Source organism: Caretta caretta, chromosome 9, assembly GCF_965140235.1.
Source record: "Caretta caretta isolate rCarCar2 chromosome 9, rCarCar1.hap1, whole genome shotgun sequence".
In the NCBI taxonomy this organism is placed as follows: Eukaryota; Metazoa; Chordata; order Testudines; family Cheloniidae; genus Caretta; species Caretta caretta.
The window spans coordinates 101,379,116-101,514,076 of record NC_134214.1 but is presented as its reverse complement, the minus strand read 5'-3'; the positions used below and the strand labels follow the sequence as shown (position 1 = coordinate 101,514,076).

The 134,961-nt window shown below is 41.4% G+C and overlaps 1 protein-coding gene across 11 annotated transcripts; it reads right to left on the bottom strand.

Moving 5' to 3' along the window:
- Positions 1–26,830: 26,830 nt before the first annotated feature.
- LRCH2 (leucine rich repeats and calponin homology domain containing 2) lies at positions 26,831–127,466 on the bottom strand. 11 transcript variants are annotated; one of them, XR_012670055.1, is made up of 24 exons: positions 127,214–127,466; positions 92,710–92,854; positions 90,557–90,683; positions 83,831–83,936; positions 83,607–83,743; positions 81,860–81,993; positions 78,542–78,629; positions 77,141–77,252; positions 76,721–76,818; positions 76,566–76,633; positions 76,237–76,341; positions 76,066–76,131; positions 73,665–73,742; positions 69,967–70,035; positions 65,660–65,708; positions 63,806–63,922; positions 54,996–55,040; positions 51,828–51,878; positions 50,129–50,186; positions 48,189–48,301; positions 46,969–47,106; positions 46,577–46,654; positions 44,846–45,219; positions 26,831–27,845 (listed from the first exon to the last, which is right to left on the bottom strand). XR_012670055.1 is itself a non-coding variant. In XM_048863018.2 (23 exons), the coding sequence occupies exons 1-23, from the start codon at positions 127,449–127,451 to the stop codon at positions 45,100–45,102; spliced, it is 2,340 nt and encodes a 779-aa protein (XP_048718975.1). In that variant the 5' UTR covers positions 127,452–127,466; the 3' UTR covers positions 43,994–45,099. The 11 variants fall into 11 exon arrangements, 8 of the variants coding, with proteins under 8 accessions (XP_048718975.1, XP_048718979.1, XP_048718976.1 ...); XR_012670057.1 differs by lacking the exon at positions 26,831–27,845 and adding an exon at positions 29,412–40,113; XR_012670056.1 differs by lacking the exon at positions 26,831–27,845 and adding an exon at positions 40,141–41,248.
- Positions 127,467–134,961: the final 7,495 nt, after the last annotated feature.

The following is a 134,961-nucleotide window of genomic DNA, read 5'->3' as shown; positions in this document are numbered from 1 at the left end:
GGACCCCATTGGGAACTGGGTGTCTAGGTGCTAGAGATAGGAGCACTTCTTAAGCTGTTTTCAGTTAAGCCTGCAGCTTTTGGGGGACCTGGTTCAGACCTGGATCTGGGTTTGCAGCAGGCATGAGCATCTGGCTCAACAAGGCAGGGCACTGAAGTCCCAAGCTGCCAAGGAGAATGGGCTTAGAGGCAGTCTCGGCACATCAGGTGGCAGTCCCAAGGGGGTCTCTGTGACCCAAACAATCACAGGAAATTCCTCACAAAAGATCCATAAAGCCACTGCCCCACCCCCTTTAAATCCCTGTTCCCCTAAAAACCTGCCCCCTCTGGGGCATGTTTGGGCAGCTAGCAAGCTGGAGTAGCTTTTAATTGTACTCATTTTACTGTTACTTCATCTCCCGACCTCCCACACACACACCCTGCTCCCTCCCTCTCTTCCATTCACCCATTTCATCTACCTGGTGCATTCTGTCATAAATCTACTCTGGTACTTCTGAGGCAGGGACAGTCTTTTTATTACTCATTTGTCCCGCATGTAGTCCTGACCCTGGCCTGGGGGTCCTGGTACCAGTAATAATCATCCCCTGGAATCAAAAATTCTAGAGCTTCTTGTGTCTCTAGAGGCAGCAGAAGACCTGTCCAAAGATGCTGCCCTATAAACGATCCATTTCCATCTGTGTGACCTGGAGTGTCCTGGAAGCAATGAATCAAAACAAATTCATGGTATTTTTTTTGCTATAGTTACATCTGCGTGTTTCCAGATTCTCTCACTTTAGGAACAATAGAGGATGTTCTAAGGCCAGAAGAGCAGCTGGCAGACCCAATCTGCCAAACTGACCGCTTTAATAGGGACTGCATGTATTTTGCAAGGGGTAGGTTATTGTCAACTACTCAGAGAGCCAGTAAGAAAAGATTTAAAAAAAACCACTTCTTTACTGGAATCATAAAGGAGAAATGACCTCAAATCTCCACCCAATGCTTACCATATTTCTGTTTCAAATGGAACCCAGTCCCCAAATAGCTATACCATTATTCTCTAGCTGGAGTCAGTGGAAGTTTTGCCTAAGTGAGGAGCACAGACCTGACCTTTCACCACTTACGTTGTTTAGCTTTTGCATTTCCCTCTGCTTGAATACTGAAATATAGATACAAAACACCTGCAACCACTGCTTCACAGGTGCTGTTGCCAGGCTGTTGTGTTTGGGGTGAAAACTCTGTGGGCTGCAGAAAGTTTACATCCAAAATTAATTTTTAATTTATGAAGACATCCCAAATCACATGACACTTGCTTGGTCCTGGTGTCCCTTCAGGAGTGCTGTGAAAGGCCGGTGCTGACAGAAACAACATCAGCATTTCCACAATCCAAGAAACCTTAAGAAATTTGCAAGCAGGGTTTCCTCAGTGCAAGCAAAACATCTGACCCTACAACACTGGCTATCATCTCACCAGCACCGCCCAGAGTAGAAATCCAGGACAGAGGATTAAGTGACATGGCAACCTGCCAAAGCGGGGGAAAGCTCCCCACACAGAGGACAATTGGTTTTCACTGGTAGGTGAGAAGAACACGGAGCTGCCCATTTGATACTGTACATTGGCCTAGTTAATTGAGAAACTTAACAGTAACAAGTCACCAGGACCAGATGGCATTCACCCAAGAGTTCTGAAAGAACTCAAATGTGAAAGTGCGGACCTATTAATTATGGTTTGTAACCTGTCCTTTAAATCAGTTTCTGTACCCAATGACTGGAAGACAGCTAATGTAATTCCAATATTTAAGAAGGGCTCTAGAGGTGACCTGGCAATTACAGACCGGCAAGTCTAACATCAGTACTGGGCAAATTAGTTGAAACAATAGTAAAGAATAAAAGTGTCAGATACATAGAAGAAGATAAATTGTTGCGCAAAAGTCAATATGGTTTCTATAAAGGGAGATCAGGTCTTACTAATCGATTAGAGTTCTTTGAGGGGGTCAACAAATATGTGGACAAGGGGGATCCAGTGGACATAGTGTACTTGCATTTCCAGAAAGCCTTTGACAAGATCCCTCACCAAAGGCTCTTACGTAAATTAAGTTGTCATGGGATAAGAGGGAAGATCCTTTCATGGATTGAGAACTGGTTAAAAGACAGGGAACAAAGGGTAGGAATAAATGGTAAATTTTCAGAATGGAGAGAGGTAACTAGTGGTGTTCCCCAAGGGTCAGTCCTAGACCAATCCTATTCAACTTATTCCTAAATGATCTGGAGAAAGGAATAAACAGTGAGGTGGCAAAGTTTGCAGATGATACTAAACTGCTCAAGATAGTTAAGACCAAAGCAGACTGTGAAGAACTTCAAAAAGACCTCACAAAACTAAGTGATTGGGCAACAAAATGGCAAATGAAATATTATGTGGATAAAGGTAAAATAATGCATATTGGGAAAGATAACCCCAACTATACATACACTATGATGGGGGCTAATTTAGCTACAACTAATCAGGAGAAAGATCTTAGAGTCATCATGGATAGTTCTCTGAAGACGTCCATGCAGTGTGCAGCAGCAGTCAAAAAAGCAAATGGGATGTTAGGAATCATTAAAAAAGGGATAGAGAATAAGATGGAGAATAACTTATTGCCCTTATATAAATCCACGGTACACCCACATCTTGAATACTGCATACAGATGTGGTCTCCTCATCTCAAAAAAGATATACCGGCATTAGAAAAGGTTCAGAAAAGGGCAACTAAAATGATTAGGTGTTTGGAACGAGTCCCATATGAGGAGAGATTAAAGAAGCTAGGACTTTTCAGCTTGGAAAAGAGGCGACTAAGGGGGTACATGATTGAGGTCTATAAAATCATGAGTGGTGTGGAGAAAGTGAATATGGAAAAGTTATTTACTTGTTCCCATAATATAAGAACTAGGGGCCACCAAATGAAATTAATGGGCAGCAGGTTTAAAACAAATAAAAGGAAGTTCTTCACTCAGCGCACAGTCAACCTGCGGAACTCCTTGCCTGAGGAGGTTGTGAAGGCTAGGACTACAACAGGGTTTAAAAGAGAACTGGATAAATTCATGGAGTCCATTACTGGCTATTAGCCAGGATGGGTAAGGAATACTGTCCCTAGCCTCTGTTTGTCAGGTGGGTGGAGATGGATGGCAGGAGAGAGATCACTTGATTATTACCTGTTAGGTTCACTCCCTCTGGGGCACCTGGCATTGGCCACTGTTGGTAAACAGGATACTGGGCTGGATGGACCTTTGGTTTGACCCAGTCTGGCCTCTCTTATGTCCAAAAAGAGTCCTACAAAAAGTGGAGACTGGGTCAAATTACAAAGGATGAATATAAAGAAATAACACAAGTACGTAGGGAGAAAATTAGAAAGGCCAAGGCACAAAACAAGAACAAACTAGCTAGAGACATAATGGGTAACAAGAAAACATTCGAAGCAAGAGGAAGTCTAAGGACAGGGTAGACCCATTACTCAATGGGGGGTGGGGCAAATAATAATAGAAAATGTGGAAGTGGCAGAGGTGCTTAATTACTTTTGTTCTGGTTTTCACCAAGCAGGTTGGTGGCGATTGGACGTCTAACATAGTGAATGCCAGTGAAAAATGAATTAGGATCAGAGGCTAAAATAGGGAAAGAACAAGTTAAAAATTACTGAGACAAGTTAGATGTCTTCAAGTCACCAGGGCCTGATGAAATGCATCCTAGAATACTCAAGGAGCTGACTGAGGAGATATCTGAGCCAGTAGCAATTATCTTTGAAAAGTCATGGAAGATGGGAGAGATTCCAGAAGACTGGAAGAGGGCAAAGATACTGCCCATCTATAAAAAGGGAAATAAGGACAACCTGGGGAATTACAGACCAGTCAGCTTAACTTCTGTACCCGGAAAGATAATGGAGCAAGTAATAAAGCAATCAATTTGCAAACACCTAGAAGATAATAAGGTGCTAAGTAACAGTCAGCGTGAGTTTGTCAAGAACAAATCATGTCAAACCAACCTGATAGCTTTCCTTGACAGGGTAAAAGCCTTGTAAATGGGGGGGGGGGAGTGGTAGATGTGGTATATTTTGACTTTTGATACTGTCTCGCATGACCTTTTCATAAATAAACTAGGGAAATGCAACCTAGATGGAGCAACTATAAGGTGGGTGCAAAACTGGTTGGAAAATCATCCCCAGAGAGTAGTTATCAGTGGTTCACAGTCATGTTGGCATAATGAGTGGGATCCTGCAGGGATCAGTTCTGGGTCCAGCTCTGTTCAATATCTTCATCAGTGATTTAGATAATGGCATAGAGAGTACACTTATAAAGTTTGCAGATGATACCAAGATGAGAGGGGTTGCGAGTGCTTTGAAGGATAGGATTAAAATTCAAAATGATCTGGACAAACTGGAGAAATGGTCTGAAGTAAATAGGATGAAATTCAATAAGGACAAATTCAAAATACTCAACTTAGGGAGGAACAATCAGTTCCACACATACAAAATGGGCAATGACTGCCTAGGAAGGAGTGCTGTGGAAAGGGATCTGAGGGTCATAGTGGACCACAAACTAAATATGAGTCAACAGTGTAACACTGCTGCAAAAAAACCAAACATCATTCTGGGATGTATGAGTAGGAGCGTTGTAAGCAAGGCTTTGGCTACACTTGCACGTTATACCACAATAAAGCGTCCCAGAGCGCTCTACCTTACTCCCCGTCCACACTGGCAAGGCACGTAGAGCGCTCTGACTCCCTGGCTGGAGCGCTCCTGGTACTCCACCTCCCCGAGAGGATTAACAGCTGTTGTGCATTGGTGGAGACGCTCCAGCGTAAATGGGGAGTAATGTTATTACGCACGGATTGACCTCCGGAAACTCCCCATAACCCTTTTACCCGAAGCGTCCTCTCTTGTTTGGTTGAGCAAACGCCCCCAGGGCAGTGCCGTGTCAAAGCTCTGTTTTGGGGGCTGCTTATCTGGTCTCTGAGAAAAGAAGAAAGAGCTGCCATTTGCTTTCAGTGAGTGAGAGGGGGGCGGGGGAGGGAGGGGGGTCTGTACTTACAAGACAGCTCACTGACACACTCAGCACCCCAAAAACCCACTCTCTGCCCCCTCACGCTCCACCCCACCCCACCCCCCACTCGAAAAGCAGGTTGCAGCCACTTGAATGCTGGGATAGCTGCCCGTAATGGGCCGCTCCCAAAGCGGCTGCAAATGCTGTGAATGTGGCCACGACAGTGCGCTGGCAGCTGGCAGTGCGGACAGACTGCAGCGCTTTCCCTACTCAGCTGTACGAAGGCGGGTTTAACTCACAGCGCTGTACATCTGTAAGTGTGGCCAAGGCCCAAGATGCATGCAGTAATTCTTCTGCTCTACTCCGTGCTGATTAGGCCTCGACTGGAGTATGGTGTCTAGTTCTGGGCGCCACATTTCAGGAAAGATGTGGACAAATTGGAGAAAGTCCAGAGAAAAGCAACAAAAATGATTAAAGGTCCAGAAAACATGACCTATGAGGGAAGATTGAAAAAATTGGGTTTGTTTAGTCTGGAGAAGAGAAGACTGAGAGGGGACATGATCGCAGTTTTCAAGTACATAAAATGTTGTTATAAGGAGGAGGGAGAAAAATTGTTCTCCTTAACCTCTGACGATAGGACAAGAAGCAATGGGCTTAAATTGCAGCCAGGGCGGTTTAGGTTGAACATTAGGAAAAACTTCCTAACTGTCAGGGTGGTGAAGCCCTGGAATAAATTGCCTAGGGAGGTTGTGGAATCTCCATCATTGGGGATTTTTAAGAGCAGGTTGGACAAACACCTGTCAGGGATGGTCTAGATAATCCTTAGTCCTGCCACGAGTGCAGGGGACTGAACTATATGACCTCTCAAAGTCCTTTCCAGTCCTATGAGTCTATGATCATATAGCTTATTTTCCAGCCCCTGGATCGTTTTGTGACCCACCCCCACCCTCCTGAACTCTCTCCATTATTTTCACATCCTGCGCGAAGCAAGGACACCAGACTTGGACACCGTGTTTTAGAAGTGGGGTTTTACAGTGCTGAGCACAGAGCCAGGATCCCTTCCCTGATTCTGCTTGATGTTCCCCTTTTGAGACATCCAAGAATGGCAGCAGCCCTTTTTGACAGAGCATTGCACGGAGGCCTCATGTTGCAGTGGTTATCCAGGATGACCCTTAAGTCCTTCTCTGAGTCACTGCTTGCTAAGAGACAGTCTCCCATCCTGTAGATATAGCCTGCATTCCTGGTTCCCAGGTGTATTACCTTGCACTTAGCTATATTAAAATACACTTCTAGAATCATAGAATATCAGGGTTGGAAGGGACCTCAGGAGGTCATCTAGTCCAACCCCCTACTCAAAGCAGGACCAATCCCCAACTAAATCATCCCAGCCAGGGCTTTGTCAAGCCTGACCTTAAAAACCTCAAAGGAAGGAGATTCCACCACCTCCCTAGGTAACGCATTCCAGTGTTTCACCACCCTCCTAGTGAAAAAGTTTTTCCTAATATTCAACCTAAATCTCCCCCACTGCAACTCCATTACTCCTTGTCCTGTCATCTGCTACCACTGAGAACAGTCTAGATCCAGCCTCTCTGGAACCCCCTTTCAGATAGTTGAAAGCAGCTATCAAATCCCCCCTCATTCTTCTCTTCCGCAGACTAAACAATCCCAGTTCCCTCAGCTTCTCCTCATAACTCATGTGTTCCAGACCCCTAATCATTTTTGTTGCCCTTCGCTGGACTCTCTCCAATTTATCCACATCCTTCTTGTAGTGTGGGGCCCAAAACTGGACCCAGTACCCCAGATGAGGCCTCACCAATGTCGAATAGAGGGGGACGATCACGTCCCTCGATCTGCTCGCTATGCCCCTACTTATACATCCCAAAATGCCGTTAGCCTTCTTGGCAACAAGGGCACACTGTTAACTCATATCCAGCTTCTCGTCCACTGTCACCCCTAAGTCGTTTTCCGCAGAACTGCTGCCTAGCCATTCGGTCCCTAGTCTGTAGCGGTGCATTGGGTTCTTCCGTCCTAAGTGCAGGACCCTGCACTTGTCCTTATTGAACCTCATCAGATTTCTTTTGGCCCAATCCTCCAATTTGTCTAGGTCCTTCTGTATCCTATCCCTCCCCTCCAGCGTATCTACCACTCCTCCCAGTTTAGTATCATCCGCAAATTTGCTGAGGGTGGACCTTGATTATCATACAGAATGTAAGGAGAGTGGTCACTTTGGATGAGCTATTACCAGCAGGAGAGTGAGTTTGTGGGGGGGGGAGGGGGGGGAGAAAACCTGGATTTGTGCTGGAAATGGCCCACCTTGATTATCATACACATTGTAAGGAGAGTGATCACTTTAGATAAGCTATTACCAGCAGGAGAGTGGGGTGGGAGGAGGTATTTTTTCATGCTTTGTGTGTATAAAAAGATCTTCTACACTTTCCACAGTAAGCATCCGATGAAGTGAGCTGTAGCTCACGAAAGCTTATGCTCAAATAAATTGGTTAGTCTCTAAGGTGCCACAAGTCCTCCTTTTCATTTAACCCTCTGCGCTCCTCACCCAAAGCACTTACACACATTGTGCTAATTTGGCTGCCATTTAAGCAGGCATAGTGGTGCAGTGGACACGCCCTTTGTTTCAAAACTGACAAGGCAGCTGGGAACCTTGGGGATTTTCCCCCCTGGAATGTGTCTTTCAATTGCCAGTTGAAGGATGAAGTAAATGACAGACCATAAGCCCCAGACACGCTTCCATTTCAGAACAGGGAGAGGGCAGTGCTATACGCAGAAGGCACATGCTTTTACCAGACTGCAGGCAGGCAAGTACATTTGTGTGTGCAGTCAGAGACAGTCCCATGCTCAGGTGTACAGATATTATCTCAGGGAGACTGCAGCAAGCTTACCCTGAAAGGCCCATGGAATTTAATGGACAGGACACCAATAAGATTGCAAAGAAATTAAGTAGGATGCTACAGAAGCTATTCCAAGCACCTAGAGAATTCTCTCCTTTCTACAGAATGTTTAAATGAACCCATAGAACTGAACAGAGAACAGCATTGCCCTGCAGAATTAGAGGCTGGTTTAAAAATTTAATAGAAAGACTCATTCCATTAAACCCTACAAAGAGTCAGAAAGGCACAGACATTTCCTTGGAGGAGACAGATGGATGTGAGCAGCTCTCACTTTAAAATCAACCAGCTTCCGTGAGGGAGCATGGGAGAGAAAGGCAATCGAAGAAGTTCTGGCTCTGGAAGTTTGACATCACAGAACTCCCCTCTAAGTCCAGTACCGCTGTAGGAAAGTCATTGCAAGCCCTCAGAGCCACTGACGCTGACTTGAATGCAAGTCCCTCTTCCTGTGAGCTCTGCTGGCCCAGATTTGGGCACAAAACGGAACGACTCTTCATTCTGCTCTGGGTTTACCTCAATCTTCCTGTAATTTTCTTTCATCTGTCTGAACTTAAACGCTCATCTCTTTAGCCCACAAAGTCAAACAAAGGAAGGGACATTAAATACTTAAAATTCCTGACTGTACTGCAGGGTGAGATTCACAATCTCCACCTGCGTAACAAGTGCTGGCTAAGCAATCTTCGCACACTCCCTGATTTCATTGCCACCGAGCTTAAAGATGACACCCTCCTGCACCGACTGATTTATTCACCTTGCTGAGAAGATACTGTTATCAGTCTTGATTAGTATAAGTAATGAAGTACTAGACAAGGATGGTCTACAGTGGCAGGATGGTCTCTGATTAATGCTCTGGGCTGGGACTCAGGAGATCTGGGTCCAGTTCCCTGCTCTGTCACAAGTTCCCTGTATTATCCTGGCTCTCTCTGAATCCCTCTGGGACTCAGTTCTCCATCTGTAAAATGGAGATAATTGTTCTGCCTTACCACCACCCTTTGTTGATTTGGAACATAAGCTGTTTGGGGTAGGGACTGTCTCTTAGCACGTGTTTGCATAACCTCCACAACTGGGCCCTGATCGTGGCTGGGGCCAATAGAACTGGGTAAAGAATGAATTTCAAGTCTGCTGGCAATTCAGAAGGGAAACAAATCATTCCAGGCTGTAACAAAAACAAAGTTTTTTTTAAAATTCTCAGCAAATCAAAAAGTTGAAAAATTCATTTTGGATCAAACAAAACAGTTCTTTCCCCCAAAATGAAATGTTTCATTTCTATTTTGACAAATTTTAAATTTGATTTTTTAAAATAATTTTGAAACAAAATCAAAACTTTTTAGAAAAAAATGTGACCAAACATTTTGATTTTTTCTCTAACAAAAACAGTTTGGCAAACTGGCGTGACTTCCCAAAACGTGCATTTTTTTCTGAAAAAAATAATTTGGTTGAAAAGTGTTGCCAAGCTTACCGCATAGCTGCTATTGCAATGTACATAATCAATGCTGTGCAGTTCCAGCCATTCAAACCTGCTCCTGCTCCCACTGTGTTCATGCGGGTCTTGCCATTGATTTCACAGGAGCGGGATTAGCAGGAGATCTCCGTGTCTGCTGTCTGCCATGCTGACCCAGCAGTTCCCTTTTATTAACAGCTACCACAGGGAAAATGGCAATCCAGTTCCATATTGCACAAACCACCTCATTGCCTGAGCTACAGCCATCTGAGATCAAAGCCAGCCCCTCATCTGACCCCATGTGCTCTTTCTTGGGGCTCAGGTATAAGGTCAAAAAGAACAGCATTTCCAGACACGGGCAAATTCACCATGGCCATGTTCCCAATACTATGCTTGGCTCTCGGAGGCACAAACTATGGGACAAATCCTGCCACCCTTACTCAGGCAAAATCCTATTGACCTCAACAGAAGTCAAAGGACTGAAAGATTTGAACAAAACCTATGAAGGTGTTTCAAAGAAAACCTCCTTTGGGGTTGGTGAATAGTAATTCCCTTTGGAAATTCTCAGACCTAATTAATTTGACAGTGTCCTTTTAATGAGACTAACAGTGACACACACAAGTCTGTATTTACGATTGGCAAACCAAAGCTGGATTTAAACAAATCTAGCTAGGCTCTACTAATTGTATTCAAGCAATTATTTAGGTCTCCCTATGCACTGAAAAAGCATCTTCCTATGGTACATTATGAATGTCCACAAAGGCATTTCGGAGTAGTCAGAACTCGTCTTTCAATGGATAAGAGACAACAGTGTGTAAAAGATTTTAGAGGAAAGATAAATAATAATACTCATTCTTTCCTAAACTTCAAACACCGTCACACGCTGAGTGAGGAGGGGTTGTTTTTAGTCATGTGAACACCGCTACCATTAAAAAGAGAAAAGCTTTCAAATGAATATTGAAATACTAGCACCAGATATAGTTACCTGAACAATTAATCTCAGTATTAAGAATACCAAGCAAAATAAATTGTGAAATAAGAGACAACTTACCTTAACCTCATCCCAGTTTGATATAACATCACACGCCTGCAACAGAGATGGAATAGCTGAACTTGATTTAGTTGGGGATTGGTCCTGCTTTGAGCAGGGGGTTGGACTAGATGGCCTCCTGAGGTCCCTTCCAGCCCTGAGATTCTATGAACTTTGGCACTGACAATATAGTTATGGCTCACCACCAACTCATGTGCCAAGAACGGTGCAGAATGAAAATAACAACAGATTTTTAAAAGAAAAATCAGATGGTAAAAGAAACAAATCACACACGTACTCCCGTTCTACAGCACAAGGAGGAAACTGCATTTCAACAGCCTGAATGTACTGGAAAGTGATCTGAATCCACATTTATACCTTCAAGAAACAAAGGAGAAAGCAAACAAGTACTCATTGTTTAAGAGGCCACAGCTGGCTTGAAGTCTCTCCTAGTTATTTAAGGAGTACACATTAAAAAAAACAGACTCAGCACCATACACTTCCCTCCCGCTGTAGAGAAACTCAGCTGATCGTTATAACTGGTCAAGTGCAGTTAATTGAAGTAGGCCTGCTACGCACAAGTGATGCTGATTGGAAACCATGTATTTTTCATCACATGCAGCCTGCAAGTCAGGACTGAATACCTTTCCTGATGATCTGCTCTATCCCAGAACGTGTTGGGCTTGATGCAGAAATTGCTGGTGGAATTCTCTGGCCTGTGTTACCCAGGTGGTCAGACTAGATGATCACAATGATCCCTTCTGGCCAAAATACATCGCAGGATCCCTGGCTCCCTGACTTATGGAGATGTTATTTATCAGTACGGTGACTTGAGTTCTTGGAAACTTTTGTCCATCCAGAGAGACACGGGACTTGTCTACACTTGAAATGCCACCGTGGCACAGCCGTGCTGCCGTACTGCTTCAGCATCGACACCATCCACGCCATCGGCACAGGTAACCCCCCTCTACCAGCGGCAGTAGCTCGGTCAAAGGAAAAATTCTTCCATCACCTTAGTGCTGTCTACACGGGGACATAGGTCAGCTTAGCTACCCAGCTCAGGGGTGTGGATTGTTCACACCCAAGTGACATAGATGAGGCAACCTGATGTTTTCGTGTAGGCCAGGCATGTACTGGAAGAGGAACTAAGGTTTGTCTTCACAAACTTTTTTTGTGCCAAGCTGGGCTGTGAATCTGCCCTAATCTAGCTTGCCTCAGACTAACAGTAAATGTGGAGCCTGCTGATGTGCACGAATAATGTTTTGATGTGCTTTGATCTACCCTGCTTTGCAAGGGGAGGAGATTAAAGTGTCCTAACACACCATTAACGCACCTCAGCTGTGTCCATGCGGACCGTTGGTTTATGGCCTGCTAATGGAGGGTACTTGCCGTAAACCGTTCATGTAGACAAGCACTACCCTGGTTTAGAAATGGATTTAGTTCAATCCATGGAACCACAACCGTGTTGACATTTTTGCACACATCAGTGCCAGGGCAGAAAGGTGTGTGAGAAAAAGCTGTTCCATCCTTTGTTTTCAAGGACATGCTGTAGCCCTTATGCTGTGCAGCACTAGGACTATTCAGCCTTTAAGGTCATTGTTAACCGTGAGGTCCCCGGAGCCAGCACTGGGGAGTTGAACTGCTGCTCTGTTCTCGTGCAAAGGACACTGGCTATTCCACTCACTCACCAGGATGTCAGGGGAAGGCACAAGAAAATTCCCCCTCCGTACTGGAGGCCTCGGACCATTAGTTTCACCTCCCTTTGGGCTAGACAGAAAGGCAGATTTCCCATCTTTAAAACTGTCTTTTGCTATATCAAAAAAGTAGAGTGAAAATGCCCAACTTCAGCTCGGGCTGTTCCATGGATGTCGGGTAACAAAGTTTTGCCTGATTAATTATCAACAGTTTTCAGAGTTCTCTACAAGTGCTTAGTACTTTCCTCAGCCTAGCCCAGTGGTATTTCTGCTCAGCGATCTTCCAGTAGCCTTGGGATAACTCAGGAATTTTCAGCCAGCTACAGCAACAGGCTCTAGTGATGAGTGGGGATGGTGTCCTTATAGACAAAGCCCTGCAAAGCCATGGTGGGGCTTGTCACAGCGCTTGGCCTTGGCCTGCCTGCTCCCCCCGGTGTCAGTTTTCCTTTGATTTCAATGGGTGCACAAGGAGGGTGGTGCTTTGGGAACCAGCTAAGGCAGCACAAGCTATCCCTTGACGGAACAGCAGACTGGGGCCCAGCACAGTCATTCACTGTAGGATGTCTGCTTGGAGCCAAAGGGTAAAATAAAGGCAAAACCCCTTTGCCTAAAACAATTTGCTGCAGATGAAATGAGAATTAATTCAAAGGAAAAAAGGAAGTGCAGAGCCAAATGCCACGGTCATGAATGAGGACTAGCTGCCAAGTGATTGGGAGGATAAACTTAGATTCCATCTGAGAGCAATATAGTAATTCATTTCTTCAGTTCTCTTCCGCTGCACGACTGTGAAGGTCTACTAGCCAAAGAAACACACTCATCTCGACTCAAAAGCCCCTATAATGTCTTGGACTGACCCCGCTCAAGAACCCTCTCCTTGGGCTTGGCTTTTGAGATCAGAGGGTGAAGAAATCAGCCTTCTGTTGTATTTCTGAGGCTGTGACTCTAAGTGAAGCAGGCTGTCCTGAAGCACTCTGTTCAGTGGACTGTCTCTTAAACGGCCTCCCCCCCTGTACTTCTCACTCTGGGTGAGAACTGGGGAAATGGAGCACTGGAAACATGCCAAACCCAGGTATGCTCGAGTGTCCCAAACTGAACTAGAAACCAAATCACAAAACTTGGTCTGACTCTTTTTTGCAATGCTCTGAAGTTCAGGGTTTGCATCCAGGGTTTTGGCTGGGGTTCACCTGCTCTCCAGATGCAGCTAGTTTGCTCTGGAGAGGACTTCGTTCTACATTGTGACCTTTGGGACAAAGCCTGGGCACTGGCCAGCTGTGGTGTGTTGCAATGATTAGATGTTAAATCACCATGTCAGTACATGCTGAGCATGTGGCCCAAGTTTGATCTGACAGGGCACATGAGGGAGGTTGAAGGCTTGTTCCTGGAGATGGCAGATGCGGCTTTCCTGCACTGGTTTATTGGCTGAGTTAATTCGTTATTTGTATCTAATTAAATGTTCCATCCTGGGGGTGGGGGGGAGGTGTCAGCATTTGCAATTGTATGTCTGACTAACCATTAGGGCATCGGCAGCTTACTGTATGGTTACGTCTAACATTTATTTAAATTTAAAAACCGAATACAAATCATCCATTCAGCGCAGTCCACTTACAAAGCCCTGCGCTCCTGGACCCTAGTTACGATTTGAAATTTTGACAAAAAAAGCATGCCACAGCTCTCTAGCCCATTCTAGTCTGTACCCTTCACTGTGCTCTCCCATTCCCTTGCAACACACGGAGCATGAACACTCCATGCATTGTGTAGGCAGAGACCCGGTTTTATGTCCCTCGTCCCCAACCAGAGGCAGCTAGGATTAGTCTTTTCTGCCTTGTTCCCCTTGGAAAGGAACAGACCTGGATATGCAGATGGCTTTGACAGCTCAGTTCTGAGGTGGGGGAAAAAGTGCCTCTCCTTTCTCTAAATGTGCATCTTCATTGTAATGCACCTCTCTCAGGATGCTGGCCTGGTCCCTCTCAACTTGGCCCTCCAGTACCTTGAAGTGTACGTTTCAGATGAATCCCAGCTAGAATTGAAAATAAGCAAGCACTCTCCAGTGGAAAGAATTGCATTTATAATTAACTAGCTCTTGGGGATAATGTTCTGTAAACCCATCTGAAAAAAGGACCAGAAAAAAATCCCAATTTAGATTAAGTTTTTTCACTTTTGTCAAAATTTCAAAATCAGTAACAATTAGAAGACACTCACTCAGCAACAAGAGTAAACTGTTAGAAACATGGTCTTTGAAATAAGCGCTTTCCTAGAATATCTTTGTTATATTACTGGGAGATTCGAGATCCTGGGTGGTTTGTGTCTGACATCTGGTCTGGTAAGTGCTGTATTCAAACTGCAGCACTTAGATATAGTTTGAGTGAAGAAATGCAAGTAAAGGATTTCAACAGGCTTTTAAATATATATAAACAATTTACAATTTGTCAATGTGGTAATTAAGTGTCCATGGCTGGAGGGATTTTTATAGCTCTCAGCTGGTTTGCGTTATTGTGGCAGTGTTCCTGGGGTGCAACCTGCAGTGTGGAACACTGAGCCCTCTGTCCCTCCGACCTCAGTTGCCTCTCACACTGTGATGCCAATGTCAAGCCACAAACCTCTGGCAGGCACTGCACTTACACACAGACAAAAAGAACAGGAGGACTTGTGGCACCTTAGAGACTAACCAATTTATTTGAGCATGAGCTTTCGTGAGCTACAGCTCACTTCATCGGAGGCATACCGTGGAATATCGTGCATATCGGTATGCATCCGATGAAGTGAGCTGTAGCTCACGAAAGTTTATGCTCAAATAAATTGGTTAGTCTCTAAGGTGCCACAAGTCCTCCTTTTCTTTTTGCAAATACAGACTAACACGGCTGTTACTCTGAAACCTGTCAATACACACAGACAGACATCCACAAGCAGGGACACGTCCAACTTTGTTACATGAATGATCTCCCAGCCACTCATGAATCATCAATAGGGAGGCTCCAGCCAATTATCCCCAGCTCCCCAACCTTGCTCCTCAGAATTCTACCATCTCATACTAGTCAGAAGCCCGGGCAGCGTAAATTTGTTACCCAGTCTTCCCTCCCCCCTCAATGTGGAGAGGAGACACACTAGCCTTTGTAGCCTGAGCTGAGACTTCCCAAGATTTCCCACTATTTTAGGTAAAATATAAAACAGATTTATTAACTACAGAAAGATAAATTTTATGTGATTATAAGCAGCAGGCATAGAGATCAAAGTTGGCTACTTAAGAAATAGAAATAAATTCACAATCTGAGTTCTACAAACTAAACAGGATTTGAATCAAGCTGTGTCCCACCCTGAAAGATGATATAAACAGGCCACAGATCTTCAGTACACAGGCTAGAATTCTCCTCCAGCCTGGGACCACGCTCCCCAGTTCAAAGTCTTTGTCCTCTAGATGGGTTTCCAGATGTTCAGTTGCCGGGGGGGGGGGGTGAGGCCAAGTGATGATGTCACTTCCCCTCTTTATAGTTTCTTCCAGCTTGCTGGAAAGATCTTTTGACGCAGAGATCGGGCAATCCCATTGGTCAGGCAGTCTCCATTGTATACATACTCTCTCTGAGATGGCTGTTGGGAGAGTGGATTCCCTTTAATGGGCCATCAGCACATCTGGCTCCTCTATTGTTGTACCTGAAAGGCTCGTTATGGGTGTTCCCAACCTTACAATGTATTTCAGTAACATACACATAGCAAAACTTCATCACTTTCCATAGAATGAGAGCACACACAATGTTCAACAGATCAAGACTTTTAAAATGATGTACAAAGTCACAAAGCAGACTTTGTACAAAACATATCATAATTGTATGCCAATGGTGAATAAGGAGGTGCCGGGGTGGCACTCTGAGATCAGGAGTGTCACAGTTATCTTGCCTTAATTTGGGGGAAGAAAAAAAAAACTACTTTTTTAAAACTTGAAAGACTGCCTCCTTTTGCAAATCCACCCCTTTAAAGTTAAAGATTCAGTAACCCAAATTCCTGCACACGTGAGATTTATAACATAGTAAGTGCGATGGAAGTTTGGTTGTTCCTTATGCCCTGGTTGGAAGGTGTCTGTAATGTTACACTACTTTTAATATAAACGTCACACATGCGAATGCCTCCTCCTTCAGAAACGCCTCCGTCCATCACAAACTATTTCCTAGCAAGCCTGTGTGTATGTGCAGAACGTACACACACGTGTACACACTAAAGCACTTTCTGAATTAGGCTAATTCCCATTAAATTCCTCTAGATGGAAACCTACAGTGTACAAACTCAGACTACATCTATGTTGCAACATGCTTCATTAGGGGAAACCTAACTCAGAACCTAATTTTAATGAGAGTCATGGGATTTTAAGACCAAGCCATTGAGAATTAGACACACGCACACCAAATGCATAGAAGTTCTGCTTACTAATAGCCTCCTGCTGCAGAATACTGCCTTCTCTAGTCCCAGAAGATTCAGAGAAATGAAATATCATAAAAAGATTAAATTGATGAAGAGCAACCACGTTTACACTGGAAGGTTTTTTCAAAGCTCATGAAACTTGGCTGCCTCGAGCTTGCTTCCAGGAACACTATCAGAGAACACAAGTTAGTCCCAGGGCAAAGGCTACAAGAAAGATAAACAAACATTTTTCCTTCCACATATGTGACAGGAGCCTACAACCATTGTTCAAAGTATTTCACAGTGGAAATTGCCACCCATCAGTAGTGATACTGAGGAACTGGATGATGCAAAGGTCCAAGTGCCTGTGGGAAGGTAAAGGAAGGTTACTTCCCATTGTAAGCGGAGTTCTTTGAGAGGCATAATTGAGATGGGTTCCACCTGGGGTGTGCACTTACCCCTTGCACTGGAGATTGGGCACTTTAGCTAGCAGGGACTGCTGGTTGCACCTGCCCCCCTGCTAGGTATCAAAAGGGTGGAGTGACCAACTGACCCTCAGTTCCTTTCAGCCACTCCTGGCTGTGAGATGGCCCCAGCTGGTAACAAGCCCTCATCGCTCTGAAATCCAAGAATTGTAACTCAAAACTGTGCATCTAATGTATCAATTTAATGGATTTATTTTACTGCTTTTCTTGGCAGCTCAGTTGGCCAAAATGAAACAGGCAGAGCAGGGACATTCAATCAAACCCCAAACAAACTAGACGACCCTGTGCTTGCTGCCCCATACTGCTACACTCCAGCTCCTCCAGGAAGACAGACCTAATGCCAAATCTCAGCTGAGAAAATCCTGCCTCACATGGAATGTTCATCCTCAGAAGGTGCCAGCATGCGCCTTCCATGTGGTCCTCACTGCCATGACACACTACCTCTTTCCTGATCAGACACCCAGCTCCTAGACCGGTCAGGCTGTTAAATATCTTCGCTTGCACCTGGGAGTGAATGGGAAGCCACTGAAGAGACTAGCTGCGTTCTGCACTTACCGGAGACAGCCACGAGTTGGATTCATGTAGTTAAATCAAGCATGGAGGAGAGAGTGGCGTGGCTCACCCTTGTAAAGTTCACATTAGACGCAAGAGTCTGTGTGCTCCTGGCCATATGCAGGTCATCAGGTAGCTACTGCTGCTACCATGGGACCCAGGAGCAGCAATAGGTTGCAAACCATTTAGGGATGGAGACAGCACCTCTGCCCATTTTTGTAACTGCTTCCCCGGGCCCCAAGCATCATTTCAGTCTGTCCCAGCTTGAATCTCAACCAGTTGGGTCCCATCCAGGTGGCTCCGGACTTGTCAGACACTGAAAGATGAATGGGACAGCAGGACCTGGGTGTGAGGAAAAGGTTATGGGGAGCCGAGCGGGAGATGCAGAATGGTACTGCACTCAGTCTCACTCGCTGCCCACTAACACTGAATAGGAGCTGTGACAGGATGGAAACCTGCAGGGTCCCACAAGGGAGGTGCTTCGTGGGAGACGAATAATCTCCCACCAACAGCCTTGGATATAGAAATGCAGCAGCAAAGTCACTGAAGGGCCCCACTTTGTCCGTTCCTACAAGACCCAGTGGGTGAACTACCAATACCACATAGTTAATGGCACCAAAAGCTGCTGAGACGTGTAAATGAAACAAGATGGGCACCTCACCTGTGTCCATTGCTAAGCCAACCACCAAAGATACCAGTGCAGACCCAGGTGCAGACGGATAAAGATAAAAGTGTAAAATCCCAGTTTAGCTGGATATTGTTTTCCACCTTACCAGTTATCCTCCTGTCTGAAAGCTCCCTGTCTATTGAAGGCAACTGGAGAGTTTGTGGTCTTCCAGAGATTTTTTGACGAAGGGCCTAGCCACTCCTTGTTTGTGTGTGATGTCAGCTTGCTTTCCAGAAGACAGCAAAACTGTACATTCAACTTTTCCAAAATACCTAGTCTGAAATTCCGTATTTTGGCTTGGTTAGAACCTGAAATGCAGCTATAAAACGGTAAAAATAATCCTTAAAAAGTAACATCTTGCATTTTTATACACCACCTTTTATTTGAAAAGATCCTTCTCTGCTGTACAGAGAAACACATCTGATAACTATCAGGTGAACCATTTCATTCACTATGGTGTAGACAAAAAAGGATTTAAAAAACTGATACAATTCAGTTTTGCACAACGTCTAATTAACCTGTGGAATTCATTGTCACATGGTATAATTGAGGCCAAAAGCTTGGTCATAAACAACAAAAAGGCAAATGTTATTAATAGGAATGTATATAGTTACATTAGATAGGATTATTATTTTTGAAAGACAGTATAAACCCTCATTCTTAAGGAGTTAAGGCAAACACTATCTGCTGTTTGGAAGAAAAATGATTCTCGACTGTATGGACAACTGGTCTGCGTTATCATCAAAAATCTTGTATTTCCATCTAAATGAAACTGTAGAGAGAACACAGATCAGCAGAATATTAACAGCAATGGAGTTGGATGGGATCAGCACATGGATATTATAGAAAAAAATATAGTCATGTATTATTTGACCATAAATACAATAACTGTTAGTCAAGGGATATTCCTTGGAAATTAAGTGTTTAGATTACGTGACCCAAAGTCATAGACCAAGCAGTTATTGGCAGTGGCATTTCTATTGCATCACTGGACAAATATTTTGCCTGTGGGGAAAAGCACAAAGTTAATCTGCTGTTTCAGTATGGTCACAGGCCCCGGGCCAAATTCTGATGCATCAATTTGCACAACAAAGAGTAGCAAAAAGTCTGGGCACCAGAGCACTGTCTACTGAGACAGAATGTTCTTTATCTTATCAAAGGCTCCCTCACACTCCCAGACCGCATTCAGTGCTGATGCCTTTGAGACGACTGTCAAAGATGCGCCCAGGGTTGCAAAGGAAGGTATGAAGCAAGAGTAATAATTTGCTAATCCAAGCAATGCCCACACTTCCTCTTTGGCATTAGGGATCAGAGCTTTCTTAAGGGCCTCTGTCTTGTCCCAAAGGGGCTGGATTTAGCTGTTTCCCAAGAGACACCAAAGATATCTTGTTTCTTGCATGCCAAACTTGCATTTCTGGGGGTTTACTGTGAGCGCAGCCTCCCCCAGCAATTGTAGGACGGAAGCCACATGGACCAAATGTGACCACCAGTCTGGACTCACCACAGCTCTAAAATGGATTTCCATGAGGTCCCTGCCCTTTTCTCTTTCCTGGATAGAGGATCTCATAGTCCATCTGCCCAGCTCACCAGATGACTTCATCTGGACCCTGTCATGTGGCCCAGAGTTTGCTTTGTGTGCCAAGGAGCAGTAGCAGCCCACAATCCTGGGCTGATATGCTGTCTTCCTAATCCCTTTGTGGTAGCTGTTATGTTCCACTCTGGCGTTATCTGGACTGGAGATCTGCTAGGTCACTCCAATCATTGGCTCTTGGAGCCAGCCTTACCCTGCTTTGCTGTGAGACCCCCCCCCCCCCCCCACTCCCGGGCTGTTCACGTACAGCCTCTGGCATGTAAACTGCTCCCAGCTATGTGAGTGAGCACTTTTGGCCAGCTGCTGCTTGGATTGTGCAACCGAATGACACTAGCCAATATCTCCGGTCCCAGACACAACCCTAGGAACCTCCGTCTTGCAGTGTCTGTTAGGATATAGATATTCAGGCCTGTCTGTAAAGGCCTATACTCTAAGAATTTAGGTGTATTCTTATCACTTGGCTAGTGATAGAGGTATAAAAGAAAGAATCAAAACCACTGTCTGCCAGTGTAAGGGCCTTCTCTTACTGTGACAGTTTGTGGCCCTGTGCTTAGGCTCAGGCCTTTGGCTAAGCAGCAGAGGCAGCCATAAGCTGGGAAGCAAACGGTCACCTCCTCACATTCCAAACTAGTCACATTGAAATAAGGTGCTATTGGGCTGTTAGGCACTATCAGGACAGGATTGTATTCCTATCACCTCCAGAGAAAGGGAAGTGCCTAGAAAATGTAAAAGGAAACTTAGTTTGATAGCATCCTGTCTGGCAAGAACTCACTTATCAATAGCTGGGATGTGAAATCCTCACTTCTGTATTGTTTTGTCATTATAGTTCCCACTTTGCTGATGTTTGTCTGTATAATCTCTGTCTGGTTCTGTGATTGTTCCTGTCTGCTGTATAATTAATTTTGCTGGGTGTAAACTAATTGAGGTGGTGGGATATAATTGGTAACATAATCATGTTACAATATGTTAGGATTGGTTAGTTAAATTTCAGGAAAATGATTGGTTAAGGTATAGCTAAGCAGAACTCAAGTTTTACTATATAATCTGTAGTCAATGAGGAAGTGACTGGGGGGTGGGTGGGGGTGGGCATGTGGGTGTGTGAGATGGGAACAGGGAATGGGGGTAAGAAAATTGGAATTATGTTTTGCTAAAGGGGGAAATGGGAACAGGGAATGGGAGTAAGGAAGTTGGAATCATGTTTGGCTAAGGGCAGGAATGGAAACAGGGACACAGGTGTAAGGCTTTGTGGTGTCAGAGCTGGGAAGGAGGATACTAAGGAAGGAAACTGGAATCATGCTTGCTGGAAGTTCACCCCAATAAACATCGAATTGTTTGCACCTTTGGACTTCGGGTATTGTTGCTCTCTGTTCATGCGAGAAGGACCAGGGAAGTAAGTGGGTGAAGGAATAAGCCCCCTAACAGTGTCCAGTAAGCTTGTATGAGTTTGTCAATTTAACAAAGAAATTGATATATACCAGGCTTGTTATCCCAAGGGGAGCCTCTGACATGCTTCAAACCAAACACACTGCTTCAGGTCGAACAAATTTGTTAACTACAAAAGATAGATTTTAAGTGATTATAAGTCAAAGCACAACAAGTTAGATTTGGTCAAATGAAATAAAGCAACTCACATTCTAAGCAGATCGTAACACTCAGTGCTCTTGCAAACTTAGATGCTTCTCACCACAGGCTGGCTGGTTGCCCTTCAGCCAGGCTCTCCCCTTTGATCAGCGCTTCAGTCCCTTGGTGGTGGTGTCTGTAGATGGAGGTGGAAGAGAGAAGAAGAGCATGGCAAACGTCTCTCCCTTTTATCATGTTTTCTTCCCTCTTGGCTTTGCCCCCCCCTTCAGAGTCAGGTGAGCATTACCTCATCTTAGTCCCAAACTAACCAAGGGAAGGGGGGGGGTGACTCACTCGAGAGTCCAACAGATCCTTTGTTACTGTCTAGGCCAGTGTCTTTTGTTCCTGTGAGGTGAGGCTGGGCTGGTCCTATACATGCCCTGATGAGGTGTGAACTTCCCCTCTGCTCCTGGAGAGTTTTTCCTGAGCTTGTTTTAAGCCATGAGGACACATTTTTAGCCTCATAAGTATATACATGAAATTACAACCTATAACATTACTCAGTGCCTCATGAGCCTCCCGAAGACACCCGACATGGCAAACTTTTCATTGGATACCACACAATCATATTATAAAGATGAACACGGGGGTGCAGGGTATTCCCCCGAGATACAGAGCATCACAGTAGCATCAGGCCTTGGTCTGCTGGGCTTGTAGAACATTTTCTCAGACAAATTGTCCCACAGGTTCCCACATCTGCAGAACGTATGGTAGCACATTTTGGGAGCAGGATTGTTGTTCTTCCCAGGCCTCCTTAAAGAGATCAAGGATTCTCTGGCGTGGTCAGCTATACAATAATTCAAAGGGGGGGACCTTTGTCAATGCTTGTGGCACCTCCTGCACTGCAAAGAGAATTAATGATAGAAGCTGGTCCTAAGCTTTGGGATTTGATTTACCAAAAAAACCAAAAACAAAAAACAAAACAAAATTAATGTGTTCTTTAGGGTCTGGTTAAATCTTTCCACAAACCCATCTATCTGGGGGCAATAGACTGAGATTTGACTCTTAAGGAGTTACCAGATCTCCTGTAGTAAATAGGCAATGAATTGGTTTCCTTGGTCAGTGAAGACCTTGGTGGGCAAACCTACCTGGGAAAAGGCCTGTACTAGTTTCTTTGCAATCGTTTGGGCAGTCATGGGGCATAAAAAAATAGTCTCTGGGTAGCAGGTGGCACAGTCTATCACAACTAGGACATTCTAGTGTTCCCTTGCACTTTTTTCCCAGGGTACTTGGGTGGCCTCTTTGGGTACTACTTGCTTGTATTTGGGGCAGGAAGCACAAGTTATCTGTCTCTTTGTGGATACCTGTCCAGCAATCTCAGGGTTTTCTCCTTTCCCAGGTGGCCGGAGGAGGGTACTGAGTGAGTCAATCGTAGGACTTCCCTCTGAGCTCCACATGGCACCAAGAACTGGAGGTGCACCTCCCCTGTCTGCCAGTTCTGTTTGACTCCACACAGCAAGCCATGTTGTATCTCAAAGCTGGGGAACTGGGAGGCCTGTGGGTGATGGTACCATTGATTACCACCACCTGGGCATAAGGCTTTCCCAGGGGGTCTCCCTCCCTCTGTCCATGCATTAGATTGGAGACAGCCAACAGTGTCAAGTCCAGGTTGAATGGTGGGTCATCTTGGTTGGGGGTTTGGAGAACTCCTATGGGGTGTGAGAGCATTCCTCAGATTCAGTCTTTTCTACAAGACCACCTTGTAACCAACCTTCCAGGGTTCCCATCATTGCTTCTGGCTTTTCTAGGTCAAGAGCCCTTCTGAAAAGTACAGAGTTTGCAATTGGAAAGAGGACGCCCAATTGGTCGGGTATGGACTCAGGGCTACACAGAAGGCTTGAGTGAGGAGGCAGTAGAGAGGGGAAATGAGGGGAAATGCTGCCAGTCCATCTCAGTTATCACTTTCCCGGGTAAACAACTCTTCACACCTGCTAATCTGGGTCCTCCCCTACTCAGCAGTACCTGGGCGGTGGGACAGAAGCAGACATCCCCATGGATGCCAGTAACATGCACTAGGTCATCACAGGACTATGGGGTCCAGTAAGATTGCCATAACTAGCATGTGAAAACACCCTGAATCCAAACACTCCTACAGTGTTTCCCCGAGTTTCACTGAGCTATGTATGCCTGGTAACAGATGTCAGGTCTGGGATGAGAGGTGGCAGAGTTCTATGACCCCTTGCCTCATGTAACTGCATTTAATAAGAGGGCAGCACCAACTAATATGTCCTGGCTTCTCACAATGAGAACGTACTATGTAGCTGCTAGGTGAACCCACGTTATCAGTTTTTGGCCATATCTTTGGGTAGTCCTCTATTAGTGCCTGGGTAGGTCTCTCCTGTTTATCTATCTGTCTCAAGTCACCTTGTAGGGTCCAGGGGATGGCTGTCCCTTGCTCTTGGGGTTCTGAGCGCTTCATGGGCTCTCACTGGTTGGCCAAGGTGGCTCCTCTGATGTCTGGGCCTGTGGGCTATTTGTCCTGGGCCAATCAACCTTATTGGGCTAACCTACAGCCAGAGAGTTCTTGGCTGTTTGGATGGCAGCCACCAGTGAGCTGGGGTTATGTTGTCAAACCCAATATGAATACCAGCTGAAATATGTCCAACTCTTGTCCTAATACCATAGAATATAATGTCCATCACACTGCGGGACGGAATTTTTCTGACATTGGGTAACAGCCTGTGGTGTGATCTGGGAGCAAAAGGCTCCATCTGGAATTGGTTGCAATGGGCCTCTTGAGATACCTCTGTCACCTCAAGGATAGCAGTCTTTAGATTGTCATAGTCTTTGGCCACCTCACTGTCTAAGGCCCGGTAAGTGGCCTGGGCTTCCTTGGCCAGGAAAGGTACAAGCTGTGCGGTCTAAGTTTCCTTAGCCTACTGCGCCGTACACTCAAACCTCAGCAGGTATGCCTTTGGGTCATCAACTGGCTCCGGCTTGGAAAGGGCCAGGCCAGAACCTTGTGCTCCACAGACAGATTAAGTGACAATCCACTGGAGCACCACCTCTTGAAATGGACACTTTTGCTACTGGGGGTGTTGCCACTGTTGAATCAGCTCCAGAGATACAGCCTGCTGCTGCCGGGCAGCCCACTGGGCCTCTTCCTTGCTCCTGCAGGGCCAGCCAAAATGTTTCAGCCAAGGCCTGCTCTTGTGTCAGAAATCCCACTTCCAGAACCTGTTACCACAGGTTTGCCTGAGTCAGTGGAGTGTCTCGTGAAGTGAGCTGCCTTAATTTTACAGCAAACAATATTTAACTCAAGATGGCCACACCTGGGCTTTACATTCCACAGCCTAGAACAGCAGTCCTTTATTGGCCTAATTAAAAAGGTGCAGTCACAGTTTGGCCACTGTCTAGGCTGGGTTTCTTGGATAAAGACAGAAGAAATCCTTCCTCCCCCGCCACAGCTTCACCCAGAAATGGCTTCTGCCCATTTCCAGCCCTTCTAGTTGCTAAAGGAGGACCAATTCTCGTTGGTTCTGCCAGTTGCTGATCCTGGGTGCCCTCCCCTGCAGGTCTGAACTTGCTACTCTTTTTCTCTTTGTTGGGGTGTGTTGGGCGGGAGGGAGAGCTCAGGGGTTTGAGCATTGGCCTGCTAAACCCAGGGTTTCTGAGTTCAATCCTTGAGGGGGCCATTTAGGGATCTGGGGCAAAAATTGGGGATTGATCCTGCTTTGAGCAGGGGGTGGGACTTGATGACCTCCTGTGGTCCCTTCCAACCCTGATATTCTATGATTCTAAGGTGGCAGGGCTTCCAGTCCGGGGCGGCAACTGCCTGTTACACCCCCGCACAAGTACACAACAGCAAATACTAGCAATGTGCATCAGCCATTTAAATATTTTATGCTGGGCATAAAGCTACTTTAAAATGCATTTTTATAACTTTTTGTTACTAATTAGAACTGGTGAATATTACTAAAACTTCCAAAATGTTTTCATGTATAGAATCATGTGGTTTATTTTGTTATTACTTCTTTAAAAACTGTTCACAAATCAAAGATGTTTATCCAAACGTTTGTGCCAGAAAGTGTGTTATTTGCTTTTCCTTGGCTTGGCATTACTCTCGGATTATGACAAAAACAGTAATGTGAGACTTAAGTGACCAAGAACACACCCCCCAAAGATCAAATATTTGAAGAGAACAGTTTGTCATTAGCCTGTAAACTGACAGTAGTTCATCCACTGACTATTTGGTGAATTCTTACAAAGAACACGCACCTTAATAAAAATCAAGATCAGCTTCAAAATGATTCACATGAACAGAAAAAGGATTCAAGTCACAAAAATATTTATAAAGGATTCATTTGACCAGCTTAATTTCAATATGAAAATTAGAAAACAAAATCCACTTACCTCTGGGAGCCTGGAAACTAGGAAATCCAAACAGCTGTAAACTAAAAGCCAAGCCAAGGTGAGGTACAAAAGTTATCGTTACACATTAGCATCCGTAATTTGGAAGATAAAAGTAGTGTGACCAAGGCCCTAGCAGCATGCAGTTGGAAAGTTTGGGCAACGGGTAGTACAGAACTGGTAGGTGGCTGCAGAGGCTTTGTTGGCATGAACCTCCTCCATGCTCATTGGAAAGCCCAACTATGAGGACCCACAGGTGGTCAACCTCCCCGACAAGCTTTTTTTCTAATTGTGTTGGGGAGGAGCATCTCCTATGTGTGCGGCGGGGGGGAGGGAGGGGGAGGGAAGGGTGTCTATCCAGTAGAGTGACCCATTCTCATCTCTCTCACAACACCTCCACAAGAAGCTCCCTCAGGAAGTGGCTGCAGTGGTAATGGGCTGCTAAAGTCAGCAACGGCACTCTGCTGAGCTGTTCGGCTGGCTAGCATGGAGCTAGCACGACAAGATGGCAGTGAGTCCTTGGCTGCTGGAGATGCAGATGAGGAGTCATCTCTGCTCCTGTGGCCAGCTTCTCAGGTCAGCCTGAGCATTCAGCAGGCCCAGACAGGTTACGTGAAGCAGAGGAGAAGACCCATGGAGCCTAGAGTCTCATGCCATATGAGTAATACAGGCTGGGAGCACTTCTTGTGAATGGATTCAATCCAGAGTTGCAGTTGGCTAATACCCAAGGTTACCGTTCACTTTTAAGTCTTACTCCCCTGCAGGACTCTGCTACTTTTCATGACATTATGACAATCTTAGAAGTAACTGGAAATTAAAGGAATATACAAATAGATATATTACAAAAACAGAGCTAAGCAAAACCCGCTTCAGCATCTTGATGCATTCAAACTCCAAGTAATTCCTATGGTTTCCTTGGTGTATTGTACCGGGCGAAGCAGTGATGTGGGGGCCTCTGCATTATCTCAAGGGAACTTACCTTGATTATGAAATTGGATATTTTCATCTCTTAAATGACTAGTAGAAAAATTCTCTCTTTACCAGGCTATATTTTGATTGCTGGAGAGTTAAAAAGGGCCATAAAAAGTTATGTCCACTCCATGAATAACGACAACATCCCAACCTCGTGCTGATAAAACCTTTATGGGACACTAACATATATTCCATTTTATGTGTGTACAAATACATGTCATTTTTGTTATACTAAAGAGAGAACCATTTTATAATAAACCCAATGTTAAAATCCTGGAAGGACAGATGTTTACTGAGCAGTTGAAAAATACAATGTTCAAATCATTTTATAAATTCATCACATTTTAAAATATCAGTTGAAAAGGTTAAGGAATTACTATATACAGGCTGGTAATTGTAACATTTTCCTATTAAAATACAAATGAGGTTATAATGATACACATTTAAATCTTTAACGTAGTTCTGAAGTTCACAGGTAATTAATGTTTTCTAATTCTTTTTACACTGTACTAGTTACTACCTGCAAGTTATCATTGTGCTCCCCTACAGAGATGTTTATTGTTCAGTTACAAAGGCAAATGTGTTGAAATGACTTTGTAAATTAGGATATAAATCAATTTTCTCCTTAGCTGTCAGATCAGAACATTTATTATTATGAGATTTCCATCCTGACAGAGCCCTCGTTTGGAAATAAAGCAAACAAATTATTACATATGCGTTTTGGGAATAGTTTTGACATGCTGAAATAGCAAGCAACCTTTTTAAAAAAGAACTCTAAGATATACAGAAATCACTTCAAACTTTTTAATAGCTATCTGAAATGCTAAATATGTAGCAAATTATACCTTGATCGATATTTCAGTTTAATATAGTCTCACAAACATGATATGTTGAAGGTTGGTTTTTTGTTTTGTTATTTACATTTTATGGTGATTCCACAAGCAAAAGGTACTGGAATGTTGCGGTTTAAATAGGGACTGTAGTATGTTCATAATTGCCAACTGTGCACAAAAATCCTCTTTCTGCAGCTTCCACAAACTCTTGCCCCTGCACACAATTAGAGGGGGAAATTTTTCAAATGCCAAGGTCAGGATAAAGAATCTCAATCGAACAATCACAGCACGATGGTTGGAAGCTGAGAGACATCAGCTGCTTGTCATGTGGCCACTGAAAGAAGATTTAAAAAAACAGACTTTATGTGAATGAGAACGTGTGTTGCATGACTGGTTAAAAGACCACCTTGAGAAGCACTGGAGACTTCAAAACACAAATGGAGAGTTAAGCTCTTCCTTGCAATAGTCAAGGATGTGTGATGAAGGAATTGTACACAGAATGAGTCACAAATAGTCCACAGGAAAGAAAAACAGACAGGTATTGCACAAGAACCACATGAAAACAAAGATTCCTGTGTCACTGCCCAGGCTAGTGAGATGTGAAAAGAAAGGTTGCATAAGTACACAAACGATGTTTGCATAAATGATGGCTGCATTACCAGCTAAGAGGGAAAAGGTATTGTTGCAATATTCTCTAGAAAACACACGCAGTGCTATAAAGTCCTCTTCATCAACAGTATTGCCAAGAGCGTCTGCCTTTTGTACTGCCTTTAACAGAGGTGGTGAATAGAAAAACAGTACGCACTGCCCTGGTCTGAGCTATGTAGCCAGCAGGTGGCACCCTAAAAGCAAGAATAACAGGGTCCCCTTGGCCTAATAAATTAACCTTCTCCTCACACCTCTCTCTCGAGAGCCCCCTGAATGCTCAGTTTCTCTAGAAACACCTCCACCTGGAGATTGCAGATTTTTAGATTATTAAATATCCTTTATGCAGTACTGACCTGTCTCCGTGACTGTGTGGAAACTGGGTATCAGACTTAACCAAAGAACATTTTATGTTTAAACCTTAAAACCTTGAATTTTTGCTACAAAAGAATTCTTTTAATACCTGCTTACAAGCTTTCTCCAAGGGATTTGATCCACTTTCTTTGTCATGCTTTTTCTCAATTTCTACTTCATAATTTCGCAAATTGGGCTTCATAATAGCAGAATGGAAGACTAGGCTTTGCTGCAAGATACCAAATCTTACATAATGAACCACCCCCCCCCCAAAAAAAACAACCACAAACAAACAAACCAAAAACAAAACAACCCCTATGCAAAAGGGAAGCTTTCATGCTTTTAGTGTTCAGGAAAGCTACGGCCAAGGAAATCTCAGTTTAAAAAAAAAATAAACTAAAAGCTAAAAACAGGCAACAGAGAAGAGAGTGCCATCAGCATTGAAGTCTTGTATCTTAGATTATGATTTTACTATCAGAGCAACTAAACGTTAGAAGGATCCAGAAAACACATAGATGAGCTGGTCCTCAAATATACAACCTACAGGACAATTGTTGGTCTTACGTAATATAAATTAGGAACGATTCCACATCAAAGAGTCCTCACTAGGAGTGAGGATCTCTTTGTCTTCACAGGTTGTGCACTGTTGGTCAAACAAGACATCACATAAACTCTACTACCCATAAGAAGGTCTTTCTATACACAAAGTATTGTGGCAGAAAAAAGTATGTTAACTGTTAAGAGAACAAAACCTGTGATGCAAAAAGTCTTCATTGTTGCCTCTTAAACATCAGTACTGGCCTTTAAAAGAGGCTTTAACTAAACAATAGGTAAATCAGAATTTGATAAGTTATATACCATAAGATATAAAAGATTAAAATGAATAACTTGACGACGTGGAAATTATGAAACAGTCTATTTTATACATAGAATATGTACACTGGTTTTGGACATGTGGGTTTTATCCATGCAAATTCAATACAAAACTATTTACAAAAAATAACAGTAGGATTGTTTTTCAAAGAAACATGTACATGTTGGAAGCTCCAGCAATAATGGAAGTCCTGAAAAAAGACATAAGATCCAGTATTGTACACATAGGTGAACTTAAAACTGAGGAAAAGGATTTACAGAACATGAAATGCAGAATGAATTAAAAGGCAATATCAAATAGTTGTATTATAACTCCACAATTTAAGCATTTGCTGCTACTTATATGATCGCTTTCCAGATATCTGTCTCAGAATTACTTTGTAAATTTTGCGTACATTACATTTTGCTGATTTGGTTACATTGTGTTTTCTGAGTTTTATAATCAGGAAAAAGGTTCAAAAAACAAAATATATGAATACTGACCAAGTGATAATTTAACATGGTTTTTAAGCAATCACATTTTCTTGGTTCTACAGATTACACAATAGTTAAAAGTTAATTCACATTAATCCCACACTATTCACCAAACAATCCCTTTACAATGTTTGCGTAATTACTACACAAACAGGACAAACATATGCATATACTGTAGATGCAACACAGAACAGTGGCAACTTGGAAATTCCCACTCTTGTGGCAATGCCCTATCAATGCTTACTACAGTACATGGGTTCAGTAAACAAAACTGTACTAATACTTACAAATAAAGGGTTGATCCTGCATGTGCTCTACCAACAGAACTCCCATTGCTCAGTGTTAATTCCATGTGCGCAGCAACATGGTCAGGCCCAAAGTAAGCACTGCCATTCTGGGCAGATTTTACTGATTTAAAAGAACAAAAAATCCCACACTTTTGTGGTTACCTTCACATATTTGATCTGTCTGGCTTTATGATGGTACTACACTTCCACTGGGGGGAAAGCCTTAACTTTGCTTTAAGCACCAACAGATTGTTTTAAATGGGTTGCTATGTAGCTCAGTTATAAACACACAGGGGAAAGCCTAGTTTCCCTGAAGTCAAGGAGAGTTTTCTCATTGATTTCAATGGGGCTAGAATTTCACCCACTGGGATTTAATTTGTATTCGAATTAATCAATTCCTCTATTTTAAGACTTGTTAGAAAAGTGAGGGAGATGTTTTGTAAAACTTTTCAAGGACTGGCATTCTGATGCGTGGAACAGAAGGAACTTATACTTAAAGAACCCGTGTTTAAAAAAACATTAATTTACTTTAAAAGCAATTAGAATATCATTCAGAGTGACTGATGCCATCATGGTTGTTACTGTTTTCTCCTACCAGCCTTAAAAATTATCTTTAGGTGGCTTTATAAACTAAAGCATGTTTTAAAAAACTAAGGAATAAAGAAAATGAGAGTGAAACACAGCGTAGTATAAAACTACAATTTAAGACTTAACAGAAACGCCCTAGAGACAATATCTTTTAAAATCAGTCAATACAAAGCTCTAGTCTATGAAGTAAAAATTAAAACCATTGTCAGAGATTAAACTGAGAAGGAAGCTTCTCTATTTTAACCACAGGGCCAATGTAGAGAAAACAATTTTCATGTTAGAAATAAAAGTGTAATGTTTTCTTTTCACATTTCTATCACCAAAATAACTGCACATAAGACTTATTGTGCTTTTAAAAAAAACAAACCTGTGCATTTTATATACACGTTTTGCCCACAGGTTTGTAGAGACCTCTATAAACGCACTGTGTGTATATTATGCTTCACTGTGTGTTGCACATGTAATGGCCAAGAGTGTTAATACTATTTCTTTTCATACGGTTACAACTACTGTATAGTAGCTCACAAACTAGAGTCAAGAAGCAGTCTTAACTCCAGGGAAATTTCTTCTAGTTTGAAGCACTGCACGCTCCCCTAACAAGCATTCCTTTCAGGAGTCCAATATACCAGTATTTTTGGAGTGAAAATTATTGGAAAATGCCCACTCATGCCTCACTTTCCCCAAATAATTATTCTGGTCTTTCTTGACTAAGATATTCTGCTCTCTAGGCAGAGAGGGTACTGCCCCTTCAGATGCTCCACAAAAGAGGATTTGGGTTTTCACAGCCACAAAACCCTAGCCCCCTTATCTGTATACAGCAATTGTGTTTGCAGAAATGATCTTGGAGAAGGCACTGGTTCTATCCACTGCCCAGTGCTCTAGGGAAAGTGGATGTGCACAGAAGGATGGGAAGGGAGCGTTCTTTCCTTGAGGACTGTCAGAAAGGGAATACATTTAAAGGACTTTTTGTGACCTGAATGCCTCCCACCTTGTTTTTGAGCTCTGAAATGGAGCTGTCAGTCAGTGAGATGAAGAGGAGGCCAGCGGATGCTACTCTCCATCATCCCACAAGCACGGGCACACAGGGAGGGGAAGGGGCAACTGGAAGGGACTCTTGACAGACCTAAAATGAGAAAGCCAGGACCTTCCTGCAGGACTAGGATAGAGGAACAGAGTCCTTAGCCTTTGGGAAACTGAGGAAGCAAATTCTATACCTACTATAGCCTGTACAGAGAGATGTGGGTCCAGAATTAGGAGGTGATCCTTTCCCCCCTAAAACTATATTGTAATTCCAAACCATCTTTCTTCCCCCCATTCGCTTCACCAGGCTAACCTGTCTTCTGAATAATCTGGTCTGGGATACAGCCAGCATACACCCCGCTGGAAATTCTATACCACACAAAAATTGCACATATCCTCTTGTATATGGACCACTAGAATTTTCCTTTACAATTTCAGATCAGAGTGGTGTTCCTTTATTTTTGTGTGACTTTTTAAAACATCAGGCATTTCATTTTCAGCTGGAAATTGTTGGACATGACAGACCAGTGTTTCAAAATGCTCATTTAAAGAAAGGATGCACCCTTTGGTCTAAGCTGGTGCAGAAAATGGTAAAGGGAGGTTGCTTAACTGTAACTAGAAGTTCTTCGAGATGCGTGGTCCCTATCTGTGTTTCATACATGGGTAAGCATATGCACCATGTACAAGTCCAGAGATTTTTAGTAAGCAATGTCCGTTGGTCTGCATGTGCACAGTTGCTCTCCTCATGGTGCTCTGACGGAGGGTATGAAGGCAGTGCAGGATGATGCCTCTTCAGTTTGTTCTCTTACCATGAATCCAGTCATCAGCCACCAAAGAGGGGATGGAGAGTGGGTAGTGAAATACAGCTAGGGACCATATATCTCAAAGAACCTCCAGTAACAGGTAACCTACCTCCATTTCTTCTTTGAGTGATGGTTCCTAGGTGTACTCCACACATGGGAAATTAGTAAGCAGCAGTCAAACAGGAGGTGGGAGCAAGGATGAAGATGGTATGCATGTCTGTAGTACTGCCATTCCCACAGCCATATCTGCAACACAGGTATGGACCAATGCAGAACCTCTGAAGGCACTGCTTGTAGCGAGTAGATTACATCTCAGAGATGCTACAGAGGTGGTCTTGGCTCCAGTGGAGCAGGCTCTCACCCCTTCAGGATGTGAGAGATAAACATGTTAGCTAGTAGCAAAGATTCAGCTCGAGATCCTTTTAGAGAGTCTGTGCATAGAGAATGCTTGAGTCGTTGATGGCTCTGCTAAGGCGCTAAATAGTCTCGGTGGTTTCCTATTTGCTTTCATTCTCTCCACATAGAACACCAGTGCCTGTCGGACATCTGGAGAGTGAAGCCTACTCTCCTCATCAGAAGCATTGAGGTTTTGGGGGAAAAAATGCCAAAAAGTGGATGGTTTGTTTTATGTGAAACTCAAATTATTTTAGGGATGAATTCCAGGTAGAGGCAGAGAGGTCTCTTTATGAAAAGTGGTATACAGAGAATTTGCCTTGAACGTAAGTGTGGCCGTACGGGCCATGTAGCTCAACATGCTGTCTGAGAGTGGCCAGTGCCAGATACTTCAGAGAAAATAAACAGAACAGGGGAATTTTCAGTAATCCATCCCGTCCCAGCTTCTGGCAGCTGGAGCTTTAGGAACACCCAGAGCATGGGGCTGCATCCCTGATCATCCTGGCTAATAGCCATTGATGGACCTATCCTCCATGAACATGGGCTCAAAAAAGAACTAGATACTCTTGACCTTCACAGCATTCTCTGGCAACAAGTTCCACAGGTTTACTGTGCATTATGTGAAGTACTTCCTTTTGTTTTAAACCTGCTGCCTATTAATTTCATCATGTGACCCCTGGTTCTTGTGTTATGTGAAGGGGTAAATAACACTTCCCTATTCACTTTCTCCACACCCGTCCTGATTTTACAGACCTCCATCACACCCTCATTTAGTTCTCTCTTTTTTTAAGCTGATCAGTCCCAGTCTTTTAAAATCTTTCCTCAGATGGATGCTGTTCCATACCCCTAATTATTTTTGTTGTCCTTCTCTGCACCTTTTCCAATGCCAATGCATCTTTTTTTTAGACGGAGTGACCAGAATGGCATCAGTATTCCAGGAGCAGGCATATAATGGATTTATAAAGTAACATGATATTTTCTGTCTTATCTGTCCCTTTCCTAATGGTTTCAAACTTTGTTAGCTTTTTGGCTGCCACCGCACATTGAACAGATGTTTTCAGAGACTATCCACATGTACTCCAAGAGCTCTTTCTTGAGCGGTAAGAGCTAATTCACACACACTTAATCATTTTATATCCTGTTATTTTTGTATCCCATTGATTATCCTCATCACACCAAGTTTCTTGGATGCCTGCTACATCAATATCCTCAGTTAATGCCAGGCAATTTAGTTCACCCATGCTGCTATTCAGACTCCTAGTATTTTAAATCAGCACTTACAACATTTGTCAACATTCAGTTGTTTGCCTTCATGTATTATATTTAAATGGGATTCTAATTTTTTACTGTTCCTCACTAGCTCCAATCTGTACTTTACATAACTTCTTTCCTAACCTCTTATCCTATCTGGGCCACCATTACCCTGTATCTAATGTGAACAGAAAGACTCTGACTTGATAAAGATCTTGCCCAAGAAAGAACCTGAGAAACTTTATGAGGTACGGGTGAATGCCTAAGTGAAAAGCAAGCATCTTTCATGTCAAGATCTGTGAACCATGTTGCCCTCTTCCTGACAGGGGATTATTGATGCCAACGTGACCATGCTGAATTTTAATTTTCAGATGAAGACATTTAATTGGTGTAGGTCAAGAATTAGTCTCTATTCTCTGTCCTTTTTGGGAACTAAGAAAACTGGGCAATAGAATCCCTTCCCTTGATGATGAGGTGGCACTCGTTCTATGGCTCCTTGCTGGAGAAGATCTGCCTCATGTAGGATTGCCTCATGAGCTCAGGGGCTGAGACGCAGGTTTGTGGGTAGGAGGTAAACTCAATTGTATAGCCTGAGTGAATAATTTCCAGCACCCACTTGTCTGTTATTGCCCTCCAATTGGGGATGCAATGAATAAAGTGGCCATCAAATACTTGGGGGCAGGGTCAGAATAATGAGGCATCAACACAGCAATGCAGATGTTGCATGTCTTGTCAAAAGAAACTCTTAGGTAGGAGGTTGGAATCAGCTGTGGTAGATCTTCAGGAAGCTGTGTACCTTGGTCTCTATACCCTTGGTCGCTCTTGTGGTGGTTTGTGAGGGGGCCATCTTGGCCTGTACACTTGTTTGTGGTGCTTCCTGTGGGACAAGGGTATTGATGTTCAGAGAGTGAAGTGTTGTTTTCAAGTCCTCAACACAGGGAAGAGACTCATCAGTCTTTTAATTAAATAAGTTAACTTCATCAAAGTGCAGATCTTCAATGGTACTTTGCACCTCCCAAGGAAAACGTGAGGACTGTAACTAGGATTCTCTCCTCATAACTGAAGTTGCCATTTTTTGGAAGCAATATCAGCAGCATCTACTGCATCCTGAAGAAATATTTTGGCCACAAAGTTCACCCTCATCAATTAGGTTCTGGGATTGGGCTCTATCCTGCTGAGGGAGTTTGTCCTTGAAGTCAAAATACTCACCTTAATTGGTGAAATCATATTTTGCTAAGAGGGCCAGGTTGTCAGCAATTTGAAATTGAAGGCTTGTTGAAGAGAAAACTTCTCCCTCTCCCTAGGAGATTGAGGCATTTTGCACCCTTGTCCAAAGGTGTCATCTTGGGGTGTTGCGGCCCGGACCTCAGTGGCTGCTGAAGTTGGGTGCTGAATGTGAGAACAAAACCTGCTTCTTTAAGTGGAATGAAGTAGTGCTTTTCAGCCTTTTTTGGGGGTGGGAGTGCATGAGGCAGGAGCGTACCACACTACCCTGGCTGGATCCATGACTGTTGACTGGGAGGCCTCTTGACTTGGACCTGAGGGTTGCAAGATATTCAACAGCTGTGCTGAGACTCCTGAACCTACTTGAGCTGCACCTGGAACTAAGACAACACTTTTTGTGAGAGCTCCTGATATTGCCTATGATCATCAGCAATTGGGGTGACTGCTTAATCTAGGTAGGATGATGTGAGATGCCACCAGAACCACTGGAAGAGTCAGATCTGGCTCAACTTCCTCCCCCTCACACTCCAATGGAGCTGTTTGGTATTGGGTAGGAGAGCATAGGTAAGGTTCATTCGTGGATCAGGGTGCCAAGAGTAAGAGAATCTCTTAGGGCCCCAGTAATGCCACTGAGAGAGGACAACTGGTTGGGAGTGGGGTAGGGTGGACACCATGGCATTAGGAACCATCAGTCCCTTGGAAAGTCATACTTTGACAGAGGACTGAACCCTGATTTCCTGGAAATTCTGTCCATACTTGCCTCCTTTTGTAGATGTAGAGGTTCAAATGTAGCCCCTGACCAATCTGATGTCTAGTTTGGTTCCTGATTAACCATTGGAACCGTTGATACCAATGGATGGGTACTCAGGTTCGTATATGAGAAAGGAGATTAACTCTATGCCCTCAAGATGGTTTCCTCCTCCGGTACGACGATCTCTCTAAATAAGGTTGGACGTAAGAGGGGAGGGGACTGAGGACACAAGAGTGAAAATATCCCCTGGGGAGACATAGGTCTCAGACCGCCACATAGTGTAGGGTGTTTTGGTGGTCAGGGCCACTGGATCAGACACTTCCCTGGTTACAGTAGACATTGGATTTTTCTGAAACTGTGTTGGTGCAGAGTATGATCTGGATGCTGAAGGTAGTGGATGCCTGTCTTTTGGTTTCTACGTCGGCACCAAGATCAGTAGCAACAGATCTGTACTCCTGCATGCCACATTCTCCTGTAGAAGAGGTTTACTTGGGCCTAAGTCCTTAGGATCTGTGTGCAAGGACTCACCCAACTTGGATGGAGTTGGGGAAGGATCTCTTCAGGTCAGATTCTGAAGAGGATCTTCGCCCCTGTGCTTGTGAGAGTGCCCCATACTCTCACGAGAACCCTTTGATTCTTTAGCCTTGCAGGTTGTAGCCTCGGCTCCTGACTTTGTGCTCAGAGAGATGCTGCCTGTTGATTGAGACCAGTGTACAGACGGGGTGTCCCCAGCCCGGATGCAACTGGGGTCTCATGTTTTTTCCCCATGAGGTTCTCTCTCAGTCTGAGTGCTCAACCCTCATGAATTTGGGGAAGGAGTAGCAGATACTGCACATAGCAGGGATGTGAGCCTTGCCAAGACAGTAAAGTCAGCATTGATGTTGGTCACTCACTGAGGAGCGGGGGGGCAGGAAACAGTTCTCAAACCCTGGGGCTGTGGGCAGAGTCCTCACCCTTGGAGGAGGATTTCTCCAAAGTGGGGAAAAAACTAACTAAACTACACTATACTAAATACTACAACTCGAAAATAGTAAATAGATAGTGCAAATACTAAAAACTATCGGGGGAGGGTAGTTTCACACACAGATTGAAAAAAACAATGGAAGCAGCTGTGGATGCAGAAGATTCCACCTCAGGCCACGTGGAAGGAATTGGAGAGGCGTCAGTCCGCTCTGCCTCATACGTCCTCGGTGCAGACTCGAGAAGAGAAACTGTGTATGTGGACCAACATACACTGCTCACTAAAAATCTCCAGACTCTGATGCATGGTGCATACATGTACTATCACTCGAAGAAGTAGTATGTCTAACCAGTGCAGAATAATTTTTAACAGGAAGAAGGGCTAAAAATCTTGTACAAATTACCAGTGAAAATATAAACTAGAACCTACTAAACTGAGACAAAAGTTAATGAGATTGTTCCATGGTAAAAGTAGACCTTTTAATGAAAGCGAAGTCTTGACATTTTGTCATTTACCAAATTATGGAAAAGATGTTGGGAAAGCTGGAATTTGGTAAAGATGCATTTCATTTCAATAAGTGTTTTATTGTCTCTGTGTTGGAATCCAGACTTATTTTGAAAAAGCCAGACAAAATGCAGCCCTATGTTATGCTTTGGCATTTAAGAAAATATCAAAAGGAAACAACGTCAGAGCTTAAGTGATCCTTTACTTCATTTTCACATGCTCTGCCTGTGAAAATGAACACCAGTAGTTTTGAAAATATATTTTAAAACTGAAAATATTTATGGAATACATCTTCGCATGGGTTGAATCTGGCAATAGACTTTAATGCCAATTTTTTTTTTTTGGAAGAGAATGGCCTCCAAGTCACCAAACACTTAAAGAAAAATGCAGTTTTCACTATAGTCCCCACCTCCACAATTGAGGCTATTTAGCTTCTTGTGGTACAAAAGTTGTGCTCCTGAGGAATTCTCTCAATAGTGCACATGACAAAATACAGTACTTTACTATATAAATGTATTAATGTATATATTTTAGAGCTTTCTGTGGCTTACCACAGAACTGAAAAGAGGTGAATCGTTTACAGCTTTTAGAAGTACCCTAAAATTTACAGTGGCATTATCTAAAAAACCGCTGCTAGAGACCTCCACACCCAAACCTCTGCTCAGGCTCATTAACTCTTATAAAACCTTCTCCTGATCTTTATTTTGTTTTCAAAATACTGTAGGCTTTCAGTTTCCATAAGATCAGAGGGCGAAATCTTGGTCCCATTGAAGTCACTAGCAAAACTCCCAATGACTTCAATGGAGCCAAGATTTTACTTGGAATCATAGAATCATAGAATATCAGGGTTGGAAGGGACCCCAGAAGGTCATCTAGTCCAACCCCCTGCTCAAAGCAGGACCAATTCCCAGTTAAATCGTCCCAGCCAGGGCTTTGTCAAGCCTGACCTTAAAAACCTCTAAGGAAGGAGATTCTACCACCTCCCTAGGTAACGCATTCCAGTGTTTCACCACCCTCTTAGTGAAAAAGTTTTTCCTAATATCCAATCTAAACCTCCCCCACTGCAACTTGAGACCATTACTCCTTGTTCTGTCATCTGCTACCATTGAGAACAGTCTAGAGCCATCCTCTTTGGAACCCCCTTTCAGGTAGTTGAAAGCAGCTATCAAATCCCCCCTCATTCTTCTCTTCTGCAGGCTAAACAATCCCAGCTCCCTCAGCCTCTCCTCATAACTCATGTGTTCCAGTCCCCTAATCATTTTTGTTGCCCTTCGCTGGACTCTCTCCAATTTATCCACATCCTTCTTGAAGTGTGGGGCCCAAAACTGGACACAGTACTCCAGATGAGGCCTCACCAATGTCGAAGAGAGGGGAACGATCACGTCCCTCGATCTGCTCGCTATGCCCCTACTTATACATCCCAAAATGCCATTGGCCTTCTTGGCAACAAGGGCACACTGCTGACTCATATCCAGCTTCTCGTCCACTGTCACCCCTAGGTCCTTTTCCGCAGAACTGCTGCCTAGCCATTCGGTCCCTAGTCTGTAGCTGTGCATTGGGTTCTTCCGTCCTAAGTGCAGGACCCTGCACTTATCCTTATTGAACCTCATCAGATTTCTTTTGGCCCAATCCTCCAATTTGTCTAGGTCTTTCTGTATCCTATCCCTCCCCTCCAGCGTATCTACCACTCCTCCCAGTTTAGTATCATCCGCAAATTTGCTGAGAGTGCAATCCACACCATCCTCCAGATCATTTATGAAGATATTGAACAAAACCGGCCCCAGGACCGACCTCTGGGGCACTCCACTTGATACCGGCTGCCAACTAGATATGGAGCCATTGATCACTACCTGTTGAGCCCGACAATCTAGCCAGCTTTCTACCCACCTTGTAGTGCATTCATCCAGCCCATACTTCCTTAACTTGCTGACAAGAATACTGTGGGAGACCGTGTCAAAAGCTTTGCTAAAGTCAAGAAACAATACATCCACTGCTTTCCCTTCATCCACAGAACCAGTAATCTCATCATAAAAGGCGATTAGATTAGTCAGGCATGACCTTCCCTTGGTGAATCCATGCTGGCTGTTCCTGATCACTTTCCTCTCATGCAAGTGCTTCAGGATTGATTCTTTGAGGACCTGATCCATGATTTTTCCAGGGACTGAAGTGAGGCTGACTGGCCTGTAGTTCCCAGGATCCTCCTTCTTCCCTTTTTTAAAGATTGGCACTACATTAGCCTTTTTCCAGTCATCCGGGAGTTCCCCGGTTCGCCACGAGTTTTCAAAGATAATGGCCAATGGCTCTGCAATCACAGCCGCCAATTCCTTCAGCACTCTCGGATGCAACTCGTCCGGCCCCATGGACTTGTGCACGTCCAGCTTTTCTAAATAGTCCCTAACCACCTCTATCTCCACAGAGGGCTGGCCATCTCTTCCCCATTTTGTGATGCCCAGCGTAGCAGTCTGGGAGCTGACCTTGTTAGTGAAAACAGAGGCAAAAAAAGCATTGAGTACATTAGCTTTTTCCACATCCTCTGTCACTAGTTTGCCTCCCTCATTCAGTAAGGGGCCCACACATTCCTTGGCTTTCTTCTTGTTGCCAACATACCTGAAGAAACCCTTCTTGTTACTCTTCCTTACTATTCATGTCAGTTAAATTATTACTATTTCCTTTCTTAATTTGTTCCTTTATACAGTACATTATTTAGGACCCTGCTTATGTTATGGAAGGGCTTTAGAAATCTGGACACAGCTGAGCCTTTTTGATGGTCTGTCAATGACTTGCACTCCTGTGTGCCATGACAATCAAAGTCACAGATCTAATCAGTCCAGCCTTTAATTCATAGAATCATAGAATATCAGGGTTGGAAGGGACCCCAGAAGGTCATCTAGTCCAACCCCCTGCTTGAAGCAGGACCAATTCCCAGGATATAGATTGTTTATATGTAAACTATTGGGACACTTTAGTAAGTGTATTTCTGAGACAGTTCGAAGTCATTCAGTCACTCTGAACTAAGCACTTTAATGCCACTACTTAAAACATGCTATAATCACTTAGAAATGCCTTAGCTGAGATATCTTATTCCTTAAAAGGACAAAACATTCTTACATTATACATTGGAGCCATCCAAATATCCTGCCAATCTTTGGGGGAACAGAAGAAACATATGGGGCCAAAGAAAACATTTTGATATGTTCAGACAAATAATAATAAAAATGAATATTATAGTTTTATATTATCTTGGGGTAACTTGAAATTGAATGCTCAATAAACAGCACGTGAATAACTCCTATGATAGTTTACTCGTCAAAAGGTAATGAGTGAGATTTCCTAAAGCTCTTACTGTTGGCATAACTCTATTCCTATTCAAGTCAAGCCAATGCTGAGTGCTCTGAAGCCCCCACCAAATAGGGCCCAATCTGAGTAGCCAGAGAAGGTCCTACACAAAGTGGAAACACAGTGTTTCAAATGTGCAGGATGCTGGGATCTCTTCACTCCATTTGATGCCCCAGTGCAGAGCAGAGGCAGTTTCCCACATGGAAAAGTCAGGAGAAGACAGGCTACTGGGGGCAGAGAGGGTGAAGTTAGTGGATCTGTAAGCAGATGTGGCTAGAAATAGATAATAAATAAAAGGATTGATGATGGCTTCTTATGATTAAAGACGTTTAGAAACAATCGAAACATGCAATATTACAGTTAATTCCATCAGCTAGGAGCATCCTTCTACAGGCTGCTCTCCCCTTGTCTGTACGTGGAAGGAGGGTAGGGACTGCTACTTCCACCAAGTGGGCTGGGCTAACCCAAGGGAATGGCCAGGCCCAGCCACACTGCATCCTGATCAGAACCCTGATTTCTGCATGGAAATCTAGAATTCATTCAATATCAACCTAAGGAACCTTGCCCTCCAAAGCTGCAGTTGTGGGGTTTATTTTGAATTCTGAGGTGAGGGGAAAAGAAGCGCTGTAGACACCAATGCCTCCCCCATTTTCAGATTGGAGGTATTGTTTCTCCATTCCTTAAAACATGGAGCTGTATTAACTCCTTTTTCAGTCTCTTCTGCAGCTGCTACTACTCCACTCCTGGGGGAATTCTGCACCATTGCGCAATGCAGAATTTGTGCAGAATTAATGTTCTGGGCAGAATTTCCTTTCTCCCTGCAGAATTGGCGCTGCACAGCTGCTGGCTGCCAGTAGGGGCCAGCAAAGTCCGTCTCTCCAATACACTGCTGGAGAGAGAGGTAGGGTTCGGGCAGCTGCGGTTCCTAGCACGCCCTGAAGAAAGGAGGTGGCAGCACACAGAAAACTCCGTACAAGCCTGGGACCCAGCATCAGGCTGTTTTTCCCCTCTGGATCCCTGCGCAGGAGGAGATGCTTTTGTGGGTAAAAAAACTCACTTCTTCAGATGCATGGAGTCATGCATCTGAAGAAGTGGGGTTTTTACCCACGAAAGCTTATGCCCAAATAAATCTGACAAATTATTTTAAGCTACTTAGGGACAACTGTGCTAACTTTTATTTATTTATTTATTTATTTTTAAGTGAAACTAGTGTACTACACTGACAGCTAGACTTCTTAATGTTAAAATTTTAAGTCAGAATGTAATCTTCTCTTGACATATTGCAATACTCCACAAGGGATCAACAAAAACTAAGTGACTAGAAGTTGTCTTAAGTGAGGCTTGCACTGTATTCAGAAAACTTTACAGAGGAAACTTAATTCCATCAGGAAAACTGAAGTTTCATTCAGGATTGGTGAATGTATTTAAACAGTCCAACACACACCTGCATTATCCAATTTAGATGATCGTTAGACAAGTCTGAAACTTAACTTAATGTCTTTGCCACCAGCAAGTCTGTGGTTAACACTACTGAAACAGGAATTGCTATTTTTGTAGTCAAGAGGGTATGTATAAAAAACTGCAAGATGGTAACAGTTGTTAATATGGAACATTTTTTCCTCTCTTTGAATGATCAGGTAATTCTTCAGCTATTAAAATACAGCAAAAGTAACCAACACCAATCTGCTTGCTGAACTAAATTTCCTCGTTCACTGTCAGCTCAGCTACATTTATTTTCCCCCCGATATTGTATTTATGTGAAATGAGAATACATTGACCCATTCTTTTTTAAAATGGACCTCTCCTATGAATATGAATTAAGATAAACAATAAAAAAGGATAATTCAGAGGAAAGATAAATGAAACTACTTATTTGAATGGCCGAACATTATATGGAGCCAATTACAGTTTCTGCATGAGTACCTGTTTAAATGATATTTTAATGTACATGATTTTGTAAAGGAGGGCATGGCTTTTTTTAAATGAGCTGTATTTGAGAATGCACTCTATAAACAATAGCATATGTTAACAAGAGCCCATGAATTACTTTTACTTCAATGACAGGTTTCAGAGTAGCAGCCGTGTTAGTCTGTATTCGCAAAAAGAAAAGGAGGACTTGTGGCACCTTAGAGACGAACAAATTTATTTGAGCATAAGCTTTCGTGAGCTACATGCTCAAATAAATTTGTTCGTCTCTAAGGTGCCACAAGTCCTCCTGTTCTTTTTATTTCAATGGATTTTAGTTAAAGAACATTAAAATAATTTTATCTTCTAAATCTTTTAGCCATCGGGATTTTTATTTTCTTCTCAACTGGCTTTGATGCTTCAATTAAAGCGAGTAAGGAAGAAATAAAGCAATATTTTCTTCCTCATTCCTTAGCAAAATGAAATGAAATAGCGTTAGGTCAATTGGCACAAGAGTACAACTTAGTTTTTTTTACACCATCTGGCACACAAGGTTTTACCCTTGGTCTAAAGCAACAGTCTAAAAATACAACGGTGACATACCCAGAACCCAACATTTTTGAGCGAGTCACATATTTACTAAGAAGGTAAACTTGTTTGTTTGGGAGGAAGCGGAAGAGATAGAAAGAAAGGGAGTCAACTGTCCATCGTTCTGAAAGTTCTCAGAACACCATGGGAAAAATCAGTCAGAAAAGTTGTAGAATCAAACAAGTACTTAAACCCAGAAGTTCCAGAAAGCTTCTGTTGTGGGGATTTAATTTTTTTTTTTTTTAAACATTTGTTCCCAAGAGTTTGATATTCTCAGCACAGAATTAAGTATTGATAATTGGTGACACTGGTGAAAATGAGAAGCACTGGTGCAAAAGTGTGATGATACAGGTGGTTATTTCCAAAATAAGTCCCTCTCAACAAACCTGTAAACACTGAAAAATATAAAGATTCCCAGCTTGAATTTTTTTAAAATCTAACTTGTGGTGATTTCTGTTATTGTAAAAAACTAAAGCAAAATCAGGAACAACATGATGCAAAATCCTGAAAGTCACAGCATAAACCTGAGATTTTGGAGGCTTTATCAAAACATCCTTAATGATTATTATGTATGCGTCACTAGTCCATATATTTCTTATTTAACTATGGATGTCATGGTTTGTCCCAAACGAGGAAAATAACTCTCAGTGACAATTTTTGTTAATAATACATTAAAACAGAAGTGATTGGGTATTATCAAATTAAATAGCATAAATAAAATGTATTTACATTATTTTCCAATCATTAGACAACATAATCAATTGTGCAACTTAAAACACCTAACACCAAAAACGTGAAGCATCATTTAAATCTTCACATATTACTGACCTTACAAAAAACTATTAAAATATTTTAAAATTCCCATTGTATCTATGTCAGACAAAGAAACTGCAAAAACGTTTAAGACTATGAAGAGTCATCAATTACACAGGCACTTCACATGTAAACAATCTACCATACAACTGAAAAAATAGTTTGGCACAAACTTAGAAGATTGGAAAATACACCTTTTCCCTCTATAATGTTTTGTGTAATTACCATACATCCAACTAAATACTGGAGATGTTAGAAGGATATAAATTACAGTCAGAAGTGCAAGAAATAAAGAACTCAAATACAGAGCTATATGAAACAAAAATGGATTAAATGTGATCTGTCACTCAGATTTTCACGATCATACTGTAGCTGGTTTTTGTTTTATCTTTACATTTAATCCAAATGATTGACAAACTTTATAGTAGGGCTTTGTTTGGTGTGTGCGTGTGTTTTCTCCTGTATAAAACAAAACTAAACAGAATTTTCAATGTAGTAAAAAAAAATCTAGCTTTTAAAAATAATGTCATGAAACATTAATGGGAAACTTGGAACTTATATTACCTGGACAGAGAATCTGATGTTGTTAAAATCTCTCGTGCATCCAAGTTTTAAAACATCAGTATAACTGTATATTTAGGTAACAGTCAGTTTGAAATCAAAGTTTTATGTGTCCCTTCAAAGTAAGGCTCTGTCTAAAGTGTCTGGGCAGAAACTACTTCTGATGGCTTGGATGTTCCCATTCAGGAAGCTGAACTGCTTGGCAGCAATCTAAATCAATAGATCAATGATAAGTTGTCTGGTTTCCAAAAGTCAGGTTACACAGAGGAAAGCTGGGATGCTTTAGATGAAGGTAGTTCAAGCAGAGCCTGAACTGTAAGACCAACTTTCACTAGACCCCTTTCCTCCAAAATGTGATGAGGCAGGCAAAGCCTTTCCTGAAAAATAAAATGGTACATGCATCATATGTCAATCATTCTGCACAGCTTGGGTAAAAAGTGTACTTTTAAAAGACTTCAACACTCAAATACCTCACTATGACTAATTAGAGATCCATGTAGAAATCTTCTCTGGTCAATAAGTTTGCATATGCATCTATTGCTACAGCAAGATTTTAAGTCTGACAAGGTGCTCAGAAGTTAAGTATATCTCACATAAGATCTGATAATTGCAGTGTGAAAAAATCACACGCACCAATTAGTAAATTAGAGCAAAACAAAAACTAAAGACTGTTTCATTAAAATGTTACACTAAGAAGAAATAAACACTATTTCTTAGAAGGTTCTGACAGTTTTAGTTTATTGACCATTTAGGGCCAGAGACTCCCACCTGCTTTCATAAACAGAGGGAGCAAAATGGAGTGAGGCAAAACGGGGTAGTGCTGGTCAGTGTCAGACTTCTTCCTTCCTGCTCCTTGCAGAAGCTCCAGTACAAGTTGGCTGTAAGGAGGGTTACAATCTGCCAGAACTCAAGAATGAATCAGCTCCCACCTAACCCATAGGAATTCTCTTATAAGCATTACATTCAACATGAACCCTTTTTCTCTACAGCCAGTAGGAGAGTCATTGGGAGCATGACTTCTGCAGGAGTGGTGCTGATATGGAGAGTGGGAGCAGAAGCACAGGGCTATAGCTAAGGAACTATGGTTTTCAGGGTTAAACCACTTTCCTGGCCTATTGAGGTGGAGTTAAACGGCCACTGGCAGAACAGTCATGTGGCTACTGCAAATATAGACTCATGGAGCTTCCTCTCCCCTAATGCACAGAAGAAAATGTGGCCCTTAATTTTTCCCTTCATGGAGGAGGTGGAAGAAGGAGCGTGGGTAAAATGAAAGTGAGGGACTAGTAACAAGGATTAGAGATGAGCTAGTACAGTTAAGAGCCATGCAAGCTTCTTCTATGTAGCTCTGCCAATGCACCTCGTGATCTGCAAAATTCCTTTCATTCTAGTCCAAGATCTTTTCTAGGCAGATATTGCCATTCATGCCACAATGTGCCACTAAACTAAGGGTTTCTGATAAACACACACACAGCTCTTCTCTAGCACTTTTCATCAGTAGATCTCAAAGCACTTCATAAAGAAGGTCACGATCGTTATCCCCTGAAACTGAGGCATAGGGAAGTGACCTGGCCAAGGTCACCCAGCAAGCCAGCTGCAGAGCCAGGAATGGAACACAGGTCTCCCAATTCCTATTTCACTGCTCTAGGCTTTCTAGATAACCCAGAAAAGTAAATGCTGACATATCCTGTCTGTGATTATTAATAAGTATATTAATCAATAAAGTGATTAGTATACCTGTGGCACGCCCAATTTTTTACAAGCATCAAGAAAGTTTTCAACATTTCTTCTGCACTTTGCCATACTGAGTTTAGGCTGTAAAGATAGGATGTTAGATCTTTGTTACGCATTTATAAAAGGACTTTATAATTATGATGCAAATTCAGTAACAGTTGTATTAGAAACAAGCAAAGTTAGAAAACTAATTTAAGGACATAGTACATAACAGACTGCTAAACCCTTGAGCCTTAATGTAGCACCAAATACTTGTTTATTGCATCCTGAAATAAAATGAAAATTGATAATATAACCATTTAAAATAGCGAAGATAATTCACAGTTTTCTAGTGCTGAATTCCAACAGTTTGCTTTCACTTCAGATAGAATAAAAAGGATGTAGAGCTGACTCACCACTGCTGGTGATGGTACATGAATACTTGCAACAGAACGTGGCCTTATGTGATTGGCTAGATGGCAAAGAACAACCCCATCCATCAATGCTGCTCCAATGTCATCCGGCAAAATGACTTTCAACCTCGATTCAAGATTCTGTAAAACAGAAGAGCCCATAGTACATGCTATTCTTCTTCTACTCTGGGGGTCATACCCACACAGACACACCCAGAGATGGTTGGAGTGAAAACATATTTTGCAGACGTGGGGTGTCAGCCATCCGACAAGTGATAATGGAGTGGTGAGGGATGGAAGTACCTACACTTGTGTAGCAAGAGAGTCGGAGGAAGGAAGAAGTGCTATTCACCACACAAATTACAAGCCTTCATGGAAAAAGGGGCAGGAAGCACACTAGATTAATCATCTTAGGAGCTGAGCTTCTCCTAAACAGCTTAACTGGACATGAGCAAATTGCTACTACAGCAGGAGATGAGCTGCTATCATGGTATTATATAGGATATGGATTCAGTGTTTAAGTGACATCTCTGTACATCATGTGCTCTTTACATGTGTGCAGCCTCTGATGACGTGCAGCTGGGAATCTGAGGATGAATTAAAAATATAACTAACACATCATCAAGAAGAACTGACTGTTCTAAGTTTCTGTTATTTAACCATTATTTAGTAGCTGCATAAAAAGTTAACCTTTTTTAAATAATTAAGAATGTAACTTACAAAATGATTTTCTGAATAGAGGCATATAGGAAAACATTTCTTCAAAACACTGAAATTTAGATCCAACATGGCATTATTCACACTCTTTTCAGTTAAGGTCCTTCCCCCAAAGCATGTCTGATGATTCAGGGATGATGATTCAAAACCCAGGGCCAACTCTTCAGATACATGCCAGAATGTACAGCTCACTAGTCAAGAGGTGGGTACCATTCTCTTTGTGCCATGTTACAACAGCATTTGGCTCTCAAGGGCCAAACGTATGGCCCAGATTCACATGGTGTAGGGGTATCCCAGCTGCACCCCCTTTCCTACCCTGGTAGGAGAGATGTGCTACCTACAACCTCCTAAAGCGGAGTTACAATGCTGCGGTTATCACCCTTGCACTGCCTGGGCCACGTAGACAGGTTTTATAACAAGTACATGCTGGTGGTGCAAAGAAAAGTAAGCAAACAAGGGTGTGGCCCCACCAGTTTGAGCCTAAACAGCAAGTCATGGGCACGTACATTGCGAAGATGTCTTATTTGTTCCCTTTCTTCCCTTAAATGCTCCATTTTCCTCCTCATTGTAAATCCAGGGTCCACTACCCCATAGTCCTGGCGAGAGGAACGGTTGAAAGCTGTGATAAAACAGACAGTTGTCAATATTTGGAACACCCCCACTATGGAAAAAAAAATCCATCAGTAAAGATAAAAGAAGAAGATCATAGTTATTGAAATGTTAAGCAGAACAAGTATGTTTCAATGCTATAAAGTGACTACAATAGCGTGAGGCTCAATGGGCTAGCAGCAACATGTAGTCTCTAGGTGTTAAAGGGAAGCACATTGGCTCTTCCTTCAAATGTCTGCATTTGTGCCTGGAAATTAGGTAGGTAGCAAATCTGTCTGGGTACACAACTATCCTTTCGTTTTTGACAGGTTATACCATACTGGTTTTAGAAAATATCTATTCTTATAGCTTTTTGCTGTAGCCCAGCATAAAAATGTTGTGGAAGGAACTCCCTCAATTTTTTAAAAACCATAAATTATTAAAATAAATATTTAAAAGTAGGTCATGGGAGAAAGTTTATGAACCCACAAGTTATGACTATGAATTTTCTTATTGACCAAACCTTCATAATGCTGCACTGCTGCAATGGAAAGGACAACGTTAAGCATTCTAGTTTGCATTTGGTTTATCACTCTCCACTATCAAAAACCTTTGCAGGTGACTATTTTATTATTTGATTATCCTCATACTTGCAAATACCAATATCTTTGCAGTGTTTAACTTGGAAGAATTTTCATAATATTTAGAAATATTGTAACTTATTACACTTTTAAGTTTAATTCTTGTGAAAACACGTTGAAAGAGGAGGAAAGAATCTAGACATCCCCAATAGTGAGTATTTTATGTAACTTGTTCCTAATGCCAACACTGCATCCTACGCATAAAAAATGTGTATTCTCGTCTTAACCACTGAGTCTATGGAAATATCCAAAGCATAAACTTCTTAAAAGGTGGAACTCTTTTTATAACACACTGTACATGAGAGTGAACTGTCCACAGAGATACAATAAATGACCAACTGCAGAATGCATTTTGATACTGAATGCTTACAAGCTAGTTTAAACAAGAACAAATTTGTTAAGATAGCAAAGATTGACCTAATGCATACTGTACAGAGGTACAGCAAGCTTTTCCTAATGAGCTCAGAAACTCCCACATGTTCAAGTGAAATTCCTCATTGTTTGGCCAAGGCGGTATTTCTTAACTATACTTTAACTAGTTAATACAGAACATGCATATGACTGATGCAAATCTCAGAAAATAACACTAACTAAAAATGTGTAGCCTTGCTTCCTAGTCTTCAGAAAATTAAGGTCTGCTTTAAATAACAATCTTTTACGAGGAGTTAGCAGCTCTCTGGAAGTGGCAAGGGTATGGCAGCCTCAATGTGCTGAGCTTAATGATGTTTGGCAAACTCTGAAACCCCACATATTATTTCAATGGACAAGAGCCTGCCCCTCTGTGAAACTCCCAACCATTGATTGCCAAAGGCCGTTCTGCATTGTTCCCCCCCCAACCCAGAGGATGGCCAAAGACACAAAAGAGAAATCAACAGAGCCCTGCAAATCCGCAGATATTTGCTTTATATCCCCGGATATCTGCATCTGCGGATATTCGGACCATTTTTGCTGATCTGCGCAGGGCTCTAGAAATCAATGTAGCAAATAACTGCAATTTCAGGACAGTGCAGTTATGAGCTTGTCAGAGTAGCTAGCCACGCCTCTTCCAACTGTGCACTTGCCAGAAGTCAACCGTGGGCACTGTACTATGTAGTGGCCCCTCCCCTTCTATTTGTTCCAAAGAGTCCCAGTATCACATCTCTGCTGTCCCAATCTTCAGCTCCAATGTGGGAAGCAAGATGTGCTGTGGCATACTGTATTAGAAACCACCACCTTACCTGATCTTGGTTTGAGACCAAACGGACCGTGAGAGTTACTGTCTGTCCTTTCATAGTCCTGTTAAAGAGAGAGAATGTATCAAGTTTTCTGCAATTTTCTCCAATTCTTGATGAAAAATTAAAAAAAAAGTTTTCACACCCTAAACTTTTGTTTCCATGATGACAATGTTTATTTTGATCATATTTACAGAACATGAGAACCTGCTTTAACTTAATTGAAAAGCTATAATGATGGGGAAGACATTAAAATAAGAAAGCAGCGAATGAAGACTCACCATCCGCAGATGAGAGAAAGACATAAGCCTCTTCTAGGCACAAAAGTGGCAAAAGTTTAACTCAAATCTGTTTTTAAATCAACTTAAACTAGTGCAAGCCTCTGCGTGGACACATTTATAAGCTAGCTGTGAACACTAAGTGTGATCCCAGCCTTTGTGTGGATAATGTAACTAAATCTCTATAAAAGCCAATGCTAGTTAACTTGGTGCTACTTAAAAAGAAAAGGAGTACTTGTGGCACCTTAGAGACTAACCAATTTATTTGAGCATGAGCTTTCGTGAGCTACAGCTCACTTCATCAGATGTTTTGCTTGTGTATGCAAGCAAGGCCAGAACCACTTACAGAACAATGGGAAATGACAGCATGGGTAGGTTATTGTACAATGAGCAGCTTGTAGGTAGACAGCCACTAATCCAAGGCTGTCTCTCCTCTGCTGGGACAGTACAAACCAAGATCTGGTGTGGACACCCTTTGCAGCTCAAATGGCGGGGGGGGGGGGGGAAGAGGGGCGGAAAATAGACCCAGGAGGGATTATCTTTCTGTTTTCAAGAAGAAATTACTTTCAGCAGCTGGGACAGTGGCCTTTCCCATCCCAAAAGGTGGCGAACGGAAACTAACTCCTCAGTCTCCTGATGTGCTTCAGATCCCCGATGTGCTTGGAATAGTCTCCCAGCCCCCTCCACTGTATACAGGAGACTTCTTCCTCATGCCACACCCTTGTGATCCCCCTCTGACAGTAGGTGGAAACCTTCAGCTTCATTGGGTGTCTTTTTTCTTGGGTCAGTACTGTAATGCAGCTGACAGCCAGGGAAACAACATGGGCAGGCCACAAAGCGTTTTCCTTCCTAACCTTCAAACAGCCAGAGAACCACACTGCCCAGGTAAAAGATGCATAAGAGAGTCACGACTGTGGGGATGAAACCCCTTAAACTAGAGGGGGGCCTTTCACAATTCTGGCTCCTCTAGGTCCTAAACCATAACTTGTTTTTAAAACTCTGAAATGTTACACATGTAGGTAGCTAACACACTGTCTCTGTTCAATATGAAAGCTATGATTTCTCTCTTCTAAAGTAGCTATTTTCACCAGCTACAATAAGAGAGGCAGAAAACAAATGCTGCTTTCTTATACACCAACCTTTTAAAAAAAAAAATCAGAGGGAGTGAGAGATTTGATGGTAGTGGAGGCAGGACAAGTTAAGGAAGTTAACAAGGAATCTGTCCTTGATTCCTACTTATTTCTGCTTTTAAATGATTTCACAACTGCACAATATTTCAATTCCTCTTTCAAAGCAAAGCCTATTGATGAACATTTTCTGGTTTGTCCATGAGTTACATGTTTTTGCACAGTGAACCACAATGAAAACAAATTAGCACATACAGAAAATGTTCACTGAAAGAAAAAAACAAACAAACAAACTTGTACCTCAGATGATACAGGAGACTGTGGGGACACATTAGTATTATCACTGTCTTGCTAAAAAGAAATCAAAGAGATGAAATTATAAAATGAAAGTTATGATTTTGAATAGGTATAATATGAAATTATGAAAATGCATACAAAAGACATGACACATGCAACATTTCTTCCTCAAGCGTCAGGCAAAGTGGTAGTGACTACATCAAAAAAATTACAAATCAACTCAATACACATGTACAACAGCCATAATTTGACAAAGGGTATTTCCTGTTGTAAAACATCTTTATCTTGAACACCTCAATACACGGTAAAATGTGTAAGTCTATTATTCATTAAATACATTTCAATTTGATATATTTCATTTTCAAGCTAATGTTATTTTAAAATAAAGTCCTTTCATTTAGTTGTAAAATGTTTAAATCACAGAGCAGACCTTTATCTATAAACGTTATTTCGGAAAAGATTAGAACTAGTTACTGCAGTTTTCCTTTAAAGATGGTCACAAAAATAGCATTCAAGTTGTCACTGGATCTTTCTTTGAGATCCAGCTTTTTCTACACTATAGAACAAATTTTCTCCAGATTTTAACTTTAGATGCATCTACTAATTCACACTTGAGTAACTATAGCAGTTGAACTGGTAACTGCGAACAATCCAAAGGATTGCTTTTTGTGTTTCCACATTGTTAAAGGACAAAAAAAGGTAAAGGAAGAATATTTCAGCCACCCTGACCTTGCAAATGGAAAGGTAACGGACAACATTATGGTTTGCCAGTGGTTTCGCTTTAAATATTTCCAACAAGAAACAAAAGACAAGACAAAAAAAATGAGGGTAAAAAAATGAATTTCAAAAATAACTAACTCTACCGTTACAATATTCCAGACTTTCAAATGCTAAGCATGAATGAATATGGTATTAGCTAGAGCTGTCAATTAAATCACAGTTAACTCACATGATTAAGTAAAAAAATTAATGGCGATTAATCGCAATTTTAATTGCGCTGTTAAACAATAGAATACCAATTTATTAAATATTTTGGATGTTTTTCTACATATTCAAATATATTGATTTCTATTACAACACAATACAGAGTGCACAGTGCTCACTTCATATTATTTTTATTACAAATATTTGCACTGTAAAAATGATAAAAACAGTATTTTTCAATTCACCTCATACAAGTACTCTCTATATTGTGAAAGTGCAACTTACAAATGTAGATTTTTTTTTTTGGTTACATAACTGCACTCGAAAACAAAACAGTGTAAAATTTTACAGCCCACAAGTCCACTCAGTCCTACTTCTTGTTCAAGCAATCACTAAGAGAAACAAGTTTGTTTACATTTACAGAAGATAATGCTGCCCACTTCTTATTTACAATGCCACCTGAAAGTGAGAGCAGGCATTTGCATGGCACTTTTGTAGCCGGCATTGCAAGGTATCTATGTGCCAGATATGCTAAACATTCATATGCCCCTTCATGCTTTGGCCACCATTTCAGACGACTTGCTTCCATGCTGATGATGCTCGTTAAAAAAATAATGCGTTAATTAAATTTGTGACTGAACTCCATGGGGGAGAATTGTACATCTCCTGCCCTGTTTTATCTGCATTCTGCCATATATTTCATGTTCTAGCAGTCTTGGATGATGACCCAGTACATTGTTTTAAGAAAACTTTCACTGCAGATTTGACAAAATGCAAAGAAGGTACCAATGTGAGATTTCTAAAGATAGCTACAGCACTTGACCGAAGGTTTAAGAATCTGAAGTGCCTTTCAAATCTAAGAGGGATGAGATGTGAAGCATACTTTCAGAAGTCTTAAAAGAGCAACACTCTGATGTGGAAACTGCACAACCCGAACAACCGAAAAAGAAAATCAACCTTCTCCTGGTGGCATCTGACTCAGATAATGAAAATAGACATGCGTTGGTCTGCACTGCTTTGGATCATTACTGAGCAGAACCTGTCATCAGCATGGATGCATGTCTTCTGGAAGGGTGGTTGAAGCATCAAGGGACATATGAAACTTTAGTGCATCTGGCACGTAAATATCTTGCAACGCCGGCTACAACAGCGCCATGCGAACGCCTGTTCTCACTTTCAGGTGACATTGTAAACAAGTAGGCGGCAGCATTATCTCCTGCAAATGTAAACAAACTTGTCTGTGCGATTGGCTGAACAAGAAATAGGACTGAGTGGACTTGCAGGCTCTAAAGTTTTACATTGTTTTGTTTTTGAATGCAGTTTTTTTGTACATAATTCTACATTTGTAAGTTCAACTTTCATGATAAAGAGATTGCACTACAGTACTTGTAGTAGGTGAATTGAAAAATACTATTTTTTGTTTTTCATGGTGCAAATATTTGTAATAAAAAATATAAAGTGAGCACTGCACACTTTGTATTCCATGTTGTAATTGAAATCAATATTTCAAAATGTAGAAAACATCCAAAAATATTTAAATAAATGGCATTCTATTATTAACAGCATATTTGAGCACGAGCTTTCGTGAGCTACAGCTCACTTCATCATCTGATGAAGTGAGCTGTAGCTCACGAAAGCTCATGCTCAAATAAATTGGTTAGTCTCTAAGGTGCCACAAGTACTCCTTTTCTTTTTGCGAATACAGACTAACATGGCTGTTACTCTGAAACCTGTTATTATTAACAGCGTGATTAATCGTGTGATTAATCACAATTAATTTTTTTAATCTCGACAGCCCTAGTATTAGCATTTCATGCTGATAGATGCTATGGAAATAATATGGTGCAAAAAGCATAAGGAAATATTAACAGGCTTTTTGTGGAAGAGTCACTTCATCTGAAGTACCTAAGATTGTGTACAGTATATATATAGCAGTGTATATATTGCCTTTGTTTAATTTAATATCTGAACTATTACTAGTTCGGTACTATACTGGTACTAAAGTGTAAAAATCCCCCACAGGCTTCATTGTCTCATTGTTTCCTTGTGTTCCCATCTGTCTGTATGGAACTGTTGTCTCTTGCTTTATACTTAGATTGTAAGGTCTTTGGGGGCATGGACAGTCTCTTTGTTATGTTTCTACAGCACCTAGCACAGCATGATCCTGGTCCATGACTACGTTCCTAGGTGCTACAGTAATACAAACAAAAATTTTCTGAAGTATTTATCATCACTATCATGTCTCACCTCATCATTTTCATTTCCACTTGAACTCTTTCTGGAAGACTTATACTGCAAAACAGAAACAAGTTTTGTTTTTTAAACAGGAAACATGGGTTTCATTTGTATCAAATGGAATCTCTATCAGTCAAATTGCCAGATAGGCATCATTCAGTAAACGTTTTTAAACAGTGAAGGGCTCGGGGCTGGGAGTTAGCACTTTCTAGTCCTGACTGCCACTGACTCCTGACGTGATCCCAAGCAGGTCACGTTACTTACCTTTGTCCATCCACATTACTTACCTATGTAACAGGGCTGCTGCCAAGCTCGCAGTGCTGCAGAAGTAAAAACAAAAGGTTACTCACCTTGTGAAGTAACAGTGGTTCTTTGAGAGGCATGTCCCTATGGGTGCTTCACATCAGGTGCACATGCACCTCTCCAGCCCTTGATCAGAGATTTTCCATTAGCAGTGTCCATTTGGCCCGCTCATGCCCTCTATACAACCTCGTGCCACACTCTGAGGGCATATAGGACTATACAGGCAAACTGCCCTCAATTCTTCTGTATCTGAATGACTAACAAGAACAGTTTGAAGCAGAGCGGAAGGAAGGCAGTAGTGAAGCACCCATAGGGACACATATCTTGAAGAACTACAGTTACTGCATAATTACTTCTTTGAGTAGTGTCCTTATGGGTGCTCCACTTCAGGTGACACCCAAGCAGTATGCTTACTAGGAGGGAGCGAGCTTCGGAATCAAGTCCAAGACCGAAGACAGTACAGCAGAACCAAGTGCTGCATCAGATCTGATGGCGTGGACTAATGCATAGGGTTGACAAAGGTATGCACTGAAGCCCATGAAGCAGCTCTGCAGATCTCAGATGCTGGAATATTTTTGGGTAATGCTGTGGAAGTTGCTTGTGATCTTGTAGAGTTTGCTACAGTCCTTTGGGGAGGCAAAGCACCAGCTGCATCATACCAAGCACTAATACAGCCAGAAATCCATCTCAGTAGTCTCCATGAAGAGATCACGTACTTCTTTGACCTTTAAGCAATGGAGATAAAGAGTCTAGGTGATTTCCGAAATTGTTTAGTCTTATCCATATAAAAGGCCAACGTACATCAGACAAACAACATTTGAAGGGAAAGCTCCTGCTGAGATTTATGTGGTTTAGGAAAAAACACTGGTTAAGACGGAAATTCGACAGCATCTCAGGTAAGAACTTTGGGTGCAGTCACAGAGACCTTGTCCTTGAAAAATATTGTGTGGGGGTCTACCATCAAGACTCCAATTTCTCCAACCCTGAGGGCTGACGTGATATCTACTAGAAAGGCCATCTTCATAGATAAGTGAAGCAAGGAGCAGGTCGCCATAGATTAAAACGGAGGTCCCATAAGGTATCTAAGTACCCAGTTGAGATTTGAAGTCTGAGCAGGATCCTTAACCTGTGGGTAAAGATTACCCAGACCTTAATAAATCTCGATGACATTGGGTGCACAAAAACAGAAAATCCCTCGAGAGGGGAATGAACAGCTGATACTGCAGTGAGATGAACTTTAATAGAGCTAAGTGATACGCCTGATTTGTTAAATCCAGCAGATAATTGAACATGGCTGATGGAGGAGAAGTTTCAGGCAGTGATGGTGACACCAGCTGTTGAACCTCTTCCATTTCTGAAGGTAAATAATTAGCGTTAACTCCCTTTTACTGTTTAATAATATTTGTACTCCTGTCAAGAAGCTGGATTCTAATCCCATGAACCAACTAGGAGCCATGCCTGGAGATGGAGGACCTGTAGGTGGAGGTGAAGCATATGACCTGCATCCTGGGAGAGGAGTTGAGGGACCATTGGAAGCTTGAGCACCAGTTGGATACATAGGTGAAGCAGGGAAAGATACCAAACTTGTGTCGGTCAGGTCAGTACTACAAGGATAACCCTGGTCTTGTTTTGCCTGATCTTGTTCATCACTTTTAGCATTAGTAGTGTTGGAGTGAATGTGTAGAACAAGTCCTCTGTCCAAGGAAGCAGAAAGGTGTCTCCCAAAGAGAGGCGACTTAGGCCTCCTCTTCAGCAGAATAAGGGAAACTTCCTGTTGGTGGATGTGGTGAACAGATCCATCTGTGGAAATTCCCATCTCTGAAATATTCCATGAAGGATTTGGAGAGTCCAACTCCCATTCGTAGTCCTGAGAGGAGTGCCTGCTGAGCAACAGGCTTTGACATTTTGGACTCCAGGAAAGCAGCTGATATCTGAATCCGATTGGCTATACAGCAGTTCCATAATTTTATAGCTTCGGGGTACTGGGAAGGGGATATTGCTCCTTCCTGTTTACTGATATAGAACATGCAAGCAACATTATCTGTAAGTGATTCTGATTGATTTACCCTTGATAAGGCATCAGAACTCTAGAGGAATATCTTGGACTTCTTTACATTTAGCTGGAGACCCAATTCTGGAAGAGGGAGAGAGCTGTCTCGGTGGAAATTAGCACTGCTTTGTAAGACTGGATACAGGAAGACTAAAACTGCTTCTTACTGAAGATAAGCAGCCACCACCACTTGTAGTAGAAAGAAAGCCTGGGACAAGAGGCCTTGTATCAGAAGCCCAATACGAGGCCTAAGACTTCAACAAAAGTAGTGGTCAAGCCTTGCTAATATAAAGCAAAGTTAGCGGAAGTCAGGCTCTGCCTGTGTGCAGGCTCACAGAACCTGGCAAGAACAGGGCTGGTATTGCAGAAACATATACACTCCTAAGTGCTAAGCACAGGACACTCACGCAAGCACATCCCAGAAGGGTGGTACCAGAACACCCCTACACCATGTATGGTAGGAACACACTCCCCGAAGATGTTGCAAGGATACACTGACCTCCTCTTAGAGATAAGGTCAGGATGACAGTGTGATGAACAGAGATGTTTTGATTGAACCAACCTGTATAAGGTAATGTGTGGTAAACCACATCAGGGAGCAGTAACTAACGACGTCTGAGGGGCATCACACAACTTGTTTGTACTGGTGTATAAAGATTTATCTTTAGAGGGAGCGTTTTTCTCTGGCTTAGGGGGCAGTGGAAAGTCCCACCACTGATTGAGCTGGTCCATTGTCATGGGCATCCAGGTGCTAGTGTAACTGCAGACATTGATCCGGGGACCTAGGACCATGATTCATTGGCAATAAACCTGGCCATGTGCCTTCGCTACTAAACCAAGTCTTGTGGTCTTATTGAGCAGTTCTATCTAGGTCTGCTGTGTCCACTATCTGCGCAGAGCTGGGACAGCACCCTGAAAGAACACACACATGCAGCCAAGATCTGACAATACCACTAAAAGCTTTAAGAACACCTCTGGGGCTGAAGAGAGGTCAAAAGGAAGTACTCGATATTGAAAATGATCCTGGCCCATGACACCGGAGTGCAGGTATTTCCTGTGTATGGGATGTATCACTGTTTGAACCAGTGCTTGCCAATACTAACAATGTCTCCACAGGTGAACAGGAAGAAGGACTGAAGGGTAACTGTGAGGGAATTCCTGCTGCCCCTGTGGTGCATGATGAAGGATGCAAGTAGTGTGCCATGTGAAAGGGAGGATTAAATACTAATAGGGCCAGTCGACTAATCCTAGATAGCTTAAAGGATCTGCCACACTCTGTATCCACCTCATTGGATATAACAAAATACCTGGGTTAAGAATTCATCAGCCTGTTAAGGGTACCAAAAATAAAGGAATTGAAGAAAAGTTGTTGGAGAGCAGTGCCAGCATTGGCCATTACCACATAGGGAACTGTAACCAATCTCCTAGATGGCCGGGTCCACCCAGCCCTTATGGAAGTCGTGGGACCCCATCTCCCCATTACTCCTTCATAAGAATGGGGAAACAAAGAATCAATGAGAGTCCAAAGACTGGCTTGGACAGGTCATAGCATAATGTTCAGTTTCCTAGTGACTCTGGGAATCCCTCACTCACAATGAGCTAGAATGGTGACCTCCATTCTGTATGGAGGAGAGTATGGAGGAGAGGTCATGTTACTAAAATAAAAGGCATTGCATATTCCGAGGTCGCTGGGAAAACGTTGTACACTAGTGAATGTTGCACCCACTCTAATAAGGAAAGTCTATGTATATGCTCTTATAATGTTCTGACAAATCTGTCTAGGTTCAAAGTGGCCGTCACAGAGAAACTAGGTATCCTGCAGGTCAAACGCCGAAAACCATTAAATTATTAAGGGCAGAATTCAATTGCCTTAATTATGAAACCATTCTTTCTGCAGTCTTCTGCCTCACTCACTACACACCTCTAAACTTCTGGAACAAATGAAGCCTGGGACTACAGACAATAGCTTCCTTTACTAGACAATCCTGGTTCATCCCCATGGGGACCATCCTATGCACTGAATGAGGAATGGGTCATATGAGGAAACAGAAGACTGCATCCCTGTTCTTAGCTCAGGCACTCAGACCTAGACCCAGCACAGTCTGCAGCAACCCATAATTGCAATTGCAGGGAAACTCCTGCTCAGCCCTGGGCTGGAGCATGCCCAGTGCAGAGATCACCTTTGGAGCTTCTCGCTGCTAAAATTTAAGATGTCTCTACTGAGCATGTGTGAACTGCAATTTTTCAAAGGCTTATAATTTGGCCAAATTTGGGTAGATTTTCAAGGGGACAGCAAAAGGCACATCCTGGACACAAAGGCCACCATCCTGTCAAATGTCAAGTCCCTATTCCAGAGCAGGAGCACTAGAGATTTTTTAAAGAAAGGGTCACCAGAATTTTATAACATGGGCAAAGCAACGTTCTTTGAAATGATAAACATTTTAGTTACAATTAAAAAAAAACACACACCCCCTCCCCCACACACACACACCAGTTTACGGAAGACACCCGGCATGGAAAATTACAGCCTGACCGTTAAAAATTTGGCCCAAGTTATAAGCTACTGAAAACAGGGTCTTATAATAGCAATGGTAGAGCAACCTTAATAGCAGCATTTCCAGCCCCACCCAAGAGCTATATCAATTTGAGCTGAAGTTTTCCCATGTTAGGTGTCTACCTCAGTCTGATATATACTAATATTAATTTCAGCTATAAATGGTTCTAATTTGCAGAAGTGTTCAGCACACACAGCTGCAACTGAAGTCAACTGGAACTATACTTTGAACATATATAGTCCTATCAAAGTACAAAGTATGCTGAAAAATCAGAACCTCGGTGTTTTAAGTTGGGCACCCAAAATTAGATGAGATGACAATTTTGGCTTTAATCTCTCTATGCTTAAATCCCCCAACTGTAAAATTAGAATAATAATACCACCTAACCTCTCAGGCATATTGTGAAGCTAAATTCAATCAAGTTTGAGAAACACTCACATACTATGACGACAGAATCACAGGAAACACCCAACAGAAAATTAATTATTTTGTATTGGACCTGGGTTTGAATGGTGTACATTAAATGAGATCTGAGGCCACACTGAAAGCACAAAACAAAAAGAAATATTGACTAACTATTCACTGTATGTTTTATTCTATTAAAAATTTTTCTCAATATAATTTTTGCAATTTTGATGGTCATTTCAGCTACGGGCCATACAAACGGTTAAACCTGCCAAAAAGCAAATGTGAATGGAAAGCAAAAAAAAAGTACATGAAGAAATAATCCTACAATTGCAAAATACCAAACTAGGAAGTTCTGTGTGCAACTAGTGCCTTGAAAAAGCCAGATTCCATTCACATAGGTAGCGGACCACACAGAAAGAAGATGAGTAAGATCAATGAGGTATCTCCACAACACCATCTTCTCAGAGAGATGGTGTTCAGTAGCCATATACTACTACAGTCATCGTAGTTTTCACAGCCACAATCACTTTACAGATGACACCACAATGGCTGAGCAAATAAAAATCTTTTCTGAGGAGGCCACTGATTTAACCATGCAAAGAATTCTATCCAGAATGACAATGTGATGGTTAGTTACGAAATGCAGAAATGTATAGCCAGGATGTGTTGCAGTGAGAAAGAAAAGCCCTTTTCACTCTTGACAGTAATGCCAACATGAGATCTCATATGAGACATATGACGGAAAGCACATCCCTATGTGCAGTGATGTAAACCAAAGCACTACGAGGCTCTACTCAGGTAACATATTGCACAGCAGCCCACCAGAACAAAACAGTTCAGAACGCTGAACTCCACAGTTCAATAAGTATCGACAAGCATATAGGCATAGCTGTCACCTGCCATACTCTCATTCTTCAGAGCGCACACACACACTGAAAATGTAAAAAGGCATCAGGAAATCAAGTATACAGAATGGAATCAACTACATGTGCACAGAAGAACAGGACAAAATGGGCACAGACCACTGTATGGAAGTATGATGCTATATAAGTTAAGCACAAATTCAAAGGCGACACACACCTACACGGCTGACCTAGCTTTTTCTGGTGCAACGGGATAAGACAGGGTGGATTAACAGGCTACATATTGACAAGGCTTTTAGGTGTAGACAAGGCTTTAGTCTAAACACCACAAGGAGATGAGTTCTGATTCTCAGACAGTTCCCTACCCTTATTGTTCTCAATGTATTATGTGAGGGTAATGTTGTGTGTGTATATATACACATATACACACATATATATACACACACACACACACACACATATATATTATATATACTGCCGTTAGTTTGGGTACATTTTTCATACTCTGTGATGTGTCCTACTGCAAACTGATATGCCCTTCCAGCTTGACTGTGAATAACTAGTCTCTGGAAATGATTTTCCAACCAGTTATGAACCTTGTAATAGCTCCATTATCTTATAACCTTATAATAGCTCCATCAAGACTGTATTTCCCTAGTTTATGTATATTGTATTTTTTCTTTAATATTTCCCTAGTTTATGTGTATTTCCCTAGCATGGCTTCATTTACTGGGAGAGCAACCCAACCAGAGCCTGCCGACTGCGGGATACTCAGGAACGTATGCTGAAAATCCTGGACTTCTTCTAAGGAGATTTTGAGCTGTTCTACCTCTCTCCTTAACAGCTCCTGGAACAGTCTATGATTGTCCAGTGGAGAGGGAGAGGCTGGGGCATCCACCTCATCAAGAGCAAAGGACAATATCCCTGTCAGAACCAGTGGTACCAATGGATCCTGCTGATCTTCCCCTTCTTCCACGGACAGGGGTGGGGAGGGATCTCCCCTCCTAGAAGGTCTAGGAGAGGATCTGCTTTTATGTTTGAGCGCACCCCTTACTCTCATCAGGGGGCCCAGCCAAAGAGTCCTTACCTGTCCCCCTCTCTGCTCCAGAGAGTCACATATAGTACTAGGGGACACACTCGTTGCCAATTCTGGATGATGTACCGGGAGGTCTCCCCAGTCTGGGCCTGACTGGAGCCTTGCTGTACTCCATAAGGTGCTTCCGAAGCCAAAGATATCGCAGAAAAGCACAGCAGATATTGCATTTAATGGAGATATGAGCTTCTCCGAGGCAGTAGAGGCAGTAATGGTTATCGTTGCTGGCCAAAAAAGGAGCAAGGGGAGGAGACATGGTTTTTGAAACCTGGTATCCTAGGCATAATCTAAGTCCCATGCTGGGAGATTGGAAAGATTATAACGAAGTATCAGCTCTGGACATTGGAGGATTCTGCCTCAGGCCATGCGGTGCTAAGAAAGAGGCGGTCTGTCAGCCTCACCCCTTATATCCTCAGCGTGGAGCACAGGGGCACAGGTGTGGACTGACGGACACTATTTGCAATAATTCTCCGGTTTCAGGAGGATGGAGCACATATGTATTCACAGTTGAATATACAGAGGCACCGGCACTCAAAGAAGAAATGTGCTATTGGATTCAGTTTATTTAGACCTGCTGTCACACTGGTAAAGTGGTCACACCTTTACAGCTAGTAGGGCTAATCTGAAACTTCTCAAAAAACACCACAACTATCTCCAGAAGTTGGGGGGGAAAACTGACGCCTGCTCTGTTGCCTGTGATCTTGTGCCTGTTTTGCATCATGCAGACACTGACATCTTGTGACCGTTCGTGCACATTGCAAACAAAGGGAAACAATTTCAGAGTATTTCCTCTCTCTCACCCTCACGTTAGAGCAGTAAGACAGTTACTAAATCAACCAGGTAAGGATGATATTAGCATACTGTACTAGGATATGGCAACTGATTTAAGATGTACTATACATCTTTCTCAGACTCTGCAAAAATACCAAATTGAGCATAAACATTTGTTTAAAATAGTTTTGAATATTTTTTTGTGGGGGTTTTAAGCCTGAGGCGCGGGGAAGAGGAGAAGAAATGATGGATGTTTGGAAGGATTCTAGGTTAGGTTTTATTCTCTGCCTTCAGAACACAGATTTAAGTTTACATTTTCTGTTGAAGGTAAGAGGAATAATAAGCATTTCCTCACTCAGCCAAATGTTTCCAGTTTTCCTGCACTCTCAAATTGTCCTGGAAGCATATGTATTAATCTAACAGGATTGAACCAAAAGGAGAATATAGCTCACATGCAAGTTAGAAGAGAAAGCCCCTTCATTTAGTTACCCAAGAAACCCACCTGTGTATCTTGCAAATGAGAAATAAAGCCCATAGTATTTTAATATTTCATGCTAAAACACAGTATTTCAAAATAGTGTTTGTTAATATGTATTTAATTAGATGATACACACACATTTACTTCTATAAATTGCAGCAGAGCATGAACCAGAAGATAAATTTATCAGTTTGTATCACACCAGTCTGGTGACAATTAAGCTAAATACATTGTCTTCCTAGAAACATCAGTTCTTCAAAGAGCAAAAAGAGCAGCAAATGAAAAAATAAGGATATAATACCTTGAAATATTCCTTTCTAACTTGTTTGCTCCTTCTCCTCTCTTCATTCTGCCAGATAACAGGCTGTGTTTCTGGCCAGTGCTGCTCATCTGTCAAATCCTTTTGATTTTCTAGTGGCTGCAAATTTCAACAATGGTTTTAGACAGCAAGGATTTAAACATTAAGCATTAGCATGGATTATGAGGACACTGAAATTATATTACAGAGGTAAATTTGAACAGAAAAGTTGGTTTAACTAAAAATACTATTTTTCTTGGGCCTTGTTTGCCTCTGTTACACTTCAATTTTGCAGCACTGTAATTTCACCAATCTCTGGTACAGGTCACTTCTACAAACAGCACTTCTTACATTTCAAGATTCTAAAATAAGTTATATATGGGAGAGGGTATAAGTTTAACGATGGCCTTAAATTGTTACTTAATCATTTTTTAAACCACAGCTTTCTTCATTATCCATGCTGGGCCTGATTTTCACAAATTAGACATGTGCTGAAATTGTATACACTTACCACTAATAGGCATGCAAATAGAAAGGTAGACTTGTGACCAGCTATTCATGTGTGATTACCGTATTTGAGCACGCAGCGAGTCACTAGTGCACGCAAATGGAGGTGTGTGTAATTTTACACATCAGGTCAGTTATCCACTGATATTCTTTTTTTAAAAAGCATTTTCTTGGGACTTTGACCTACAGTGAAATTTATGCAATAGATGGCACTATACAAATATCCATCTTTACAACAAGTAAATTAATATAATAATTTGATGGAGACAATAAAAGGCTTATTCATAAAAGATCAGTGAATTTAAATAATTAAATGTTTTCATATCCACTAAATATAAAGGAAGATGATTCAAAAGGAAATATTTACCTACAAGGACAATGTATATAAATCAATCTGCATTTCTAAAGCTGTTTTTGTATTACCACCTAAAGGCACCATAAAATGAATGTAAAACAAACACTGAATTAAAATCTACAACCAAACATTTTGAGTTTGATCACAAACATTTCACAGCACTTTGATGTGTTTCCTACTTAGGCATAAAAACAACAAGAGATCTATAACAGGGGTGGCCAACCTGAGCCTGAGAAGGAGCCAGAATTTACCAGGCTACGTTGCCAAAGAGCCACAGTAATATGTCAGCAGCCCCCCTCAGCCCTCCCCACCCCCACCCCCAGCACCACCCACCCCCTGGCAGCCCTCCCCACACCTCCCAATCAGCTGTTTCATGGCATGCAGGAGGCTGGGCTTGAGGGCGGGGAGAGGAGAGAGGGGCAAGGGCATGGCAGGCTCAGGGAAGGGGTGGAGTGGGGGCAGGGTCTGTGGCAGAGCCAGATTGTGAGCAGTGAGCACCCCCTGGCACATTGGAAAGTTGGCATCTGTAGCTCCTAGCCCCGGAGTCGGTGCCTAGACAAGGAGCCGCATTTTAACTTCTGAAGAGCCGCATGTGGCTCTGGAGCCACAGGTTGCCCATCCCTGATCTGCAACGTAAGGACTATTTAAAAACTGAGAAAACAGAAAACCTGATACACACAACGCAAAGAAATTATAGAAGAATAAAGTAGGGCAAAATTAAGACCCATAATGCCTTAGAAGCAGTACAAAGATCTTAAATTAATATAAGTGTTATTTGGAGAAAAAAATGAAGCTTGCATTATTAAAAGGGACATTTTTAGATTACCTTTACATTTGCAACCACAATTATGTACATACATTTACTGGTATCTGCAAACAAATACATATCTGAACACAAACACTATGCAAGTTATGCTACACCACTAGTACATCCGTGGGTAAAATGATTATCAAGGGCTAATAAGGGTTCTTCAGTTTTACATGCACATATTTACCTGCCATCTGTAAGGAGACACTGGAGAATTTATTTCATCTGTTGAGACACTTAAAAAAACACCACTATTTGAATATGTATTTTCTTAGTTTTACTATGTTACTACTTTTTACACATTAATAGCAAGACTTCCAAAATATTTTATACTAATATAGAAATTTGATATTTTAAGAGGATTTGTTGAGGTCAGAATGCAGTGTTAAAAATACACATTGTTATCAACACTGTTTTGATGTTTTGTGTGTTGCCTAACAATTTTATAACCAATATTGTCAAAAGTAATTTTATGAGCATTTGATTAAAATGTAATGAAATCTGAGATTTTTGCTTCCAGATCCATTTCAAGCTCCTTTATAGTTTTAGCATGCTATGCTTACCATTTTCAAAGTTTATTTCCAATACATACGATAACTGGATAACATTGATCTTTAAATTACTACTTGTGGAATTCCATTACTTCCTTTCTTCAAGAACCAGACACACACTTTATTGAAAATTAACAGTAAAAATAAAGTCTGTTCTAATGCCATTTTAAAAGGGCACTTTCAGTTTAAGCACACAAGTGTTTTTTGTTTGTTTTTTTACATTGAATATTAAGTACATCTAAGATCACTACAACTGAAAGTTCAGAGTAACAATTTCTCTATCGTTTCCAGAGTTTTTACTTTGTGACTGCACCAGCCCTGTATATAGCCAGTTTCACTGTTTGCCCTGTATGGTCAGTTTTCGTGTGTGGGTCTTTCACACAGCAACAGGGCAGAGAAACATTTTAGAAGAGAGGAAAATTAAATTGTAGAACCTCAAAAGTTCACAGGGGCACTAACGGGTGGATATAGTACTTGAAATTCCCAGGGGCTGTAGTGTGGCTCAGAAGTGGACAACTGGATTATGATGTTGTGTCATACAATACGACATCACTGAATACAACACAATAGAAAGTGAAGGATAAAAAAGCAGCAAATCATTTCTGATGACAAGGTGCTATTTCTGAAATAACTGCAGTAGCTTCAAAGTTGCTATATGCTCTGCCAAGACTTTTAACAGGTAGATTTAAAAATAGACATAAGATATATGATCTTTCTACAGTACTGTTCCGGGAAGCAAAACTATAAATGTCGCAGGCAAATGCAAGTTGCAGTTTGGGAAACAGGCTGCAAAATTTCTGCTGTGGGCCATTATAGGTTCAGTTAAAATCCTAATTTTTAGGATAATTGCATTAGAAAATCTAAGGAGTAAAAACAGTAATGCACATAAACAATGAACCAGAAACAACCCTGTGATGGAGTGTTCACCCAATGAAAGGCCTGGGAGGGTTAAGATGGCTAAGTGAGCCAATTAAGTGCCCAGGCTGCACCTGGAGGAGACAGGGAGCTCAGCTGGGCAGGAACAGGTGGGGCCTATATAATCCAGGAAGTTGGCAACAGAGGGGACTGCATGGAAGTAGTTTGTAGTGACTCCCTGCGTGAAGGGAGGTGTGGTTTGGACTATAGAGGATAGCCCAAAGTCACGCCCTGGGAAGAGGGAATTGGGAGGCTGACAAACCTGGGCGGGGGGAAGCTTAGAAGGTAGGACAGGCTCAGGGGGAAAGCAGCAAGGTATGGGATAGGTCAAACCTTGGCTGCCGATGACAGGGCCCCTGAGCCAGGACCCGGAGTAAAGAGCACACCCAGGTCCCCCTACCAGCCACTGATGAAGTGGCACCAGCAGGGCAGTAAGCAAGAAAACTGCCTGAACCCATTTGTCAAGAGGGACTTTGATAACCCAGAAGCGGGGGAAAACAAGTATGGTCAACTGGCTGGAGGGGCGAGTCATGAAGAGGAGGCTGCGGTTCCTGGAGTGAGAGGGGTCCACAGGGTGAGAGGACAAAGGAAGAGACACCACCAGGGGAGGGAACAAGGCCTGGCTGGACCTAATTCCCAGGATGGCAAGCAGGTGACTGAACCCTGTAAGAACTCATTTTTGGTTTATACATGGATAATGTACCTTTTTCAAAAGGTACAATATACGTTAAGATGCTTGGAACCAGTCCTGTGTGAGATATATCATACTCAATTTTTAAATCACTTAGATATGTATTTATCATTTATAGACCTATTCACCAAGGAAATCCAATCTGAATAGAAAGCACTGAAAAACAATTATATTTAGAGAAAATGTTACTGGTATAGCTATTTCGTTTCTGCCTTTCCATTTATTACTGCAAACATTTAATAGGAAACAAAGATCCTGTTTTTAAGTTCCATCTACTTGCATTGATTATTCCTTCCTTGAAGTAAACCCTGTTAGTTACAGACTAGGTTACTGAGGAGAGGGTTATGTTTTCACAGACTCTGGGGCTCCAATTTTCCTGTTAAAAACGGTTCCCTCTGACATTACAAGGAAAGTTTGTCTCTGACAAATTTGTTTGTTAGAAATAGAATATCTATTGGTCCTCTGCCTAGGACTGGTTCAAACACAGACAAAAAGATGCTAGTTAAAATCTACCTTATGAAGAGGGCCTTCCCCCCATGATTGCTCCTGAATATACCAAGTAATTGTGCTCTCCCCTGCCCAGTAACTGGGTTTAGGATTTGGCATTATTCACTGATATGATTTGCAGAGTAGCTTTTCCACTCCTGATGCTTCTGACTATTTACAGTTGGGAAATGTATATTAGCAGCTGCAAACAGCAAAAACCTCCATTAAAGAACACTAGCAAACCAACAGTATCCCTACAAAAAACAAACAAAATTTAGGATTAAAAAAAGGCTTGCTTTCAGTTTACTGCTCAACATTAATTCCTAAATAACTTGGAAATGCACTGTTTACACCATCTAGAAATGTTTTTAACTTAAACTGTTAGTAATTTTAAACACCAAAACTAATTTTTCAAGTTCTACTTAAATGTTCAAAGTGAGAAATTCCACACCTACCCCCAAGTTATTCCCACTATAGATAAGAAACTAACCTGACTATATTTCAAAGAATAAAAATGGTAAATTAAACTCAATGGCTGCGAGAGCTTTCCATTAGGGACATGCCAAAATTAAACAAAACTGACATCCAAGGGACACAGTCAACTTGCATTCTTTTAAAATTGGCAAATTAAAATGAATTCTTTTGACAGGGCACCCTTTCAAAGACAGCATTCTGAGTTTTTTCTTTAAAATGCCTTATAAAAATTTTACCTATTATCTGTTCCTCTCAACCCGAAAGAAACTGACAAACTGACTAAAAAAGGGCAGTGAAACTGACTACACACACAGCCTGACAAATGTGCCAAGGAAACAAAGCGTTAAAGCTATTTTCACTGACTTCTGTCAGAATAATCTTGGATGTTACTACAAAATATAGGCGGCACATACCATTCACAGGAAGAAAAAGTGGAAGATAAATATGCAATTCATTCCCCAGTATTTCAAACATGCATTATCTGACGAACTGGTGTAAGCTTTTAATTATATAGAACAAAATTCTTCAGTTTATAACTGAACTTCAGCCACGGAATCTGAGGAACCCAAACCATATGAATGTTAGATATTCGGTAAGATACTAGAATTCAATTCAGCTCCAATGGTGCAGGGAGGTGCAAACCAAGGGACCAAGAGGAGAGAAAAATCAAGCCTGGGAAGAGCAGGCCTCTCTGCTAGCTGCTGAACCCCCAAGTTTTCCATTGGATCAGCTCCTCAACCAGACTCTCAGCTGTGAGAACCTTACTCTGCACAATCCCTCACCCCCCTCGTATTGGTTTTCTGCTGCTGGAGACTGAGAGTCAGATGGTGGTATTAGCAGACACCAAGAAAATCTGGCCTTTGTTTCCTAAAAAAAACCACACCCCTTTATCAACACTGGTATAAGTAAAGTTTGGGTCTCTCATCACAAAAGGCAGTTAAGGTCACCCAGTAGAGTAGTGATCCAGCAAAGGGCACACAGCCATCCAGAGTACTTATTTTATGAACTCATGGCTGAAAGAATAAGAACTTTCTGATAATCATGTACAACAGTGTGAAAAAAACAGACCGACAGCAAAATACATTGCTGTAAAATGTCTTAATGATCATGTTATACCAGAATTAAACAAAACCCCAGCACACTTAAAAAGTGCTCTGGTATTATTATTCCAACAGTTTTCTTTCACATCCAAATTCTGTCACTGGAAGGAGTGTGAGGCTCCCACAAAAGTCAACAAGAGTTATTCACGAACATTCAAGGGCAGAATTCAGTCCTCATTGTTCACTGATCCTTCATCCCTACCCTGTATAAAATGACCACCACAAAAAAGATCTTATTTCAGTACTATGAAAGAAAGCAATAAAAATTTCTTAATACCTTTTTTCAGATTCCACGGTCTGCTTTGGCCTGTTTCTTGTGTTTACTGAGGTCGAATGATTAAGAAGCCTACAAAGAAAACACACACTTATCTGACAGCTCTCTTGTTAGCAACCTCTTTAAAGCATACAGCACCTTCTCCATTAAACGCTTCCCTACAAAATAAACACTCTGAATATTTAAGTGGCATATTTTACATAGAAACTGAATGTGCCTATATAAAGAAAACCCAGAGCCCAGTCATACTTCCACTGAAGTCAACAGCAGAGTTTCCAACTTCTATGCTCTCTCAAGTCTTGCAATAGTAGGTATTTCTTTAAAAAACAAAACCAAACCAAAACCCAACTCTTTACGATCTCAGAAAAAGCTAGGTCTCCTTCCTCATTTTTTACACAAGAGGCCACCACATCAACTGTTCTCATTGGGTTTAAAGCCAGCCAGCCAGCCTTCAGCTTCGAGGCCCAGTCACTATTCACCAAAGTGGCAAAGACAGGACACAGTGGGACATGGGAATGAAGAGTGGGAGCGGTCAGGAAGAACGTACAGATGGCTAGTGAGGCACAGCATAGAGAACAGGGGAAATGTAAAAACAAACGGGAGACTGGGAGTGGGGTTTTGAGCAGGAGACTGCGGGAAAGGCTGAGAGAATTGGGGGGAGGGCAGGAGAGTCAGAACAATGATGGGGAGAATGGTGATGAATAAAATGGCGATTACCCTCCTCAATCCTGGAATGGGCAACTGAAGTCACCCTCAAAACAGCTGGTGGTCTATGCCTACATGTGCTTTAGGGGCAGATTATTACCCTGAAACAATCACACACAGGGTAGAAGGAGATGGGGCTGCCCCCCTTAAAGGATTAAAAAGACAGAAAGCAAACCAATAAACAGAGCAATTTTTTTTAACTGAACGATTTTCAAGCAAGTCTCATGCTATTTTGGGGTTGGACTCGGGATTTTTGAATTCTTAGAACAGAAAATATTGCACTGTAATACTCCATCGATTTCATGGTGAGCAGGACTGAGAACAAAGCGTACTCTTAAATTACACAAAAACCTAGAACTCAGTCATAATGATGATTATGATAATAATGATAATAAAAACAACTATGTACGAGAAGGATAAACAGTAAAATTGGAAAAGTGAAACAGACACCTACATTTTAAGTCACAGATCAATCACTCTCTTACAACTGTCTTTAGTACCAGTGAATTAATTTTAACTGACTTGTATCACAGGCTTTCATTCACCCTCATCATAGGTGGCTCAGCTTAATGGTACTACAAATACTTTTCAATGACAGGGTAAGTGTTGTATTGTGTTGTGACTATGCAAATCTCATTTAACTCGATAAAGTCATGCAGACTGAATTCAAACTGGAAAATTTACTCCCTCCAGTCCACATTCCTGATATTCAATCTTTAAGGACTGAATATTTTGGGGTGTTTTGAGGTAGGAAAAAGAAATTCTAATTCTCCAGAACAAATACTTACATAAGGATGCAATGTTTGTGCTATATGATATAGCAAATACTGTAAAATAATGAAACCATTTTAGGATCATTAGTTTTCAGGAAATTATTCCACTGAAGTCAGTGGACAATTTAGAGTATACCGATGGCAAGATAAGACCCTTGGAATAAAATGAAAGATTAAAAAAATGGAATAATTTGAATCACTTAATAACTTTGATGCCACGACTGAAACTGTCACTGTAGATAAAATGATTTCATGTAAGTAAGACACGCAGTTTTAGAAATAAGCCATTTGACATATTAAATACTAACAATGTGCGCATTTTTGCTGGTTGAAGCTATTTCCATTAATGATGTAAGTCATTGATGCTTCCAATTATTAAAAACCAAGACATTTATATGGATGTTCAAATATATTTTGAATACTCTACTTCCTAAAAATAAATTCAGATCTCTTTTTCTAGTATTGAAAATAGTCTGGAACAGTATACTCAAAAATGAACTCAGAGTAAATGTACTGGTAAGTAATAGCAAGTTCAGTATCTCTCAGATTAGTGGTTAGATGTTTGACTAGTCAGGGCCTTTTGAATTTCCTGTGAGACTGAATGACAGAGCTAAATGGATTTTTGCAGCTTCACTGGGAAAATGTTGTCTACAGCCTGTTTATAAAATGCATGGAAGTTAATTAATCTATATTTACTAAGTTTCCAAACCCAACAGTTCAAGGTAAAATTCTCTGAACTGGAGAAAGTCATTCATTCCAAACATTGCTGCCCTGCCCCCCCGAGATCATTATATTTTTCTCAAAAAACAAACCAGCCACCAGACATTAGAAAGCTTTGTAACTCCAAAACTAAGATTCCAGTTTATAAAAAAAAGCCAACAAACTGCAGGGCGTATGCAAAATGAATGCGTCAAGTCACCCACAAATTCTTAACTCATGTTATTCTCAGAGTGATGCTACCAGGACAGATTCCACCATTTCCATCCACATCACATCTCTTCACACTCAACCCTCGCTCTTTATAATACATAACAATCAGTAGTTGAAGGGAATCTGGCCTTATTTATCACTAGAAGAGTACTTCAGTATTTCTTTGCAAGACATATAGCATGAGTACCATCGTTTTCTCCTGTTTAAAAAGATCTCATGTCCCGAGAATTACACAAATTTTGCTGTACACCGAATTAGTGTATACAATGTCCACCTGACCAACATCATGAAGTTTAGTTATTGCATGGTAAATGAAAATCACTCAGATTTTCAGTCTCCCATTGACAGACATTACAAGTACAGCATCTTCTCCAAACTTCAGATTAGAAGGGATGATGGGGGCCTGACGTTACCTGTGCTCACTTCCCAAAGTTTAATAGGTTTTGTTTTTAAATAATGTGGAATCTTCACTTGGCATTAGTAGGCTCTCTAATACACTACATTCTTAAGAGTTCTCAAGAGTTTTCCAAGTCAAATGAAATCTTAACTGGATGTTAAAAGATTACTGCCTGGAAGTCCCCTTAGATTAAAATACTCAAAAATTGCTCAGTGACAGGAGTCACTGCAGAATATGCCAGGTGTACAGGAACTTGGTGGGCCTTGCAAGTGGGGTAAGGAATTCAGATGGACTCAAAAATCAATAGGCAGAAGGACCCCATTCCTTTGAAGGCAGTATCTCATCTTTACATATGGCTCTTCCTTTCATATCCCAATATTGAAATTCTTGTACCCCATGTGGCTTTTACTGGTTGCCCACTCCCTCCATCTTGAACTTTGCAGAAAATTGTTATCTAGGGCAAGATATAATACTTGAAATTTCAGGTTGGTTGCTTAGGTCTGGTGAAGTCAGTTGTGGTGACTGAAAAAAAAAAGTCAAACTTATAATTGGAAGTTACCTCTGCATAGCTAATGTTAAACTACCTAATGTTCTGAAATACAAACACACTTCCTCTTGAAGAAAGAAAAGGAGTACTTGTGGCACCTTAGAGACTAACAAATTTATTTGAGCATAAGCTTTTGCGAGCTACAGCTCACTTCATCGGATGCATTCCTCTTGGACAATATTGAATGTGTTCATAACAATTTAGTTTGTGATCAATTTTTTGGCCATTAAATATCCTATACTAATTCACTCGGTTACTTTGTTCTATTTTCCATAAGCCAAGCCTTGATAATGTTGCTCTTGTCTAAAATGTGATCTTCAGAGTTTTAAGCTCCACAAACACTAGATACCTGGATGCACGTCCTGCCGCCCTCGTCCTCTGGAAGAGTTTTTCACTGAATGAAGTTCTATAGCTTAATGGTCTCCGTCTGTATTCACATTTCATGTACACCAAACCCAGAGATGGAAGAAGGAAACAGGAGAAGTTGATGGGAGAGGACAGGGAAGTCATTAGTATAGCAAGCAGAAAAGAAAAAAAGAGGATAGATTTCACAGGATTAAAAGAAAACATGCTAAATGATCAGAGTTAAGGTTAATAAGAAATTATTAGGATGCACAAATTTTAGAGGAGTCCTTGTGATCAGGTCAAAATTGCACAATGTAAACATTTACAAAGTTGTAGATTCAAAAGCAGAAATATTTCAACTGTTAATCTCTAATTCTAATTCTTATTCCTGTCACTACAGGGAATTATACATTCACAAAAAATTATGGGCCAAAATCAGGGCTGACTTACATCTTGCTATATTTTGCTGATAGCATATAGTTTAAATCAGTAATGAGTTTGTCTCCACATTTTAAAAAATTTACACAAATATTAAATACAAGTGCCACAGATATAGCAGTAAAGCTTAGCAAATCAATAGGTTCATACTTCCAAAGCAGAATTTAGAGTTCTCAGCTAAATTACTAAATGCAACACAGTAATGGCTATGCTTAACAAAAGTAATTTAAAAGCAGCACTAGGTTAGAAGTCTGGTCTTCAGAGGAAACGTTTTGGTATAACAAATGATGACATAAGGAGATTTACAACGTTTTTCCAATATAATTATCCCCATTAAAAACAAACAAACATGACAGTGTTTTTAAACCATTGTTTACTATAATTTTTAAATATTGTTTATATTTTATAGTACAGTAAAAATTCAAAATATTTTCTTATATTTTCTTATTATAGTTTTTGCCAGTTGCCAGCTAACCAGGACTAAACATTACTGTTTCCTACTTATCTCCCTTTCTTAATTGTATTTCCCTTCCCTACGGACACCTCCTCATTCCTGAATAGTTTAAATAGAATTACAAGTAATTAAAGCTATAGAAACATTCATTTTATCTGCTCACACTGTTAATATTAAACTCAGCTAACACCAATTCATTAGTTGCAATATAATAATTACACAAGGGGGATACACTCTGCCCAATTTCTAAAGCTTGACAATATGCAATATCAGGATATTTTAGGTTTTCATATCTTTCACAATGTTTTAAGAAAAACAGATGCGTAGCATCTCATTGCTAGGCTGAAATTTAAGACACTAATGAAAACTGTATTCATCTGATTATGGAATGTGTCGTCTTGCTACATTGCTGCCACACTCTCTCTGCTTCCTTCAGTCTTGCTCCTGCACAGCTGATCACATTTTTGGGAAATCCTATGACCATGCAGACTCCCCTCCTACGAATACTCTTTAACCCCTCTTAATTCTGCCATGTTCCTTATAAAACACCACTTCTTCACCATCACTGAATGCCACATCCAGAAACCATCTGCCAATGTGCCATTGACCCAAGTAATGCTCTCAGAGCCCCCATTCAGGATTGCACTGATTCCATTCCATTCTCTCCAACATCAAATACAAGCTTCTGGTCCTTATCGTTAACTTAGCCTTCCCTACTTGCCCTCTCTTGTAACTTCTCATATTGCCTTCTTTCCCCTTCTCACTCCACAGCAGCCAGCCTCCATCACCTGTTTTTCCACTTCCACAAGCACCTTTTCATTTTTTTCCTTGTCATGCCTATACGTAGAATACCCTGCCCAAATGAGTCCATAAAGCCACTCTCCTGTCTCACTCCAAATCCCTCCTCAAGAGCCCCCTTCTCTGCAATGCCCATTGGAAACTGCCAGCTGATAACTGCTAACTAGATGGCCAAGATGGACTACTGATATTCAACTTGTTTGTGTGTTTTATTGTTTGAAAGACGCATGCTTGAACAAGGGTCTACTCTCCTCATCCTTTAGCAAAATGTTACAACTTGGCAGTCTGAATGGAGGAGTTACCCTCTAAAATCTGGTAACCTACATTCACTGAAATCTTCATATTCTGTAAAAATAACCAGCCACACAGAAGCAGCACATGGTGCTGAATAGTCATTTATGATCTATGCTTAGAGCATTTTAGTGCATCAGCAATAATGCCCAGAATTTGCCATTACTAATTTCCATCATTTTTACATAGGAGTGTTTCACTTTGAAAAATGCCAGTGTTAACACCTGATCAGATAATCAAGGACTAGCTTAACATTATGAAACATAAAATATTCACATCAAATGGATTTCCTGCTCTCCTGTCCACTGGATGAGCAATGACAAAAATAATCATTAATTGCTATCTATCACAATATACAGGTTACATCTGGACATTGTTGCTTCTCTGTCTAGCAATTTTATGAAAACAGACATGAGACACACACCTAAAAAGTCTGTATGAATTTGTTTGACTGTTTAATGTCTTCAGTTGCACAAATCTATTCTCAAAGCTGTAAAACAGAAAAGAGTTTTAAGCAGACAACTTAAACGGGAAAACAAATTAGATTCGGCACACACCTCGCCTAACCTATTACTGTATTTGGATTTTGTATTACCGGTTTTTCTGCTCTTGTTGCAGTAGCTGAGCTGCTATTTTTCTCAAGTCAGTCACTTCTTTCAGCTCGTCATCTTCCTCTGCCAACAGCTGTTCTTTCTGAAGTCTGAAAGATTAACTTAGCTGAAACGTTTGGTTTCCAGTAGGTTATGGAAAGGCATGCATGTTTGGGGGCTTGTTTTTTTAAGCAAATGATTGTGTTCCTTGACAGCAATTGGAAAAAAAACCTTCCTAAAAGTTGATCTGCCCAGCCACAGGTGCTTGTACCCACTATCGCAGAACTATGCTCTGGAAATGCTGACTTCCAAAGGGATGTTTATGAAGGCCTACCTTTTTTCATCTCCCCACTCATCATTCCCTTCTATTTTCTGCGATTTCTCAGGGTGTTTTCCTCGTTCCTTATACAGAAAGAAAAAAATTAAGAGTTTAGACATTAATGACCAAGATGTGTCATCTAATTTTTTCCATTTATTAAGTTACCTTACCTTAACATAAGAGACAAATGGTCCCATTTGTACATCTCCTTGCTCAGGAATAGCTGCATCTTCTGTGTTAGGATCAATGTAATCATACACCTCCTGGTCTAGGGATGATTGATCAAGTTTGAAAAAAAGAAAATATTAAATAGTTCTCTCAACCTAACGTTATTCCTAAAAGGTACTTGTGACAGCCAAATATAACTAATACAGTGAGCTCTTGCTATATCTAGACAAGATTTTCATGAGACGGTTTTTTCATTATTGCATATTTGTTGATCTTGTATTTATAATTTTATTACAATGTTGTCTGAAGTGTAAATGCACAGATCTAATACACCATCATATAATCTTGTGCGGTGTTTAACGGAAATTATCTGCACCTGAAACAATAGTGTGTTTCTGTGTACTAAAAAGTCTAGGCATTACCTTTATGTGAGTCAAATTTACTTCCGATTAAATGATTGTCATTCCTTAAAGTCTGTTCCCTCGTCGATTCTGATACCTGAGAGTGAAGGCTGATTGTGTCGTCATCAGATGGCTGCAAAGAATAATCAGAATTAAAACATGACTGGCATATTAATTATTCAGTTTACTGATAAGCCACAGTGTCATTAAAGAGCCTACTATGAGGGAAGATTTAGGTGAAACACTTATATGAATGCAGTGGTCAAGACATGTTTTGTTTCATCTGAAAGACAGTACTTTTTATTTACAGTGCCCTGCAGCAAAATTTTGGGGCCACTGGTCTCTTAACTGAGTAAAGCGTGCCACCTACAGAATCAACACTTTCTGAAGCACATAAATATTTCTCCACTCAACCAATTACCAAGCACAACCCCACTTAATTAAAGGAACTGTGATTCTGTCCATTAAGTTTGTGTGGCCACTTTACATCTGATCAGTCTGACCTTTGACATAATCCTGAAATACTCCTCCACTTTACGGTTTCTTATGAACAACCTTCAGATGAATTTGCAAGTACATTTTTTAGCCTAGACTTAAATCTTCCCTTAGTCCCAGTTTTATAATTTTACCATATTCAGTTTTAGTACTACTGTTATTCAAACTGTAGTTGATTACACATAGATTCATACAACTACATAAGCAAGCTATTGGAAAAATAGGATAAATTCCCTTATAGTTTTTAAATGTTGCTGATAATATGTCTAACATGTCAACCAATACTCCCCATTAATAAACAGCCAATGCAAAGAAAAATACATTACACCTCAGCTTATATTAATTAAAACAGAAATTATTAGAAAAACAAAAGCAACTCTCAAATTAATTGTTCCCTGTTGTAAAAAATGATCTTGTATTTTATATCTGAAAATGGCCAAACAAGCCACAACTGATTTGGTTCAGAGTTCAGTTTTTAAAAAGCTTGGAGTGGGGTGACAGAACACCATGCAACTAATTTGGGCTAAATATTCAGAGGGACGTATAAATAATTTAAATGTTTAGTATCATCATTCTATGCTTTACAGCAAGTTTCACCAACAGAATTTGGTCCAATAAAAGATGACACCTCACCCACCTTGTGTCTCTAATATCCTGGGACCAACACAGCTACAACTACACTGTTTACAGTAAGTTTGTCACACATTTTACTGAGTTCATTTAACTGCAGTATGTATTACATTAAAGCTTTCCCTAGTTATACAAAGCATATCTGAATGACAAAGAAATAAGCAATTTAGTGCAGCAAAATTATGCACATGCTGAATGATAAACTGCTTCTGTAAATGAAGAAAAATACTGTCCTTTCAGCCCTCTTTTATCAACACAAAAATAAAAATATACAGTGAATAATAAAAACGCACTCACTTCAGTTGCAGACAGTCTTTTATCCCCATTATCACTGCCAATGCCAGAGTCAGGACCATGATTTTTATTGGGATAAAAGTCTTCCATACTATAACAAAGAGAAGGCATTGAACATAATATAAGACAAAATGAAAAGGAGTACTTGTGGCACCTTAGAGACTAACCAATTTATTTGAGCATGAGCTTTCGTGAGCTACAGCTCACTTCATCAGATGTTTACCGTGGAAACTGCAGCAGACTTTATATACACACAGAGAATATGAAACAATACCTCCTCCCACCCCACTGTCCTGCTGGTAATAGCTTATCTAAAGTGATCAACAGGTGGGCCATTTCCAGCACAAATCCAGGTTTTCTCACCCTCCACCCCCCCCCACAAATTCACTCTCCTGCTGGTGCTAGCCCATCCAAAGTGACAACTCTTTACATAGTCAAGTCGGGCTATTTCCTGCATAGATCCAGGTTTACAAGATCTCTGTCAAGCTTTCTTACAACTACAATACCCACCTGCAGAAGTAAAGAAACAGATTGATAGAGCCAGAAGAGTTCCCAGAAGTTACCTACTACAGGACAGGCCTAACAAAGAAAATAACAGAACGCCACTAGCGGTCACCTTCAGCCCCCAACTAAAACCCCTCCAACGCATTATTAAGGATCTACAACCTATCCTAAAGGATGACCCAACACTCTCACAAGTCTTGGGAGACAGGCCAGTCCTTGCCTACAGACAGCCCCGCAATCTGAAGCAAATACTCACCAACAACCACATACCACACAACAGAACCACTAACCCAGGAACTTATCCTTGCAACAAAGCCCGTTGCCAATTGTGCCCACATATCTATTCAGGGGACACCATCACAGGGCCTAATAACATCAGCCACACTATCAGAGGCTCGTTCACCTGCACATCCACCAATGTGATATATGCCATCATGTGCCAGCAATGCCCCTCTGCCATGTACATTGGTCAAACTGGACAGTCTCTACGTAAAAGAATAAATGGACACAAATCAGATGTCAAGAATTATAACATTCATAAACCAGTCGGAGAACACTTCAATCTCTCTGGTCACGCAATCACAGACATGAAGGTCGCTATCTTAAAACAAAAAAACTTCAAATCCAGACTCCAGCGAGAAACTGCTGAATTGGAATTCATTTGCAAATTGGATACTATTAATTTAGGCTTAAATAGAGACTGGGAGTGGCTAAGTCATTATGCAAGGTAGCCTGTTTCCTCTTGTTTTTTCCTACCCCCCCCCCCCCCCCAGATGTTCTGGTTTAACTTGGATTTAAACTTGGAGAGTGGTCAGTTTAGATGAGCTATTAGCAGCAGGAGAGTGAGTTTGTGTGTGTATGGGGGTGGGGGGGATGTGAGAAAACCTGGATCTATGCAGGAAATAGCCCGACTTGACTATGTAAAGAGTTGTCACTTTGGATGGGCTAGCACCAGCAGGAGAGTGAATTTGTGGGGGGGGGTGGAGGGTGAGAAAACCTGGATTTGTGCTGGAAATGGCCCACCTGTTGATCACTTTAGATAAGCTATTACCAGCAGGACAGTGGGGTGGGAGGAGGTATTGTTTCATATTCTCTGTGTGTATATAAAGTCTGCTGCAGTTTCCACGGTAAACATCTGATGAAGTGAGCTGTAGCTCACGAAAGCTCATGCTCAAATAAATTGGTTAGTCTCTAAGGTGCCACAAGTACTCCTTTTCTTTTTGCGAATACAGACTAACACGGCTGTTCCTCTGAAACCTGTCATAAGACAAAATACCACTTTTCTAAATGGTAAGTGAAAGGAAGACACCATTTTCAAGATGTTTCCCACCTATCTCTCTATGGTTGCTGGGACAAAGGGTTTCTTTGTTTTGTTTTACACCCATCTGTGACACAAGACCCACTATAGAAATGTTTAGTGTGCTGAGAGGCTATTTTAAAGAAGGATATCAGATAGAAATTTTAAGACTGAAGATCAATTAGGTTATCTCGTCCAACTTCCCAAAAAATTCAGGAGTGTTTCCCTAAGTCCATTCAAGTGCTGTGTGAATTTCAAGTGCAATATTCTGCACTAACTCCCCTCCACGGACACTCATTCTACACTAAGAGTTCCTTCTCGCAGTTTGGCTTAATCCACTCTCAGTGCAGAATAAGAGTCCACATGGGAAGCTAGTTTAAAACAGGTTTCAGAGTAACAGCCGTGTTAGTCTGTATTCGCAAAAAGGAAAGGAGGACTTGTGGCACCTTAGCGACTAACCAATTTATTTGAGCATGAGCTTTTGTGAGCTACAGCTCACTTCATCGGATGAAGTTTCCACAGTGTGCATCCGATGAACTGAGCTGTAGCTCATGAAAGCTTATGCTCAAATAAATTGGTTAGTCTCGAAGGTGCCACAAGTACTCCTTTTCTTTTTAGTTTAAAACAGCTATTCCAGGCTATTTCCCAGTGTAGACAAGCCCTTAGGTGTGGTATTCTGACTGGTATCCAGCCTACATTCACATTTGTACATTTTCATCCCATTATACTTAGTTAAGCCTCCCTGGATAACTAACTAGTTCTTCTCTTACAGAAGTTGTACGTTTCAAACAGCTCTTCTGTTTTATTCAGCACCAAAAGTCAACAAATACTGACACAGGTTGTGGATGAAATTTTAAGTATGTTGGCAAGGGTAAAATCTTGTTCTATAGGTAATACAGTTTTCTAAAACAAGACGGGTTAAAGACTGTTGATATCAGACAGTTCTGAAACAGTTAATAGCAGTATATTAATTGAGAAAGTCCAGCTGTATACATTGCACTATTTAGTTCATTTGGACTTTTCAGTTTGATTTCTCTTGTTTTTCTGAGACTTTATAAGGTATTGCTCAATTTAGAATTCCTTATAAATGTATACAGCTGGATCAATATTGGAAGGCAGGCTTTCCATCTAGCAATACAGTTCTATTTTGAGCACACTCAGAGGAATATAACTTCAATGCTCTACCGTACTGTAGTAGTATGAAAAAGAAAAGCTGCTCATTTCAAAAAACAAATTCAAACCCATCTTTAGTCTAATTTCTGGTGTACCCTACTGCCGAAAATTTGAAAAAGCACAATTACTATTTGCTTTGTAGCAAGAAATTAAAAGAATGAAGAGATATAATGTAATTGATATAATTCTTCTTTAAATCAGTTAATCAATTAACTTGTAATAATGATGCCTTAAAAGTAAATACAACTATTAACATTACATGACCTCACTGTGAGAGTAGTTCTCCATTATCCTAAACACTTATTTCATAGCAAACATTAAGTAGTTTTAAAGAAGAAAAGTAATACCTGTCTGTGAGTGGCTGGGATGGGATTCTTTTACACAGTGATGGAAGATCTAAGGAATCTGGTTTTTTATCTATTCGGAGGCATTCTTGAATACTGAGGAATTTAAATATGTGAACTTTACCCTTTAAACATATCTGTTAAACACATGAAAAAATTAATTTAGATGCATGGTATATTTATATCATACACTTTCTACATTTAAGAGTTATTTTTATTAACTTTCTACTATACAAGAATTTACTCTTCCCACTCTCAAATGAAAAAAAAAAGAGAGAGTTTTAGTAGTTTAGCAGTCAGGGCTGGAAAAAAAATCAAATTGTCCAGAAGCCCAAGACAAGCAGACCTGCTCTTTAGGCACATAAAAGTGCAAGGTCTGCCTGCCTGCAGAGTAAGGACAGCAGAGAAGGCTGCCCATGATCTGAATGACATCAGGCACAGAGACAAGGTGGGTGCCATGACGTGTCATATTGGACCAACTTCTCTTGGTGAGACACAAACTTTTGAGGTGTGTAAGCTCGAAAGCTTGTGTCTCTCACCAACAGAAGCTGGTCCAATAAGAGATATTACCTCAACCACTTTGTCACTAATATTCTGGGAGCAACATGGCTACAACAACACTGCATACATCAAACACAGAAGCATTTGGATACCAATCAGAGGGAAAGGTATCAGGGTGCCTGAAGCCGCAACAAAGGTAAATAAGACATCTCCGGGATCAGGGAGGAAAGGAGCGGAGTTTGGACATTTCTGATACATGCTGTATGAAACTTATAATACATATTATCAAACTAAGCCAGTATAAAGGTTATAAACAAATAAGATTAAACTCCAACATTAATTTTCTTATGTCAAAGATGTTTCTAATAAGTACAACTCGTACAACTGTATTCAAGAAAATTTAATGATTACTTTCAAATTTCAGTAAGGGGGAAAAAAGTACGATATAATACCCAGATAAAGGTTGTGTACGTATCAGTAATTTAAAGTTAAAAAAAAAGTTACAGGAATGTAGTAATTATCTCCAAAACAAGCATCACAAGCCCAGGAATATCAGAATTAAACTTAAGAAATCCTAAAATGTTAAGGTATGGAAATGCAAAGGTATGGTTGTTTGGGTGCCTTTAATCTACCCTGTAATGATGTTATTCAATAACTAATACAGTTACCATGCAATTATGACTACTACATATTGTTTGTAGTTTCAGATTAGATTAAACTGATTAAGACCATTTTTGGGGGTGGGCCTTGCTCATTATGTCTCTATAGGGCTGGGTTGAGGAAAAGATCAGCAACAGAAAGCAGATGGAAAGAACAAGCAGAAATATGGATGCAGAGAAAGAAAGATAGCTGTGTGTGGGAGAAAGGAGACTAACCCTAATAGTCACACCTACAATTTTTCTCCTGGGTTAAATCTTTGGATGTTCACGATAATTTGTCAGACTACCACATAGTATAATCAACATCAGCCTGATTTTGGGGGGTTTATTCATAGGTTTGTAGGTTTTTTGTTTTTTAAAGGACAGAATGGACTACTACAATTATCTCTTCTGGCCTCCACATTAACTAATGTAAAGGGTGGGATGAATGATTAAACTACAAAATAATGTTTTGAGCAAAGGATTATGGGTCAAGAAATGCCCTTATATTTCCTTGTGCCACTGGCAGTTGGTTGGTAATTAACCTAACACATCTCACCCTTTCTTAAAATGCTGGGAAAGTTGAGAAAATGCAAGTTTTTTATACTAACCTGTGCCGGTGGTATCTGCATTGGATTGTTATCCAAAATTATTACTTGTAAATGACGTAATTTCCTGTAACAAATTGGGATCTCTGTAATTTTATTACAAGAAAAATCCAGCTTTACCAAGGGAAGGTCTCCCAATTCTGTTAAGGGGGAAAGAAAACAAAATCAGACACCCTAATATTTTGTGTAATTTACCTATTTCAACACGAGGATGGTGAGCAGCTTACCATCTGGCAACACATGGAGATTATTTCTTCTAATGTTCAGTTCTCTAAGTGACTGCAGTTTTCCTATTTGCTGGGGAAGGACCTGAATCTCATTGCAGCTGATATCCTAAGTAAAAGATAATGAGTCAATGAGCTGAACATCTTGACTGAAATTAAACAAAGGAAAAAATTTCAGTGAAAGCTATTACAAAAACACGTTTTAAAGAACAATATCCTCATTCCTTCCCCCTCCCCCTTTCTTACCAAATTGAGAGCTGCTATAACTCAGCTCTAAGGAGAGCCTTTCCAATCTGCAGCAACATTTGGTAGTGTGGGAGCCCAATCAAGGAGTCTAATCCAATGGACAAGGAAAGACCACCTTGAGATTTGCACTGGACCCAATCAGGAGATCTGGATTTGATTCCCATCTCTGTTTTTTGTGTGATTGCGGACAGCTCACCTACATTCTGTACCTCTGCAAAATGGGGATAACAACCTTTCTTCTTCCCTATGTTCCACAATCACCTGAGACCACTGGATCTAAAATGATGAGCCTCTACTGTAGCGGTTCCAAAACTGTGGGTTGAAACACCAAATGGGGTCACACCATCAGCAGAGGGGATGACGGCAATCCCTAGTGAGTGGAAAATTCCATTTTGTGCCACACAGCGTAACCTTGCATATACAGTGTGTGCAAAGTCACAATGCATGGAGGACACCATTTCACTCTACAAAATGGCATCCTCTGCATAGCGTGACCTCACACACACCATACATACAAGGTCACACTTTGCAGACGGTGTCATTTTGCAGAGCAAAATGGCATCCTCCATGTGGCATGACTTCTCACATACGGAGCATGCAAGGTCATGCGTGCAGAGGACACCATTTTGCTCTATAAAATGGCATCCTCCATGCTGTCTGTGGTCCCAGCAGGAAATACTTCATTAAGAAAGGGTTGTGCAAGCAAAAAGTTGGGAACCTGATGCTCTACTGCCTCAGAAAAAATATATCAGCCTAGTCTCACAAAGACTGCTGTAGACTCATTACACCTCGAAGTGGTTCAGCCACAGGGAATAAGCATGGTTTACACCTACTTCACACAGATGTTGCAAGACTAAATTAATTAACGTTTGTTTAGGCATTCACGTAAGCGTGGGAAGGTACCTCTCAACAAGGTGGACAACACCATAAGGCATGTGGTGAAGAAGTGGATGTACCTTCCCCAGCTGGCCAGTAATGAACTGGTGGTCATTTTGCATAGGCAGGATGGTGCCAACATCCCTTGAATAGGTGATCTATGCCACACTGCAGTGATCATTCACGCATTCCGTCTTTTGACATACCAGGACGCTATGGTGAGGAGCACTGCAGCAAGTGCTGTGTGTGATGTCAGCAGGAAGCGAATAGCGAGGACCCCTTCCAGCCAAGATGTCGCCATGTACTTGAGTGGCTCCCTGGAAGGCGAGTTTGGAACAGACTGGGGAGACTTTGCTTCACTTTAGACTTGTGCCCACAATGCTACACGACGGCTGCAGCAGCTTACAGGCTGCCTCTGGACATGGTATGAGGAACGTCAGGAGGTGGGAGTCCTGGTCCCCAGGTCAAGAACATTGCGTACGCAGTCATTACTCTGACAGCAAGGACCATACTCAAGAGGACACTGAAGGATGCCATCCATTGGCAGTAAGTAGAAAACGTGAGACGGAAGTCACATCAGGGCAAGGCTTTTGAGGTGACATGCAAGTGGGATGCCAGGAATCACTTCCTCCCCAGGGACAGCTTCACCTGATTTGACAACTGGAAATTCAGCAACAGGGCTTGGCTCAATTGCATCCCACTGAACAGAGCCATTGGAACAATCGATGCAAAAAGTTTGGCTATTCTAACGAGACGTTACCCCACATCTTGTGCAGCTGCAAACCCAACTCTAAAACCTGCCAGCTATGCCACACCACTATCCAAGACCACCTAATCAAGGCCATCCTGCCAACCATGGGAAAGGTTGCCATGAACCCTGTCCCTGAAACGGAGAATCAACTGTGACTGGACATAGTCATTACTAATGAGGAACAGAAGGTGGTCGTCATGGTGGATGTCATAGTTCCTTCTGAGAACAGAACCCTGGCCTTTTGCGGTGCCAGAGCTCAAAAGCTGGAGAAATACGCCCCCGTGGCTGATGCTTTGAGTGCCAGGGGTTACAAGGTTCAAGCACATTACATGATTGTGGGAGCCTAGGGCACCTGGGATCCTGGTAACAAGCGAGTGCTACTGGAATGTGGAATCGGTCAGTGCAGTGCCCGGCTAAAGCAGTGACTCACGGTGTCAGACACCATCAGGTGGTCAAGGGCATTTATTTAGACTAGAATATATCACCGGACATTGGCAATACCAGGAGAAATGAGCTACAGTGCCAATGAGAAGCAAAGACAGGAAAGTAGCTGAAATTCTTCTCTGGTGGACTATAATTTATTCATGGACAACCTACTTTAAAATTTCAACTATTGAGGGACAATCTACACTCATTACTATATTTATTTTCCACAAGCTACTCTTAGTATAACTTTCCATGAGTGATGTATTTGAGTATTTGGATACAGATATTTAACATGTACTGTTAAATTTATTAACCCTAATTTGAGATATTGCAGATTATGTATTATATCCATTTTATGACTTTTTAAATCAAACTTGCTACTTTTGGATAATTTAACATTATACTTGGATGAACAGTAACTTCTTTATTAACCAGTGTTTTAGATAATTTCAGCATATGCTTTAATAAAATATGGAGAAGACCTAAAAACTTATTTCCAACCTGGTTGAACACTGGTTCAACAAGAGAGACCTATAGCTCCAGTTTTCCAGGTGTGATTCATGTGTGCAATGATAACACTTAGATGTCACACCCAATGCTACAGATGAAAAACTGGAGGTTGATTTTAAAGGGTAGGTCCTTAGAAATAAATCTAGCTTTTTTCTCCGTGCAGCTCCCCTGCTCAGGCGGTGGGACAGGTGAATCCACTTCTGCATACATGTGCCCATTCTTTCTCTTCTGCCTGCTTACTTTAGGACAGAATTCCTTCCCAACATCTCTCTCCAGCATCCATTTGGCTACTTGGGTTGCCTACCAGTTTTAAATGTTCATCGTGGATTGTTAAACTATTATTTAAGTGTACTGAAAACTGGTTAACAGTCTTCTATTTCAAGTCCATGGGGTAATTTAGGAAGGGTGATAAAAACATTCAAAAGTTACACTTCAGTTTTATTTGTGGCGACAAACGCTTTTTAATTTTCTAGATAATTATAACAGAGTGGTGAAGTACACAAAATGAAAGGTTTTTGGTTTTTTTTAAAGGGACAAAAATAGAGCTAGGATGGTTTTTATAAATACTCCATCTCAATATTCGTGGTTGGCAACTGTTGCTTTGAGTCTTTAGAATAAAGACAGCATGCCTACTTGATGGACTAGAGAGCTCTAATGCAGATATCTAATGCAGTGGAAATGATTTAATTGGGGATCAGCACTGCTTTGAGCAGGGGGTTGGACTAGATGACCTCCTGAGGTCCCTTCTAACCCTGATATTCTATGATTCTATGTACATAAAGAGTATTTAAGCACCAGGATTAAAAATACCTTCATGTTGTGTACAGATGGCAGTGTGCTTGAAAACCACTATAATAAAGGCAACAGAGCAAAAACCCACATACGGGAGCTATATTTAATATTCAAGATTGCATTATACACCTTGTGGTGGATTTTTTATTTCTGGCAATATTTTACATGCGCATATGCAGAGCACTGCAGGTCTAGATTTCTGTCAGTGATCCCATGGATCTGTAATTTTAAAAAGCCAGAATTTTCAAGTTCTACATATATACAGTATAACAAAGAACATTTTAAACGTTGCAGAAGTGCCTAAAACAGTGTACACAATTATATTACTGTCATAAATATAAAGGGAAGGGTAAACCCCTTTGAAATCCCTCCTGGCCAGGGGAAAGCTCCTCTCACCTGTAAAGGGTTAAGAAGCTAAAGGTAACCTCGCTGGCACCTGACCAAAATGACCAATGAGGAGACAAGATACTTTCAAAAGCTGGGAGGAAGGAGAGAAACAAAGGGTCTGTGTGTCTGTCTATATGCTGGTTTCTGCAGGGGATAGACCAGGAATGGAGTCTTAGAACTTTTAGTAAGTAATCTAGCTAGGTATGTGTTAGATTATGATTTCTTTAAATGGCTGAGAAAAGAATTGTGCTGAATAGAATAACTATTTCTGTCTATGTATCTTTTTTGTAACTTAAGGTTTTGCCTAGAGGGGTTCTCTATGTTTTTGAATCTAATTACCCTGTAAGATATCTACCATCCTGATTTTACAGGGGGGATTTCCTTATTTCTATTTACTTCTATTTTTATTAAAAGTCTTCTTGTAAGAAACTGAATGTTTTTTCATTGTTCTCAGATCCAAGGGTTTGGGTCTGTGGTCACCTATGCAAATTGGTGAGGCTTTTTATCCAACATTTCCCAGGAAAGGGGGGGTGCAAGTGTTGGGAGGATTGTTCATTGTTCTTAAGATCCAAGGGTCTGGGTCTGTAGTCACCTAGGCAAATTGGTGAGGCTTTTTACCAAACCTTGTCCAGGAAGTGGGGTGCAGGGTTTTGGGAAGTATTTTGGGGGGAAAGACGCGTCCAAACAGCTCTTCCCCAGTAACCAGTATTTGTCTGGTGGTGGTAGCAGCCAGTCCAAGGACAACGGGTGGAATATTTTGTACCTTGGGGAAGTTTTGACCTAAGCTGGTAAAGATAAGCTTAGGAGGTTTTTCATGCAGGTCCCCACATCTGTACCCTAGAGTTCAGAGTGGGGGAGGAACCTTGACAATTACCGAAGGCATTGAGTCTGAATTGCTACAGAAATGGGGGGCAGGCTGTTTGCAATGTGCAGTGAGATAATAGTGCACCTCAACACTGACAAGTCACCACACGTAGCCCAGGTCCTCATTGTTCTATCAAGTTATTATACAGCCATTTGTACACTCAGACTCCATTCTGGGTGAAACTGCAGACAGACTGCAAAAAACTAATCTTTACTTAATATAAGATTGCCTCCTCACATGCAATTAATTCTCACTTGGCTTTTGAAGATTAACTTTATGAAACCCCTGTAAAATCCCCAATAGTAAAAACATTTATCCCGTTTTCAACTGGTAAAGATGTCGGGGCTTTAAACAGTGAGTAAACACATTTTAAAAATATGAAAGAAACCTTGACAATATACTTTCAAATACACTAACTAGTTAATCGAAATGTAGTATTCTCAATTCCCCCCCCCAATAAAAATGTTTCTTTACCCCACAGAAAGTATAGTACAAGAGAAAGAATAGGATAAATAATGGGCATTCATTTCACTAATATATTTCACAAAGGAAACTGAGTTCAATCTTTATTTCTGACTTTTCAAATGAAAAAGCTGGGACCTGGAATATGCTCATGTTTCATTACAGGTGTGAGTGTAATGTTCTAGACTTATCACAAAACTAAGCATATCTGTTACAGGTGAACTACAGCAACAAGTTAAAAGACCCAATTTCATTTTAAAGTAAGCGAGGCTACATTCCTTCATAATTTACTTGTTACTACATATTAAACTGAGAAACCATATTCAATAAATAGAGGTTTCTCAGATTTGTCTTTCATGTCAATCAATGTATTAAGAGAAAGTTTGATTACTTATATATTTCAGTGTTTAGTTATTCTAAATTGTTAATAACTTTGTAACTGTACTTTGAATGCTGCAATATACGGTTGAACACTGACCATGCAATAACTAAGTTGGCATTCTGCATCAATGATTCACATCCCCCTGGACCTAGAACTGCATAGGAGAGACTCCCACAACCTGGAGGAATTAGGCTCCAGGAGGTTCCTTCCCTTGTTCCCGCCACATGGCCTTTGGGAAAAACTACAGTGGGGAATCAGTCAGACTCCAGCCAGTAGGAGCCAAAGTAGGGAGCTTTGGACATTTCTGGTAGGTCTACACTGAGTTTTGGAGCCCATAAAACCAAGTCTCCCAGCCCAAGTCAACAGATTACCCCTCTCCCCGAGGCTTCAGACCCCAAGCTCCAACCCAAGCCACAACTTCAAAGAGCTGTTTACACAGCTATTTTTAGAATGCTAGCATGAGCCGTGCTAGCTCAAGTCTGCCAAGAGAACTGCTCCCCTGGGCTTCCGAGCACTGTGTAAACATACAGTCAGAGAACTTCTCAGTTTTGACTTGTCTTTCTTTGCCCTGTGCCAATCAGAATTGTTAGCACCAATCCTCTCCATCCCATCCACCCCTTACAGTCTCTTCACCTCAGTTTAACTCCACACTTTTCCCTCTTAAACTCTTCCCCCTGCCCTGTCCCCCTCACTTCCCCTCCCCTGTTAGCTTATCTTGTAAGTAATTCCCTCCCTCCACACCCACCAAAACAAATACAGGCAACACGACATTTGCTGCCCTCACATTGTTCACTCTGCTTTTGTCTCATATCCCCTTACTCAACCAGATGGGTGTCTTTAAGCTCTTTACAGCAGGGACTGTCTTCTACTCTGTACAGTGCTTAGCACAATGGGGCCCCACTCTTAGTCAGCCCTTTGCACAATCAGAATAAACTACTAATAGTAGTAATATCAAATTATACTTTTCTTACAGCATTAATAAGTTATCTATACCACAATACACATAACAGTGGTGTACACAATTATACTCACCAACTCCATCAGGTCTCTTAACTTTCCAATTTCTTCTGGAATGGATACCAGCTTATTATTACTGACAACCAAAACTTTAAGTGGTAGGTCAAACAGGTATTTTGGCAATGTTGCTAAAAGATTTCGACTAAAAAGGGAAAAAAAAAGTTTAAATTAAAATAGTCTCTTGAAGCTTAATAGGAATTCTGAGAAAACATTCTCTCTGTTCCAATAGGTATTAAAGTACACAGCAATACCTCTCATTCAAATTTTAGCTGTGTTCCCCAGTATGAATGACTTACATGAAAAAGTCTGCCTTAACTAAATAAATTCCATGTCCCCATTCAATTTAAATAAAATAGCGTTCAAGTGTAATAATTTAGTCTTCCCATAATATGATGTAAATCTAGGGAATAAGATGCAATTATAAAAACATTTCAACATCTTGCCATGTAGAAGTAATGTCAAGTGAAATGGACTCAAGATAGACAAGACAAAATAAGCAAACCCACTGAGTTGTAAATTGAATCTCTGGGCTTGTCTACACTTGAAATGCTACAGCTGAACAGCTGCGCTTTAGTGCGTAGACTCTACCTAGGCTGATGGCAGGGGTTCTCCTGTCAGTGTAGGTAACTCATCTCCTCGAGACGCAGTATCGAGATTGATGGAAGACTGCCTACAAGTGAACTTAGGTTGCCTTAAACTATGTCGCTCTGGGGGTGTGAATTTTTCTCAGCCCTGAGCAACGTAGCTGGATTGATCTAATTTTCTAGTGTAGACCAGACCTCTCTTAGGGCTCATTTTCATTTCACCAGTACAGTCTAGTTACTCCACTCCAGCTAGCCTGGCTCAAGAGAATGACCGACCACACTATGAAACATTCAAGCTATATAGTGATTTTGACGAGCAACACAGAGCGGGAATTGAGGGAACAGTTTTGGATAACCACAGGGAGACAGGTCCTGCAGGAGTGTCTGAAAGCAGCTGAGTCCTTCCTCCTCTTCACCAAGCAAGGATACTCCCCCAGAGAAGTAGAGCACATCATGAAATGGGCCACCCAAATACCTTGAGAACCTGCTTCAATACAGAATAGAACTCCTACTTCAATGAGCATTTGTTCTAGTCTTGTTTGAGGAGATTTTTTCTGCATCTTTTATCCCCAGAAGCAAAGAAGAGAATTGTGCTTTCTGGCCCTTTGCACAGGAAAAGAAAAACAAACAGTGTAGGTCTCTCAGATGTCACTAGTCCTCTTAAAAACCTCCACAAAGCAGACCATTTCTTACCCTGCAAATTTGCCAGTGCATAACTTCCTAAATATTCCTTCCTGTTTCAGATTTGGTCTTGTATACTACACCTCCAAAAGCTTCTGACTAAACTTCACTTGAAGTTTGAGTAAAAAAAAAAGACAAGACATGGGGGGGGGGGGGGGAAAGCATTCGAGCTTTCAAGACATGATTAACAATTATTTTTCCCGAGTCCTCTCTCTCTTTTTCTCTCAATCAAGTCACCTCAAACTTGACAAGAAAAAAAATGACGGATGGTCACAAATCCCGTTGCAAAATGTATAGTGGAAGAGATTATTCCAGAATATCTTAGGTGATCAGGGACCAAAATTTGGGCATATTGTACAAAACAAGTCTCAGCAGCGCATGGGAAAGTTACAGTTTTCCATAATGCCCCATTCAATATATATGTATACCCATTACACTTTATAAGTCTTCCTGTAAAGCTGGTGTTTATTTCTTTTCCTTCGTCTCACAAGATCCCACTATTTGTTTGCAGTAATGCAGTCACCTCTCTCACTACTCATTTGAGTGCTAAGTCTGTAGAGCCTTCTGAACAGAATAATCCAGCTTCTATAGCCTATTTCCAACCTTCATCGACACTTATCTGTATAGCACCAGAAACAAAGGAAACTTCCATTAGCTTCCCACATAGTTAGCTTCTACAATTTACTGTATGGAATACGGTAATACAGTCAACTCCTTCCCATGAAGGAAGAAGCAGGAGCTACTTGACCTACAACCAAAAGACAAAAACTATAGAACAATGTTTAACAAGCTGAGGAAAAGCGGGGAACAAATGTAATGAAGGTCCTGAGGATGATGAATGCCATCTTTCCTGATGGTCTATATATAATCCCTAGACATCAACAGGAAAAAACAGTTACTCACCTAATATTAAGATATGTTAACATTTGCAGATTTTTGATGGCTTCAGGAATGGATTTGATGCAGTTGTGATAGAAATTTAAAGTCTCAAGTGGTGCAAACAGCCAGACATCTGAAGGAATTTCAGTAAATCTGTTCTTTGAAAGATCTGAAACAAAAAAAAGAAAAGAAAAGACTTTTCTAAAAAGTCAAAAATTTAAACCAAAATTGAAGAGATACACAAGATAACTGCTGTCCTTGCCATGTCCCTGCAAGATTAGGTGTTTGATGTTTATAAGTATTTTGGTTTTACTAGATGCTGCTGAGAAAAATCATAATGAAGATTTTGATAATTAAAATAAATAACAGACGAAAGCCTTCCAAAAATAAAAAATAGTGAAAGATACCATTAACATTGCATTTGATTATAAACTTATGCTATAAAAAGTACAAGAATCTAAAGTTATGCTACACCCTACTCCTATAAAGAAGTTAGAAATATTCATCACAATTTTAAATTGTAAATTTTTTCCTCAGTTCTATACATCTGTTTATTCCTCTAAATTTTTCACTTGCTAGGTGCAACAAGACAACTCATTTAACATATTACAAGACAACTGAATAGATTGTTTCCCACTGGTACCAGTTACATTAGAACCTAACGTTCTAAAGTTGTTTCAGGATATCTGCAAGAATAAAGCTAGGTGTGCAGAACTTATCCATTCACCCAGTTAAACAACATTATTTTAGCAGATTTATCATGCCTTTCATCTCAAGAAAACACAACTGTCATGTCTTCCATTTAAGAAGTACTAATCAAACAGTTCAAAACAGAATAAAATCCAGACAAACACACACTAGGAGTATTTTAGTGGGCAGAAGAGGGGTGTAGTTTCCACCACATTCAAGTCGCCACGGTGATGTGTTCCAAATGATGGCTTGCATTTTGAAACTAAATGGTTGGAACAAATTTGAATACTACAGACTATACGAAAAAAGTTCCCATACCATAAAAAAGTTGCAACGACTTCATCAAGTCTACGTTCTCAAACCAAGTGACAGAATCAGTGCATGTCATCTTTGACAGGTGAAAAGAAAAGGAGTACTTGTGGCACCTTAGAGACTAACCAATTTATTTGAGCATGAGCTTTCGTGAGCTACAGCTAGTCTCTAAGGTGCCACAAGTACTCCTTTTCTTTTTGCGAATACAGACTAACATGGCTGTTCCTCTGAAATTTGACAGGTGAGTTCACTGAGTAGTTTTAATACACATCCATTTAAAAGTGTGGTATGAACCCTGAATTCCAGAGGTGATCAGTAAAGCTGCGATTTAGCCACAGAGGGCAGAGCAGTCACAGAATCCGTGACTTCCAAAGACCTCCGTGACTTCAGCCAGTGCCGGCTGGGAGCTGCAGAGTCCCCTGTTGCCTGTGGAAGCATGGAACTGCGGGGTACGCCCGCTGCCCCCAGGCAGGAATGGGGGGGAGGACCCCTGCTGCTCCTGGCCGCCCCAGGCAGCAAGGGGGGGACCCTCGCTGCCGGAGCTGCCAGCGGAGGGGGCCCCTGGAGCTTCCAGTCCACGCCAGATGCCCAAGCTCCCCATTTTGTTATGGATATTTTTAGTAAAGGTCAGGGACAGGTCATGGATTCTGTGAATTTTTCATTATCGCCCACGACCTGTCCGTGACTGTTACTAAAAATATCTGTGACAAAATCTTACCTGTATCGATCAGTTAACCACCAAAAGTTTTAAAAAAAATGTGTTAAGATCCTTAGCACAATAGTATATATCACAAAGACAAGTGACTTCACTTGGATAGATCAGTAACGCCCTTTGAGTCCTTTCTCACTATCAACTCAGTGATTTAATATCGAGCAAAACCATTCAGCTAATTAAGTTATGACAGGACAGTGGGTGGGCAAATGTCCACACAGAAGCACAGAAATGTCAGACTGGAATGGACCTCAACAGGTCGCTTAGTCCAGTCCCTGGCACTGAGGCAAGTCTAGGTATTATTCTAAGCTATTCCTGACAGATATTTGTCTAACCTGTTCTTCATAACTTCCAACAACAGAGATTCCACATCCTCCCTAGGAAATTTGTTTCAGTGCTACACTTTCAATTACAAAGGTTTTCCTAAAGTCTAACCTAAATCTCCTTTGCTGCAATTTAAGACCATTACTTCTTGCCCTGTTCTCAGCAGATGAGAAGAACAATTTAACACTCTTCTTTATAACAATCTTTTATGTACACGAAAACTGTATCACATCCCCCCTCAGTCTTCTTTTTCCCAGACTAAACAAACTTAACTGCATGCATAAATGCATGATTTGTGTACAAAGCTGTAGTAATGTCAAATTAGAAGTACACAATGTAAGGACCTTGCTGCTCTCTATGAACATTTGGCTTTTTGTGCCAATTTTCAGTAAAGATCAAAGTAAAATCCTGGCCGCACTGACGTCAATGGCCAAGATCTCAGCCCAAGTTTTTAGAACAAAATAAGATCCCCTAACATTAGGGTTTAAATGAGGTGTGATAACCTTTATATAAAATTTTAAGTGTTAAAAAAGTAACTACCTATACAGTATCTTTTCATTCATGAATAATTTTTTTCTTCAAGAAAACGGGAAGACTGGGGAAGAGTCAGGCCTATCTATTTCTTTATACATTTGCGTAAGGCTTTTTCTTCAGGGAGTGGCTGAACACTGTTCTTTACCGAAACTGACAAAATGAGGTAACAGCTTCTTCCAAAATAATCCATAACAATGAACAGTAAAGTTACGTATGGGATTAATTCATTTGTCAATTATATTTAGACTTGGAAAAATTAGATTTTTAAATTGGTAAACATTTCACCAAACACAATGGACAAAAAAATATTTCCACTGATGATGAAGTAAGGCAAAAAAAAAGAAAAATGCTGCTTGAGAACACAGTAGAGTTTAAGGATATTTATTTTTATATTTTGACATGTGATGTTGACAATTTGTGTTTTAACTTTTTAAATCTCAATGTCTACGATCATTGAATAATTATATGTAGTATTACAGCACTATCATTCTTTAGCGTTATTACCACATAGGCATTATTTTTCCTCTTGCTGTTGAATTGGTCCATGAAAGATTTTCCATTGGTTATGCACCCCTTTCATCGTGTGGATAAAACAAAAAATGCTTAAGAACACACACGGATATCAGTCAAAATTATAAAAAAAATTATTAAAATCTAGTTCTGCCAAGCCTACTTATATTGAATATAGATTAAGGGCACACAATCTAGATAGAATACAGAGATGCAAATGTTAACCAGTACCTTTCAATACTATCATTTGTGTGTTATGTACTGCAAACCAAGTTTTGAGAAAATTTGAGAATCTAAATTCAAACGTTTTGAAGTTACATAGTTTCCATAAAAATATGTACATTTGGGATTATATCTAAATTAATTTCTACATAGAGTTCTGAACTAAACTACAAAAAACCCTAATGTGCTAGCCTGACTGGTAATAGGTAAGCGTTTACTTTTTTCAGTCTTTGTGGTAATACTTGAGAAGGTTCTGAACCTACAACCAATCTACTAGAATTCTTTGAGGGGGTAAACAAGCATGTGGACCAAGGGGATCCAGTGGATATAGTGTACTTCGGTTTTCAGAAAGCCTTTGACAAGGTCTCTCACCAAAGGCTCTTACACAAAGTAAGCTGCCACGAGAGAAGAGGGAAGGTGGTCTCATGGATTGGTAACTGGTTGAAAGACAGGAAATAAAAAGGGATATAAATGGTCAGTTTTCAGAACGGAGAGAGGTAAACAGTGGTGTCCCCCAGGGGTCTGTTCTGGGACCAGTCCTTTCAACATGTTCATAAATGATTTGGACAAAGGGGTAAACACTGAGGTGGCAAAATTTGCAGATGATACAAAATTACTAAAGATAGTTAAAACCCAGGCAGACTGCAAAGAGCTACAAAAGGATCTCTCAAAATTGGGTGACTGGACAACACAATGGCAGATAAAATTCAATGTTGATAAACGAAAAATAACGCAAATTGGAAAGCATAATCCCAACTATACATATAAAATGATGGGATCTAAATTAGCTGTTACCATTCAAGAAAGATCTTGGAGTCATCGTGGATAGTTCTCTGAAAACATCCACTCAATGTGCAGCGACAGTCAAAAAAGCGAACAGAATGCTGGTAATAATTAAGAAAGGGATAGATAATAGGACAGAAAATATCATATTGCCTCTATATAAATCCATGGTACGCCCACATCTTGAATACTGCGTGTGGATGTGGTCGCCCCATCGCAAAAAAGATATACTGGAACTGGAAAAAGTTCAGAAAAGAGCAACAAAAATGATGAGGGGTATGGAACAGCTTCCATATGAGGAGAGATTAATAAGATTGGGACTTTTCATCTTGGAAAAGAGACGGCTAAGGGGAGATGTGATTGAGTCTATAAAATCATGACTTGTGTAGAGAAAGTAGATAAGGAAGTGTTTTTACTACTTCTCATAACACAAGAACTAGGGGTCATATAATGAAATTAATAGGCAGCAGGTTTAAAACAAATAAAAGGAAGTATTTCTTCACACAACACAAGGTCAACCAGTGGAACTCCTTGCAGAGGATGTTGTGAAGGCCAAGACCATAACAGGGTTCAAAAAAGAACTAGATAAATTTCTGGAGGATAGGTCCATCAATGGCTATTAGCCAGGATGGACAGGAATGGTGTCCCTAGCCTCTGGGGCACCGGGCACTGGCCACTGTCGGAAGACAAGATACTGGGCTAGATGGACCCTTGGTCTGACCCAGTAGGGCCCTTCTTATGTTCTTATGTACAACACTTATGCATGTAAGCAACTTAACTTACACAATTAGTACTACTGAAATCAATGGGGAAATTCAGGTAAGTAAAGTTACAAGTATTTATGCACCTAAGTAGGTGCAGGCCTTAAGGCCTCGTCTACACTACAAAATTTTGTTGGCAAAAGTTGCGCCACTTTAATTAAAACCAATGCTGCATGTCCACACTAGTTTCTTGTGTCAGCAGAGTGCATCCACACTAACAACTCTTGCATCGACACAGAGCAATGCACTGTGGTAGCTATGCTACTGTGCAACTGGCCACAAGTTGCTTTGGGAAGGGTTAGGGTTTGCAATGCCTCATGGGACAGGTACAGCATCATATTATGCAGGTTTTTCAATCCCATCGTTCCAGGGCATCCTAGTAGATTGCCCATTGCTTTTTCAACTGAAGTGTGTTATGGGGAGGGAGAGGAGATGGTGTGTCTTGGTGGGGAAGACAGCAGGCTGACCAACCTATCCTATCAAGGAGTAATGATCTCAAGTTGCAGTGGGGTAGGTTTAGGTTGGATATTAGGAAAAACTTTTTCACTAGGAGGGTGGTGAAACACTGGAATGTATTACCTAGGGAGGTGGTAGAATCTCCTTCCTTAGAAGTTTTTAAGGTCAGGCTTGACAAAGCCCTGGCTGGGATGATTTAATTGGGGATTGGTCCTGCTTTGACCAGAGGGTTGGACTAGATGACCTCCTGAGGTCCCTTCCAACCCTGATATTCTATGATTCTATGATCCTGAAGCATGGGGAGTGGGACACCCCACACACACTTAACCCCGGCTCTGCTTGGCACAGCAGTCTCTCCCCAAGCTGCCCGCGGTTCTGTGATTCCCTCCGAGTTCTCCCACAGTCTCCTCATTTGCCTGGAGCAGCATCCTCAGCATCTCTGTAGCTCTCGTGCAGAGGAATGTCAAAGCAGCACAGCAGTCGTCCCCCGCGCCCAACTCCCTGCCCTTGCAGCAGCAGTCTGCCTGCCTGCCGCTGTGTTCCTAGTGTAGGGCTGAACAGGAGCATTCCAAAGATTTGCTCATTGTTCCCCAAACACAGCAGCACGCTCAGCTGTCAGATACTTCCAGGAGCTTTGAAAGCGGAGGGGCGCATGTCTGCAGAGCACCAGAGATCAAAACAGTGAGCAGAGCGGTCACAGCAGGCATTGTGGGATACTGGCAGAAGCCAGTTCTGGAGACAAAACAAACAGCAGTGTCTATGCTGACGGTCTGTCACTTTAACTTTGCTGCAAAAGGTTTTATGCCTCTCACTGAGGTGGTTTTATTTTGTCACCAAACCTGCATAATATGACAGCAATTTTGCCATCAAAAGTAGATTTGCAGTGCATATGCCTCCCCTATTTTGTCGGCAAAAGTTGCCTTTTCCCAACAAAACTTTTTAGTGTAGGCAAGCCCTAAGGCTACATCTACATTACACAACTTTTAGCAACACAGCTGTGCCGCTACAGCCGTGCGGCTAAAAGGCGCGCAGCGTAGCTGCTGTTTGTCGGCAGGAGAAAGCTCTCTCGCCGACAAAGCACTGTTTATACCGGCTCTTTTCCTTGACAAAACTTGGGCCTTGTGGGGTATGTGGGTTTTGTTTTGTTTTTTTTTTAAACACTTCTGAATGACAAAAGTTGTGTCATTCACTGCCAGTCGTAGACAAAGCCTAAGACTGTATTTCAGAGGGATAAGAGGAATGCTTATTTTTCTACCTCACAGTGAATTGCTGTGATTTTTTGCTAGGTACTATTACTATGTGGCTGCATGATAGGTAGTTCAATCACTTGCACCAATAATTCTAATAATTAAATGCTGTTGATATGCTGTAAATCTATCTTGCAATAATGAGCACCCACCACTTATTACATATTATATGTCTTATATTCATGATTGTTTCTGAAAGGAGAAATTACCCGAAGTATTCAAATTAATCTACAAAAACTCTTAGCTCTGAGTGACTTCAAGGGACATTTTATGTGCATGTATTAGAGACCTGGATTTGTCCCTTTATTCAAAAAAAGTGTAGAAAGGTCTCAAAGATAATAGTTAAAACTGCTTTTCCAAACTTATCCTAGATAAAGAGACTTGCTTTTGCAAGCAAAATCTTTTAGATAAAAAAATTGCAAATTAAAGTGGTTTTATTACTATAATTTAAAGGAATTAAAGCTAAACCTATATAATTAAGAAAGAATGCAGGTTGTCACCAAAACCCTAATTACCAAAATTTTCTGCTTCCAAGATGCTTTGATTTTTAAAAACAGTAGAAAATGGAAGATTTTCCCGATTTAAAAATGGGTTTCTGTAGCAAAGCTATTGAAAGTCTAGTAGAAAGAAAATCACTGGTCTATTCAAATGTACAAGATAGTGACCCAGTCACTGGATTACAAAATTTTTTATTCCCCAGCCAACTATAATCCCTGTACATGCTGCATACTTTGCTTCAAATTGGATTCTTCCTTAGTTTTTTTCACATGCAGGGGAACCTCAGAGTTACAAACTGACCAGTCAACCACACACCTCATTTGGAACTGGAAGTACGCAATCAGGCAGCAGCAGAGACCAAAAAGAGCTAAACAGTATAGTACTGTGTTAAATGTAAATTACTAAAAAAAATTAGGGAAAGTTTAAAAAAATATTTGAAAAGATAAGGAAACTGTTTCTGTGCTTATTTCATTTAAATTAAGATGGCTAAAAGCAGCATTCTTCTTCTGCATAGTAAAGTTTCAAAGCTGTATTACCTCAATGTTTAGTTGTAAACTTTTGAATGAACAACCATAACATTTTGTTCAGAGTTACAAACAACATCTATTCCCATAAGAGGTGTTCATAACTCTGAGGTTCTACTGTATACTTATGAAATAAACTTCAACCTTGAATTATCTCATAGTATCTCGGTAGGGAAATAATGCAGGAGTGGACAGGGCCCAGGAATCTTGATGAGAATCCAGAGTAAATCTTCTCCAGAAAGCGTTCATTACTGCCTGAAACCTGCATCCTTTGGTGACTGAGAGCCCGTTTTAAAGAGCCTACAAAGGAAGATTTTTTCCTACTTCTGGAGCTGATCCCACGGAGGTGTTGAGCACTCAATTCCCACTGAAGTCGGTGAGGGGTTTACAAAAGTTTAATATCTTTCAGCATCAGGGCCATGGAGAGATATGAGGAAAATAGAATGCTGAGAACTGTGGCAACCCATCCCCACACAGGCATCTAGCATAGGATGGCTCATGGGAGTTTCCCTAGGTTGGAAGGGGAAAGTGTTTTGGCCCTCCAAAGCCCCAGTACATGAGGAACTTCAGAGCACCCCTCCGTTACTGAGGGAGAGGAGGGGCTAGAAAACAGAACCTGTAGGGCCATTCAGAAGAAAAAGTGAGAGAATATATAAGTGACATGGATTATTTACATTCTCCATTTCCTGATGCTGTCACATTCCCCTGCCCTCCGGAATGTAATTACCTTCCAAACCAATTCCCCCATCCACACTCTGAACTTCCTTCCAAATCCCTTCTGTCTCATTTGTCCTTCTCTTTCACTCCCATTCATCTCCCCTCCATCCCCCCCAGTTTCTAGATATTTAAGGCTTCTTTCCCCTTCTTCAAGTCCAGCTTTTCGAACATCTCCCCCTGCTCTTCCGTGCCCCACCCCCATCCCCATGAACTGCTGCAGACAAACCAAGGAAAATAAAATATTGTTTGAAACAAGGTTTAGGTTTAATCCAGATGCTTTTTACACCACATCAACTGACTAATCAGAGGCGTTTTAAATGAATTAAATGCAGAAAACTGCAGTATAAAATTACAGTGTAACTGTTACAGGCATGCAGGCATATAAAAACACATTTTGCCCCCACTGATGTTCAGACGCATACACTTGTGATAACTGTCAAAAGGAGGTTATGTGTATGTACTCCAGAATGCAGTATTGCAGGTGGAGATACGCATTCTGAGAACTGCGCATAGTTGAGCTTTTCATACACTTTATAGACCATTATTGTCATATATAATATATCTTGCAGTTTAAGAAATTTCATGTCTCAAAGAATCTGAAAACAGATTTATATGCTCAAACAAGTACTGAGAGGGGCACCTTATACGTGGAATAATAATTATATGTTAAGATACCACAATCTAATTACCCTTCACACAGTGCATATGCGATCACTAGACAGAGCATTGGTGTTGAATCAACTACATGCAAATACTGGGCTCATTAAATATAACACTCCAAATACATAATGTAATTACATGCTCTACCTATTATTCCTCTCATATAAAGGCAAATTTCCAGTCACTCCCTTTTCCTCTTTTCAAACACTAGGGCAAGTGCCATGAGGAAAATCACAAAGGTGGTGGGAGGAGGGGGAGACCTCAACAAACTCAAGATCTGCATCTTCCTTGAGGGAGCTTCAATAGCGGAAGCAATGGTGGAATCAATAAAGCAGACATGGCTAAGGCACTTTGACAGCTGTCTCATTCAGCCCTACAGATAACCATGCCTTAGCTAGGCTGCAGCTTTCACCTTTACAGCCAACAGTGGATGTGTCCCATTCTAGCCTGTGTAGACAAAGCACAGAAAAATGTCTAGTGTTTCAGAGCAACATTTCTCCCCATATACACACACACACACACCCCTCCCTCAGGAACCACAAAGGCTGAAACACTTCAACATCCGCTATCACCATGATAGACATTTAACCAGACAGCATATTGTTGGAAACCAAGTGCATATGAGCCATCAACAAGAGAGCTGCTTTTGTCAAAGGAGAGCATCCTCAAAACTAACAGACAAAGCTTTAGCATGAAGGCCTCGTATTCAGAGGATGCTAATGTGGATCCAGTAACTTGAAAAACCTCTACTGCTATTAAGTGTCAGTGTTACCTATAGGCCATATGCTAATGCAAACAAAATCATCTTTTTGTTACATGGACTGATGAAGCAGCTGCTCTGCGTGTGTGTCAACACCCACTAAATTCAAAGGGATTCCCATTCATGGAAGGGCTGCAGCATTGCCTCCCATCCACGAATGCAGAAGTGAACACAGACACAAGATTGCTGCTACCTCCACCAATTAATTACTGTACAATTCTTGTGAGTAATGTATTTGTATTTTGTTTTTCATGCAGTGTGGCAAGTGAGTGTATTTAAGACTGATTTTATTAGCAAGCTTAGTCCTACAGTACAATGTTCTACAGCTAAAATGGTGGAATAATTATAGCATGTCAATGAGATGAGCCGTTATAATTTAAAGAGATTTTTGGTTTCCTGACATATGCAAAATAGGAGTTATCTCACAGAAGCTCTCCTATTTCTTAAGCTCTAGAGAATCCTCACTCCAACTAGGAGAATTCAAGCTTTTCATGGTTCCCTTCTTGGTTCCAAAACTACAAAACACAAGGGACAGTTTTTGAAAACCATGTAAATGAAGGCTGAATATGTAGGGGTTGAAGGAAATCAAGATTGGAATAGCTGGATTTAAGTGCTAAACACTCTTGTACAAAAACCATTACTGGATTTCCTTACGAAGAATCTCAGTTTAAGTTTCTTTAATTATATTTCTTTAACTGGAAAGGATTCCTTTCAGATTTGTCATGTACTTTAATATACACAATCATCTGGAACAAGTCATATGACTAAGTGAGGTGCTACTTAAACACCATCTCACAGTGTGCTAGTTACACACTATTGATTAATTTTCCATCCAAGGATCAACAATAGCATGAAATATGTATTACTCCCATTTTACAGACATCCCACTCTCACTGCAGAAGCACCACACCTCAACCACAGTTTCATCTTCCTGTTTTACGGAAACAGCATATCTTGCCTTGAGGTAAACATGAGAACAATGGTCTGGTCCTGTACTCTGAGAAGGGCCCCTACTGTGCAGGTTACAGTTAACTTGCACATCGGATCCCCACCATAGGTCTTTTCTGCTGGTCCCCAGTAATCAGCCATTCAAAAAATCATCGTCATCTAACAATATGATCAATCCCACTGTTCCTAGAATTCATCAAATTTTAACAAATAAATGTATAAAGCAGAAAATAAAGTGGGATTTCATACATGAAATACTACTTCCTATGAGCAGGTTATTAAATAGCTTCCCAATATAGGGATTCTTCCACCGTACTCTGAATCATATGGTGGCATCAGAAACTGGATGCAATGCTAGATGGACAACTTGTCTGCTCCAGTACAGCAAGCTGTAGGTCAGGAAATCTAGGCTTTATTTCCACTTCTGCCACTGACTCCCTTGAACAAGCCACTTCACAGGCAGGGAAACGGACACACTAAGTGGAGTAATAATATTTACCTAACTTACATGGGTGTTAAGGCTTTCAAGCAACTTGTAAATGTTCAAGGGGAACATGCTTCATAGTGTTTATGTTTTGCTAACATAAAAATGTAGAGTCATCCTCAAAGTCACCTTCTCCCTCATAAGTGCTGGCACACTTGAAACCAACCTGAAGTAAATGGAAATCCTTGGCAAGCATCTGGATTCAATTATTAGTCTTCCACTTTCACAATGGTGCTCAATGTTTGTGTCACTCCTGATGACACCAATCTGTCAGCTTTGATGAGGATAGCGCCACCAATAGGGGAGGTTGAGGGTGAAGAAAAATTCTACTTATCTTGAATACTTAAAATAGACAATGCTGCAAAAATATATACTGTATTTTAACCCTAAATTCTAGTAGTGTCATAATTTCAGTTTCCCATTTCCATCTTTCCAGTAAACCCAGATTAGAATTATGGGTTACAAAACTGTTTTAATATTAACATTAGTTTACATTAATCTTTATAAAACAATCATAGTTTAAAGCCCCATACTTTATTTTAATGAAATGTTACTACAGTTCTATGGGTGGTGGCAAGGGGGTTGAATAATTTAGGAGGTGGGATTGCCCGTACAGTTTGGGCTCCACCCATTTAGCGTTGGGAACCTCATTTGAAGGTATCTTTGTTTTTCTCTCACAAATGTGAATAGAGCCAAACCATAAGGCATATGATCCCCTATATGGTAAGCCCACACTGGGACTAAGCAGCTCTATGATTTCACCTACACTGTAGTTTTTCTGAACTTCTCACACCGATGACACTCTGCCAGAACTAGTAATTGTGGGAGCACTAGCGTAAACCAGCTGTTGGAGTTTTTATTACAATTGGCTAACCCTTAGTCAGCATAAACCAGGACCATGCAATATACCACTAAAAGTAAAAAGAGGCAGGGGTATTTCAAAGAAACCCTCTGTGTAGACAAGACCAAAAAAGTTCATTCTAGTTTTCTCCAGATCATTCCACTGGATGGGGTAATTAAATATTGTCCCTAGCCTATTACCAATACATCATAAAAGCAAGCCACACTTACCACTTAGAGACAGCAGGATCCTTTCCTCATGAACAGGTTTACATGGCGATGATTAATCTGTGCAGGACTAGAAAATATGGGACCCACAAAGGATGCTTTGTTTTACAAGTCATTCACCAGTATCTGAGTTACACAGCTGAATATATTGAAATTGAATAATTAATAATCAAATTAAGTTAGCCATTAGCCAGAGAAGGAAGGAAAAGTTACCACTCAGATTTCATATCTAGCACCTGCTCCTTTTTGCTCCCAATTTTGATACTCAATGGACTGGACAATTGTATTTAAATTTCATCTTAGAACGGTTTTTCATAAATTTATCCAACACAAACATAGCCCCTTTTCCCAGATAGAAGGGGAAAAGTGGAAGAATGAAATCACAAACGAAAATAGGTTTTTTTGTTTTGTTTTTGAGAAAAGTAAACCTCAGCACTAAGACATCTTGTCAGAGCAGGGAAAATTATGATCCCTGATTATGTCTCAAGATGAACGGTAAGCCACAGAAGGCAAAGGGGAAAAAAGCCCCAAGGCTCCAATATCTACCACCACTGGAATGTGCATTAATTTACTCCTGGATAAAAAAAAAGAAGATTTGATGCCATTTAAACATCTATTAATACTAAATTTTAGTCATTCTAATATAAAACAGGCACTTTTTATATCACGGTAAAGATCCTTGGATTTCTATGACCACATCAGTGGCCAAAGACAAAGTTAAAATGAAATTTAAATTTGCTGTCTAAGTAATTGTTGTACCAGTGATGTGATTACAGACACCTACAGAAGTAATTCCAGGTCCCTGGCCTGAAAGTCAAAATACCAGGGATTTTATATAAACTTGGGTATATTTGTGATATTTTTCTTATTGAAACACAATGTAATTTCAGTGAAGAAGAGGTGGGGGAAAGGATTCTTTTCTGTTAAAAGCACAAGAAAGTCTGGATAACTGGGATGTATTCCAAGAACTACCACAAACTTCTTAAAAAGAAAAAGGAGTACTTGTGGCACTTTAGAGACTAACCCATTTATCTGAGCATAAGCTTTTGTGAGCTACAGCTCACTTCATCGGATGCATACTGTGGAAAGTATAGAAGATCTTTTTATACAGACAAAGCATGAAAAAATGGGTGTTTACCACTACAGAAGGTTTTCTCTCCCCCCACCCCACTCTCCTGCTGGTAATAGCTTGTCTAAAGTGATCACTCTCCTTACAATGTGTATGATAATCAAGGTGGGCCATTTCCAGCACAAATCCAGACATGAAAGTTGCGATATTACAACAAAAAAACTTCAAAACCAGACTCCAGCGAGAGACTGCTGAACTGGAATTCATTTGCAAATTGGATACAATTAATTTAGGCTTGAATAGAGACTGGGAGTGGCTAAGTCATTATGCAATGTAACCTAAGTTAACTGTACCCAATTTACAAATGAATTCCAATTCAACAGTCTCTCGCTGGAGTCTGGTTTTGAAATTTTTTTGTTGTAATATCGCAACTTTCATGTCTAGATTTGTGCTGGAAATGGCCCACCTTGATCATCATACACATTGTAAGGAGAGTGATCACTTTAGACAAGCTGTTACCAGCAGGAGAGTGGGGTGGGGGGAGAGTAAACGTTTTGTAGTGGTAAACACCCATTTTTTCATGCTTTGTGTGTATAAAAAGATCTTCCATACTTTCTACAGTATGCATCCAATGAAGTGAGCTCACGAAAGCTTATGCTCAAATAAATTGGTTAGTCTCTAAGGTGCCACAAGTACTCCTTTTCTTTTTGCGAATACAGACTAACACGGCTGTTACTCTGAAACCTGTCACAAACTTCTTGTGACACTTATAGTAAACCTGCAAAATGGAGATAGTTCTCTACTTCACTGGGATGTGAAGCTTAATTCATTAGTGTGTGTAAACAGCTTTGATACCTTTTGGATGGATGGCACTATATTAAAGTCTAAATATTATTAAAAAACAAGAGAATCTTTTCAACAATAATTAGAAAATAAGTTTCTCTGAAACTTACTGCAGCTGCTTGATCAGTACCATTTAAAGTTAATGTTGGGAACAACTTTAAAAAAAATAGTCGATCAGTTAAAACCCACTGCTTCTTTCACTATATACAGAAATTTAACAATTTTGTTTAGTTCAGAGTACAGGAGTAAGAGAAAGACACTTGTGACAACCAATGGAAAATGATTTAAAATATTTGAGATATATCAATCCCCAGATTCTTATTTAAAAAGAAAAAACAAAGATGTTCACCTGAAACAGAAAAAGACACACACAATCATGTTCCAGATCCAAGCCCTTACAGAGTATTCCACAATCTATAAGGAAAGGGGAATGTCCAGTGAAAGCTCAGTTTTTATGCCTACTGTCTTTATAGCCTCAATTCTGCAAGGTGCTTAGCACACTAGCATGATCAAGCAAAGCACTTAAGCACATGCTTAGCTTTAACCATGTGAGTAAGTCCATGTCTTCCATGCTAGACAGCACCACACCATGCAAGATCAAGCCCTGTAAGAAACTGATTCTTCTAAGTAGAAGGATGAAGAATTAAAACAAAAATGAGAACCCTCTCTCCCATAGCTCAGCATCCAATCACTGCAGACTAAAGGTTCCTTGGCAGGGTTATCCAGGACTTTTCCTAAGCTTTTATTACATTATTTCTGCTGTTGTAAAAGAGGTACAAATTCCTATATAACCCTTGCCTTCCTTGCCAGATATCCAAAAACTCCCACTGTCAATTATTATGTCCTGTAAGAAGAAAAGAGGATAAATCTCAGAAGTGCTGGTCAGCTAGAGCAAGAAGGGGAAAAAAAACCACCTGCATCAATAGCAACATGTAAAGTTTGTGTCTAACGTCATTCTTTAGTATGATTAGTAATAATAATAGAAAGAGAGCCGTGCCCATACCACTCAGAAAAGGGACAAGTTTCTGAAGAATTTCAAGTGCTATTAACACATCTTTTAGGACTCTGAACTACATTTATTTAGAACTGTTGGTGTTTGTTATTTCCCTGGTTTACTATTACAGAGTAATACTCTGTAACACAGTCTACTCCAAACCAGGATAATAGTTTCTGCAGAAGAAAGCCATTTCTGCTGCTCATTCCCAAACTGAAGCCGTAATCATCTTTTTGTGACATCAATCATTTCCACAGTAACCAACTTCAGTGTCAGAGGATATGATTTCAATTTTAAGTACATCTTTTCTTGTCACTGAGGAATAGAGGCCCTATTTTTATGCAATTGTCTTTTTTTAAGAAATGACATAAGTACAAGGTGAATACCACCATCATTCTCCAAGGGAAAAAAAATGTGGTTGATGAGAGGTCAGCAGACATTTAAAGACAAGACTCAATCTACTGTCCTCAAACTGAATCAGTCCGTAAGTCATATACAGATATAGATATATCTATAAGTATGCATTTAGAATAGCAAGACATGTCCATGGATACATCTGCCTTAAAGACCTCTAATGATTCTTCTACTTATGAATTTATATTGTAGCATCAAATAAAGTATTCATAAAACCAATACAGAAGATTAGTGGTAAAAAACAGTTCAATGATTTTAGCTAAAAAGAGTTCAGCTTACCAAAATGGATATAAACCCATCCCATTACACACTTTTGTTTAAAAAAAGTACTTTACAGCTACATCATGATTTATTACAAGAAAGAAGTATAGAGCAGAGAGAAGCCAGTAAGTGAAACAAGGTTTTAAAACAACAAAAGACAACACATAATATGTTGCTACTTTAAAACTGTATTTTAAGGGGAGCTGGCAGAGACTCCTTAGGCTAACACATTCCACCGTGAAATATTTTTTGCGACTTTGAGAAATTCTAAAACCCTCAATGTTTTCAGCAGGTTTTTCAAATTTAGCAGTAAGAAAGTCCTTGGGCTAGAGAAGGGTCTTTTGTCCAGTGAAATTCCATTCAGGTTTGGCTGACAAACTTTCAAAAGTCTCCACTTCTCTCAGGTTGCTTGTGTTGCCACCATGCCATAACTGAATGTGAACACTAATTTTAAAGCCAGGCCTACATTTCCAAAGCAGCACACACCTTTCTCCCCAACACACTTACACTGGGAACACATGGGGCAGATGACTGCTCCAGTGGTAACTAGGTGTTGGCTCTTGCCCCTTCCCTTTCTTAGTCTTTACATCTACCTAAATCCACGAGCAAAAACAGTCATAATGAACCAATATGACATTTGCTGCTCTTACAAGGGTAGTGAACAATGCATGTTCTATTCTTTTCTCCTACCCTTTGTCTGTCCTGTCTATTTGGATTGGAAGATCTTTGAGGAAGGAATCGTCTTACTCTTGTGTTTGTACAGTGCCTAGCATAATGACTCCCATTCTCATTTGGCCCTTAAACACCACCATAACATGATAAAATAGCAGCAACAACCAACAATTCTAGAATAATCAGATGATTACATCAACAGACTTGCCAGTTTATTTCTTAGTAATACACTTCTAAAAACTGAACATTTGCTCCAGGTTCAATTAAGATTATTAGCTTTTAATTAATATCATCCCCACCAATATGAGTCTGGCTGATCGGTTGGTACAAAAAAACCCATCTAAGGAATAACATGATTTTACAGAATACAATTAATCCTCATAACCAACAGCAAGACATGAGCTAGCTAATGACACTTATTTCTCAAAGGTCCACAGGTATTTCAGAAGATCTTTTTTCATTAAATGTGAAATAAGTACAATGAATATTTAAAGGTAGGTAAGGATGTTTTAGTTACTCAGTGCTTCTCTATTTATACCTACTGTATAGCCACCAATATCATAGTTTATTTAATCACTAAATGCACAGCAGGTAGCCCAAACATCAAAATAGTGTATTTGCAGCTGCATTCTTCCTTTCTCATCTATTCAATCCCACATAACAACCAAAGATACAGAGGTTATCACAAACTAAGATCATCAGGATAGGATGCTTAAATTTTCATTATTCCTTTATTTCAAGATTTGAGGTGGCAGTGTGGTCTAGTGGAAAGACCACTGGAGGGAGACCCAGGAGACCAGGGTTCTATTGCTGGCTTACCCAAGGTTGCTTAGCAGGCCAGTGGCTAAGTCACTTCACCTCTCTATGCCTCTGTTTACCCATCTGTAAAATGAGGATAATGATACTGATCTCCTTTGAGATACTCATGAAAAGCACTATATAAGAGCTATTTTTATATATATATATATATATACACACACACACACACAGTCCCTCACTAAACTGATATTGTTCCATTAATATAACATTATGTAAAAATAATTTTAAAGTGAGTGCAAAACTATTTAAAGTACAACAACCTGTAAAGTGCATTCTAGTAATCCAAAATTTTCAAATATTTCACCATGCCAAAACAACTGAACTGCAAGTTCAAATTGTGCCCCTACTCCTTCACTTCAGAAACAGGTTCTACAGGACTGAATAACCAGGGGGCAAATCCAAGCGATAGTGCTCTAGAAACATACCACATAACCACGTGGCTGTTTTACATATGACTGCAACAGAAACAGTAACTCTACCTCAGATTGAATGAGCCTTGACACAACTTTTAAGGCCATCACAATGCAAAATACAGTCAGTCACCTAGTGCCTGCACTGCTGGAGGAACTGCAGTTAAATGATACAAAGCGAAGTGGAATTTAAGAGTATTAGTCCTCTCCAAGGAGACCTGCAAGGGCCTTTTGACATCAAATACATGGGAAAGGGCCTTCTCAAGATGGGTATGCAGTTATGGGGAAAACCGTTGCCAACGCAATACTCTTATTAAGGCGGAACTCAGCTGAGTCCACCACACCACTTGATCCTTACAGCATGTGGTATAAAGTTCATCAGAAACTAGTGCCTGAATTTCAGTTATACCATCAAGGACAATATTCTTCCAGATAAGAAATTTGATGTCAGATGTACTGAGTGGCTAAGATGAGCCATCATTTTCTTTGTCAAGACCACACTGATGTTCCTCAACATGGGGAGCTTTCTAATTTCACAGTGTCAGGTCCCGAATAAATCAGACAAAAAGGGGCTGCAGACACACTGGTGAACCTTCTGTTCATTCATGACAAGTAGAAATACCTCCCATATGAACCCAGATGGAGTTAATCTAAATTAGATGAAAGCAGTTAAGCAACGTGTAGGGCAGGCAAAAGGTTCCACATAGGCCTACAGCATAAGCCTTATCAACTTAAAAGATATCTATATGCCCACATATCTATTCAGGGGACACCATCATAGGGCCTAATCACATCAGCCATACTATCAGAGGCTCGTTCACCTGCACATCCACCAATGTGATAGATGCCATCCTGTGCCAGCAATGCCCCTCTGCCATGTACATTGGTCAAACTGGACAGTCTCTACGTAAAAGAATAAATGGACACAAAACAGATGTCAAGAATTATAACATTCATAAAACAGTCGGAGAACACTTCAATCTCTCTGGTCACGTGATTACAGACATGAAAGTTGCGACATTACAACAAAAAAACTTCAAATCCAGACTCCAGCGAGACACTGTTGAATTGGAATTCATTCGCAAATTGGATATAATTAACTTAGGCTTGAATAGAGACTGGGAGTGGCTAAGTCATTATGCAAGGTAACCTATTTCCCCTTGTTTTTTCCTAACCACCCGCCCCCTCCCCGACGTTCTTGTTAAACCCTGGATTTGTGCTGGAAATGGCCCACCTTGATTATCATACACATTGTAAGGAGAGTGGTCACTTTAGATAAGCTATTACCAACAGGAGAGTGGGTTTGTATTGGTGAGTGGGGGGGGGGGGGGACCTGGATTTGTGCTGGAAATGGCCCAACTTGATTATCATACACATTGTAAGGAGAGTGGTCACTTTAGATAAGCTATTACCAACAGGAGAGTGGGTTTGTATTGGTGAGTGGGTGGTGGTGGTGGTGGTGGGGGGGAACCTGGATTTGTGCTGGAAATGGCCCAACTTGATTATCATACACATTGTAAGGAGAGTGATCACTTTAGATAAGCTATTACCAGCAGAAGAGTGGGGTGGGGGGAGGTATTTTTTCATGCTTTGTGTGTATAAAAAGATCTTCTACACTTTCCACAGTATGCATCCGATGAAGTGAGCTGTAGCTCACGAAAGCTTATGCTCAAATAAATTGGTTAGTCTCTAAGGTGCCACAAGTACTCCTTTTCCTTTTTAACTTAAAACTGTAAACCCTTGTTTTCTGGTAGGTTGCTTCCAAGAGGACAGGAGGCCTTAAAGACTTGCTCAAATGCACAATGCCTACAGAGCTCTAACCTCCCTGAAGCCAGGCTGTCAAATAACTTCATCTCACAGTAAATTTTCCTTTCAATTAGATATTTAGGGATGCTAAATTATTTCCACTACCTTCATCGGCTGTTTTCAAAAATTTAAATTTAAGTGCTAATTTTGAAACTGGAAACCATGTAACAAATGTGAACAGGACTGCATTCTTAGTGTCTCAAAAAACAGCTTTGCAGCTCTTTAGATGAATACATTTAAACAGAACATTATCCAAATTTAAATTGAAAAAAATAAAAAGGTAATTTGACAGGTACTGTCTGGAAAAACTAGTTATACGTGCAAGGCCTTTAAAATTCATTGTTTACATGCTTCCTAAATAAATCATTTGTTCTAAAAGAACAAAAGATACTGTCAGTACATAAAATACCCTGTGGTATGTAAATTACTAACTGGCACATTTGTGCAGAATTAAAATATACAGGGTATGATTACTACACTAATACATGTAAAACAGAAAAGTATCAACTGGCGGGGCTTTGGTAGTATTTTTTAAAAAATGTTTCAGTGATATCCCTTCGACTTGCCCTGATAATCTCAAGTATTTGAAAAAAAAAATTGAATAAGGCTTGAATATTGAATTGAGATTTGTTGAAATAGGCCACTGACAAAAAATCCTAAGGAATCAGTGCAACTAGCAGATGAGAAGAAGCAACTTTTACTCCTACCTGTGCAATCTGGAGGCTATTCAAACACTTCTAGAATCTGTTCACGTTGAGTTATTTATCAGGCATTGTAATAAAGGAAGATTTTGAAGAATACATTTTATTTCCAGTCTTCTACAGAAGACAGTTAATGAAAGACTGACACTGCATTTTGACCATTACCCAACCAAACTGGCTTTTTTTCAGGAAATGTCCATCTTCAATCATAAAACAGGGAAGGAAAAAATAAGAACTGTTCAACCTGCCAATTCATAGAAACTTTACTACTGAGACAAATGTCTAATGCTCTGCCCACATTAAATTTACAAATTCCGGAGAATAAAATAGATTTCACTGGTGAAATTTTAACTTTACTAATGAAGAGACAGGATTATAGGAAGAAAGGTCTCCCAACTACAGTAATATTGCACAACTAGGTGAGATAACTTACACGAGATGTCAACGTACGTTAGACTTTCTACTGGAACGAAATGCTTTTGAGTTTGTTAATGGAGCCTTCTTCAGTTATATCTTAAATAAAAACAACCTATTATAAGTTCTGTTGATACTAACAAACATATTAATGTTAGTCAATGTACTTATATGAGGTTTTAAAATTTTAATCCATCACTCATTTTGCACAGATCTGAACCTACTAGTCTGGAGACCGATTCCAAAAATAAGTGACTCCAACTGCGATCTCATTGGACGATGCTTTTAGAGGAAGACCAAGCCTCAGATGCCAGGAAGAGTAGGTGCTATACTTTGGAAAAGCATCTGCTAATGTTTCAAATTTGAACCCCTTTTTTCCCCCAAATGAGTTATCTGGCTGCTGGAAGGGCCCCTTTCTCTCACCAGCCTCAGGGATGCTGTAAGTGAGGTGGTGGCCTATCCTATTCTATCCCCTCTAGCTGTCTTGGGGCAAGTGTTGGAATTACTCCACTCACCTCTGTCCCAAACAGCAACAGAAAACACTAGCATGATTCTGGTCAGTTTCATTAATGGCCACGGTTCTGAACAGTAATGGAAAAACTGGACAAAACTGTTAAATTTCAGTCTATTGCTGCTTAGAAAAAACAGCCTGCAGAGACAGGGGAGCTTTTTAGAAGCTGGGGGAGATACTGTTGCATTTGTTCATATTTGGAAGGTTTCTTCCACAACTTTAAGGACAAAGAATACTTTGGTAAGGAAAGAGCTTACACTTGACACAATTTGTTGTAGGTCTTCATATTTGCCACTGCAAGCTGCTGCCTAGTCACTAGTAGTAGGTGGATTTTTCAAGCTCTGATTCAATGTATTGGTAATATACAGAGAAAAACCACCCAACTTTTCTAATAGCTTTCAGAAGTAGATTCCCTTCCACTTTTAGTTATCTGTCGGGAGGCAAGAGCGCTTTTCAGATTATTTTCCTTTGCTCAGTTTTAATGACGGGTATTGGGTACATCTGGTTTCTCAGACATTAGGCCCATCTTTTATTCAGTTTAAGTTTCTACAGTACCCCAGTTACTATAGCCAAGGATGTGTGTTTTATGATAAATATTTAAGTCAAGAATTTATCAAAACAGGTTCATAATAATAATCTTACTTTCACGTTCCAATCTTTCATAAATTTAATTTAGTTCATCTTTGTTTTGACTTAATTCAACATTGCTTAAAAAAAATTCAAAATAATTTACACACTCATTTTGCCAGACTTCAAATTTTGTACTAGCAGGCTGTTCCTGATGCTGCTTGGAATGGTGGGCTTCAGAAAACAGACTAATTTGTCTGTTGTATTTCCAGGATGCACATGCATCACAAGACCCAGTTCTGGCGTTTTATTTCTATAATTTATTATTTTTATATTAACCTGAATCATGCTAATATGATTTTAAGCACATTCAGAACCACAGAGTCATCTCGGACAGCCCATGCTTTAAGAAGATTTGATAGCAGAGTATAGATGAAAATCCAAAATTTTCAACTATCTTTTTATAATGCATAGCCTGAAAAACTTTTGTTTGATCAGAAGGCTTCAGTGATCTGAAGCTTAGATCTGATGAGCACGTGTTATGCTGGACTCCAAGATGGTCACTGCTTTTATAAAATAACTGAAATGAAAAGATATATCTTTCTGAAATCCATAGTACTTACATTCGGCAGATGTTCAACAGTCAGGCCAGACTGTAAAATCATGGGGGAAGGAATCAGATCTTTGTATCTGTTTGTACAGCATCCAGGACAATGGGCGTTCTGAATTACTAGCTAGGAAAAAGGCTAGTACATCTGTTAAATCATCTTTGGGTGTATTTTATAAAGTACAGTATCTGCCCAAATTGAGAGCCAGCTATGAAAGTTGGCTGAATTAAAATACAAAAAGACAAGTAAACCACAGAAAGCTCAAAAAGTAGACTATTATGACATTTCTTCAGAGAACACCCGAGCAGACTGAAATTTCAGAATACGTTTTTCCTTAACTCAGAAATCCATACTAGCATACCAGACTCACTCCCAAAGGGATGGTGGGGAGGGAAGGATCCCTTCAAGATTTAAAAACTTGTTTTTCGTTATCCTCTGCCTCCAAACAACAATATAAATATTTTTTCATACAGTAACATATTATTGAGAATGACACTGCATTGATCCTTTTGTCTGAGCCAAACTACACAGAATACAGTCACTGCAAAGCTGTTTTCCATTGTACTTGAATGTGTTTTTCTGAATCCCACTGCTTAGATACCTCTAGTGATGGGCACTATGGAAAAGTCTGAGATTCTTTGGTCTCAGTTTTGATGTTCTAGGAGAAAAAACTGATGCAAGGCAACACCTATTGGCCACTCAGTGCAGGCACATATCTGTTGAAGGGGGAGCTTCGTTTGCCAGTACACAATCTTCGGGATCAGAGTTCAGAACCAATAATACTGTGATTTGTCTTCTGTTAAGTGTTCTATTTTGAAGTATTTGAAATGCTTTTTATCTAAGGGTACACAACTTTTATGAAATAGAGCTGAATGTAACTGAAGTACAGTTTGCTTTCTCTACCCTCTTTCAGTATTCAGTTTATGTTAGTTCAATATTTCTTTGAAAATGGAATAAAATGACCTGGAACAGAAACAAACATGCTTGGGAAGAAAAAAATGTAAGTTTCTAAAGCTTCTGAGAATCTATTATATTCATTCTCTATAACAGTAGGTAGGAGAGCAGGACTGAGAAATTCCATGCTACTGTCCACAAATAGGAAGAAGTTGTATAATGAGATGAGCTATTACCAGCAGGAGAGTGAGTTTGTGTGTGTATGGGGGTGGGGGGGATGTGAGAAAACCTGGATCTATGCAGGAAATAGCCAGACTTGATTATGTAAAGAGTTGTCACTTTGGATGGGCTAGCACCAGCAGGAGAGTGAATTTGTGGGGGGGGGTGGAGGGTGAGAAAACCTGGATTTGTGCTGGAAATGGCCCACCTGTTGATCACTTTAGATAAGCTATTACCAGCAGGACAGTGGGGTGGGAGGAGGTATTGTTTCATATTCTCTGTGTGTATATAAAGTCTGCTGCAGTTTCCACGGTATACATCTGATGAAGTGAGCTGTAGCTCACGAAAGCTCATGCTCAAATAAATTGGTTAGTCTCTAAGGTGCCACAAGTACTCCTTTTCTTTTAATGAGAACACTGTGTTCATAAAGTAGATGGTTGTTGTAGGGCTGTGCATAAGCACTTCATATAAAGGGTTTTTGCTTTGTTTTTAAAAGAAAGGTCTGTCCATCAGCACTGATTCAGATATGAACATAAAGAGGTATTTAGAATGAACTAAAAGCACATTAAACTCCAAATTTGTCATTGTAATGCAATCTACCGTAGTTACCCATAGTATTTCTGCTTGTTAGCCTACACAAAATAGCTCCCAAACAAAGAAAAATTTTCTAACTTACAGAAAAATTTTTCATAACACCTTAGTAAATCAGTTTGATCCGTCCAATTAAAAAGAACACAGGAGACAGTTTTACAAGTGCCTAAGCGACAAAGGAGTAGAAGTCCAGACACAGTCAACCAAAATGGACACAGATCAGATGTCAAGAATTATAACATTCATAAACCAGTCGGAGAACACTTCAATCTCTCTGGTCATGCAATCACAGACATGAAGGTCGCTATCTTAAAAAAAAAAACTTCAAATCCAGACTCCAGCGAGAAACTGCTGAATTGGAATTCATTTGCAAATTGGATACTATTAATTTAGGCTTAAATAGAGACTGGGAGTGGCTAAGTCATTATGCAAGGTAGCCTATTTCCCCTTGTTTTTTCCTACCCCCCCCCCCCCCCCACGTTCTGGTTATACTTGGATTGAAACTTGGAGAGTGGTCAGTTTGGATGAGCTATTGCCAGCAGGAGAGTGAGTTTGTGTGTGTGTGTGTGTGTGTGTCTGGGAAAGGGGGGGGGGGGTGAGAAAGCCTGGATTTGTGCTGGAAATGGCCCACCTTGATTACCATGCACATTGTAGGGAGAGTGGTCACTTTGGATGAGCTATTACCAGCAGGAGAGTGAGTTTGTGTGTGTGTTTTTTGGAGGGGGGTGAGGGAGTGAGAGAACCTGGATTTGTGCAGGAAATGGCCCACCTTGATTATCATACACATTGTGAAGAGAGTTGTCACTTTGGATGGGCTATTACCAGCAGGAGAGCGAGTTTGTGTGTGGGGAGGCGGAGGGTGAGAAAACCTGGATTTGTGCTGGAAATGGCCCAACTTGATGATCACTTTAGATAAGCTATTACCAGCAGGACAGTGGGGTGGGAGGAGGTATTGTTTCATGATCTCTGTGTGTATATAATGTCTGCTGCAGTTTCCACAGTATGCATCCGATGAAGTGAGCTGTAGCTCACGAAAGCTCATGCTCAAATAAATTGGTTAGTCTCTAAGGTGCCACAAGTACTCCTTTTCTTTTTGCAAAATTACATTATCTTAACTTTTTCTTCATTCCATGTACTACTATAAGAGTGACACTCCTAATTAATAAAATTTAAAGCTTATCAAAGAAAAATAGTTTTTCTATTCAATTTGCACGTGACAGCAGTTCATGTAGAGCCATTTTCACTTGTGTTACTGATCAGTTTCAGTTCCTTGTCTCAATCACCATACCGATGTTACTCCTAAGCTTCCTCTATGCGAAGTTAAGTTGCACATACTTCCCCCAGGCCCTGTAAGCGTGCGTTTAACTAGTATTTCGGCAGAAGTGAACTGCTGAAATGTCAGCTTTTATCTGGATGCCAATATGTAACTTTGTTTGCGGGGGAGGGAGGGAAATCTTTTTAATTCATAAATCTCTACATTTAAAATAAGATTGTCATGGAGTTTCTGTACGCCTTACAAGAATCAGAGAAAACTGACACGTCTCTCCCAAACGCCTGCGAACGAGCAAGGGAAGAAAGAAGGGTGACCAGGAGAATAGGTCTCTTCCCTCCCCCACTATTCAACTTCTGCATGGACCCAGAGGCAGAGAAGAGAAATGGGACAGTAAAGTACCTCCCCCCCAGAATGCCTGCCTGCAGTGAGGGAAGTGGAAAGAAAAAACTAAAATGAATTGGAGAAAGGGGGAATTCTTAAGTTTACCTTCAGTCAGGCTGTGGTGACATGCACAATGGAGGGACACTCTGCTCCTGTGTATATTCACCAGTAGCCACTGAGAGGCATGTATGTTTCCCGGTCATACATGCTGGTAACAAAGCAGCAGGAGAGAAAGACAAATGAAACCTCCAAAAACAGATTAGAAAACAGAACTTGGAGATAGAGGGGAGGGGGAAGAGAATGAGGCAGCATAGTACCTAACATTGCTTTTGTTAGGTTTTGAGCTCTGACAGTATCATTTTAAGGTTAAAACTAAATAAACACTTAATAGTTGAATAATATTGGGAATGGGGGGGCAAGAAAGAAGAGAGCTCAACATCCTTCCTAAGTTTTGCCCGAGTTAAGAAAACCATTAAAATTTAACCTATTTTAGTGTTATGACAAATAAATTTGAGACTTTGCCTCACATAGTTAACACAGTACTAATCAAATTTATATAAGACTTTTCAGGTAGGCACATAAGTAAAACAACACTTAACATAGTCAAGAACGAAGTATAAGATTTTCAAAAGGCACAGATGAGCAGTAAGTTCCCAACGCCTAATGACGGTCCGTGGAAGTTGGATGTCTAATTTCTCTGAATATCCAAAGGTCCCTGGCTTTGTCTGCCACTTCAGCTGCTTCCACCAGCTGAAGTCTCTGCCTGGTTCCTCCTGCAGTTTCCCCCTCCCCATCAAGGCCACATGGCAGGGCCAGACGGGAGGCATCACTTAGGGCTTGTCTACACTGCGAAGTTGTCGACAAAACATTTGTCTTTCATGGGTACTTAAAAAAGCCCCCCTGCGAAAGAAAAGTTTTGCCAACGCAAGTGGCAGTGTGAACACGGCTTTGTTGGCAGGAACGCTCTCCCGCCAACAAAGCTAATGCCGCTTGTGGTGCTGTAAGTATTTTGTTGGCAAAAGTGCCAACAAAGTACCAAAAAAGAGCATTTACACACGCTGACTTTTAGCTACAAGCCTGTGTTGACACAGCCTTGTCGCTAAAAGCTGCATGGTGTGTAGACAATCCCTTCGGTTCTATTTTCCCCAAATCACTGGGGGGGAAAATCTCCCCTGAACCGGTCTGGGTTCGAGGGGGTAATCCAGTCATTGTAAAACTGCCACAGCCAGGAGATTTGGAGGCCTGCGCACACTTTGTTGTGCTAAATATTAGAACGCTGACAAGAACATTTCACTTAACAGTATTTTCTTATAGTGTTCACTGAAATTTCTTCCTGCTTTGAACCTCCACCTAATATTGGTCCTATTAAATTTTTTGCTGAACGTCTGTTTAAATATGTTAATGCATTAGGGCAGGCTTTGTAGCAGAAGTATTTAGGTGTTATAAGACTCAAAATTATTTTTCTTCCAATGTCCACTGCCATTATTTCCCCCCCACCCACCCACACACACCAGTATTTCTGAACCAGTTATTCACGTTTCATCCTCTAATTCTCTTCAGTCATTTACACCTGTTTCTCTGATGTGTGCCTTCAATGAGAGTGAAGCATATGCAGCAGAACGTGGTCTTTCCTCCTTCTAAAAGTCCACGTGCACTAAGCTGTATCAATAAAGGTGTATGGAGTGTTGGGTTCCAGCTATTTTAGTATGCAACTTCGTTTTAAGCAACTGCACTGGGCTGGTGATGAGATATCAACACTGACTTTGTTCGAATAAAGATCTGATTCTGAATTGGGATCTGCTAGTGTGGACCTCTCCTCCCAAAGTCCCATTACAAACTCCAACATGGCAGGTACTGTCCAAAACCAACAAGTTTTCTACATCAAATAGAGATAAATAATAATAATAATAATTTTAAAAAATAGAGATTTGGAATTATCAGCATCATACTGGGTGGTCAGCTGGATCACCCTGGGTTAAAAAGGGAGCAATTAAGGAAGGTAAGGACATTGCTGAGAAGCTCCATGACTTCTTTGCAATAGTCTTCAAAGGATGTTGGGGAGATACCTACCCCAGACCTGTAATTTTCTTGTAATAGAGGTGAGGTACTATCAAAGACTGCAGTGCCAGAAGATGATGTACTGAAGTAATCTGATATTTAAAAAGCAACAAGTCACCAGGCCCAGCATGAATCCAAAAGTATGAAGTAGCTGAACGGCTAAGAAAAATATGTAACCTCTAACTGAGGGCAGCTACTGTTTCAAAGGACTGGAGAGCAGATGATGGAGCAGATGATGTACCTATATTTTAAAAAAGGATAGAGATGAACCATGGAATTACAGACCAGTAAGCCTTACATCTATATATGGAACAAACTGAAAAAATAATCTTAAAACACCTGGAAGATCATGACATGACATGGTCTAACCAGCACAGCTTCTGCCAAGGGAAATAGTATCTCACTAATCTCTTGGAATTCTTTGAACGTGTCAATAAATTTGCGGATAAAAAGAACTGGTTGACAATTTACTCAGACTTTCAAAAGGCACTTGACAAAGTTCTTCACAAGCAGCTAAGTCCTCATGGATCAAAGAGACAAAGTAAAGACAACAGAATGGTCAGTTTTCATCAAGGCAAAAGATTAGCATCAGGGGCCTCAAGGTTCTCACCTAGGTCCTATGATGTTTTATATATTAATTAACTATCTGAAATAGGAGTGAGTAATGAGGTAGCAAAATTTATATCTGACAGTGTTATTTAAGCTTAGTCAGAACCAGAAAGGATTGCGAAGAATTTGGAGAGACCTAAACAAGCTAGGTGTATGGGCAACAGGATGGCAAATTAAATTCAATGCTGATAAAGGCAAAGTAATGCACACTGTAGGCAAAAATTTAAACTACTTATACACCACACTGGGTTCTACATTGGTTGTATCCATTCAGTAAAGCTCAATGAAGACCGCTGCTCATTATGCAGCTGCAGTTAAAACAGCTAGCAGGATGTTAGGCTGCATAAGCAACAGAAAGCTGAATAATACAGAAAATATTAAATCAGGGTTGCGGCGTCATTTGGAACACTCTGAGCAGTACCGGTCAGCTCATCTCAAGAAGGATAGTGCAGAAAGATAACAAGAATGATCAAAGACATGGACAAATTCTTCTATGAAGAGAGGTTGTTTTCTTTAGAAAAAATACATAAAGGACATGATAAAAGTATATAAAATAATCAGTGCTACAGAAGGTAGACATTTCTCTTCTCTCTATCTAGTAACATAAGAACAAGGGGCGCACTTTCAATGAAATTATAGGTGTGGAAAATTCAAAACCAAGAAAAGGCAATACTTTTTTCACATGTGCAATAAGACTGTGGAACTCACTGCCACATGAAGTCACTGAAGCCAAGAACTTAACAAGAGTCAAGGAGGGACTGGAAATGTATATGGACAACAAGAATATCCAGAGTTGTCATAATTATAACAAAAGATTTGGAAAGGATATTAAACCTTATTCTTTAGAACTTAAGACTATTTCCAACTATTAGAAAGCAAGGCAATATCTAATATGGGTGCCAGATTAATCCACATTTGCAGGGTTCTACATCTTCCTGTGAAGCAGCTGTTGATCGCCACTGACAGGATACTGGACTATCTCTAGAGTCTGAATCAGGATAGCAATTCCTTTATTCCTTCCTGCAAGTTACTGCTAAAGAAGTTTTTAGTATAGATTTTAAGTTATCTACACATGCATTAATTCTGAAAATATGACTTAAAGAGATTCTGTTCTAGGATAATAGGAAATGAATGCATACAAAACACTGAAATTTGTTTCACGTTTCCAATAGGGTACATTTATAACATTTAACTGAGGAAATTTAGGGAATTCTGTAAAATGAGCTTTTTAAAGCCTACTAATAAAATGCCATCTTGGAATGCTGTTCTAAACAACTGATAGTCCATTTGGCAGGGTGAGTCAAGGAAATATAAATTTTAAGTTAGGTAAAAGGAATAGATCACAACTCAATCTTTTGTCTGTAGGTCACTGGTATAAACAGACTACATCTGAGAGAAGGCTAGCTGAAGGTTTCAGTCCAATTCCTAAAGGACGGAGGTCCGTATCACTCCAAGAAGCATTGCAATTGGCAACCTCAGTGGCCATCTTTTAGATGATAAACCCAGGATTGACTGGATAGAATGAATGAGTAACTAATTACCTTAGAGTAATCCCCAAAATAGGGGTAGGACACACACTGACAGTCAGGCATTGCAGAGAAGCTTCCATTCCTGTTTATTCTGTAACTATTCTACTTTTTTCAGAACTTTTAGTCCAGCACCTTTCATGAGCAAGAAATGTACCAACATAATATGCTTCAGCTTCTGTAAGGTTAATTTACATGTATTATGATCTGCAGATTCTTACTGAAGACACGGATGTTCTTCAGTTTGCAATCACATATTCTCTACTTCAGATGCACCTCACTCAATTTCTACAATAAAATCTAGACTCAACAAATTACAGAATAGTTTCTGGTTCTAAAATAACAGATTCTTTGAGTTCTTAGTATCTGACAGCCAGTCAGTTACTTGCCAGCATTCTTATCAATTTCAGTACCATTAAAAAAAAACAAAAAAAACAAAAAAACCACCACACTTCCATTTCATTCAAGAAGGTACAATTTGGTTAAATGACTATGACATAAATCATCAAACTAACATCCCCACAACAACTCTCTTTGGGTGTAAACCTATCTGTATTATGAGAGAGAATGTCAATTGATCCATCTAAAAGGGGCCAGATAAACATGAAAAAAACTGGGTCAAATAATGTCAGGAGCACCAGACAATGATACACCCTTCAAAATTGGTATGCTTGTTGACAGTCTCAGGAGACATATCGAGGAATCACAAGACAGGATGTTTCAGCCTCCCCAGTATATCTTATGACAACCCTCCAGATCAGACACACTTTTCAGGCAGGCACACTACAAAGCCCATCATTTACCTTTCTCTTTGTTAAGGCTGTGGAGGAGGGTAGCAGTTGAGGTGAATAAACTTGTGGATAGTCCTTGGTCTACAGGATGGGCATCCATAGCACTGGACAGGTGCTTATAGGCATATTTTTAATATTTGAAGAAAAAATAAATTAGGGCTGAAGTTTGGTGGGGCAATGTCAGGATGCTTGCATATCTGCTTACCACGTGGTTCCTGTTCTGTGTATAGAGAGTGTTCGTCTCGAGGGCTGTCAACATAGCACCTTTCACAGACATTAAATTCACATGATTTTTTTAAATGACTAAGATCACAAAAGTAAAAAACCATAAGACACACTGCCTGTGTCTCAGTCTGATAGTAGATTAAAAAAACCTCATTTCTTGGCCAAATCAAGACTTCAGTGATGTAACAGATCTATATGCTTAATTCCCATCAGACTTAACAGTGCCCACACAATGAGAGGATGTGGGCCTCAAGACTGTAGTTAGTTTGGTCTCAGAGCATTTCCTATTGGATATTCTCCAATTTACATAGATTCTCTAGTTTAAAGGATTTGACAGCTGCATAATCAAAGTTAAAGGGCCAGATTACTGTTGCTGCAAGATTATTGCAGGAAATAAGTTTTGCCACATAATATAATGAGATGCGATAAGATGCCACAGGCCTTTGCTACGACATTTGCAACTCATGGTTTAGTAAGGCATTTAAAATTTCAGCATATGCAGGAGACCACACAAATAAACTGGAGGAAGGGAAGTGTTAAAACTGGGAAACACACTCCCACACCCACATCCCCTTTCTGGAGAGGACAATTCAGTTCAAGTTTAAATGAGCAACTGGGTGTCACGATTGATTTACACTTAATTCAACAGACATTTTATGAAATGTGAACCAGAAGTACTTCCAACTCAGTAAACAGACATTGGTCTCTAGGGAGGAAGGATGCTGTTGTGGTTGAGGCACAGAACCCTGAAGCTATAGTAGTAGTTAGGGTCCTGTTTTCAGCTCCACCACAAACGTTGTGCAAGTCGGTCACTTACAGCCAAATTTTCAAAATCAGCATTTATTTTGCTTGCCCATCTTGAAACACTTTGGGCCTGATTTTCAAAGTGCCGAGCACAGGCAACTATCATTGACTTTGACAGGACCTCTGGGTGCCGAGCACTTCTGGAAGAATGTCTCAGGACGAACAACTAAGAACTGAGGCAACAAAACAGCGAGCAATCTTAACCAGAACCATTCTGCCTCAAATTACATACGTACAAGATGGGGATCAATGCTTCCCTGCTTCACAGGCGTGTTGTGATGTGAAGCTAATTTATTAATAGTGTTAAGTGCCATGGAAGTGCCTGTAAATAAATGCAAATAGTGTAACAATAATGCAAATCTGATCCAAGAATCCAATGCGTCTTTAGAGAAAATCTGTAGGTAACAACTTTTGATGCACTCGCAGAATACTAAAAATTCACTCATCAGTCAAAAGAAACAGATTAGATAACTACAAAGTTCTTGTTTACAAATAAAACATTTCTGTTTTAGAAATATCTGTATAGGAGTAGAAGTACAACCTATATGGTTTGGGGATTCATTCTTTAGTAGGTCCTACATTAAACCAGTTCCACTGTATACAAACAGCAGAAGAATCAAGGTGCCATTTGCCAATATTACAAATTATGTGAACAAATTTCTTGATGACATAAAAGCACATACAGCTCTTTGTGGCAGGGACCTCTTTGTATGTGTTTGCACAATATCTTACATGATGAAGCCTCAATTCCGATTAGGGACTCTAGGCACCACACTAATATATATCACTCAGGTCAGACTGGCATTCTGACAAAAGAGTCAGATGGCTATTAATTTACACAAAATTGTGTTGACTCTGTATTTTAATTACTGTGTACATTCAAAACAGTTTCAGTGGTATCTTATGATCAATGTATACCCATTAAATGTACGGACCCATGATTAACAGAATGCAAGATAGAAGAAAGCTTTTATTAAGATTCACTACATCCATTTCCTCATCTATATTTTCATTGTTGAGTATGCACACATAGAGCTGCTTAGTGTTGACGAGCACATTTTATACCCTATTTTACAGAAAAATGTAGAGCTACCACTCCATAACCCATTTTTAAATTAATCTTGTGCATCCACTGTAAGATAATTAAAGCACTCTTGCCTATCCACATTCTGCATAGCACATGCAAATATACCACATGTGCCAGAGAATAAAACCATTAACAGACATACTGCTGGATACGCCAAATACCCAGTTTCTTATCGGGCCTTCACAAATCATTAAAAAAAAAAAAAAAAAGTGATCTTATTGAACAAGATTGCCTATAACCCAACACACAAAATGCAGTCCCCAACAAAGACTAATGAAGAATAAGTATTTGATGAACCATGGGAGCACAGAATTGTCACAGATGGATGAAAGCACTACAATGGGCAGACTCTCTCTTTCAAAATGATAAGCCAATTACCCACAACCCCATGAAAAAACAAATATCACTTTCAGTTTCCTACTAATATATGTTGAAAACCCTTACTATTTTTGAACAAAACACATCAGACCTCAGTTCATATATTTCATTTTCCCCTCTTACTCATGATCAGTGACTAGTCCAGTAGCAAATAAATTCAAAATTAGCAATGTAAAAATACACAATACAACCTCTATATCTTACAAATATAAACCAGGTTTTCTAGAGACTATACAGAAGCAAATACCTCCAATTCACCTCACATTTGTAGAGAGTCTAGATAAATTCAGTGGTCTAGTTTTCCACCTCTGTATTTAGTAACATGGTGAATACGTTCAGTCCTGATCTGCACACTGTGTTTGTAGTTACAGGCAGGCTGCGAGGTGTGCACACCATGCCCCCTCCTTACCCCTTACTCGTAAGGGGAAAGGGGCGCACTGGAAAATCCCAAGCAACAATGCTGCATCATGAGGGAAGTGACACTCTGATGGGGCCAGAGCCCCCAAAACGGGACAAATGAGCCACAACACTCAGAGCTGATTGAGACAGCAAAATAAGCAACTGCCTTCTCCCCCCTATACACCCAATCCCCCTCCCCCCCACGGACATACCCTTCCTATACCCCCCCAGCCCATTTCCGCCCTCCTCCTCCTCCTCCCCCCCCACGGACATACCCTTCCTACACCCCCCCAGCCCATCTCCCCCCTACACACCCAACCCTCCCTCCTCCTCCTCCTCCTCCCCCCCCATGGACATACCCTTCCTGTGCCCCCCCAGCCCATCTCCCCCCTCCTCCTCCTCCTCCTCCCCCCCCACGGACATACCCTTCCTGTGCCCCCCCAGCCCATCTCCCCCCTCCTCCTCCTCCTCCCCCCCACGGACATACCCTTCCTGTGCCCCCCCAGCCCATCTCCCCCCCTCCTCCTCCTGCTCCCCCCCCACGGACATACCCTTCCTATACCCCCCCAGCCCATCTCCCCCCTACACACCCAACCCTCCCTCCTCCTCCTCCCCCCCCATGGACATACCCTTCCTGTGCCCCCGCAGCCCATCTCCCCCCTCCTCCCCCCCACGGACATACCCTCCCTGTGCCCCCCCAGCCCATCTCCTCCCTACACGCCCAACCCCCCCCCCCACGGACATACCCTTCCTATGCCCCCCCATCTCCCTCCTCCTCCTCCTCCCCCCCCCCACGGACATACCCTTCCTGTGCCCCCCCAGCCCATCTCCTCCCTACACGCCCAACCCCCCCTCCTCGGACATACCCTTCCTATGCCCCCCCCGCCCATCTCCCTCCTCCTCCTCCTCCCCCCCCCACGGACATACCCTCCCCGGGCCCCCCCCCGCACGCCCTCCCCCCGGGCATCTCCCCAGGGCGCCCGCCGGCCCCCACCTGCTTGCGTGGTGTCGCTCAGGTCGTAGCCGCCGCCGGGGAAGTCGCGGAGCTTCCTGCCGCTGAGGCAGAGGATGCCGGAGCCCGCCGCCTCCTCCAGGGCCCGGTCCAGGCTGCGCCCCGTGTGGGGCTGGGGCAGCGGGGCGGCGCCCCAGGCCGGCCCGGCGGGGTAGGACAGGGTGAGGTGAGCGGGGAGCCCGAGCCCGCCGCCGCCGCCGCCTCCCTGCCCGGCCGCCATGTTCGCGCCGGAGACGGGCCGGCCCCACAACAAGCAGCGGCGCGCAGGCGCCGGGGGGCGGGGGCGAGGGCGGGGGGCCCGGCCGTCCCCTCAGCGCCCTGCCCGCGGGGCCCCGGCACCCCGCCCCCCCGCGGCCAGGCCGGCGCTGTGTGGACCCGGGGGTGGCCGCGGGGGGGTGAACAGGACCCCCCCCCGCAGCGGGCAGGGCGGTGGGGTCCGTTGTCCCCGCTCTGTGGCCGTTTGTCCGTCTGCCGCCCTCCCCCCCCCCGGTGCAGCGGGGCCGAGTCCCTGCCCCCCCTTCCTCCCCCCCCAGGTGCAGCGGGGCCGAGTCCCTGCCCCCCCTTCCCCCCCCCCCAGGTGCAGCGGGGCCGAGTCCCTGCCCCCCCTTCCCCCCCCCAGGTGCAGCGGGGCCGAGTCCCTGCCCCCCCATCCTCCCCCTCCCGGTGCAGCGGGGCCGAGTCCCTGCCCCCCCTTCCCCCCCCCAGGTGCAGCGGGGCCGAGTCCCTGCCCCCCCTTCCCCCCCCCAGGTGCAGCGGGGCCGAGTCCCTGCCCCCCCATCCTCCCCCCCCAGGTGCAGCGGGGCCGAGTCCCTGCCCCCCCTTCCCCCCCCCCCAGGTGCAGCGGGGCCGAGTCCCTGCCCCCCCTTCCCCCCCCCCCAGGTGCAGCGGGGCCGAGTCCCTGCCCCCCCTTCCCCCCCCCCAGGTGCAGCGGGGCCGAGTCCCTGCCCCCCCCATCCTCCCCCTCCCGGTGCAGCGGGGCCGAGTCCCTGCCCCCTCTTTCCCCCCCCCGGTGCAGCGGGACCGAGTCCCTGCCCCCCCTTCCCCCCCCAGGTGCAGCGGGGCCGAGTCCCTGCCCCCCCTTTCCCCCTCCCCGGTGCAGCGGGGCCGAGTCCCTGCCCCCCCATCCTCCCCCCCCCAGGTGCAGCGGGGCCGAGTCCCTGCCCCCCCTTTCCCCCTCCCCGGTGCAGCGGGGCCGAGTCCCTGCCCCCCCCGGTGCAGCGGGGCCGAGTCCCTGCCCCCCCATCCTCCCCCTCCCGGTGCAGCGGGGCCGAGTCCCTGCCCCCCCCCCCCCGGTGCAGCGGGGCCGAGTCCCTGCCCCCCCCCCCAGGTGCAGCGGGGCCGAGTCCCTGCCCCCCCTTCCCCCCCCCAGGTGCAGCGGGGCCGAGTCCCTGCCCCCCCATCCTCCCCCTCCCGGTGCAGCGGGGCCGAGTCCCTGCCCCCCCCGGTGCAGCGGGGCCGAGTCCCTGCCCCCGGGAGGCAGCGCGGCGAGCAGGTGGAGAGCCGCCCCCCTACTCACCTGCAGCCGGCGCAGGGGGCGTTCGCCCAGCGAAGCTCACGCTCCAGTACGGCTGTTGGTCTGTAAGGGGCCACGGGACTCTTTGCCGCTTTCCCAGATCCAGACTAACACCCCCCGCTGGTGCCCGCACTGACAGTGGTCATAACTCCAGCCCTCCTGAGCTCGCCCGCGTAGCGCGCTGTGTATTTGCTGCGGCCCCTTGCCAGTCTCCGCCGAGGTGCAAACTGCAAAGAGGACGATCAAGATTAAAAACACACCAAGCCAGAAGCTCAAGAGTTTCTCTTCTCAGTGTGTAAGCATGTTACTTGCTACTTTTGAGTGTGGAGGCAAGTTTATGAGACTGTCTGAGCAATATCCAAATTGTAGGACAAGAATTTTACACTGTATAAAAGCCAGAGTCAAAAGATGAACACCTGGAAAGTGATAAAGAATCGAATGAAGATAAATCAATCATTGAATACACACATTGATGGGAACTAATGCAAGCAATAAGTCTGGGTTCAGCTGCTCTGCTGTAGCAGACATCCTAATGCCCTTAAAGGGCACACAGTATGAGAAGTCTTGGAACGCATGATGATGTGAAATGAAGTGGGAAACAATCTGATTGGAGAACTGCATTTTTACTGCTGTAGGGCAGCCTCAGAATATATTTGCCAGCTGTCCACCCATTTCCCCAAGGTATCTGTTCCCTGAAAAGGATGCAATAAATAATAGTCCTCTAAATGCATCTGAAATCCTGGGCAAGTGACCTAGATATGGATAAGCAATTGGATCAAGTTAAATGTGATGGAGCTTTCTATTGTATTTAGTGGTATAGTCCTTGAAGAGGGAATTAGAGAATGACTGTGACAACTTTTACTACCTATAGTCCTCTTCCATATCACAGTGTGTTATGGGCATGAAGAGTCTTTGTAAACAGTATACAATGCAAATATAATTAGTCATGAAAAGGTGAGAATTCCTGTTTGATCATAACCAATCAATAGCCAATTTAAGATTAGAACTCACTCCTGCAACCTTAGTCTCATGAGTAAGTGCATTGACTTCACTGGCTGGAACAACTTGGATGAACAACGATGCAGGATGGGGCCCATAGATTAATTTGTAAATTGCTCCAAAGCCATTTAGCAAAATTTATAAAATGGAAGGTTTCACCGTGTACTCTGTTATACTGTCCAACATACGAATGCTCCTACAAACAAAGGAGGAGTGGCAGTCTAAGGTAATCATAAAAATCTGTTCATAATTTATCCAGAGTAATCCAGTATTAATGTATTCATTCTTAGACCAAATCATCTGCTGGGATAAATGGGTGAACCTTCAGTGGTGTTTCTCAGTTTGCACCAGCAGAAAATGTAGTCTTCTGTAAAGTTTTATATTGGTGGAATGGACATAAAGAAGAAATATTGAGTGGGTGTGGAATATAAGGAACTCTAGAAAGAACCGTGGGAGCATGTTGGTTTATGTTGTTGCAAGCTATCATCTTGCTAATAACATGGAGGAGGAAATTTACACTGTGTATTGAAAAGAAGGAGATTCGGTAAAGCTCGAAGGGTCACAGAATTTCCCTGAAAAAGCAAAGGATAGTCCCTTTTCAACCGTCAATGTGCCATTTATGAAAGTCTAGGGTACCTGCAGGGTAGACCCGAAAGATCCATTTTCATCCTATTTGATTAACAATTTGGCACAATCCTAGCCTACCAGAGTGTCCATGGCAACTCTTAAATGACTATTATAAAAATAATATTTAAAGGAGTATACATTAAGCCATAATACCAGTTTAGCTCTGTGTGTGTGTGTGTTAGAGAGAGAGAGAGAAATGTTTTACAAGAGGCTAGGCCAAACAATCAGAAATTCCTGTATTTAGGAACATAAATGCTATGGTGAAAACAAATCAGTAATAGCATCTGTTCAATAACTACAGAGCATGATTAGTATTTGTGATGTAGGAGAGAAAAAAATCAATAAAGAATCTCATCGGACAATACAAAAGAGCAGACATAAAGGATGCAGGTAAGGTTCTCACGTGAAAGATAAACTAAGGAATGTTGATGTGAATGTGGGAAAAAATGTTGATACTCAGATGCCAATCTTGGATGCAAAGTAGAGGAATATAGAAAATCAGAAGCCACTGTTGCAATATCCTAGGCTCTGTAGTAATATTATTAGTACTTGTAAAATTGTTTAACATTTTGTGATTAGCAAGTGTCCTGGAATGTTACCTCTTCTGCACGAGGAATTATCTAAATTGGTTCTCTGTAAATATGAGATACTGTATACATGTCAGTCAGAAAGAATCACATGGTTAGGCATGCTCCCAAGCAGAATAAGGCTAAAGTAAGATCCACAGAAACAGATTCTCAGGAGATTGCACACAGAAACAGATTCTCAGGAGATTGCACAGGGTGCGACAGAGAGCAGAATTTGTTTTCATACTTAGATCTTTCTTTGGTTCCCTAAAGTGGAAATTTTATATATGCACTGTGTCTAATTTTGAGGCTCTGAGGTAAATTCCTTCCATAAGCTCTATAAAGGAGACTAGCCTTCAGTCAGCAAGTTAGTCCATATGTCATTGTGAGGCAGTTGAGACACTATTAGTCAAAAGAGGAGCAGCCTTTGCATATAGTGTGGGTGATATCTGTCTGAAATTCAGTAGTACAGAATTAGCCAGGATAAGGAAGGAAACTACCAAGGACTGAAAGATTTAGTTCTTTAGTGCTTTGACTGTTTAGCATGTTTAATGAGATTTATAGATTCCAAGGGCAGAAGAGACTATTATGATCATCCAGTCTGATTTCCTGTATAACACAGGCCACAGGAATCCCCCAATGTAATTCCTAGAACATATCTTTTAGAAAAACTTAATGAGGACGCAGTCACAGGTGTACAGACAATATGATCACATTACTGCAAATAGACTGATTTCCTCCTAGAAGAAATCCCAAGCCTGTTGTGAAGGAAGTAGCATGAAAAGTGAAATAAGCAATTGTCATAAGTAGTATCAGTGGGCCAGAACATCTGCTCTGCTCCAGCCTAAGGCAGAAAGGTCTTCTAATGCTATCTTAAACAGCCAGCTGAAGATTTCCCAACATGAGAGAAAATAGAGGCAGTCCAATGCCAAGCATCCTCACAGTTCTCAGCATGAGTAGTATGTTGGGGTCGGGCCAGAGGACCGTATGGCTACAAATAGCTGGCCTTGCCTCTTTGCCACAACTGCCTGTTGAAAGTTATTGCAGCTGGCCACAATTTAGAGCAGCCTCCAAGCTTTTCTAAGTTGCACTGGGGGTAGAACTAGCACCTGGCTGGCACAAGGATCAGAGGAGCACAAAAGTTGCCTAAAGCTACCTTTGCCCCCTACTCTGAGTCCTGGCTGATCACATTCAGCCATATGTGAAGATCAGGGCCAATATATCTATATAAGATCTAGTTGTCACAATTTTTTGTTACTGACTCCAGATCTGACTTTAAAGTCATATACCAATTTGTATCCTTACTATTCAGTCAGCTCTTGGTTGGCTGAGTCTCAAACACTCTTGTGTTTACAAATGTTATTCTGCATTGTGAGACTGCTGTGTTCCTGATCTCAGCACTCTTATGAGATTTCCTTTTTTTTAGTTCTGTTTTGGTGGTTTTTGCACTAAAGCAGCATGGGAGCAGCACAACTCACATGGAACTAACTGGTGGTGGTGCTGGTATTTTAGATTGACATAGTGTTTGCATCTGGATTTCCAAGTTAAAAACCCCCACAGCTTTGAAATATTCTTGATTAGAAATGGAGTCAAGCCAGTATATTCAGAACAAAACCTACAGTTTTGGAGAATATGTGCATCAGAGGTTTCGGTTTGACTCATTACCAAAAAGACTGAGCCACAAAGCCCAGATCTCTGAGCTCTCCCAAAGATTAGGGGGTTCAGTTCTAGTGCTTCAGCTTAGGCCCACCTTTTTTAAAAATATCATGTCAACCAAATAGCAGTGGGAATAATCTGTCTTGTTTTAGAAGTTGAGTGAGCTGTAGGTGAGTAGAGGCAGCTTCTGGGTAACACTAAACTCAGTTTTCAGAGTAACAGCCGTGTTAGTCTGTATTCGCAAAAAGAAAAGGAGTACTTGTGGCACCTTAGAGACTAACCAATTTATTTGAGCATACGCTTTCATGAGCTACAGCTCACTTCATCGGATGCATACTGTGGAAAGTGTAGAAGATTTTTTTATACACACAAAGCATGAAAAAATACCTCCCCCCACCCTACTCTCCTGCTGGTAAGCAGCATCACTTGCCCCATAACCTCAGCCGTGCGGAACACAATGCCATCCACAGCCTCAGAAACAACTCTGACATCATAATCAAAAAGGCTGACAAAGGAGGTGCTGTTGTCATCATGAATCGGTCGGAATATGAACAAGAGGCTGCTCAGCAGCTCTCCAACACCACTTTCTACAAGCCATTACCCTCTGATCCCACTGAGAGTTACCAAAAGAAACTACAGCATTTGCTCAAGAAACTCCCTGAAAAAGCACAAGATCAAATCCGCACAGACACACCCCTGGAACCTGAACCTGGGATATTCTATCTACTACCCAAGATCCATAAACCTGGAAATCCTGGGCGCCCTATCATCTCAGGCATTGGCAGCCTGACAGCAGGATTGTCTGGTTATGTAGACTCCCTCCTCAGGCCCTACGCTACCAGCACTCCCAGCTACCTTCGAGACACCACTGACTTCCTGAGGAAACTACAAGCCATCGGTGATCTTCCTGATAACACCATCCTGGCCATTATGGATGTAGAAGCCCTCTACACCAACATTCCACACAAAGATGGACTACAAGCTGTCAAGAACACTATCCCTTATAATGTCACGGCTAACCTGGTGGCTGAACTTTGTGACTTTGTCCTTACCCATAACTATTTCACATTTGGGGACAATGTATACCTTCAAATCAGCGGCACTGCTATGGGTACCCGCATGGCCCCACAGTATGCCAACATTTTTATGGCTGACTTAGAACAACGCTTCCTCAGCTCTCGTCCCCTAAAGCCCCTACTCTACTTGCGCTATATTGATGACATCTTCATCATCTGGACCCATGGAAAAGAAGCCCTTGAGGAATTCCACCATGATTTCAACAATTTCCATCCCACCATCAACCTCAGCCTGGTCCAGTCCACACAAGAGATCCACTTCCTGGACACTACAGTGCTAATAAACGATGGTCACATAAACACCACCCTATACCGGAAACCTACTGACCGCTATTCCTACCTACAAGCCTCCAGCTTTCACCCTGACCACACCACACGATCCATCGTCTACAGCCAAGCTCTGCGATACAACTGCATTTGCTCCAACCCCTCAGACAGAGACAAACACCTACAAGATCTCTATCAAGCATTCTTACAACTACAATACCCACCTGCGGAAGTGAAGAAACAGATTGATAGAGCCAGAAGAGTTCCCAGAAGTCACCTACTACAGGACAGGCCCAACAAAGAAAATAACAGAACGCCACTAGCCGTCACCTTCAGCCCCCAACTAAAACCCCTCCAACGCATTATTAAGGATCTACAACCTATCCTGAAGGATGACCCAACACTCTCACAAATCTTGGGAGACAGGCCAGTCCTTGCCTACAGATAGCCCCCCAACCTGAAGCAAATACTCACCAGCAACCACATACCACACAACAGAACCACTAACCCAGGAACCTATCCTTGCAACAAAGCCCCTTGCCAACTGTGCCCACATATCTATTCAGGGGACACCATCACAGGGCTTAATAACATCAGCCACGCTATCAGAGGCTCGTTCACCTGCACATCCACCAATGTGATAGATGCCATCATGTGCCAGCAATGCCCCTCTGCCATGTACATTGGTCAAACTGGACAGTCTCTACGTAAAAGAATAAATGGACACAAATCAGATATCAAGAATTATAACATTCATAAACCAGTCGGAGAACACTTCAATCTCTCTGGTCATGCGATTACAGACATGAAAGTTGCGATATTACAACAAAAAAACTTCAAATCCAGACTCCAGCGAGAGACTGCTGAACTGGAATTCATTTGCAAATTGGATACAATTAACTTAGGCTTGAATAGAGCCTAAGTCATTATGCAAGGTAACCTATTTCCCCTTGTTTTTTCCTCTTCCCCCCCCCCCCGACATTCTTGTTAAACCCTGGATTTGTGCTGGAAATGGCCCACCTTGAT

Coding starts and splice junctions, on each gene's coding strand:
- LRCH2 (XM_048863018.2), bottom strand. CDS start 127,451: ATGGCGGCCGGGCAGGGAGGCGGCGGCGGCGGCGGGCTCGGGCTCCCC. Junction 77,253..78,541: donor AAAGACTGTCTGCAACTGAA/GTGAGTGCGTTT, acceptor TATTCTTTGCAG/CCATCTGATGACGACACAAT. Junction 46,655..46,968: donor ATGTACCATCACCAGCAGTG/GTGAGTCAGCTC, acceptor CTATCTTTACAG/CCTAAACTCAGTATGGCAAA.